Raw genomic sequence first — 116,448 nt, 5'->3', positions numbered from 1 at the left:
CAACACAATGGACCAGAGCCTCACTCAGAGCATCTGTTTGAATCTGACACTGGTTTGAACATGTTAAATAAACTCTTCTCAGTGGGAATTTCTGGTTTCCACGGAGACCTTATGGTATTGCCTGGGTGTTTTAAGGAGGTCTATGTAACTTTTCTACTGTAGTGTTCCACACTGGGATTACTTGTCCACAGATGTGACCATTAACTTTGTTGCTTTGCTGCTTAAAGTTGAATACCATACTGTAGAACAATCAAGGCAAAGCAATAACATCTCCATGGAAACAAGGCGCACTCTCTGCCAGAAAAGTTACTTAATGCACCTTTAACTAAATTCTGATATTACTTTTAAGGAACACTAAATACTGTTACATTTTGCATCCATCATCACTATTATTAAAGGAACAGTTTGGAATTTTGGACATAGAGCCTCATATCCTAGTGAGCCAGAGTTTTGGAGATGTGTGGAGACACTTTTTAAAAATATTCCATCTAGTCCTTGTATTTGCAGAGGTCGCTGGTGCTAGGTTAGTGCATGTCAATGGCCATAGTTATCCTGCCACTAAAAACAGTCTTACCCACTCCACAAAGCACCTGAAGCAAAACAGTTATAACTATCGATGTGAATGTCTGTGTCAACAGAATAATTTTAGAAGTAACCTTACATGTGAAGGATGTATGTCTGAACAACAGCAGTGAGTTGTACTTCCTGATAGAAATCTTGGCAGCGGTGGACTGATATATGAGAAAATAGTCCCTCAACATGCGACGTTTCATGCGGTGCAAGGTTAGTTTTATTTGAAACTTTATTCTCTTGACACAGGCATTTACATCGATAGTCTGACGTTATAATTTTTTACTTGGGGTGCTTTGTGGAGTGGGTAACATTGTTTTTAGTGGCAGGCTAACTATGACCATTGCTATGCGCTAGCCTAGCACCAGCAAACTCTGCAAATACAAGGACCGGATGGAAAATTTTAAAAAGTGTTTCCACACGTCTCCAACACTCTGGCTCACTAGGAAATGAAGCTCTATGTCCAAAATTCTGAGTTGTCGCTTTAAGGCACACTTTTTGTCCTCATAGAGAAATGATGTCCTTTGCATTTGACACATCCACATAGGGACTCTTTTCCAGATCTTGAGCTATGGGTTTATGGTCAGGAATACCTAATTGGAAGATAAGCTTACAGCCTGTATGTGGTTGATGGGAATTTTAGAAACTGGAAACATTTATGAATGTATGTAGGTCCACTAAGTCCCTAACTGGCCTTGGAATTAAACATGTGAGCTTCTTGCTGTGAGGCACGGAGTAACCATTCAGCTGCTGTTGCCATAAAAATATATTAAATGATTCTGTTGTTACTAGAACTGCCACATCTCCTGAGATTGGGACTGGGATCAATACTAATTTGAAATCTACTGAGTAAAAACATTTTTCTTGCAAAATATCTGAGTAGTAGAGCATTATATTGTTGACAAAAGTAGACTCGTATTGTGCATCTTTCCACACCAAGTCACCATCTCTATATGAACGGCATTGCAATCTCCCTGACATATGTGCACGTCTCGGTCACTGTTCCTCTTTAGCGAGTGAAAAAGTAATGCTAGCTCTGCCCTGGGGTGTATGTAGTGTGGCAGATTCCTCTATCTCTCTCTGACTCTCCAGCAGCTGCTATAAATAGTGCAGAGTGCTACTGTCTCTCATATTTCATGTGTCACTGGTTTGCACAGTCAGTGTTGAAGAATGCTTGGTGCATATAGAGACTCTATTGCCTCTTATGTCCCCAGTGCGTCACTTCCCTCTGCACTTTCCAGCTCCTATCTGTGCTCCAACTCGAGAAGACACTTACAAACAGCAGGTTTTAAATGCCAATGTCCTTATCTTTAAAGGGCTTTTAAAATTAGCTTTGGAGAGAATTAGCAAAGTCAACGTGCAGGCGGAGAAGCGCTGAGAGGTGAGTGGTAATTACACAGTAGAGTACGCAAAATGATGCAACGCTACTATAAATTTAAGGTATATATTACTCGATCCTGAATAGTGGTTCACCAATATGATACTGGTTTCGTATATTGGAGCAAATATTCAGTTGATACCTCATTTTGGTCTATAAACTGATGTAATAAGATAGTTTACTGGCCAAAGTTGGTCCAAAATTACTCCATATTGAACTTGTATTCTTCCAAAGTTGTTCTGCATTTACTTTAAATTATTTGATATATATGATTTGAATCTTTCTTTTTTTTTTTTTTTACCATATGCGCTTTATGTCTCTGCGCTGGTCTTAGTTGATATTGGGTATTGGTAGCTACTTAAAGTCAAAGTATCAGCATCGCTATAGGAACAGGACCGTTCCTAATCCTGAACATGGGTACTCCTCATTTAACCAACTCCAAAAGGAAACCCAATCTATAGACAAGATGTCTGAAGTTGTAATGGGCCTATATGTATTTTTTTTCTTTACTCAATTACAAATTATTGAATTCATGGTAAGGGGTAAGTCACTGAATACAGCCATATGACATTGTGGACTCCTCCAGTGCATTCCTATCTAATTACTGTCTTTCATTAATTAAGCCATGAAGAAACAAGCTAAATGAGGGCATAGTTTCCCTGTGTCGAATCCTATTCATTCGTTTAGCCTGAAGGTCGAGATAAGTACACTCATGTTATCTCACTACAGCGCTAATAAGGAATCCCCATCCATAACTCATCCACTCACACTAACACATGGTGAGCAGGATGTTAGAATCTCACAGGATCTGACCCTTGCCAATAAACCACTGCTTAGTCATCAAGACACTACACTCACCATAAAACAGAAATCCCTTCAAGCTTTCCTCAGATGACAACTCTATCCCTCATCTGTATTAAGGAGGCAGAGACTGGCATTTGTAGTCATGATTGCACCCAGTAAGAAGGACAGCAGATGGTCCAGGGAGCAAGAGGAAAATTATTATTATTATTATTATTTTTTTTTATCATCTAATTTCTCCTAAAATGTTTTTGTTACTTGGTATTAAAGACCTGAAGTAAAAAGAAAACGGCCATCATGATAAGGCATTGTGTAGCTGTATGTAAATGAGAAGCTTGACGATGTATTTGTCTTTGATTCTGTCCATCTGTTTTTGAAACTGCACAGTCATGGCCTATTTGCCAAAGGGAATTTCTCCAGAGGCTGAACTTGTTGTACCATGTGATGCCAGCTGGATCGCCGCAGGATTTGAGTTTTTCAAACTTGTGAGATTGCATTTGTTCAGGCTATTGCTGTTTTGGGTACGTTTATTTGGTAAATCAGTGGTGTGACACTATTTATGTCGAAAGCACCTAGCACCTCTGCTGCTATTTGTGAACAAAATGCTGCTAGATATTCACAAACACAAAGTGGTAGTTCATTGCTGTAAGTGTCAGTCAGCTGGGGCAGATCGATGGAGATGTGGCTGCCATTCAGGACATTGGTTGTGTGCAAAGTCTGATGTAGGGATAAACTTGCAAATGGAATTATAGGTTTCAGACTGATGAAAAATGAGGACCATTGCCATTGAAATATTAACAATTCAAAACAAAATATTATATCTTTTCAAATTGTGTTTATAAACAGGAAACTGAAACCAATGAACACATCCCTGTTACTGTACTCTCACAATTACTACTATAAATGTACTATATTTGCAAAATTACAAAAGAATAAGACATTTTCAAGTTTAAAATGGACTCATTGGTCACTCATTGGTCCCAAGACAAACTAGGGTTAGTATTAAGGTTAAAGGGCATTTAGGATTATAGCCTGGAGTAGAACAGGTTAGGGTTAGGGCCTGATTCTTTGTCTTATTATTTGCCACCTGAATATGATAAACATTTTTTTTCCTTAAAAGCAGGTCTGCAGTGAAGAGCATTTTGACAGGCTGTAATTACCTGCGTGTGTGATAGGTCAGCACATATAATGAATAATGACTCATCTGCAGACACAAAGGGCCTCGGTGTTAGCAAACTCCAGCGTCATCCTGGCTTTTGTGGCACCAGGATTAACTGACACACACAGGCTTGTACCACAGACAAGAACAAAATGATTTCTTTGCAAATTCCCTCCTTTGTGACTCAATGCCCCCTTTCAGTCAGGACAATACCGCAGTGGGTTATTGTTTCAAACTGAAAAAGTGCAAAATTAGTTTTTTTTATTACTACAGCTAGTATTGTGCCTAAAATAAAGATAATCGTGTGTGGAGATTGAATTCTCATCATGTGCTGTTTTCACTGGTCTCTCTTGTTCTGAGTAGTATAACTATTTGATAGGTTATGCTAATTGTATGTTGTCTAATTGAATGCTGGAATATTCCACAGTATGGCATTATATTTTCTACCATCATGGAGACCAAACCAGGCCAAGATACTGGTCAGATTTGTGGAAATCTGTGTTTTTTAAGGTATTTTTGAGCTATCAAACTAGCTATAATTGAATAAATGTAAGGTAGAACTGGTTAATGTCACACTGTGAAACATTCTTGGCAGAGCACTAACATATCCATAGAAACAAGCAAGTGAGGGACCCTCAACCAAAAAGTTACATACCATATTATTTGGACTATTGAGCGCATTTGAATATAAGCCACATCAACAAAATTTTTACTAAATTTTAAAACTGTACATAGGCCGCACCTGAATATAAGCCCACAGGTGTCCTCATCTTTAAGAACATTTTTAAGTTTGGGCTGTCTGCTTTTATTGCCTCTCTTTTGTCGTCTTTTTTCATTGAGTCAGGCTCGTCACACTGCTGTCGCCAAAATCTCACCATCAACTCACTGATGCAGAGCTCATGTGTAGCAGCTCTGTTTCCTTCTTCCACAGCCACATCAATTGCTGTTAACTTAAAAGCTCCATCATCTGCATTTCTCTGTGTGTTTTCCATGTGTGTGCGTATGAAGTGTGTGTGGGTTTCCATGTGTGTGGGTATGAAGCGCAAAATAACTGTTCAAAACACAATTGAATGAGTATCTTCCTCCACCCTTCCACCCCCCAACTCTCACCACGCTCTTCTGTGCATGTCTCCTGCAAAAAGAGACGCTGTCCTATCTGTCTGATATCAATGTCTTGGAGAATTTCAGCAGATTTCAAGCTCTCCCGAGAGTGGGGCCGCATCGTTTTATTAGCCTCAGGGTTCAAAGTGTGAGAAAAAAGGAGCATCTTATAGTCTGGAATTTACTGTAGTACCTTTAATGCTCCTTTGCTGGTACATAGATCAATGTGTATTGTCATTTCAAACAAAACAAAACAAAAACAATTAGCTAGAACATTTTTTGCAAGAGGACTGACTACTCTAATCAATTTAGAGTCATCATATAGTGGATAGATGTTACAACTACATAGTCCATAATCCCTCATTAGACTGTACTTGCCTCACTACTGCAATACCCAATAACAACTAATGGCAAGACTATACACCCTTTTAAGTGCAGGGCAACTGGCTCACATCGCCACTGCTCTGATGAGGACAGTGAAGTGCTGAGCAAACCTTAAAGATAAAAAGCAGATTAGTAGCTGTCAGTCTGCTGTCTGGGTGTGACTATATTGGACTAAACACTGTATAAAGAGGCATTATGGCCAGACAAAGCACGGCAGCTCTCGGCCAGACACCACTTCCCGTGATTTGGCCACAAGCGCACACATACACAAAAAGACACACACGACACGAGCTGCTAATGATATAAAACCTGCAAGCAAGCAAATGTCTCCAAAGGGTGAGGAATTAATGAGGACAAGGGCAACTGCAGCTGCCCTTTCAAGTTTCAAAAATGCTTAGAAAATTAAAAACAGAGAGTGTGAAAAGTGAAAGGTTCTCCCCGTGGAATATAGTGGAATGATTTGAGGAAGTCATCACAATCTCCTGATGTGGACTCATTTTATATCAGATGCCCTTCCAGACACAATTAATGAACAAAGATATGACTTATTAATGAAGATGGGGTAATGGTGGTATCACTTATATCCAACCAGTATTAGCAGCATGCATGACTTTCTGATAAAAAAATATCTTCATGTTTATAAAATGTGTAAATGAACAGGTAAATTTTGTATTTTGCACAATGACCATTTCTTTTGATCTTAAGTAGAACTGCAAAAAAATGAAATTATAATGAGAAAAACATTCAAGGACACAGCCTGAAGTGAAAGAATACATTGATACTGTGCAGTCTTCATGGAGGGTACTTTGTCAGCAAAAAATACTACATCCAGGACAAACAATGGAGCTGTGGAGAATGGGGCGGACGAGGACAAAGATGAAGATGTCACAATAGAGTAAATGAAATCAAGAGAAATATAAGATATACACACATTATACACCATGATTTCGAAGACTCTGATTTTTTGTCATCTATGATGGAACTGTGAGATAATTTTCAAAAATAATTGTTCATTCAGTGAAGCTACTGTTACTCAAGTAAGTACTCTACACAAAACAAAGTAAATGTAGATACTAACACTAGTCACACTATCACTAACTAAACAATACTACTAAAATGTATCTGTGATTGATATACTTCTAATAGACTCTACAACTACTACTACTACTACTACTACTGCTACTACTACCATTACCAGAAGTGGAACCAAGTCGTTGTTTGGCAAGTCTCAAATAAGTCTCAAGTCTTTGACCTCAAGTCCAAGTCAAGTCCCAAGTTAAAGACAGGAAAGTCCAAGTCAAGTCTCAAGTCGCTGGCCCATAAGTCCAAATGAAGTCCAAGTTGTCTGCTTTGGGCTTCAACTCATTTCAAGTCTTGAAACCAAAATACCATTTATATCTTAGATTTTTAAAATTTATATGAATTTTAAACTAAATTGTACTTAAAAAGTCATGGTATATGGTATTTATATAAGAGTTGTAGAAATGCAATTTTTTTGTTTAAATGTCTTGTCAAGATCTTAGTGTGAATTATTGTGAAGAAGAGAAATACTATATAGAAGTGCTAAATAACAATAAGTCTTTTGTCAAGAAGGATCATTTTCTATGCAGTTGTACTGAATATTATTGTAGTACATTTTATAGTACCATCTCACAGTACTTCAATTTTATCCAAAGTAACAAACACAAGTGGGAGGAACATGTTCCAGTTTGTTCCAGTAAAATTCAGCACCGCATTTATCAACTGTAAAGAAAAAAGCATTTTCTAAAAACATATATATGTTTAGGAGAAACACTGAGTCTTCTCAAGTCACAGGCCTCAAGTCCGAGTCAAGTCCCAAGTCACTGACCTTCAAGTCCAAGTTGAGTCCCAAGTCTTAGACCATTTTATCAAGTCAAGTCTCAAGTCCTAAAAATAGTGACTTAAGTCTGACTCAAGTCCAAGTCACAACTTACAAGTCCCACTGCTGACCATTACTACTACTATTACTACTACTGGGGTGACAGTGGCTCAGTGGTTAAAGCAGTGGTTCCCCAACCCAAAGGTCAGATGATCATTTCCTACATGGACCAAGTTATGTCTTTGTGTCCTTAGGCAAGAGATTTTACAACTTCTACTATTACTACTACTTCTACTACAACAACTACTACTACTACTACTGGTGCTACTACTACTACTAAATCTCCTTTTCACCATGTTTACTGCCCACTGTACCAAATGAACCAATGCCTGTCTAAAGTATTATAATAGAACCTCTCCAGTATTATAATAGCATGAATGAGGTGCACTTCTACACTGTAGTTTTTACTGTGAAAAGCTAAATGCCCATGGAGGACACATAGGTGGGCACAGCGCGGTCAGTCCAGGAACAAAACCAGAGAAGGGCACTGCAAAAGTCACCCACACACCTGCTTCAACAGTGAAACAACCAGGTGAATGTGCAGAAAAGCATGTACCTCCTCCCACCTGTTTAACTGCAGAGGAATCAAGCGCAAAGAAATCTGTTTACACTAATTTATCATAAAACAGATGGTTACTACAAAAATTCTTACATTTTAAAATAGTTTAAACAGTCCTAGATTTACACACATTTTATTTACCTTATTCTGCCCTGTCCACTTTTGCCTCTAAATCGTGTGGTGGGATTTCTGGTTATGCAGGAATCACATTCATTTCATTGGAAAAATTTAGCAATGTTTTGCAGCTAAAATATGATATGAAGTAGGTTGATTTGTGTAAAATTATTTGCTCTCAAGATCAGCAGCCCCATGCTAAATTACACCACCTGAATGATGATGAATACCTGCACATTCCACTATTCTAGTCTGGCCATAACCGAGTAGATTCAGATCCAGTACACTGTAAACCCAAATGCTGATGAACTTAAAAGTCACAATCCAGAGATTAGTTGGATAGTTTGCTACTTGTACCTTTTAACAGCGGAATTAAAAGAGCTCATTTAGCTCAACTCAAATATTTTGAATTAATATGACTCATAGTGTGTTAAGGCAACTCAATTATTTTAATTTATTATGACTTCAAATTGGGAGTTTTCAAACCACTGGAATAAGTTCACATATTTGGTGAAGCGCTTTGAAATTGCATTGCATTTTAGTATGTACTATATACATTAAGTTTACTTTTAAAATTATCCCTATTTGAAACAATAGAAATAGCAGGACTTTATCAGTTAATCTTTTCTCAGTGTTTAACTACTTCAGTCTACTAAATTGTACCTTATGTTTTTGAGTTACGCTTATTCTCATCAATAGTTTCCTTTAATCAAAAAATATTAGTTAAAATTACTCAAAAAGAAGAACATGTTACAGCAACTTAAGTTTTATTTCTAAAACTTTGACTATACACAACTTAATCTATTCAGTCACTTTGAATGTACAGGTTTACAGTGTAGCTCAAAAAAAAAAAAAAAAAAAAAAATCACTCAAAAAAATCATATATCACACAGAATTGTCTTGTGAGCTTTAATACATGTTATCAAAAACATACTTGGAGTTGTGTTTTTGTTTTTTCAGTCACACATATTTGAGTAACTTTTTATTATTAGTCTCTCTACACCTCCAAAGCTCTTTTCAAAGAGAAAAGAGCTCATTAATATATATGCATGGTTTGTGTGTTGAAGATGTGTGAATGATATGGCACAACTGTGAGTATGTTTTTGAAAAGGAAACATTATAACATAGATCTTAAAATAGTATGTGAGCCCTTTAATTTAACTGTGTCCCCCCCATATGTTTTTCTCTAACACCAACTAACTGCATATTTTTTCTCACTACCTCTACCGCATTTTTAGATCTTCCTTTTGGCCTCTTGCCTGGAAGTTTTAATCTGAGCATCAGTCTTTGGGATTTTTCTAAACTTTTCTAATCCATCTCAATCTGTCTTCTACCATCTTTATAGGCGCACTGACATCTATCTTGGTCAACTCCAAAGAAAACCTTAAAGGGCCCATATTACCCTTTTTTTGATTTATGTTATAATCTTGTTTCCTATTTATATTTCAGTCCCGAAAAGCAGAGACAAAGCTGTGTTTGTCCTTTCACTTTATTGATATTTTATCCCAAACGTGTATACAAAGGGCGCGCTACTTCTGAATCTCATCATTATTGTATGTGTGCGAATTTAGAAGACAATAATGCTCCTCCTAATCCACCCGACCGCTGCATCGCTCACCCAATCAATCCCCCACAGAGCAGGACGTGGCCAAGTCCCTGTTGCCAAGTTGTGGTTACCTTGGCAACAGGATCCAGAATTTCCTGTTTTTGCCTCTTTTTTTTTTTTTTTTTGGGTGGTGGTGATGTCAGCCAGGTGCAGTCTGGTAGTTTACGCTTTAACAAGGCAGATTTATGTTATAGATAATGAGCTCTGGACTCCACCATCATGGCAGGGATGACTCTTTTTGTGCATGGGGGGAGGGGTCAGAGAGGGGGGAGTCCCAATTAGCTGTGAACATTTGATGGAGAGCAGAGACCAAGAGCTTTCCCCCGTGGACCGGGGATTTCAAGAGGATAAATGGTGTTTTCTGCAAACTGTGGAGTGTATTCCCAATATTACACTAGACACACAATGCTTTTATCAAGGCTATAATGCTGCACGCTTCTGTAACAAAAATATAAAACCTGCATATGTGTTTAGGTTTAAAATCAGTGCTAGTGCTAGGTGCATTGTGTAATTCTTTTGGTGGAGGGCGACCTTTGTTATTGCTTTGTTCAGATATGTTTCACCATGTGGCTTTAAACCTTTCTGTCATCATGGAGCCCAAACCAGGCCAAGTTACTGGTAAGATCTTCGGAGAGGCAACCCCATTCTTGGGCCTGTTTACAAAAGAAAGCTTGTGGATAAAAATGACAAAATATTTTATCGGACAGTGACAGCGTTTTTGGAGCTTAAAAATGCAAAAATCTGAAACCACCCTCCAGAGTGGAAAAGTTGAATACACTCCACCATAGCATTTCTGTCTACACTGCCCAAGACACAAAACTCTGGTCAAATCTGCTCACGTCGTGTACGCAGATTTCCTCCCGAAAACATTCATCTAAAAGTGGAATAAACTGTGAAGACGCGACGCCATTTTTGCATCTTCTGTTCAAACTGTCATCATATCAATGTAGCCTTAGTCAGAATTTTTGAGCAATAATGCCACTTGCAATTAAAAAAATGTAAGGTAGATATGTTTAATGAAATATTGTGGAAAACTTGAAGCAGATCAATGACATATCCATAAAAACAACAAGGTGACTGGTCCTCCACTTAAAAGTTACATAATGCACCTTTCAGAAAAACTGAATTTTCTTGAATAAGACATGTATTTTCACTCTAAAAACAATCACACTCAATTACAATGGTTAAAGGGACAGTTCAGAATTTTGTTGAAAGGGCCTCATTTCCTAGTGAGCCAGAGTGTTGGAGACGTGTGGAGACACTTTTTAAAATATTCCATCCAGTCTTTGTATTTGCAGAGGTCGCTGGTGCTAGGCTAGTGCATGTCAATGGCCATAGTTAGCCTGCCACTAAAAACAGTCTTACCCACTCCACAAAGCACCTGAAGCAAAACTATTATTACAGCAGAATGTCTGTGTCGATAGAATAATGTTTGAAATAAAAGTAACCTTGCATTGCATGACTCGTTGCAAGTTGAGGGACTATTTTCTCATATATCAGTCCGCCACTGCCAAGCTTTCTATGATGAAGTACAACTCGCTGCTGCTGCTCAGACTTAAATCCTTCAAATGCAAAGTTGGTTTTACTTCTAAAATTATTCTATCAACACAGACATTCACATTGACAGTGGTGTAATAACAGATTAGCTTCGTGTGCTTTGTGGAGTGGGTAAGACTGTTTTAGTGGCAGGCTAACTATGGCCATTGACATGCGCTAGCCTAGCACCAGCGACCTCTGCAAATACAAGGACTAGATGGAATATTTTTTTAAAAATGTCCCCACACAACACTCTGGCTCACTAGGAAATGAGGCCCTATGTCCAAAATTATACTTTATTCCTGCTAACTTTAAGTCTACTTTCTTCCCTCATAGAGTATGTTGTAAAATCAGTACTTTGTGACAAAGGATGGAGAAAACTGCACAATGTCTCCAGAACTAAGGCTAATATTTTATCAATTGCCTTTACGATTCACTGAACATTGGCACTCCACCCAGCTTGTCTTCACCGTCTGAAAAAGCTATCTGCGGGATTCTGTGTTGTATCATTATTTTGATAGAAACTGAAAATGTCACAATTTATTCACGAAAACAGAGTTGAAGGATTTTTACACAGTCTCCCCAAATTCACACTACTAACTTACATCACGGTTGCATTTTTCCAATTGCCAGTAGTTATACAAACTCTATAGCAGGAGGTTGAAAAATAGAGATAAAAGGTAATTTTGCAGTCATGGGGCTTTTTAGACTCTGAAGTAGCCACTCAGGCGTGGAGTGAGACGAACAAGTGAAAAACGATGTGTCCTACAAACAGCCATTACCCCGCTGTGCTCTGCTCTGCTCTTTAGGCTGCGGGAGGAGAGGGAAAAGCACTCAGGACACAGGCTCAGAGTGCACCTGTTTTAGCCCCCTCCATTAGCCAGGCAGCCCAGAGAGGAAGTGCTCAGGAACCATAGTGTCACCGGAGTTGTGTGATCTGTAACTATGGACAATGTGAAAAGTGTCAGAAAAGTAAACTGGCTATATTCACTGACAGAAGAGGTGGGTGATGGTGGTTTTCAGTAGCAGGCCGGATTTGTCGTTGTCCCAGAATTATTATGTTGTATTATTTTCATGAGAACAAATGTTGGTGATATGATATGATATGATATGAATGAAGGTGATATATATTTATTTTTCCACATTCCCATTTGTATTGTCTTAGACAGAATGTTGTGATGATATCTGAAACCCAGCAATAGTATACAAAAAAATATTGAAATAGTTTGAAGATGGAAAAAGAGTGCTACATCATAATAAAAGAAGAGAAGCACACAATAATCTTCCAAATGGTATAAGGTGTATTTTGGTCTCGTTCATTCACTTTTTGTGCCATGAATGTCACCGGATGCCGGATGTACACTGTGTGATATTTTCGATCGTTTCATTCAGCTCCAGCTCAAACTGTATGACCAGACTGCAGGCTTTAAAAGTTCACAGCTCACGATTCATGTTCTCACACTATCCAATCTGATGCTCGGATGCGAGAGGTGACTGGATTTCAAGCAGGTTTGATATGCTTGCAACCTACGATTGCCAATCGGGAGCTGGTCATGACGTATTAATTAGTTCTCATTACCCCATGAATATTACACAAAGCATGACACACGATTATGGCAAAACTCAAAACAAAAACAGTCGCACAAGTGAAAAATCATCTCAAAAAGGGCCAAAAATCGCACAGTTTACGCCCAGCTTAAGGAGCACATTTTTAGTAGCTATTTACACAATATGGCCCATCCCCAGCTGGAAGATTTGTAAATACTATAGAATCTAGTAAATGGCAAAACTGAACATCACACTATAGTAAATGGGTGTGGTGATGAGTTAAAGATTAAGTCAGAAGCCAACCTCATGTCATGTGTAAGAATGGACCAGAAAACGCATCTATTTAAATATGAAAGACATGTTTTACCGCCATCTGCCACTGAAGACTGAGGTCCCTGGGAGACGTACAAGAGTGCACTCAAATATTCAAAGAAGCACATGGAAAAAGAAAACATTGTAGACAGACTACGGTTAGGTATACACTCTGTCAAAATATGGCCACATAAACGAAGAAAAAATGTGAATGCAAAAATGAGGCATCAAAAACTTTTACTAAGATGGAAAGTACAGGTATAAACTATTATTGTGCATTGCAGTAGTATTGAATTTTAACTTTTTTTTTTTTTACTTAAAGGACTGATATTACACTAAACTCACTCCTTAAGCCATGTTGTTACCTCCTCAAAAACATACCTGGAATTGTGTTTTGTTTCATTCACTCATGTCTGTCAACATCTCCAAAGCTTAAAATGCTCTATCCTACCTTGTGATGTCATGTAGTGGTTGTTTTCAAGTTAACAGCTACGTTTTACCTTTAACTCATTAGAGATCTGCAATCCCAGATCTGAAATTATCCACATAATTCTAGTGAAGGTGTATGGAGCTTAAAAACATGCAGGGTTTGTGAGTCAAGCATGTGTGAATAATACAAAGAAACACAACACAACTCCTCACCACAAACATTAAAAAAAAATTGCGTAATATGGGACCTTCAAGAAATACAAAATTTGTGGAGTACTTAATATCTACTTGAACTAAGATTCTGAGCATGTTGTCTCATTGTCTGGGGTCATTTTAGGGCATAAAGAGACACTGGACCATGCAGGACCCATCTGATATCTCCACCATCTCCTCACTGAAGGAGGGAGGCGCCAGCTCTGATTCGAATCTGATCTAGTGATTACAATACAATGACCCACAATAAGCCATGTCTCTACCCTTTATTTGATTGTCTGTCCCTTTTACTGAACAAGGTTATCAATGATGATTATCAGGTTACTACGGTTACCACATTGCTTTCTTACTAATGCTAAATAACAGAGATCGAATAAATTCAGTGTTTGAACTTTGAAAAACAAAACAATTCTTTATTTTCCATAGTTCAATATTAAAACTTGATTTCCCAGATTCACATTTTTGTTCTTCTAGTTTCAAAGATCATGGTCCTCCTTTGGCTCCGTAATTGAGTCTGAAGAAATGTATATAGGTGTACAACAATATGAAATTACACTACAAATATTTCCTGTTATACTCCTAGACTGAAAAGTTAACCAGAAAAACTGTAAGAAATAGCATTAACATATTTACTATTTTTAATACAAATTTGTTTCAAATAACCACCATACATGCAATGAAATCCACAGGGTGTTGTCAAAATATGCACAACAACATTGACTTTGAAGTAAGTAAAAGATGCAAATGGAGCGTAAAAGTGGGTCAGATGCTGATGTGTACTCTTTGTATGTATGCCATATAACTGACTACTGTTTTTGACAACAACGGGTTTGTTGCTTTTGACTTTTTAATGTTGTAAGTGTATCATATATGTATATTCAACAGTAGTTCCCTAGCATTTATAATTGTTGAAACTTTTTGGCCCCTGTTGCTTTCTATAGGGCAGTCATTTATCTGACAGGAAGCTATTAAGAAACTATTAATTCATCTTAGATAATTATTTAAACATTACAACTATCTTTTGAATCACATTTTCAGTTTATCATATTATGGTCACTATTAGCATCCTCCACCATTCTCCAGCTATTAGACCCACACATGCAGAGAAGAGAAAAAGAGGAGGGGGCTAAGGGACCCCAGACTTCCTGTAATGTCCATAGCATTTTACAGTAAACAGCAGAAGCATCAGTGCTTCTTTGATCTGTCTAATGTTGTGTAACAGAGACACTGGCTGGCTGCTTTACCTGCTTATGAAACCTCAACTTGGATGTTCACTTTTAAGATGTTGTAAAATCAAAAGTTGCCAGTAAATACAAGCTGTTTGTGTGCACTGTGGCAGGCCAAATGCACACTGGAAAACAAGACTGTGAGATGTGTGACCATGTGAGAATCTGCAGAATCCCAAACAGTGAGAATGATGTGTTTGGGTAGTCATGAAGTGTGATACAGATCCAAACTAATAGCCAGCTTTAGGCAAAAATAGCATTATAACTTTGAAATCCTTCTTTGCCTATTACCTTAAAGCTAGGTTCCCGATTTTCAAACTGTGTAAGGCATGTAGGCCTATTCAAATATTCAAATATTTGTGAGAGCTAGAAAATCCTTTATTTTCTAGCTCTCACAAACACTTTTGGTACATGGCATGTATTTATGAATATTTGGGCATAGAAACTTTTTAATTCTTTTTCATATTTACAAAAAGAAAGTATCCAATGAACACAATCTTTCACACAAATGCCATGCTGAAGAGATGTACTAATCTTCACTTTATCATAATAACCTGTCAGTGTATAAAATAGTATTTCTCTAAGACTGTTTCTATTCTATAAAAACTATAGCATAACACATTACAAACCAGGTTTCTGTCAAAGTCTTCAGTGGTAATTTGATGTACTGGAGGCAGCCGAAGCCAAAAAGCCTGATTTCTCAACTTTCAACAAGCACCTCCCAAATTGATGTTGTCAGGCGTTTTAGTGGCCAAAGACAAATTATTTTTACACCGACGCTGAAACAAAATGGGTTTGCCCTATAAGGTTGTATCCAGATACAATCACAGCTTTAAGGCATGGAGCAAAGAGCATTTGTAATGGCACATCAATCTGAAATGATCAGCAAGTTTCCTGAAGGCTGTGTAAGGGAGGGCATCTGGTATATACAACCTGTACAGAATCAGGATGCAAACCACTGCACACCAGGAGGTAAGCAAGGACTATGACACCCTAGGGAAAAAAAGCAAGCAGATGGACCAGCCACCACATCTGTCTCTAAACTGCACCTTTAGTTTGTCTGTAAACTGCACATATATAAAACCTTTACAATGTTCAACTGAAATCAAACTATAATAACCATTATTATCTTTTCAATCTCAATTCTGTCCATATGGCACCACAGTAATTTGTTGGCTTGGACATTTCCTCCACGTTAGTTCTGATTTCCCAACAGTTTCTAGAGAAAATAGTGTAAAGAAGCACTGTGTAACTTTTCTGATGGCTTTGCCTATATTCTTCCACAATAATGCATTCAACTTCATCCTGTCGAACAACTATAGGCTTCCAGCTGAAGACTGAAGAAGTGGTAAATTTGTTATGACAAGGCAGAATCACTGTCTCTGTTAAATGTAGTTGAGGGAATGAAAGGTGATAAACATGGAGATATTGTTCATGAAATAATAAGATGCATGGTCATGTTGAAAGTCAGTCCATGGCCTATCACACATGAGTTTCTACCCTCTTCCATGTATCCTGCATCATGCAATGGCCTTGGGTCACTCACATTCAATATAGTGACGAAGCTCTGCTCTTGCTACATCACAAGCAATCTTCTTGGCAACGTGATGAATGAGATTAATTACTCTACGGTAGGGGACGAAAAACAGCCCGGAGCCGCTTACAAACGCACCACGGTGTTATTTTTTGGGAGCAAGCAGCCAGGCAGCAGCAAGGTGCTCTTCATCTCCGCACATGCCTCGTTATGTGATGGCTGAGGCAAGGCAAGGCAATGGGACTATTTGGGTCTGTTTTTCCGGCTCTGAAACGCGGCACAAAGCGGTCACGGTGCCGTGTGTCTATTTAGGCGCTGATGATGGGATATTTAGGTCAATCTGAAAGTAATAGCCGATTTCACAACAGCAACATCCCAATCCACCCCTCCTCCCTCCCTCCCTCTCTCCCTCCTCTTCCTATGCGACCCCCACACAACACACACCCCGTCCTTGGATAGATGGAGGGATGGATAGAAGGATGGCGAGTATGGATGGATAGACATAGAACGGGGGTTTTCCATTTTCAACCCACAATCAATGCGAGCGCACCACAACGCTTTTACACAGCGCCCCACATAGTCGCTACGCTGCACGCCTCGACCATTCACACACTTAGCAGCACTACATAGCAACTAGACATATTCCCAGCATCCTGTCATATTAGGCAACGTATCCCCAAGCATTTAGAGGTGCGAGACGAGCAAAATAGGGGAATGACATTGCAGCTGCTTACTGTAAAATCAATTCCCTCGATGGGGATGGAGAGTCTTCCTTTCTTTCCTCCTTGGACTCCCCGTTCCGGTTCCGACGCGTGCTTCCCCCAAAAATCACACCATGCAAAGTAGGCGATAGACCATCATTCCTGCTTCGATGTATAGTCCGTAGTAGCGGTGAGGAAACCGGGCAAACGCAGCCAGCATCCAACAGATAGGGCTGAGGAGAGCCAGCTGTGCGCGAGGGAGGGAGGGAGGGGACGAGGAAGCGGCGTGGCTCAGAGCACTGCGCACAGGAGCAGCCAGGCAGAGCGGCAGAGGTGCGAGCTCCCCCTCTCACTCTCTCTATCTCTCTCTCTTTCTCTCTCTCTCTCTTGCTTCGCAGCGTAACAACCCCCCTCCTCACCCACCTCCACTGCTGCCAGACGGACTGACAGACAGCGCTGAGTACCAGCATCAGCAGCGACCCCTACAGGTGATGAGAGGGATTGCGTAAGTGGAAGATGCATGGAGACAAGGATCATTGTGCTGTTCACCACGTGTCTCAAAATGTCTCTATTAAGCAATCTTTTCATTGGAATAGCCGATTGCTGATTTATACACTTTCTGGAGGCTCAAGTATGTTTTGATGTTTGATTTACATGCGGTGTCAATGTATTGTGTTGATGTAATTTGATGAAGAGCAGGGGAAAACAAACTGCTATAGTGAATATATGTATGTCAATGTGCTTTGTTTCTGTTTTTTTCAAGGGTGGCTGTACATTCAACATTTGGATATCTAAAGGAAATGACCAGACAATAGGAAACATATTGAGTCTATCCCTGTTTATCTGGCTGTGCATCTTCTTATTGCTTTTCATTTTTGGCTCGGTCTATATTTGTCTCCTTCACAATTCCTTTTGTCTGGCGCTTCTTTGTGCACTCAGCTGGGAGTTCTTTTTGCCACAGTCAAGAGCTTCAATGGGAAACTAAATCTTGCACACATTGTTTTGTTTGTGTATGAGATGTATGTTCAGATTTAGCTCTGACACAAAAATCATAAGTAGTAATATTTCAATTTTACATTTCAGTTTTTTTCCACCCCACTCCTTGTTTATTCAGAGTGTACTGGTTGCATCACCCAAAAGATGGTTTACTTGTTCGACACTCTGTTCCAGCCCACTCCATGTGAGCTATTCTTATCTGCTCTCTTTCCTCTAATGACCTGACATCTCCATGGGGATCATTAAAGTTTCATCTGACCTAATCTAAAAACTGAAGTCCCCTTAAGCCCTCCACTTGTCTGCTTGAGTAGAGCTGCTCAGTGTCCATCAGGAGAGGACGTGCTCCAACTGAAGATACTGCCTGTGTTAGAGGATGACTCCAGCATAGGGACATGTTCACTGCGAAGGCTGGGGCTGAAGAGGATGGAGAGCACTTGTGAGAGAGATAGGAGCATTTTAAAACCTACATTTATGTTATCCAGTTTCATTAAATGGCGAGCTACACAGAATTAGAAAATTACTGGAAAAGCTCAAACCCATTATCATCAGTACAATCATGTTAAGCCCATATGAACCAAATTATGAGAAAGGTACACCTACCATATACATTTTGTCAATGAATAAACCTAAGGATTTAAAGCTAAATTCCCATTAGTAGCCAAACAACAAAGAGGAGAATCACTTTGTCAACAGGTGGTGTGCTGTTTGGCTAACATTTAGTTCCGCCCTTTCTTTAATCATTTTTAGGTCATGTGGCGCCCTCGTGTGGTTTGAAAACGCATTGCAAAATAAACAACCCCATAACGATAATGATATCATCAGTATCCCAAATCATCAAATCAGAACCAACTGTGCAAATACATTTCGTGTGTTTAATTTTACATAACAACATCAGAGAAATTTTAGAGCGTGATTGTTATATATGTCAAATTGTCAGCATTTGAAAATATTTGGTACAGCATAGCATAAGCATATGTTATGATGTGTATGTAGGTATATATGTGAACACACTCCTGAACCATAGTTTATTAAGTGGACATTAAATGAAGTATTTATCCCTGGTGCTGCCTGGAGCTTTCTACTCGCATCCCTTTGTGTGCGACAGCCAATCAGCGCTAAGATTGGGATATCTGGGCTCTGATTGGTCAGTAAAGAGGAAGATGCGACGGCCGTGGAGAATCGACTCTGGCTTTCCCTAACCGTATCCCGATATCCCGGACAATAACGCATTTATTACGTTTACGCATTGACTATATTGAAGACACGGCGCATTTCCATCCTGCAGACGCGCACTGTGCTTTACCTCAAGTGTGTGTTCTTGCGTTTGTTTGGTAGAGGCTTTGTTGCTGGGCTGTTGGGCCCATGGCGCTGCCCTGTAGATGAAGTCACTCCCTGAGCATGTAGCCGGTTCACAACACTGGGCTGTTGTCACTCAAGGTAGGTTTTTCTGTTTATAGAAGGATTCATTTTCAACCCTTTGCCAAATACCAGAATTGTCTGCTGGCCTATGGCGTGTTATAATTTCACCTCACACCCTTTAGCCCATCTTACCAGCATAAGTCACTGTCATTACTAATACATCAATATGTTCCATCTTTATACTGCACTGTGGTTATTGTTTGTCAGGGTGGGTCATAAATAGGAATGCACGCACCCCATCATCTCTTTTTTGTACTCTTACATTTCTTGTATGGTATTATTTGGTAGGTCATTTTTTACAGGCCAATACAAGAAACAAATCCAGACTAGTCACTTCATGTCAAATGTTTCTCTGCAGCACTATACATAAACTCAATGAAAACTTTATGTTCTTCATCGCTTTAGGTGCAGCTGATTGAACAATGTACGAGCAATGTCTGATGTTGAGGCCACATATGCAGACTTCATCGCTTCGGGCAGGACGGGACGGAGGAACGCCATGCACGACATCCTTCAGAGTCCCACGGATCCTGAGGGACGTGAGATGCCCCTCACGCTGTCCCTGTCCCAACTACACATCAATGCTGGAGGGGGAGGTGTGTTACAGTGTTGGCACTGCGTTGTCTCTCCTCACTTCATATACAGTACATCCAAGTAGTCTTTAGTCTCTATCCTGACATTCTACATATCCAACTTCAGTATGCTGGTTTGATTTTTTAAACTTTCTGTTGGTTAAGTTAAGAATTTTGTGAAGCCTTGTAAGGCGACTGCTGGTGTGATTTTGGGCTCTACAAAAATAAAGCATTTAATAATTTTACAATTTTACAAAGAAGATCAGGACCAATTAATCAGTAATCTTACAACTAAACCACAAATAAAATCAAGTGCAACCATGTCTATTCTTACATTTGTTACATTGACACAATATATTTTCAATCATTTTTATTATACCACATGAAAGAATCAGGTAAAAACAATTGCTTACAAAAAACCCAGCACCTGACTGATTTAATAATTTTAGATAATTTAAATATTTACAAACAAATACTCTTACATTCTTGAACAAAGTATATCAAGGAGTGCTTCATGGACCTTCAGGCAGTGATGAAAAGTAGTAAACATTTTTAAAGATGTGCTCTTGGTAACGGGCCGTCAATGTACAAAAATCCAAAACAATAAAATGAATTAATCAAAACAAAATCAAGCAAAATAAAACAAAGCACTCTCTTATACATTTAAAATGCCTTTATTGATTATCTCATGTCTTAATAGAACTGAGCTCCAACATGTTTCAGCCTACTGGCCTTCTTCAGCGGACAGAACTCTAAAATACCATGTGATAGGTTTTACCAATAGTGCTTCCCCATGTAACAGAGGCAGTGTGGGACGTGAAACTATGAGAACAGTGACTAAAAATACCACTAGATGGTGGTATTAACCCAAGTACCAATGATAAAAAGAGTGAAGAATACAAACAAGTATAAAATACTGTAAAAATCAAGGTCTTCTTTAAGTCCAGGGTATTTAACCCTCTCAAGCTCAAATAAATTTTTAGTATCAGGAAAAATCTGATATTTGGGGAAAATTATAATATGGGGTAGTAATATACAATTCTGACTTTTTTATCCTTTGTAAACAAAAAAAGTATTTTGCACTTCTGGCAGGCCGTTTGCGTGTAGCCATTCTTGCACAGTCTGCATTGTCCACGTTTATCAGCATGGATGGGAAAAAAGGCTCCTGAGTAAAAAAAGCTCATATAATATGGATGTGGAGTAAGTAGGTACTTGGAATTTAGCTGTTGCAAATCTGCAACGCCTGCCTGGAGAGGGTTAATGGCCTAAATGTCCGGCATATGGTCTATTCCATGTGCTTGAAGGCTGGCAGGGAGTTGTTATTATCGTCCAAAAAGTGTCTGTGTATCTTTTTTCAGTGTATCCAGTGCATCTAACAGTATTCTTGAACAGTAATAATGCTTGAATCATGCTTTTTTCCCTTCATAGAAGGCGATGAAGCAGAGGACGGCCAGAGCGTCTCCTCAGCCCAGAGGGAGGCTGGGCAGAGGAACAGCTAACCTGACTCATACTGTTACTGCCAGAACATGGAGCTTCTACACTGTAAAGCCATTCACAACGTGTGGACCCAGCACTGGAGGGTAGAGGTTGTGGATGTGTCATCGTCCAACACTAAAGGACCTATGAAAGACACTGACCACTGAAACGGCATCGCTGTGATATGAACATATGTGCTCTTACAAGTGAAAATAGTTGTTTCTTATTGTACTGTGCAAAGGACAGGTTTATGGTATTTACGTGTAACAAAGAAAAGATCATAATTCTTGGAGTTTATAGACCTCTGCAATGATAGAAGATATGATTTCTTGTCTTGCCAAACAAACTAAAAAAACAAATTTACCCAAAGTGATCCTTTACCCTCTTAGTGAGTTAAAATGGGAACTTGCACCACATGGTACAGAAATCTTACTAAAATTTTGCTCCATTACCAACCCAAACTAAAATGTGGAATTAAAACAATTTATTATGTTAATGAAAAGATGCAGAATGGAGAGAATGGAAAAAAAAGATATGTATTCACAACATATCATAATTATAACAATAAGAGTAACATTTAAACAATTATACAGCTAATAACTTGTGCTTCCTTTCTCAGTGCTGTAAAGAAAAAAAGGACAGGGGAAATGTTGAGCTGTGAACATAGACAGCTATTGTATATTAAAGGTTAAAATAGGCCAAAAATACAGAACAATGGGAAATGATAGTGTAATGTCTTTTCTAACAGTACTTTTGCCAAGCATAAAAAACACACAATCTTAACTTCCTTTATGTGACCACTAACATCCTCTGCCATTGTGCTGTGTAGTGTGTATCTGCATGCAAATCATTTTATAAACACCACTTCATAATCTCAATGTAATCTTTTCTAATAATCAGGCCTTAAACTGCCATGTGACTAGTTACTCAATATAAAAACACTGTGTAAACAATTCATTCATTCTCCAGCATGTACTGTCCAGGCAGGTGCATGATACTGCTAATGGTAATGTTCACACGGTGCTTGTCTCTTTACCCATTTTCTTTTTTACACAAGCTGGTGGCAAAACAATAAATGATCATTCTTAAAACGCTATTACCGTGACTGTGTGGTTTTGTCAACAGAGAGCAGAGGGATAAACAAACACAAAAATCGATTTGATTCTATATAGGCCTATTTGATGCTTCCTAGATATATTAATTGCTACTGTGCACTTTGAACAGCAGGGGTCGCTGGGGGGCAAGATATAAAGCAAGATAAATCAATGTTAAATTATTTTTTGTATGTCCTGAATATATTTTAGCAACAACTACGCAGATACGTTAGGCATTTGCCTATATTGTAACTTCATACCATACCTTTTTTTTTTTTTTTTTTTAATCCCTTGTAGACCTCAAGGATAAGAATCTATTATTTTCACTAAGACCACTGGGGGGTATCATTCAGTGGACCGTGCAAATAGCCTCTAGACAATTGTACCAGGAAGTTTGAGTAAAACGGTGAAAAATCCCCTAAGGCATAGTGAAGTTCCTCATTCTAGTTTCCAGTCTTTGTCGTGCTGTTCACGCTGTGCGAACCGCTAGTTTGACAACTAATTCGAAACAGACGGACTTGAAATTGGAGAGAGAAAAAAAACAAACTAAATAAATAAACTGGAATATATTGTAGGCTACATGACTTAAGGTAAGAAAAAAAATTTAAATGAAAAAGTTTTTTTTTTTTTTCCCCACAGGTTTATAACGAAGTATTGGCAAGTATTGTCATTAAACTTCCCAATCTTTATCTTTGCTTGCTTTGTAATGGATTTCATATTTGTGATCTAAATCAGTTAGTTGTATTGTTTTGACATCATGATCTTTTGACTGCGCTTTAAGACGTGTTAGAATGTTCTTACCACACCATAAAAATACCTGGAGTTGTGTTTTGTTTCATTCACACATGTTTGAATAATTTTAATTTTAGTTTGCCTACATATCCAAAGGTCAAAATGCTCTGTTCCACCTTGTGATGTCATGTAGTGGTAGTATTCATGTTAACAGCTTCCTTTTACTTTTGGTTCAGTTGTGATTCCAGGGCTGAAATGATCCAAATGATTCTAGTGAAAATGTATAGAGTTCAAAAACACAGTGGAGCACTTCTTGTATTACTACATGACATCACAAGGTGTTTTCTGTTTGAGACAAGAACTCAGCCTAAATATGCATGATTTGTTTGTTAAACATATGTGAATGAAAGAAAGCACAAATCCAGGTATGTTTTTGATGAGGAAACAACATTATAACATGGCTCAGAAAATAGCGTATGCATGAGGCATTAAAATATTAAAAACTAAACTTAAAATTTTGCTGGATAGTTTTAATTTTGTTTGCTATTACTGGACAACGCTTTCCTGGATGTAATTGGCTCAAGCAGGGAAGTGATACTTGTCTATGGCTTTTGAGATTAAAATGCTGATATGTAAAATGTTTAGTTAGCTCTTTGTTTCCTGTCAGTTAAAAATATAAGTCTGAATCACTTGACTAAGGCTTTACATCCCTATGACTAAAATATGGATGACACCATGTTGTATACTTTTTACTGGCATGCTATATCCTTTATTTCACCTGGAATGTAGTCTGTTGTCATTTGTTAACCCTGGGTAAACACAAACAAAGTTGGACATACATGGTGCCCATTCATAATCAAACAACCATGAAAGTCCTAATAAAGCAGGACCATCCAGTTTATCGTGACCACCTGGAGAAGAAAATACCACTGTCTACATTTATAACATTCACATTTTCACACAGTAGTAGTTAAATATTGCCTAATGTTGCAAATGAAGTTAATGTGTCAGGATTAAAGTTAATGAAACACACCCATTATCAAAGCCCTCATGGGAAAACTATGAAGATTACAAACATGTCTTGGAAATAACATAAAATTTGCAACTACTTTTAATGCTCATTGGTTTCCTGTTTGCTGAAATAAAGAGGTTATGACATGCATGTAACACCTGACCTGTTAAAGTAATGACCTAACCAAAACTAGTTTAGGTCATCTGAAAATATAACACATTTATCCAGTGTAGTTTGACTGATTGATTTGAAGTGAGGGTAGAAGGAAAAGCAACACATTACCCCCCCCCATCTCAGAGTTATAAGTCTGAATCTGGTCTTTGACAGTTGGCCAAATGTTGAATGGGACATATGGCCAACTATGTTTTTGTTCTCTACGCTGTCAACATCATATTTACCCCCTACAACTAGTGCATTTCATATTGTACACGCTGCAATATTTGCCAAATCCCCTACTCCAAGAAATAATTTGAAATGCAATCTGACAATAATGAATTTGACTGACCTACTTCACCTTCTCATGCACGCCTAGTCTACGACCCGGCGCCAGATAAAGCAGACCAAAACAGATAGATTGATTATCAGTGCTAAATCTGTAGAACTGAAACGAGATACTCATTTCAGTGTCATTTCAATTAACCCCAAGTATCATTACTGTAGACCTGACCTTTCTATAAAGTTTTAGAATTCTATCTGATCTATATCCATTATTAGATCACATAATAATAATAATAATCATCGTCATCGTCATCATCATCATCATCATTTTTTGTGTTGAAAATTACATTATTATTATTGATTGCAATAATTATGATTGTGTTATTGGAATCTGTTTTGAGTATTGTATTGAAAATAGGGTTGAAAGGTGAGTATGGTGACAACATTAAGTAAGAGGAATGAGAAATAAATGGACTGAATTTTTTTATTTTATTTTAGTACAGATGAATAGTTGGACAGGTGTTATGAGTTCAGTTGGTTTCGATATATTAATTGTTATGTTAACATTTCATACTTCATGTTTCTCACTTCCTCCTGTGCAGACAACATGGGCTGTCTGGAGACAAAACTGTGCGATAATTTTGAGGTGGAAAACAAGCCAGGTCAGCAGACTACTGCACCTACCAATGACCTCTATGTCAGAGACCCCACTTCCACTATACAAAAACATGCAGTAAGTAGCCTAAAGAACAGCAAACCTAAGCAATGTTAATGCTTTTCTAACTGAAGAGATTTAGGTGTATTTTAAAATGAGTAAAACTAAAATTGTAATGGCTGTTATTAGTGAAAATTCCACTCAAAAACAACAATCACATGCTCTTGCTTTTACAGGACGCCTCACTGTTGCCTGGTCAGATGTTTCAGAAGATGGAAGGTACACACTGATTACTGTGTTGCTAATATAAAAAGAAGAATTATTCCTAAAATGATCAAGACATTTACAAGTTTATTATGAGGTCACATGTCCACAAGCTAAAAGTTAGTTTAGTTCTTACCTCCAATTACAGTTTAGTTTAAGTTTTGTCAGTTGTTATAAATATGATTTCAAATAATTTATATTTTCTACATTATGGTTTTTTAGAAGAATGTGTGGACATGTTTAGGTGAAGGCATTGTGGCCCTTACATCCCTATTTATATAATCTGTTATATAATCTCTATGTGAATTACTCTTCTATTGTTAAAATCAACCTAACTCTTCTTATAAAATACTACTCTTATGATTGTTGTGGCTATGGTCTAGCAAACACCACAAAAGAATTTATTTTGATTGTTCTATTACTTTTCTTTTTCAGAGCAAAATGGGAAAATTGTGGTTGGCCTTTACCCCTATGTAGGAAAACACCCAGATGACTTACAATTCAAAAAAGGCGAAAAGTTGGTCATCCTGGAAGAGTGAGTGTTTCTTATGTAGGTGCATTAAATTTAAAAAACATTAGGCATTTCAGCTGTTGTGCAAGACCCATAATGACAAGTGCAGAGTCAAGAGTTCACAGAAACTTGCATCATCAAATCTTCAGTGTTTCATGAGAAATCAGATGTGGTTCTTGTAAATGAATAGAAAATATATAGTATATTATTTTCTTCTTATGTTTTCACATATTGCTGTTACAGACATGGAGAGTGGTGGAAGGCAAAATCTTTGGAAACCAAAGAAGAAGGATTTATTCCCTCTAATTATGTGGCACAAGTTGACACAATGGAAACAGAAGAGTAAGAAAAAAAAATTTATTCTTGTGTAAATAATCAGAAATATTGTTATTTAAATACAAAACAATGCATTATAGAAAAAACTGCACCAAACTCACTGAACTATTAGTGAGTTATCAGTTTTCATTTCTGTATTGTTTTCCTTCAGGTGGTTTTTCAAAGCCATCACTAGAAAAGATGCAGAGAGGCAGCTGCTGGCTCCAGCTAACAAACCCGGGGCCTTTCTCATCAGGGATAGTGAGACTTCACAAGGTATCGTAATTGTACATAGCAATTATTAACAGCATAGAAGAGGAAAAGGGGGAAGGACAATGCATTTTAACAGCACAGTTTCAATTAGTTTCATTTTAGATTCCACAAATATCACCATTAAAATAAACAATGTGTAAAATATATTCAATAAATTTAGTAAAATCTAGTATAATATTTTGATGATTTAGACGATTTGACTTTTTAAAAAATTCTGTTGATTTTTATTTCCTTATTATACAGGTTACTCATTGTCCTTACGAGACTCAGGCCCAAAAGGCTTGGATGTTGTCAAACATTACAAGATCAGGAAACTGGACAACGGTGGTTTCTACATCTCTCCAAAGAGTTCCTTCCCAGACATTGGCCAAATGATAAAACACTATCAGCGTGAGTACACCCTTTATTTCAACATTGTAAATCATTATTATAACTTAAAGCTGGACTATGTCACTTTTTGGGTGAGGGTCTGTTACTTTCTTGTCTCCATGGAGATGTACTGCTTTGCCTGGTATGTTTCACAGTATGGCATTAACCTGATTGTCTTGCGTTTATTTCATTACTCGTGTTTTAATTGCTCATGCATTCTTACAGTGAGCTTAAACACAGACCTGACCTTTACTTTGGCCTGGTGTCACATTACTGGTGGCATCACCTGCTTCAGTCCTTGGGGAATACAAATAGATAAGTTTAATGCCATACTATGGAGCATTCCAGGCAAAACAATACATCTCCATGCATGAAGACACTTCATTGGCTGACCATCAACCTGAAAAGTTACATTGTGCACCTTTAAATAAAATGTCTCAATAAATTGCATGTGTAAATAAACTATGGTGTGGTTTAGACAAAGCTGATGGACTATGTCGTAAACTGGGGAGTCCGTGTGCTAAACCTAAAGCTCAGAAACCCTGGGATAAGGATGCGTGGGAAATCTCTAAAGAGTCCATTAAGATGGTGAAGAAGCTCGGAGCTGGGCAGTTTGGAGAAGTTTGGATGGGTGAGTAATGTGTCTAAATGTTACAGACATTATCGAGCATTCAGTATGCGTAACCAAGTTACTTAATATAGTTTCAGTCGAAGCCATTATGTTACTGTCTGAGGCTTTAGACCTGAACCACCCACAATCATTTATCTAGAAGGAAATAAACAGGTTTCCATGGTGTGTTGAACTGAAGGGGAATTCATAAGAATATTGGGGGGAGTAGTTCCTCTTTTTTAATTCATGATATAAAGGAAGCTATAGATTGTCTGTTTTGGCTCCAGCCAGTACTAAAATTCTGCACTGTACAAAAGCAGAGTGAGTAATAGAGATATTCCAATGAACAAACTTTTTATCCTTTCAGCTTTCTATAATAATACAACCAAAGTGGCAGTGAAGACACTCAAGCCGGGTACAATGACAGTACAAGCCTTTTTGGACGAGGCCAATGTGATGAAGACCCTTCAGCATGACCGCCTGGTCCGACTCTATGCCGTGGTCACCAAAACACAGCCTATCTATATCATCACAGAGTTCATGGCAAATGGTGAGTAATAAATAAATGTATGTTGGCTCATGTGAGTGTTTTCTAACTAACCATAACATTTGTGTTTTAGGCAGTTTACTGGACTTTTTAAAAACGGATACAGGGTGCAAAATACAGTTACCGAAGCTCATAGACTTTTCAGCACAGGTAATGGCAATAACAGAACTAGGTCAGCTCAGTAGCCAAAAATATACATATTTTATTACACCAACAAGCCACAACTGAAACTGAAAAACACTGCATCAGCTATCAGTGGAAAAAATGGTAGACCACGCACATCAATAATGTATGCTATTATTTGTCAGTAATTGTGAAAATGATTTCCTACGAGGGCCTTTTAAGTGTTTTTTTAATTCAAATGAGATAAGGCAAAGTTTGAATTTCACTATGCATGAGTGGCAGTATAATGAAAAATTTGCACAGTTGCCATAGCAATTAATATTGTAAATCAAATACTGTATCTTTTCAATCTTTAGAAGTTCTCAAAATATCACTTCTAACAGGAAGTTGAAACCCATGAACATTGTTCTGCCTTTTTCAGATAGCAGAGGGCATGGCTTACATAGAAAAGAAGCATTATATCCACAGAGACCTGCGAGCGGCTAATGTCTTGGTATCAGAAAGTCTATTGTGTAAAATAGCAGATTTTGGATTGGCGCGAGTGATAGAAGATGACGAATATTCACCTAAAGAAGGTAATATTTTTAGTTTGGCCAGTAAGTATTTAACAAGATTGTTTTACTGTTTAATTTGTTTAATGTTTTACTTCCTTATTCTGTGGAAGACATTAGCATCACTTAAATATAGTGATTTGCTTTGCTGTTATTTTCACAATAGGCTTGTGGACCTTATTTACCAATACTCAAACAAACATATGAACCGCAGTCAGTGTCCAGTTTCCATTTACAACTGTGAAAATTACTTACAGTTATGAAATGTGAATTAAATGTAAAAGATGTTTGTGTAACACTTTCATTTTTAATTATCACTGTAATAATTAAATAAATAAATAAAAATAAACTGGAAACACTGGGTGGTATGGACCAGGAGTAATACACCATATAATTCTGATTTTTAAATTAGTGCTAAAACTATTATTATTACTGTTCTTGTGCTCTTCTAGTAGGCTATTCTAAATAACTCCTAGTGAAATTGGTGTGTGCTCTATGTCTCAAATATCACCTTCTCAAATATGAATCAGAATTATCCAGACACTTTACAAATAGGCCAAAAAGATTAACAAACTTTTTTTTTTCTTAGTAGAGGAAAAACAGAACCTTCAGAAGTGGTCATCTGTAATAATACAATGCATACTGCAGCTATAGAGGATAATGTTGTTTCAGCAGTTTGATTTCTTATTAAATCTGAGACAAATCCAAATGTCTGTAAGTGTGTTGTGTTATCTTTCAGGGGCCAAATTCCCCATAAAGTGGACAGCACCAGAGGCCATTCACTACGGGTCATTCACCATTAAGTCGGACATGTGGTCCTTTGGGGTTCTGCTCTATGAGATTATCACTTATGGAAAAATGCCCTATCCAGGTATATATAATACAGACATTTTTACTGCTTTAAAGCTGTGTATGCTTGAAAAAGATTTAGCACTAACCTGTTCTTGCAAATACACTCCTTTATTTTTGGTATAACTTTACTGTAGTATTGTAGCACTATGTAAATCTGTTTACGACTAGCTTTGGCAGTTATTCAAAATGTAATGCAAATATCTAAACTATATATCCCAATATTTTGTTTGTCATTAAATTGTTGCAAATATTATTTACATTTTATTTTATTTTTTTAAGGAATGACTAAAGTGGAGGTGATGTCAAGTATTCAGCGTGGATACCGGATGCCCCAGCCACAAAACTGTCCCTCTGAATTCTACAATATCATGCTGTCTTGCTGGAGAGACAAACCACAGGAGAGGCCCACCTTTGACTACTTACAGAGCGTCCTTGATGACTTTTATACCTCTACAGAAGCACAGTACCAGGAACAGACCTAATCATAGACAATTCACTTTTACTGGCTTGTTAGTATTTTTGTACAGAATGTTTTATATTGCTGAATGTTGTGAATGTGTTTAGTATGTGTGGCCGGGTATTTATCAGATAATAGCCATGTGATATTATTTATCAATATTAGATCCATATTACAGAAGTTGAGTTTAGAGTTTAGGATAAGGTTAGTCAGTAGTGACTATATTTGAGGCTAAGGTTGCCAGTCTCTAGGAAATTAATGTAAGCCAATGTTATGTTTCTAAAAAATAATGCGCAGATTGTTAAAAAAAGGCTATAGACTGAGAGAAATATAAAACATGATATTAACATGAAAAGCAGCTCAAGAGTTCCTGGTAAAAATGATGACTCAAAGTCCCAAATGGATTAACAGCATGTTAGTTCACATAGGGACATGGAATTAATTCAAATAGGTTGTCCTCTGTAGGCGATACAAAGAATGACACCCACAGGACTTCAAATTAACCTCAAATGTAATTGTAGCATGTATAACAGATAAAATTCATGAGGATTGAGTGGACTGAGCAGAGCAGTAAGAGCAGAGCAATATTTCAAAATAAACACATGTGATATCACGATCATCACTCAAAAAATGTAAATAACTGTAATAATAATAAAAATATATCCTAAATGTTTGAGTCTTATTTGGAAAAGGCTCGTATTTCCGGGTCACATGACTGTCTAACATGGCCGCGCCCTGCAGCGGGTCCAGTGTTGTGCAAACGAGTGGAGATGACAGTTGAGGAGGTGCAGGTTTTGGAGACACTGAAGCAGAAACACGTCCCACAAACTCAAAGCCAGGCTCCTCTGTACCGCTGAAATGAGCAAGGACGAGCTGATCCTGTGAGTGTTCTCTTTCAGTATCCCGTTACATACTCGTGTACCTTGTGAACTTTACTGCGTTACATTATCCTTATGAAACCATTCAAACTTACGCACAGGTCTTATCCAGGTCTTATCATTGTATTTCATCAGATTTTACGCAATAGTCTCTCATTGTGGTATATATTATGTGGCCTAATGTGCTTGCTCACACTGCTAATGTTTATCAATGTTTGAAGCATTATGAAAACTTTGGTCAGCCATAAAAAGGCGCAGCAGTTTTTTTGGTGGCGTCACCTGCTCGTCCCCATGGAGATGGATATGCTTAATGCCTTATTGTCAACCATTCCACTAAGTAAAAACATCTCCATGGCTCCATGGAGACCAGACAAGTTACAGTGCATCTTGACATTTACTCTAGATTGCTTTTTTATTTTATTTTATTTTTTTTTAGATATTGCCTGTTATATTGATTTTGCACACATCATTTTAGGCTGATATTTTTTAATTTTTTTTTCTCTTTGTTTGAAGATATAACATTGTGTAGAACCTTTTTTTTTTACAGTCTGTAAATAACCGTTATTGTGCTGAAGTTTGATAAGAGCAGAGTCTGAGCTTATCTCTGTCCTGGGCTTCTCATCAGTCTGCTCACTCGAGCTGGTTTTGGGTTCAGTATTGTCTACCTCAGGCTCTTTGCTTTGAGTCACTCTAAACCCTCATTTTACGTTTGCTCTATGCAGATGTATGGATTAGGGGTGGGACAAAAATGGCAAGATTATTGTAAATTTGGAAAAAAGATGTCTGTGATAATTGTCTTTTCTAACCAATTTGTAATCTGGAGTACAAATGCCAATAGCGATCACAGGAACAATTAATTAAGTAGGTATTACAAATGTATCTGACAAAGTACATGTCTGTTCTCAGCCCCAAAGACTTCCCCAAGCTTCAGAATGACACGTTCCTCAGAGCAGCACGAGGAGAAGAAACCAAGCATGTCCCTGTGTGGTGCATGAGGCAGGCAGGGCGGTACCTCCCAGGTACAACTTTGCATTATTATGTCCTCCATTTATACTTGATCATATATTCTTTTCACTAAAATCTTCATGTTTCACTTGTAATATGACAGAGTTTCGGGAGTCCAGAGCTGGAAAAGATTTCTTTGATACATGTCGCTCACCAGAAGCCTGTTGTGAACTCACTCTGCAGGTAAAGATTTTATTCATTATTTTATTGAACATTTTAAACTGTGAAAGATACATTATTTGATATGTGTTTTGCATTTACTTTCAGCCCCTCAGACGTTTCCCATTTGATGCTGCCATAATCTTTTCTGACATTTTAGTGGTACCCCAGGTCAGTGCTTTCATGGGTCTCCTTATTACATTTCATTAAAATTCAGTTACATAGTTGTAGACTTGTTATCCATTCTTGTCTGCAGGCCTTGGGTATGGATGTACAGATGGTTGCAGGTAAAGGGCCTACATTCCCTGACCCCCTAAAGGACCCCGAAGACCTGCAGCGGTTACGCCCCAAAGTGGATGTAGAGAAGGAGCTGGGATATGTCTTTCAGGCCATCACCCTGACCAGGCACAAGATCGAGGGAAAAGTGCCACTCATCGGATTCACTGGAGCTCCAGTGAGTCATGACACACGTGCACTGAAACATAGACGTACACAGTAGAATTATATCAGATATGATCAGTGGTGACAATTTGTAGAGCAAAAGTACAGTTGCATGAAAATATTTGTTTTATTTACTTTTTAGTAGCATTTAATTCTAAAACTTGATTACACAAAACTTGACTGGGACATGCTATACATAGTAGAGCTCAGTAGGTACTATAGTATCTACTAGTACTCATCGGACCAAGTCCAGTGATTTTAAATGTTGTCAATTACAAATGCTTAATTATTATACTCAATTACAAGCTACTCAAAAAAGCACAGTTGCCCCAAAAGTGTAGAATATTGCCCATTTATAACTAGTTACTTCCCACCCATGGATATGCTGTAATATTTATAACACAAACACCTTATTTGCTTCTGCTGTTGAATAACTTCATTTTCTGAAGTTGGGCTAATTTTATATTGTATATTTTAATAGCTTTTTAGCCTTTAGTTATTATATAACTATTTAACAAGGCAAATGTAATTACAGTGGAGAGGGAAGATCGACAATATGCACAACTATTTTATTTTAGATAAACTTTTGTACAACCATGGTTAAAAAATCTGGGAGTCTATCATGTGCTTTGTGAATCATTCATACACTCCTCCTTTATGGTTCTTTATTCTTTAGTGACTTGCCTTATTATGAAGTTTTTTTATTTCAACAGTGGACCTTGATGTCATACATGATTGAAGGCGGAGGCTCTAACACTCACTCTAAGGCCAAACGCTGGTTGTACCGACACCCAGAGGCCAGCCACATCCTGCTGAAGATGCTCACAGACGTCATCGTGGAGTATTTGCTAGGACAGGTAGCAGCAGGGGCACAGGTAAAATCCAGAAATATATTTTGGGTATACATTTGTTTCTAAACTCACACATACATAAATAACCTGGAATTAAGTCAGGCTCAATTAATGTAGTCACAATGTATTTTTCTTCTGTCTTAAGGCTATGTTCTTGTGATGCGCAGCTGAAGAGCACCTGACCTTACTCTGCCGACCCACTAAAGCATTTTCTTTTCAGTCCATTTAAAAAGAATAAAGACAATATCAGTTTATAAAACTTGAATTAATTGGCATGCCGAAACCGTATTATATACTGTATAAATATTTGTTTAGTAAGTTATAATAATTCTTATCATTCTTGATTGTGAAAAAAGTTTAATTTAGGCCATTTAAAAACATTGTAATAATAACTACATTATTATTTTTCAGGCTCTGCAGGTGTTTGAGTCCCACGCAGGTATTCTGGGCCCAGTTCAGTTCAAGGACTTTTCCCTTCCGTACCTCCGAGACATCGCCAAACGAGTCAAAGAAAAACTCAAAGAGACAGGCCAGGATGTTCCCATGGTGAGTTTGGGCACATAAAAACATGCAATTAAAATTCACAACATTGTTATTGTGTTAGTATTATTATAATTATATTCAGTGTTGTATCAGCTCTAGTCTATTCTTGGTGCTTGATCTTCACTGTTCTCTCTAGAGGCATCATTATCTGGTCTTGTTTGCGTGCATGTTAATTTTATCACCACTAGGGGGTAGCATTGCTCTTACGGTTAAAGCTTAAAGCGATGTTATCCATACAGAAATATTTACAACATTAAATTTGAAATAAGAACAAATAGAAACATTATATTTTGCAGAATATTTGCATTTATGGAGCAGAAGTTAATAATAGATTTCTTTTCATCATTTGTTTTATTAACTAATTTCAATTAGAGAAGTGCTGATTTGAAAATAAGCTAACTTGAGTTTGCTGCTTTTTTCAGATTGTTTTTGCAAAGGATGCTCATTATGGCCTGGAGGATCTGTCCCAGTCTCACTATGAGGTGGTGGGACTGGACTGGACCATTGACCCCCGATCAGCACGGTAACACATACTAGTATCTATAAAAGTTCTAAAATATAGGTTCACCAAAAATACATACATTTAATTATGATTTCTTCTACTTCACATTATATCAGTGAAAACTATTTACCCACCATCTTTCTGAACTGCAAAGTAATTCGTTTTTTTTTCTGAAATTTTGAAACCAATTGATCAAACTTTGTACATTTTTGTTGTAAAAAAGAATTTGGCCACAGGGGGCAATGTAAGCCATTTTTAGACAGCCTGAAGCCTCCTCGTCTTGCATGGGGATAGATGTTTGATGTAAAATTCAATACTCTTTCAATCTTGCATTTAACCAAGAAGAAAAACATAACTTAGAATGTGTTTCATAGGGCTCAAAAAGGCTACAGCTGTTATATATGTGAAATTAGGATTTGGATACAGTAGGTCACATATTATAATATAATAGCAACAAAAAGGTAATGCAATTCAAAATGATTAAATTTGCAAAAATAGCAAAAGGTGTGTCAAATAATGTACATATATTCAGGTGTGTACATAAATAAAACAAAAAAGTAAATACAATATGTCCTAAAAGTATGTATAAGAGGTGGGATTAGTCCCCCCCCCTCAAATACTGAAGAATTGCGAACAGGAAGCTTGTTTGACCATGGTCTGTAGTTAACCATTACTCGTCACTGTGAACACGTGTTGTTTTTTGCTCATCAAATACATAAGCCACTGGTTAAATGGTTACTCTTTGTACATTATTTGTGTTCAGGGAGCGTACAGGAGGGAAGGTCAGTCTACAGGGAAACATGGACCCCTGTGCTCTGTATGCTCCAAAGGTAAACCAACACAACACAACTTATCTTATCAGCACGGGTGAAAAATGTAGTGTTACTTGTATCAGTTCAGCAGATTGTGCCCATTTTTTGTAATGGTGGTGCTGATAGTCTATGTGTTGTTAGCGTTACAGTGGTGGCTAAACTCCATTCTTGCCTCAGAAGGTTGTGAAAAGTGCTTGTAAATTCATCACAGTGAATAATATAAAATGGGATACTAAGAATACACTTTAAATGGAACTAATTCTGTTTTTCATGTGTTTAAAAGCATAAAAATCAGGTGTAGTACATTTAATTTTGGTTCCTCAGAGTATCCATACTTTTCTTATTATTTGAAACAGAAGAGATAAGATTAGATATGAGAAACTTTATTGGTCCCACAAAGATGAAAAATGTAGCATTTCAACAGCAAAGTACAACAACAGCAGTAGTAGAACAACAAAAAGGTAACAAAAACAAGAAAGGCATATTCACAAATCAATGTGTCTTTTGTATTGTGTTTGTTGACCTAGTTATCATAGCCTTAGTAGTGGTAAAAGCAGCAATATTACTATTATTATAACTCTCTTTTTTGTTGTTCTTACATTTCTAGGATCGTATTTCAGAGACTGTTCAGAAGATGTTGGAGGGATTTGGCACCAGAGGTTACATTGCCAACCTGGGTCATGGCCTGTACCCAGACATGGACCCAGAAAACGTGGGCGCTTTTGTAGAGGCTGTTCACCAACATTCAAAACGGATGATCAAACAGATTTAATGATGGGAGTACACTTCCTCTACCACTTAAGTTTAGCATATTAGTGAGGCATAATGTTATAACCACATGTTTTTATTTTTGCATCCTACAAGTCACTATTTGTACAAGGGTGTATTCCTATAATAACATTTTCATAGACGGACAACTGTAGACCAAAAAGGCCCCATCAAAGTAGCTATTTTGGGCGTGATTTGGCCCCAGCTGTCTATATATTGCCCTTTAGTAAAAATAACTGAAACATCATTGGTTATAATTTTATGCCTGATAAGTGTTCATAAATCATGCATATTTAATTAGAGGAAGCTATTCCATGTTATTCCACACATTTGCTTTGAACTGCACTAAACATACAGTATATCAGTGAATTATGCCACAATCATTATAAATAAATCTGCCCTGCCAAATGCTCAGAATCATCTTGTTGTGGCTGATTTGACACAATAGGATAAAATGTTTATGTTTTAAGTGGATTACACCCATAACATGAGTGAATACTGCCCATATAGATGATTATAAGTGAGAAAAACACACTCTCCAGATCAAATCCACCACTTCAATTATAGATGGTAATAAACCTTTTGTAGCTCCTATCTCAAGCAGCCTTTTTGTGATTATGGTCGGGAAATGGATCTGCAAGCTACAAACAAAGGCTTTTGATTTTGGCTGCTGACAAATACTATTATTATTTTTTTAAGAAAAGCGTACCTAAAATTAAATGCCTTCTTTTAAAACTTTGCTGAGATAAATTATAGGCTTTTTAGTGTATTTGAAATCAATAATGCTGGTTGTTTCCTGTTGTTTGAAGTTGTACATGATTCAGTGAAAGTAAGGAGGAGTTTTTTACGTGAAATTCTCTAACACAGCAACACTTCTACACCTATTGTGGTCTTAACTAGGGCTGCATTGTTAAATCTACTCAAGGGGATTTGGCTGCTTTTGTCACCAAGTTTGAATCTTGTCCATAAATGATGTGATTGGTCCAGCTGAGGGTCAGGGGTTCTTGAGATGACCAATCAAAACCCTGGATCTCCTAAGAAACTCAACTGACCAATCATGGCTACTGTGTGAAGAGGGAGGTATTGAGGAGACCCACACTAACAAAACCTGGATTTTTTTTTTTTTTTTTTTTTTGAGAAAGAGTTTCTTAAAGTCCATTGCTGATTCACTCCTCAATCACTCTTAATCACAGAATTTGAAACCATAGCTGCCCTTGGGCACTCTGACAAAGGCGAGGTTGCAGTTCTGTGTCTACATGGCCCCTATGACTACAAATAAACACACATATTTATACAGGCAAACTTATGAAAGTGTCTTGTGAAAAGAGTAACATCAGTATGCATTGGGGTTAGCAGGGATCAAACCACTCACCTTCTGGTAAGGAGATGAGCATCTACAGACTCATGCCATCTCATCTCTATTTCATTAACATTGTTCAAAATTTTGAAACCTCTTCTACCATGGACTACTTCTGGACAAATGTGAGATTATATCTGTGGTTTTCAAGAAATATAAACAACTATTCCGTTATTATCGCCTAAAAACAATACTATCAAATCAGTTAGTCTGGTTGTTAATCCAGTAAAACCCAAAGCGCTGTTCAGTGTATTTATTTTAGATTTTACTTTCACACTTTTGCACTTGTACCATAACCTACTTTATAATAGTAACAATAGCATCTATGAAAAATCAAAGCAAGTCCAACCTTCACGTCTTATGCATGCAGCTGATTGGTCAGTCCTCAAAGCTACATTTCCCTTTCCACGCAGAATCTGTCTTAAAATTGTACTCATCAGCATTATTACTGTAATCATTATGTACATGCTTATACAAGAGCCTAGAGATCAGTTAATCCTAAATTGTGTTTTTCCCCTCTCTGTGTGTGGCAGCTAAGAACGCCCGATAAGCAGATTCCACCAAATCCGGTTGTTGTTGTTGTCAAGGATTCAGGCAAAATTCATAACATCACGTGACCAGATTGATACACTGGGGTCTAAGGGGTTCACTCAGAAATTGGTCACCATAATGTAAACTACAGTGTTTTTTTTCCATTAGAGGGGAGGGAAAGCTATGTATTCATGTTTGGAATTATTTTTCATCATATCCTACATACACGGCAGCTACATGCTTTAAAATAGCAATACAATTTTAAAATAATATTATAGATCTTCATATTCTTCTTGCTTGTGGCAGTGTGGTATTATTCTGTAAGAGGTTTTATGTTTGATGCCCTACCTGACAGGAAGACAGAATAGTGACTGGCTAAGCAAAATGTATTTTTCATCAATCTAGGCCTAAAGTAAATTTAGTTTGTCTGTGAAATTCCTCAAATGTGTTGCGCTCAGCTAACCATGATGCAAAGTACTGCGTGAGTGAAACTAATATACATATTTTGGATGCATTTACATGTATAAATATTTTCTGTCTAATACATAAATAATCTGTTCAAAATTCATGATAAGCAGTCCGCAGCGTATCTTGAAGCTATAGAGAATCAGAATTGCATCAGGAAGGCATCCATAGATTGATAGTTTGATGTATTAATAGATTAGGCATCAGTAGTTACGTGTTTAGCCAGTGGTGGTTGACAGTTCTGTCAGCTCAGATCGATGCATAGTGTTGTTGTGTCCTTAAGCAAGACACATCTATTCTATATAGTATACGATGTGTTAGTGATTGGTGGTGGTCTCAGAAGGCAATGATGTAGGCCAAAATCAACAGTTATATGAAAGAATAAAGCAATGCAAAGTGAGCTTGACAGTTACCAATATCAGTCCAAGGCATTCTTTTTAGTCCTCTATAGAAACAAGCATACATATATTTTAAAATAAATGATCCCACAACTAACTGTACTGTGCATTATAACTGGCTAAACCAAAGTTTTCAAAGTTATGTTGATCATAAGTGGAAAAATAAGACCGTTCATGTGGGTCCTTTGTGCTCTGAGCAAAGTGCCGTAAACACACACAAATACAGGCACACAAAGGCCTTTGTTGTGAGGCCCATTGGGTAAACAGCAGTGATTGTCAACAGGTATAAGACTGAAGAGGCTGCAGTACTGCCCCTGAGGACCAGCTGTGGCCAAAGTGACAGCAGCGAGCCCACAACAATGAATCTATGCTCTTTACAAATGGAGATCAATTTCACATGGGCAGCTCAAGAGGCACGGGTAGGAGCACAAGTGTGTGTGCATGTGTGTGCGTATGTGCGCGTGCATGCGTGTGTGTCTGGTGGATGCACTATCTAGAACTTGTCACCTTTGATGTCACAAATATGCACCATTGAATTTTAAATTCACTATAAAAATGTCATTTTATATGGCAACATTGTACCATGGCTGGATATAAGAATTCTACCAAACTGTGGTTATTCAGCATACTATGTTTAGAGTGTAAGGGCTTCTTCTTTGACCTTTTAACATGGACCAATGCAATTGTATCTTATATAGCAGGGACTGTAATCATACAGTTTGCCTGTGAAGGACTTTTAAAGGGTGTGGCAATCTCCCTATTTTATTTTTCGTTCCTTTCTGTCTAATCAGCCCTTTTTCATTGTCCATACAGCATGTATAAGTACTTTCCCCCAAAGGCATATATGGCTGACATCTTAATAAAGTTTTTCATCACGGAAAAGGTCAGTTGGTTAGCCTATCAGATCGCCCATATTTTGACAGTGTGGGACTTTCACTTCCTATTTCCATGCACAAGGACACAGCAGGTGGATGCGTTTTTATGCTATTGTTTTGTCTGTGTGTGCTTGAAGGAGGTCCGGGCTCAATCTCTCAGCGAATCAGCAGGCCTGAAAATCCAATCTGCCCGCAGAGACAGCAGGCTGTACATCATCTGCCATAGACGGACACTATCAGCGCTTCATCAGTGCCCGCCCACAAGCACACACACTCTTGGGTTTCCATGCTTCTTGGGGACATTACATTGACTTACATTAATTTCATGGAGACCAGTCACCTTAGCCACACTTATTACTTGCCTAATCTTGAAGATACACTGAGTAACTCCACAGATCTGACTTGTAACTGCACGTCTCCATGGAGGTCTAGATAATGCCATACTGCGGAACATTCTAAGCCAAGGAATACTATCCACATAACAGGTTGATGATCCACCTTTAACTAAATCCTAAACTGATCTTCACATATCATTACCCATGTATGAACTTCAAACTAGGATTTATATCATTTGTCCCTATGATATGTCATTGGTTTCAGATTGTTATATGCACAATTTTGAGGACTTTTCCCAGAGTATAATATTTTGTTTTACATTGTTAATTGCCAGGGAAACCGTCCTAATTTCTCATCATTCTGAAATCCATGAATATAGATTTTAGTTCCCATAATGTGATAAATACCTATCCACACACAGACGCAGTATCTCTGACCACATGCATGAATGGACACACACCTCCGTACCATGACAGAGACTGATAGTCGTTATTACCATAGTGCTTATAGAGGGAGGCAAGGAGAAACTCAACCACAGGGTTTAGTGACAACTCCAACCCTAATGCAGCTGCGTCTGTCCGTCTTTACTGGTGTCTTGTAACTGATTCACTGTGGATGTGGAAATAATATGACTCAATATTAATGCCTCATTTTCACAAGTACTGCTAAAATGTATACAAATGTCTTTAAATACCCATATGTAATTTAGAACATTTCTATTCAGTTCAATTTATAAACTATACTAACTAATATATTTAAAACTATTTGTAATATATTCATATATTTTACGTAATATTTCAGATTTTGTACCTTTATCAAAACCTCACATCACGGTCATCCAACTTTGTCTTAACAGAATTTGACTTTAATTGTTTCTCTGCTGTAGGTAATATTTATCTGGAAACAACACAGGGAGTTCTTTTTGTTATTTCATAGGCTTCCTGTAATTTAATAAAATCAGGAACCGAATGTGCAAATTCAACATACATTTTCATCTATTACTCACATGCTTCCACGTGGAAACTGTACATCTGATTTGAGAGAAATATGAACGATCTAGTGGTTTGATTATCTTGTGTATATGGTAAAATGGGCAAAAATATGGCCTGTTTCCTGTTTGCTGCGGGGAGGTCACAGAAATCCATAAATAATGCCACAGTGTTTTGCCCTTTGCAGAGGACAGAACATGTAACCCTGTAGAAACTAGAGTTCACGTTTTAACGCTATGTTAAGCATGTTAGGGGATGACGATAGTATACCCGCCATGTACTTCATTATTTTGGCTAGTTTTGCAGAAGTTGCAGTTTTTCCTGTACTTAATAATTCTCAGTATTCAGACAAACATATACAGAGCTATGGTTGTGCTATTGTGCTTGGGTGTCCTGTGGCAGCCCCCTGAAGAAAGGTCCCAGGGCCGACCCGCAGAAGCTTAACTTGGTTATTATTACCTTGTTATTCTTTGGGGAAGTGTGGCCACCAGTGCCTGCTGGACTCATGGATAAGATAAGAAAAGGAGGAAAATGGATGGTTGGCAGTTGGCCTCAGGATAAGAAAGGGGAAGATACAATGAATTCCAGTGAAACAAGATACTTTTACTCTACTTTACTCTAATATTTTTTGCACTATAAACATGCATTCACTATAATTGTAATATTAGTAGTAGTAGTAGTAGTAGTAGTAGTTAATGTAATTTTTTGGATGATTATTTATGTTTAGTTTTATTTCTTTATTTCTTTCTTTTATTGCTTTGTGTACAAATTGTATAAACTTGCTTTGCCTAGTACTACTAGTACTAGCAGTAGTAGTTTTAGTAGTAGTAGTAGTAGTAGTAGTAGTAATGGTAGTAGTGGTAGTAACATATGGATTATAAAATTCTACAAATATTATTAAGAGGAATTTGTCCCTTTCCAAAATACTTCTCTCTTTTTATTCCACCAAATGATAAAGTTAGCTCAAATTTCTCATTCCTATCCTACATTAGAAACACTACTTTGAGTTTGAGAGTTTAGAAAGAAATTGGGCCTTCAGCAATCACTTCTCTGGCTATCTATCTGGATAATTAATATAAATCTGCTCATTTATCACCAGCCAATCAATCAGGATACAGTGGTCCATGCACGCGCTCACACTCACACACACACTCACACTCACACACACTCACACACACACACACAGTTACTCCTGGTGGCCTGATTGTCTGCTCGTATAGGCGCCGCAGGAATCTCTAATGAATAAGAATGAATTGGTGAAGGAGGGATAGGGAGAAATAATTCTGATTGGAGATAAATGAGTAAAAGATTGATGAAACTATATGAGGCTCCTTATGGTTGATTTATCACTAATGCAATGAGAGCTGGTGGGGGGAGAAAAGAGATGGAGAGGATTGAGATGGAGAGTTTGAACCAGTGTGAACAAAATGGTGGTTTAATACTTCAGCAGATTTCAAAGTGAGAAGCGGCTAGAACTAGAAGGAAATTGAGGTGCCCTAAATAAATGTTTTTGTTTCATCTGAATTTTTGAAGCTTCAAAATGAAACAATAAAGTGATCATGCACTTTTTAAAGTTAACCTGGATTAATGCTCGTGGTCCAAATAATAATGATATACAAGTACTTTTTAAAACTACTTACTCATTTGAACAAGTATTGATAAAAAAAAAAAAAACATATAAGGACAAATCAGTTTTAGAAGGGGCTTGATATCAAAACTAGTGTAAGACCACATGGTACAATTAACGTACAATTAATAATTTGTTATTTTGTGTTCCAAAAATGATATATGTTACAGGCAGAGTTGATAATCCATGTCTATATAATGCAAAAACCTTCTGTACAATGTCTAGTGTCTTTAGGCAGAGTGTGACAGATACGTTTTATTGTGATTTTATTTTATTAAAGGCATGTTTTAAGACAATTATTTGTTTCACTGACATATTGTCATCGAGATATCAGCATATTCATATTTGTCAATATACCCCTAATGCTAAGCCCCTTTCATTAAGCCTTTATGTAACCTACACTAACAAACCTTTTTTGTAGACCCTATATGTTTGGTAGTAAGAAAGTAAGTTTTTATTTATATAGCGCTTTTCACAGACATTTGCCACAAAGATGCTTTACAGAGCATTATTCATTCACTCCATCAGTGGTCAGAGGGGCCATCAGCTCACCACCATCACTCACGCACACATCACTTTTATACTAGGAAATGGGGGTGAAGTGCCTTGCCTAAGGACACAACAACAGTTTTTGTGACTGTCACCAAACTGTAGCACCTGATTTTCGCAGTGGTCTCCCATGCAAGTACTAACCAGTCCCGGCCTTATTTAGCTTCTGAGATCTGATGGGATCAGGCGTTGACAAGCTGGTCTGGCCATAGTAGGGCTATTGTTATATTATTTTTATATTGTTTGGATCTTCTGCCCTGTCTGTAGTTGTCCTATTAATAAAATTAATCAAAAGCTTTAAAATGCTGCTAAATCAAAATAATGTGCTGGCAGTGAACGATGTGAAGTAGGTTAAATCTACCATAAAAAAGCCACCTGGTAAGACTTGTAAGTAATAGAGAATAAGAGCAAGCTGAATTATCCAGTGAAATAAAGAATGTCTGCTCTAATTTGCCTAGCCTTACTTAGTATTAATACTGAGTATTTTGTATGGTAAAATATTTAATATTAATATTATAAAATATTTGCTAGAACAATAGTTTTTCAAAAGCAATATTTTTACATGTTAAAGGTAAGGCGGCCAGTACAGTGTGGTATACAATCAAAAACATACCAGTTAATTGGAGAACATTCAAGAATGAATGAGGTTCATTCTTGGGCTTGGCAACTACAATCTTATCTTATGAAGTATGTCCACTCCCTGTGCTGTTGTTATTGAAGTGGCTGCTACCTGATTTGTTGTGTAATGATGAATATTTTGTCACAGAATTAAATAGTCAGTGTAACGTGTTTCACACTTTATTCATAGAAAAGCACTGAGATTCCAACACAAATCAATATAAAATGGTAGTAGCGTTACATAAATAGTAATAAATTCTTGCTTTATAGACAGTAGCTCAAGAAGTTGCACAAAAAATAAACAAAAAAACAGAACAAGTGTTGATGATACGCTATCATACTTCTGTGGCAACAAATACTGGAAATACCTTTTTTCATAATCAGTAGCACAAAGAGGCAACAAACACTTTTCAATTTTCCCTTAAGTCAGAAAGAAGCAAAACAACAAAACAAAACAGGGAAAACAGCGGGTGAACTAGTGAACAATCTCTACCAGAAAATATCCTACACATGTCCAGAGAAATCAAATAGAAGAAAGGTGAAAAGGAGAGGGGAGCTTCTTTGTTGCAATGCCGTCAGTCTAAGAAAAAGCATTACAGAAAGGCAGCAAGTATGTTCCCCTTTTTATAGAAAACTATTTCTCTAAGTAAACCATCACCAGGCCCAAGTTGTAGATTGGAAAACTAAGCTACAAAGCAAAACAGACTGTAGACTTGTAAGGACGTGAAGAACATACAGAAGAGATATTAAAGGCCAAAGTGTTGCTGGCTAACACAAATATATTAAGAATAAAAATGAGGTTTGAACTAAAATATGGGCCATTCCACATTTCCATAACGACTGGGATATCCTTTTATTGTTCTGTCCCAATGTAAGAAGACACTAAAGGCTTTTTGATAAATAAAATGAGCAAATATAAACTTTGTACATTGATCTGTCAGAAAGGCATTTTCCACCATTTTGAGTCTCAATGCTAGCATGCTGGTTCTTGCCTTTGACTGCCCAACGTCATTCTTTATTCATTATTTAGTAGTGGTGTGGTCCACTCTATTTGCCATACTGCACAGTTTAGCAGGCAGCCATTTTCAAGAGGTGGCAATACCGAGTGGTTTCTGCATAGTCATTTAATTTTTACATTGAATGCCTTCTTCAATTTCCTCATCATGCTTCACTTTTTTCTTTGTTTAACTACAAAACAGAAATTATTTTAGCCAAAGAAATGTACACTGGAGCACCTGAGTAATGCTTTGAAGTCTTTGCTATTTAAAAAAAAATGCTGTCAAACTCCCCCCATTCGAAACATCCCCACTCAAAACAACAAAACATTAAAATTAAGAAAAACACATAACATACTTATCATAAATAATTATAACTTTACAATTTTCTGAATTGACACTTTCATATTTACAATATCTTAAATGCTACTACTTTTTTGTTTCGTTTCTTTAAGTGATGTCCCTGAGAACTGAGTTTGTAGCCTCTTGTTCCTTTCTTTTGCTCAGTTACTTTCAATTCAAAAAAGGCCTGGAGTTGTGACTGACTATACCCAGGTTTTAAGATAACATTTGGGAATGTAAAATGCACATTCTTCTCTATTCAAAACCTCTGCCTTTAGATTTTCCATATGAGAATATGTTGTTTTTGTAGCCACCCAATCAGTCATACAAAGTCCCCAAGCAATCAATAAATAAACGGAAAGTGGGCAGAGCATACTGAAGAGGTAATCGTGTGAAGTGCTTGTACAATGTTTCGTCCGACAGATTTCAACTGTTTTGTGGCAAGAATCAGCAACTTTTATGTGCAGAGGCATAACTAAATTCACAAGCATTCCCAGGTTAAGTGGCAGAAAGACATTTCCATTTTAAATGACCAGCAAATAGTAATGTATGCTGTTACTGTCTGCCTATTTACATACATTTTATGGCTTTCAGTTTTTGATTATTCGTATAACTATAAGCAGACAGCGGTGGTTGCATTGGTGTTAACTAGTCTAAATCAGATCTTTACAATTACAAGTCACAACTGAATGGAGCTCAAGAGTACTGCATACCTCAAAGTAAATTTCGCATTTATTTTCCCCATAGATGTTTTGAAAATGTAAAATATTAAAAGTTTAAAGCCCTAACGGAGTCTAACCAGCTATGTGGTAACTAATATTCATGACGCAATTATTTTTAGTCAAAAAATATTCTGAAAAACTAAAATTTGGCTAAATTTGTGGTTTATAAAGTTTCAGAAGTATCATATATTTTGTGTTCATTAGTTACCACATAGCTGATTAGCCCCCAGCAAGGTTTAAATGTGTTTTATGAATATTACTTTTATTTAAATTAATGGGAATTTTACCTCAGGAACTAAATAGGTGGACAGGACCAGTAGCTCCATAACTAGTGAAAAGTGTCTGGTAATGGAAAAGCTTCAACCAAATAAGCACCAAAAGTTTAGATTAGTGGTTACATGAAACAGACCAAGATGGGTAGGTTTAACAATATACTGTGTTTGAAGTGGAGGTGTTCAAAGATTTGGCAACAAACAACAGTACAGCAGTGCGAAGGTGTCTGTTACAGTGGGATGTAGTTATCCCAGTCACAGTACATGAGTATTTCTATGTGCACATGGAGCCTGTAGGAGGGACTGCTCACTGTCAGATGCTGGAGGTGAAGTATTGGCCAGCAGGTACATATGGTATGAGCTATGAGCAACAGCAGCATGTTTGAGTGGTGTATCCTGTCTGGTCTACTGTGAAAGGCCCTGAAGAAAACAAGAGGCCATTTTCTGACAGAAGTTAAAGCTGACAAATAATACAGTCGAGGTATGACAGTAACACGTGTTCACCTCACTGGGCTGTATTTGGAATGACACTTTTTAAAACCCAGTACAAAGCATTTCTGGCTCAAAGAAGCTACTCCACCAACAAAATCTTTTGGTTTTCAAAAAAAAAAAACGTGTCATTTGTCATCACAATCTCCTGCCTTTTGTTGATATTTCAACATGACAAAACTCAAGAGAAATTATTTGTCCTTTTTAACAAACTTCCCCTTTTGCAGTCTCACTGAAGTAGAGCAACATACTGCGAACACGTCCTGGTTCACATTCAAGAAACATAACAAAACTTAGTCAACCAATGGCTCAAAATGAAAAGTAACAAAAATACAGAAATTTAAAAACCTTAAATATCAAAACAAATAAATTTTACTTTCTCACAAATGTCCCTGTTCAGGGTGGCTGGGTCAGCCAAAGCGTTCTCTGACCAGCATCATTAGTTTCTTTTTGCCCTTGTAGATCTGTTTGAGGTTGTCTATGAACTGGGCAAACTGAATGTGTCCGTCCTGTGCCAGCAGAAAAGTCTCCCGTGCTTTGCTCAGAAACTCAATGAACTCTCCGTAGTGGCGTGGGCTGATGTGAGTGAGGCGTGAGTGCGTGGTGTTGATGTAGGCTGAGATTGTTGCGTCCAGCAGCTGGCGCAGCGGGGCCTTGTCTGTGGACATCAGTTTCCCAGAGTTCCTTCTCCCGGGAATGCCGGCAAGTCCAGGTGCAGTCATAGTGCACCTCCGCAGGATGTCAGACAGTACTGTCGCACAGTGCACACTTTTGACCACCAGGGGAATGATGGCTGCTAGCTCATTCTTACCCAGAGAGTGGCTAAGAGCACAGGCCCACAGCACATCATTGATAGCCGGGTGTGTGTCCTGGTTGTAGGCCAGGTTTAGGTGGGTCATGGCAAGAGAGGCCAGTTTAAAAGACCTCAGGGGGTAGCCTCTGTGCTCCATATAGCGGGCGATCGTGAACAGCTGAGAGTATGTCATTCCTGTGGATGCAGCGTCGATCACAATCTGATAGGCCGTCTCAAAGGCGATGTGGTCCTTCTCACAAAGTGTCAGAGCAGACAGTGCACAGTTCTGAGGGTCCTTCATGGCACACTGTAAGGCCAGGGTTCGTGCACAGCTGGCCAGCTCCTCCCTCTGGGGGTAGTCCAGGCTCAAGCGCAGAATGGTGTTGTGGGACATGACTGTGGCCGCTACGATGCTGGTGGCTTCAGTCGGAGTGAAGAGAGTGTACCAGCTTTGCAGGATGCTCACCAAAGCTCGCAAACCTGAGACACAGGGAAGGAAACATGTTTAAATGTCATGAAAATACAGCTTTTCTTTTCTTTATTTGAAGAAAGAAAATCTACACATACCAACTTCAGTGGCACAGGTGACAAGCCAACGCACCATCTCCCTCCTTCTCCAGTTCAGAGTGGACAGAGTCATCCTCATCACCTGCATAACATTAGAGTGGTTACATAAGGCTCTCTTTTTTTCACAGAGTGCCAATAATGTACAGAGTGTCATCTCGAGAAACCAGAAATGACAAAGATAAAAGCTGTTGCCATGAATCGCAGTGACAGGTACTTTTAGTGCCTTTATAGTTAGAGGGGACTAATTGCTGCCCATGCATATTGAAAACCTAATTTGCAGTTTTACAGAGGAATTCGCAGACATTCTAAATGGTGAGAAAAAGCAAACCAGCATTTTGAGGGCTTTTTGCCGTTTACTGTAAAACCAAAATGCCTTAATTATATAGTGTTTTTTTTTTCATCAACACCATGCAATGTTTGCACAGTTCATTTGTAGCGAGGCTGTGGAGGTCTGCCAAAATTACATGTTCCAGAAAACAGTTGAGTGCTGACCGATGCCCTGCTGCCGTTTTTTGTGGTAAAATGACTTGTGAAAATTACAGACTCCGGTGCATATTTATGCCTCGCTCCATTTCACCCTGTGTACCTGCAGTCCCAGCTCCAGGGCCACATTCAGCAGCGTGATGTCAGGTGGGTTGTCCGCTGGCGTGGCGATCTTAAATGCATCCTGGGCCAGTTTGAAGATTAAGGAGGAGGAGTGGATGTTCTTCTGAATGGCTTCAAGCACAGTCCGTAATCTTAGCATGTCACCTAGAAAAACGTTAAAATATTGCCATGTCAAGTTAAAAATAAACAGCACAAAATAAAAATGCAAATGTTAAACTAAAATAGCTAGCTGCAGATTAGTACTGATATTAGACTTTGGTTAATAGCCCTAGTTTAGTCATGTTATGATACATGTAGCTTAAAATAAATGTTCGCACTGTGTAGGCACAATTTGGATTATCCTTGTGTAGTCTTGGTGTTTACTAATTTGATTATGGTTAAAGTTTATCATTCTCTATTCTACTTCATGTAGAAATGTTGTAAATCAATAAACAAAGGCTTTAATGTTGTTACCTTTTGCTGCAGTTAACATAGTGGAGGCCAGCTCGCACTGCTGAGATTCCAGGTGTCCCAGAGTGAACCAGCGTGGATACCTGCTCGGGACGATGGAGATGCCATGATGGGAATGACCAACATCAGAGGCAGCAGATGACTCAAGTACAGGAAGCCTTCAAGCACAGGATTTATGTGTTTAATTACATGGATATTTAGTCAATTACAAATGCATTTTTTAAATTAAGCAGTATATATGTATGTATATAAGTGTTCTGAATGTGAATAAAAGGTTACACAGTAACATAACATTGTCCATTTTTTAAGAAAATTATTTTGATGAAACTACTCTAATTGATTTTGTCTCAGCATACGTTGGTTGCAGTTACAAAACAGATTTTCCACATTTACAGTATATTACAAAAAAGAATCTTTTGGGATTTGTACCTCATTGCGCGTAGAGCCACTTTATATGCCAGCTCTGCGTCATGGGGCAGCAGTGCAGAGAAGAGGTACTTTGCGAATGTGTGCATGGGAATACTCTCCCTGTGGATGACTTCACCAAGGCCACTGAATGGACCAGCTAAAGAAAAAGAAGAAAAAGTTACAAAAATCATACTTAAGGATAAAATCTGTGAGAGCAATAGTGACACTGGTACCTTCTAACAGCTGGACAGCCTGTTTCCTTAATGTATGAACCAGAAGATCATCAAGCTCCAGTTCTTGAAGCTTTGCCACTATTTGCTCCTCATTTCGACAAACCTGAAAACAAAACATTCAAACTTTAAAACACAGAAAGCCAAGTTAACTATACAAAGAGGATTTTTTTTTTATACGAGATTAGCAAAAGCTCCCATGTAGGAATTCAAAAGCGGCCTTTTCTTGATTAGACTAAAACTAAATCAGACCTTCTACTTGCATTAAAAGCGAAAGCCATGTTAAACTCTTAAGGAGATTAGCATTTACACAAAGAAATGTTTCCATAAGTGATTTTCTGATTGTTTTTCAAGGAGCAGACAGTGTAATTACAATGACATTTTCTATTCCATTTGCACAGCACTTACATACTTCTATATACTTTAGTTAATGGCAGCAATAACTGATAAATCACACATTGAAATTCATATTTAAACAGCTTTTTTGTACCTTATCCTGTGCATAAAGACCTTCGGGCATTATCCTCTGCTGGCCCATCCCCATTAGAGCCACTTCTAAGGCAAGGGTCAAGTAAGACTCCCCAGAATCAGGACTCCCCCAAACGGGAACATGGTTGTAGACTGGAGGTTTGGGGTCACCATCTGAACAAATATACAACGATTAGATTAGCTTTCATTTCATAGTGCAATATCCAAGAGTGAAACACATCACAAAGAATGTTGCAACAATGTAAAAGGTCATTCTGAAGTATTTGTTTGTAATTTAGGGTTTTTTTTTGTGTGTGTGCAAAAAACAAAAAACAAAGACAAGACAAGAATAATTCTATCTCCAAAGTCTGAACTCCTGACTGGAATGGGTATAGACCTTTTGATTAGATTAGATTAGTTGTGACAGAATCTTTAATAAAATTCAATAAATAACTGTTCAGCCCTAATCCAAGGTCCTGAGACTTGACAAACTGTAAGTCCTTTATAATTACAATGGGTGTAGTTGCTCTTTAAAAACAGGCCAAAGCAACTAGAACAACACACTGAAATCAAACGGCCAACCTCTGCCTCTCGTTTGAACTGCTCTTTAAACGAACAAAAAATGTTTTCAATAACTGGAAAATCTATGGGAAAAGTCTGTTCTGTTTTGAAAATGAGGGCTGGATTTAATATATTAGAAATGTGGCTTGTCTAATCTAAGACGGACGCTTGGCTGACCCAGGCTTGAGAGCTATAACTGACAACAGATGCTATGCAAGTCTCAGCTGTTGATTGGTGCCCATTTGCTCTTGGCTGCACCCCCTCCCTCTCCACCAATCAGCTTAAATCCCCTCTGAGCAATAGATCCCTGCAATCCTGTGTGCATTTGTGTGAAAGATTTGACTTTTTCTGACATAAACCCCGGCTTGAATTTCTGGTCTCGCTCCAACTGCGATGCCTATTGGTCGGTTTAAAATTACCAAAGACAAGTGTGCATTTTTATTGGCTGATGCATGGTCAACAGATGTTCGCAGCTGTCTGTTCTTGAGGGGGAAAGGCAATGAGACCAGGCCATTTCACACAAAAACACTCCGAATAATCATGGCTGCCTTCTCAAATTCCCAAAACAGCTCAGACAATAATTCACTCCGTCTCTACCACATACACATCAACGAGTGTGCCAGTGGTCAGCATTGTTTGAACTGACAATAGTTCCCTGTAGCCTGGTGACAATGGGAAGAGCCAACCCCTATTCTACTCAGTTGTGATGGCTACTGGCGCAAAAAAGGCCCTGGGCAGAGTGATAAATGCAAATGGCGATGGTGGTTCTATACCTTGCACATATACGCATAGACAAGTAGTGGTGTGAATGAGAAAGCTAGTTTATGGCATTTTAAGCACAATAGCTCAGTGTAGCCCTGGGTGAGTAACATTGGAGTCCGTTGTCTGGTGAGTCATTCTAGGCCCATGTTCACCTCTCCTTGGGATTACATGGCATTAGCAGGAGAAGGCTGTGAGGAATTAGATCTTGTGTTTGGTAAATAAGGTCTTTGCTAATGTGTCGTGTAATAATTAAGTCTGAGGTGTAGCGGACAGCGGCTTAGCCTCATAAGCGCCTTCACGGAAAAGCAATATACAAATGTAATGACGCAGGATATGATGTGCGGGTAAGAAATTCCAAATGAGTATCTTGTCAAAATATTCACATTTCTTCAGTTTTTCATTATAGTGTACATGAATACATTAGTCACGGTTGTGTAGTTATATTGGATATGAATTCAAACTTCAATAAACAGTAAACATGCACTTCTACAAATGAAGGAGATTTCTAAATAATACCTTTTTCTTTTTACAGAAAAATAATAATGCTATAGGAACCAAAATCTTTATAGTTAAATGACTATAGCACTGAATTTGCTCACCAGTGTCCATGTTGTTGTCGTCGTCTACTCTGCAGGTTTCTGTGAGTGTGGTGAACAAACAGCCAATAGGGTCGAGCGGATGGCCCACCCAGCCTTCCAGGTTTGTGGTGGAAGTGACACCCCTTTGGAGAAGCTCTGAAACAGGACAAACATGTAAGTGACTGGACTACTTGTTAAGCAACAGAAGTCAGTTTAGGTTAATTTCCCTTACCTTTCTTTTGGTGTTTGTAGATATCCATTTGTCTGGTCTGCTGGAGGCGCAGGGTGTTGATGATGGCCACAGCCAATCGCAGAGCTTCCCTGGAGTAACCGTGGGAGCGGAGGGCGTCAACTCGGGCACACGCCGTTGGGACGTGGTCTGGTTTATAAACAGTTATAGTTTAGTCACACCTACATCAAAGACTTTCTGCACACAGCAAAGAATGAGCCCTCTCCCAAACAGCAGACACACACAGGGCTGGTGCACGCGCGCACTGCCGCCTCAGCACAATGCCACTGTGTCTGATAGCTGGCTTAAGTTGCACAATCTGACAGATCTTTGCTGGAAGCTGCTCACTGCAGATACTGCTCCTAATATCAGCAGAATTACTGGTGTGTTTTCAGTGGAACTAGACACTCTATACATGTATGAAGCTTTATGTGATTTACATGTAAATCAACACTATACATGTACCGTAGTAACACTATGCAGTAAAATCACCCCTTCAGAAAAGTACAGGTGACATAAGATAACAGCCCATGAATGCAGTATAAACCCTTGTTTACCTAGCCAGAGAGGCAGTCCCTGGGGGCTGAACAGCAGGCTCTCGCCCTCCCTCTGATAGGATGGCGACATGTAGAAGTCACTGCTGATGATCCTCTGCAGATGGCTGTCCTGCCAGTGGAGGTCACATGCCTCCACCGCTCTGCTAAACACTGTCCTCCGTGGCCGGGACAGAGAGTCTGAGACAGAACCAGGGGTTAGATTTCAATGCTCGATTTACTATTTGTGTTTATGGTGGTGCTCTTTAATTGCCCCTATGTGTACTGACCTTGTGCGAGGTTACTTTGTGGTAGTGCGTTGGTGATATTGGGGAGCTCGCTGCCGTAGTTACCGTCCTCCAGCGGGCACACGTCCATGTCTCCCCACTTCTTGAGCTGCTTCAGCCAGCCAGTCTTTTCTTCACTTTTGCAATGAGGGTTTAGAACTACACATACCCACAATGCACCTGGGGAACAAGATACAATTGTTACAAAATTGGCTTACGCTTATTCCATTTTCATCCGCAGTAAGCATTTGTGGCAAGTCAGCAATAAAACAACTCCAATACAATTATGTCAAATATGTGAGTCTTATCAAATGTCGACTGAGGTCACAGTTAGATGTGGCAGTGTGTCTGGCAGCACACTGTGACGGGCTGTCTGTTCCATCGGCCTGTGTCATAATCTCCCTCGCTCACCCAGGAAGTGTTCTTATTGACCTCCTAAATGCCCAGATCGATTGCACAGAAGCAGAGAAGCATTATTGATTTGCAGCCTTTACCATTCTCTCTGAGTAGGGAGCTAAAGGAGCGGTCTGGGCAGGAAAAGAGGAGACGCTTGTGCCTGGTTTGACTGAGCGACCTAATAGTTTACCGACTGGATGAATGTTTACCCGACAACGTGACTGACTGTTGATTTTCGGAGTAACTAAAGCGAAGGCCACTCAATCCTAATCTGGAGAATAAATGTGTCTTTCTCACCCTATCGTTCTCAGGTTTTATTTACCTAGTTCGTCCCAAAGTTGTCGGCACTTGTCCGTCATCCCTGTGCCCTGCTGTCTCCATAGCGACAGACGTGGGTCCGCCATAAACTGCTCCGTTATAAGGGTGAGCATCCGGGCTCCGTTTGAGTCACGCATTCGCAGCATTTCCCGCACCTGGAAGGACACAAGAGAGTTGGGTAAACTAAACATAGGAATGCTTAAACTTCACTGAGGACATCTTGAGGTAAAAACAACCTTGAAGACAGTCAAGGAAAGGAGGATTTAGGCTTTGTGAAAAAAACAACATGAATAAAAGACCATACAATGCATTTTTGTGAGTGTTTGTTTAATTTGAAATAACAAAGATGGATTGTCACCATGTTATTCATGGGGTCAATGTTGGGTCTAGTTTCTTTTATTTTGTTAAGAATTTGTACAACAAGGATTTCATTTTCTATTGGTCCAATTATTTGAACAAATATTTAAGAGGGCGAACTCAATTTCTACAACGCTGAGGACATAACTAAATGGGAGGCAAGAAAAAATATCTAGCCATCTCTTAAACAGAGGTTTGTGATATTGACAAAAAAATGTTTTAGATTTTTAGATTTATTATTATTATTTTTTTTGAGAATCACAACATCATTCAGACGATATTTAGCAGAAATGTGTTAAATTATGGCTTTCAATATTTTTTCCGCTTTTCACTCTTTAAAAAAAAAATTTTACTCAAAGTTTAAATTTTACACATCTTGCGTATCTACAAGTCAACAAAGCCCAAAATGTAGTATACCTTAGCGAACATGGAGTTGAGCTGTTTGCCTGAGCCATAGTATCCTCCTTGCGACAGAAACTGCTTAACCTGCTCTCTGACTTGGTCTTCATCCAGGTGCCAGCAGTTGTCATCATCGATGCTGGCGCCTGCCGTTGGGTCTGGGGCACCTGCAAAGAACAGACACGGACATTCAAAACACAGTAACAACAAGGGAGGCATCAAGTTTAGCTCCATCTTAACATCCTCCATTTTGGATAACAGCTGCTCTCAGTAAGGTATGTTTATATCCCACTGATTGTTTGTGCCTGTTCTCAATTTGTAACTTAAAAGCAGCAAGGGACCATGAGCAATTTAGTTCAAGGTAATCCACTATTAAAATACATAGAGTACTATGTAAATAGACATTTATTCAATCAGTAATCAGCATACTAAACCTTGAAACTATTTGTCTTAAAAGTGCACCTTCATAACTCCAAATATACTGACTTAAAGGTGCACTATGTCACTTTTCTGGTGAAGGGTGTTTGAAATTTGTACTGTTCTTACGGTGAGAGGGCTTGCCTGTGCACAGATCTGACCTGTAACTTGGCCTAGTGATGTTACCTGCTTATCTCCATGGCGTTACATAAGTGTAAGGCCATAACAGTGGTGGAACAATCCAAGCAAAGTAATAGCATCTAGATAGAGACAAGCAGGTGGTGGACCCTCTACTAGAAATGTTACACAGTGCACCTTTAACATAACCTAATAGTTAAATTAAGCTATTGTGATTCTTCTGTATTCAGCAATAATTACGTGCATAGTTATACAAAAGGAAATGTGTGTATGCTGAAGGAGAAGAGGAGCAGAGGAGGGAAGGAGTTGGGGGGCATGGCTTTGATCTGTCAGGAAGAAAGTTTAAGGAAAGCCCAGAGATGTGTTTCCAACTGGCCGCGAGTAGCAACAACAGCAAACAGACACATTCCTTCATCAAAGCCACACTCCTGGATCGAATGAACTTCAACCCCCATGATCCCCCTTGTCAAACACAGACGGGAAACACAGCGCGCGGCTTCCTGCACAGACCGGCTGCAGAATGTCAACATTTTAGCAAACGGGGAAGGACAAAGCAGTTTGTTTTGTAAAACCATGTCTGTAGTTTAGTGGTTTGCCTCTAAGTGGGCCTCTCTCCTTTCTGTATTTTCTCTCAGAGTCTTTTATGTGTCTCCCCATTTCCCTGACTGTTAGCGCTCCCCTCTTATCCTCTGTCCCTTCTCGCTGGCATCCATTTCATCATTGGACTTCTTGTTTGCTGGTTTCTTGACATAGCTATGTTGGACAGAAGCTAGCAAAACACATATTTGAAATTACTTTTACTTTGTCCTGGCAATCAGAACTTGTGCGTGTAAAACAAACCTACGGCAAGTGCAAGCTTTTAAGTCTGGCCTACTGCTAAGAAGATATCCCTGCAAACTACCACAAAACCTTTTAGGATTTTGACTGCAGCTCTATAACTTTTCAGACTATGCCAAGAGGTCTTTTTTTAGTGCTTAGACTAAAGCTCTCACCGTGGACCTGGTTGATCTCAGAGTTGGAGGAGAGAATCTCGTCTGCCAGTTTCTGTGCCGTGGGCAGGACCTCGGTGTGGTGGGCGGTTATCAAATACTGCACCAACTTCTGCAGCTGATCCCGGTTCATCTGGAACAATGTCTCCGAAATGGGTAACCGTAGCTTTACCTAAAACACAAGCAGAAGATAAGATATTATTTAATTTAATACAAACTCTTTTTAATACCAATTTCAAAACAAAAAACTGAGAAAAGCAATGCTCTGTTTCGAATGCATAATAAGAGATAATGTTACCCCAATATCATTACAGATTTATTTACAGAGTGAACAAAGAGAAAAGGCTAATTCTGCCTAAAGTGACAATGACTAAAGGGAGACAATTGACTAAATTATGTTTATTTTGAAGAAAGAAAAGTGTATTTATGTATATTGCTTTTTTGTTTTTATTTTTTATGTTTTATTTACAGGGCTATCATTTCTATAAATAAAAAGCAGTAGTGCCTTTTGTGTACACATGGTTTAGAGTAGCTTTTTTTTTTTATTTAGTCTTTATTACAGCCCCTATTTGCTCGCATTCAGCCAGCAAATCTAATCCAGCCTTTTTAATACAATGTAAAAAAACATGACATTACATATAGAACTACTTAGCTTTGCATTTATGTACTGCTGACAAAAGGCAAAGGGGTATAAATATTCTAATGGGTTCTGCTTAGGTGGTATGCGTTTTCGCTTTACAGTATCAAGGGACACGAGAAAACACAATGCATCTAAATTATATACAAGACTTGTGAGGGCTGTTACCTGCTCAGGCTTGCGGATCCTGTACAGTGATAGCGCCACCACATGGGCGCAGTAGAAAATGTCTTTGTTCCCACATCCACAGGTGACCGAGGTGATCTTGCATCTGTCGAAACTGATGGCCACTTTGTGCGTGACCTCTGGCTCCGATGACGTGGCCGGCTCAGTTACTGTCCCGCTCAGATGAAACCCTAAAGAAAAAAAAACGAAACAGGAGAATGGTCAAAAACGGTGATCTCCTTACAACAATCATTAAGGAAATCGATGTGTTGACTCATTCATGATTATTCAACATTTGAGGAGTGATTCTTTTGTTTTAGCGGGCGACCACGGACAAAGGAAGCACCAAAGGAGAGGCATCTGTGGTAACGTGAGCTGAGCAAACATACAGAGTGAACCTTCAGCACAAAACACACTCCTAATGAGACGTCTCCAACCGGGCGCTGGGCCATCTGATCCCCGCCTGCTGTCTCCATGTACGCACTGAAGAAAGGGTGGGAATATTTCCGGTCGCTCCATTATTAAGTAACAGTGTGTGAAAGAGAATCCAAGGTTCAATTATACAGTGTATTGTGGAAAATGTATTGATCCTGGTTTAACTCCTGTTATAATCTTTGGATTTTTTAGACAATGTTGTGATGAATAATTAGTGTTGAATTGAATTTCCTGTGCTACATGGAATTTAATATATGGATGCTCATAATGTTTCAGCTCTTCGCTTTTCGTTTATCTCATAATACATAGGCACTTCAAATTAAAACTGTAAACTGAGAGAATATTTCATATAATAATTTCAAAAGATCAGATTAGTCTTTTACAATAACCATTGTTCTAGGTATAGGCCTTTGCTGCTTATATGTGCACAATTTCTGGTAAAAGGCTCACCTTCTGTTTGTCTCTATGGAGATTCTTTTTTGCTTTGTGTACAATGTTTCCACTATGGCATTAGTTATGTCTCTTCATAGATACAAGCAGGAGATGGCACAAGGTCATGTTACAGATCAGGTCTGTGGAGAGGTGACCCCATTCTGCTAGGTAAGTTAAACACCGTATCATGGAAGTTTCCAGGCAAAACAGTCTCCATGCTGGAAACAGTGCACATTTAAGTCCCATATTTGCCATGATGGTTTTCCCTGTACCATTACTTCATATATATTGAGTATTATGCAGAGTACATACACAGCATAGTATTCATGTCACAGAACAGCTAATATAATTTCCCTTTTCTGCAATATCCTAATTAATTGGCATGTGCCTTAAACCTTAGGGGCGTCGCTACAAGCCTATTTTGGGAACACAGGGCCCTTTTTGGCCTTAACAAGCCACCATTTGGCCAATTGAGCTTGCGAAACTACCTGGACGCGTTCCAAATGTAACCCCTTTATGGCCTCCTCTCATACACACCAGCAATCCAACAGCTGTAGTCTTAGCACTGTTTAATTGCGGGGGATGTAAATGAATAACTAGCCTTTGTTGGCACTACTTTTTCCTACGCCCGGTGTGATGAGGCCGTGACACTTTGGGGACATACTGGCACGTGAACATAACGCTGGTTGGCTGGACCTCAAAAGTAATTTATTTAACATTACATGCGATCTAACCTGGGAGTGACACTATATATGCGCTGCTAGGTTAAAAAAGTAGGTTGTGGTGAAGGAGGCTATAGGATAAGCAGGGTAAGGAGGACAAGATGGAAGAGGAGAGAGTATCGGATCTATCTTGTCGTCTCACTATGACGGATCAATTATTTATGAAACAAGGTATGCAGGTATAGGGTACTACGCAAAGGTTTTAGCCAAGTGGGAAAGGTGGTTAAAAAGGTGCATACTATTTGATTTTGGTGTGCATCCATACTAATTTGACATAATAAAGATGCAGAAATTACATGCAAATAATGTTTCCATCTTGGGCTGCACAATTTTGAAAAATGTAGCATTCTGTTCATTCTGATATATTGTGGAGTCCATTATTTTCCAAGTACTTTTAGGTATGAAATTTGTGAGTATTTTGTATATAAAACTGTTTTCTTGTGTACAATTATAATAATGGATTACACACTCATCCTAACATACTTAACCCTACTGCTTCTACTGAAAAAACGGTCTAGTTATTAAGAAAGAAACTTCTAAATTGCTCACAAACAAACAATAGTGTTAAAAATGCACACTGTATTACACACAGGGACAGACATGAACAATTAGGCTCTGGGGTTTGGGCCAGCATGGTGGAGCAAGCTAATAAGAAATGTGTTAAGCCATCTCCTTGGCAAAAAAAAGAAAAAAAAATCCTCTCACAATAAGATCACACTAAATCCATTGCACAAACGCACACACGCAGAGATCTAATTAACAGAGCAAAGATAACGAAAGACAGGAGACCAATGTGACAGACACTGACCACAAGTCCCCAGCCCGCCATCTGAGCACAGTCGATATGGCAGATACAGCAAAATAGGCATTTAATAATTTGGTTGAGATGTAATGTATTTCTCAGCACCTATAGGAGCATGCCGCCATTGTCCGTTATGGTTTTTATGGTTTTGTACATCTGTCAGCACTGGGTGGGAGCCATGGTAGTTAATAATTTGTTAAGCTCATATTATACAAACAAAAACAGGATAGATAAAAAGCACTGAAAATGACCATAAAGACTATATTGATTGTCCCTTTGGCAGAATACACAATTAGAGGTGACAAAACTAAAATAGCAAACAAAAAGAAACAAAATAATAAAACTGAAGCTCACAATCATTTCAAATAAAATATAAAATTGATTTGAATCTTTTAATAATGTTTTTAATTATGATCGGAGAACTGTGCCGATACTGCCCTAGCATCTGACCTACTGACCTAGTGACCAACATACAAACCCAGCAGTATGCCGTCCCTTTGTCTTTTTAAATTACAACAAAACATGTCATCTGATAAGTGGCAACAGATTACATGGCACTTCATTTCTGCTTGTTTTATTCTCTATTGATTAACTTTAATTAAAAATTCTTCTTTTGTTGAAATCTTTCTCCAGGTATATGAAATTTCCATCCATGCAGCGTTGTCACGATCCAAAAATCTCAAGCTAAAGGAAAAGGCTTGATACTCTATTACACAAAGATAAATGATATAATATAATTTTCAACAGAAAAGTAATCTGCTATTTTCTTTAATATTACCATGTGCTCTGAAAGAAAGATGGGGAGATCTAAAACAATTTGGTCTTTTTTCAGTACAGATAATTGGTCAAAAGAATAATTTTTGGTAGTTTTAGCATCTATTAGTATCTGGGTGATGATTCTTTTCACAATCCTACTTCCCGGATAAATCAAGCTGTTCATTCTAACATTTTTCTTCCAAAACTAGCTTTTACAAGTGCATGTCTGCCCAGTACAAAGTGCCCACTCCTTCCAAACGGGGCATCTGACAGTGACAGAGAGTGTAAGGGAGAAGACAGTCTAGTGCATCTGCCAGTGAGAGACATAAAGAGTCCTCCAAAAGTGTTGAAACGTCCCGCTGCGTCCCGCCTGTCCAACCAATTTACTGTCTCCGAGTAAATGTAATATCATAAATGTGTCAAAAGAGGATTTCTAGCCCCTCCGACGGCTCTATAATGGATATACCTGTAGAGCCAATTTGCACTAACCGCAGCTCACCGTAAGACACACCAAATTTGATCTTCTGCGGGAGAAATACTCACAGTGGAAAGCAAAGGTGGGCTAAAAGATAAGAAAAATTAGGGGTGTGCATGTCATAAAAAGATTGGGCTAACGTGGCGCTCAAACAGTCCCCCAAAGCTGTCTCCATATTTTATTAATCCATGTCAGTGCTTTTTCTTGAATAAGTCATTCCAAAATTTCCCAAGACAAAATGTTAATAGCGATGATAATCTTGGAAAGACTGCAACTAAATTAAATCAAACTGTATGAAGTACAACTAATCCGATTTTGCAATAGATTTGAGTTTTCTAAAATACAAAATAAACAGATTTTTATATATTGTTCTGTATTAAGTATTGTATTGTTGATAAGTACTATATCGACTTATTGCCCAGTATATGAAAGCTGGAACAATTTTTTTTGGAGATATTTATCGTGTGACTTTTTTCTTTGCACTGCTGGAAAATGTATATATAAGATTTAAGATGTAAAACTTTGAATTAATAACTTATATGACTCATTACAGATGCAAACTAAGTAGTAGTGTTTCATTCTGCAATTTATTTATTGCAGCTCATTATTGTACATTTAGAATAGTTTTGTTTGTAGTTTAAATCTGCTTTAGAGTTATTGTGTGTAGCATAAATTAGCTTCAATATTATTAATTATTATTTATTTATCATCTATATTTACCTAGACTTAATTGTTCTGACCTCTGCATTTGATCTAGGGGTGAGCCAAAAAATGCATCCTGATTTCCTTAGCAATGGATCACAACAACAAGAGGTACATCTGCTTCAGAAAGGTTACACTTGGCTGTAATTGACTAAATCCACTTGTCACTCAAAACAGAGATTGAACAATAGGGAGTGGCTGAGCGAAGAGTGAAAAGAACATTTGAATTCTAGTCAAAACACATTACACCCAATAAAAACAGGCGGGTGGTCATAATGATATGGTTGATTTGTATGGATCAACAAACAGCTAAACGTGTCCACAATGCGGTACCATTTTATAATCCAAAGCATGTATTGATCTGCTTTGTTTATGTGGAAAACTGTGTTGCCTTTTTGTTTGCTCAGGTAAAATCAATACGGCTATGATGAAACATTTTATATTTTTTGTCCGACCTTCTGTTTGTGTGCAGCTGAAATGCATTGACACTTGACACTACAAAGACACCCACGAACACAGCGAACCGGGTGACCTTTTCGGAGTCAGTCGTGCTTTTGTTCTTAATGCCACTGAGAGCAGAGAACCCCAAAGTCTGCCGCGATATTTACACAAGATAGCTTTTATCCCCGCACCTCAAAACCTTCAGTGCTCCAGCCAGAACAGATGAATTATAACAAAGGTGAATTAGCGGTCTGACGAGTGTGTAAACTGGGAGAGATGCCAAGTACAATGATCCAGGCTTAATCCATTGACGGAAAATGAAAAAAAATAAATCTTAGCTTGAAATGTGTGCAAGTGTGTAGTGTCTCTTCTTTTCTAGATATTGCAGTGCTAGTTTGATTTTTGTGAAGATGATCTGAAATCTGAAATGAACGACAAGGATTATGTCTTTCATGAGATAAGATAGGGCTAAACATTGTAAGAAGGTAAAATCCGACCACCAACTAAACAAAAAAAATTCAAGATCCCTATTGTCCATATTTCTATTGTAAACACAACCCCATGCGCTCGCTATGTATACACAGTAGTATATCCACTCCTCCTCTCTTATTCTCTGCCATCTGTCACTCGAAGACAACCCCGCCCACACAGAGCCGCCGCAGCCAATCAGAATGCAGACAGCCTCCCCATGCTTACAGACCATTAACCCCTAATTAGCTGGGGAGCCGGAGACAGGGCTGGGAGCCAAAAAAATTGTGGATGCACCAACACACACACAGACAAAACCATAGTCAAAACCAAAGCTTCTCTGCTCTCCCCAAGTGGTATAATAAAGTCTGTTTGATTTCATTCATCTATGTTGCCCACATGCAACGCCTACACCGCATAACAGCTGCCAAAAAGAGGCCTGCTTTCTTCTGCCACCCATAAGGCAACACTGAATCACCTATTTGGTATTGCAATAATTACTGGCTTGGTGATTTGAAAGGACTGCAGTATATAATTCACACATTTTAATATACAATCATTCTGATGACACAGCAGGCCTACAAGAGCACTCAAATAAGGTTTCTATTTATGAAGTAATTTGTCTTTCATCGCTCCAGATGTAGTAAACCATAATCTCTATAGTCACCCCTGGATGACCTGCAATGAACAGATATCAGTGTTTAAAATTAGGTAAATATTTAAATACCCCTTTCGTCCATATGTCAACGAAATTGTGATTTGTTTGCACTGGAGGACCACAGCCACCCAAAAGGGGTTGGGAGTGGGTCACAGCATCAACTCAATGACCCCACTCTGCTAATAGACTTAACCAGTTTAAGTTGGGGGAGCAGCAGTTAACAATTATGGAGTTGTTGCTATAAATGACAATTACGAAATGGGGTAAACCTATAGGATGTGTGTGCGAATATGGACAAAGGAGAGCCGTGGCCACTCTGTGAAACCCAAAAAACAGTGTCTATTGTAGAGCTGCATCGTTGAATTTTATTAGATTGGAGCTCAAATTGTTTCAAATTGTAAATGATGCTCTTAAGTCTTTTTAATCGAGGGGTATACAATCTGTTGTGACATGTGCAAAAATATTGGTGATTCATCGGAACTTCTTACATTAAGGATTATTTTGCTAATTATTATTTTCAGTATTCAACAAAGCATACCAAACCCAAGGTTTTGCTGTACTTGATACCAACTTGAGGAAATAGGAAAAAGAAATTCAAATCTTCACTTCTACACAAATTGTAGGTTTTAACCAATTCTCCCTCCTTCTCTCCAGGATCAGATTTGCACCTTTGATCAAGAAAAGCATGTCGTCAGCAGAAAGAATATTACTTTTCTCTCCCATCCAAAACCTCAGCTAAAAGAATTCATCTTTTCCTGCATCCTGTCATCTCTGGCACACCCCGCGATACGTCCGTGGGCCTGTCCCGTGTCCCATCTGTCCTGACGGCTTCAAGGTTAACACAGCCCCCTTTTCGAGTCATAGACAAGCACCCACATGGCTCTGGTATTCAATCGCCCATCTATCTGTGCAACGACACTGAATCTTCCCCACCCCTCTGTCCATCCAAACACCCACCTATCCATCATCGGCCCATACATCCTTCACTTCTGCCCTGTTTGCTGATGCGATAACAGCTGATTGATTCATTTGTGATTTCCCAGCAGCCCCCTCTTCTCTCTCTCTCTCTCTCTTCCTCTCTTTCTGTCTCTGTATTGAAAGCAGACGCACACACACACACACACATGAAACAAGGCGTGCACAAAAAAAGTCCTTGCTAACCGCCGGGACTCATTTGTCATGATTACACTGAATTGATCCCCTGATTTGGTCCATTCTCCTGCGACGGAAGCAGCACAAAAAGATGGACAGAAAGAAGGGGGAAGGGAGGTTGCAGAGTTCAAGGAATTCTGTCAAAAATATTATTAAAAAATTATAATATGCTGTACAATCACAAGGACAGGATTTGAAAAGATGCTCTCAAAAACTGCACTTCAAAGTTTGTGGCAAAGTGTCAAAAAGTGTAGGACACATGGGATACTACTGCTGAGAATAGGCAATAATGCACAATATATTGCTTAACTTTATTGAAAATGCAATGCTAGTTGCTCCAGTCAAACAGCAAAGGCTGCAAATATTTACACTATGGATTCTCTGCAAAGAAGAAAATACCTTGTGTTTAAATAGAAAACTCTTATTGCTGTACTTTAGAACTCTACAAACAAGTTCTGATTATTTCAATCTTCTCTCAAATGCTAATGCTTGTAATGTGCATTTTAAACATAACCCTTTTTAAATCATATACTACAGTTTACAAATCAACATATTTTTTCCCCCCAAAATTATGCAGCCTCAATATTTGGTTTCAGCCCTGCAGTGTAGACAATATGAAAATAAAGTATTAGAATCAAATGAGATCACTATAACTACCAATCTGCAGACTGAAAACCAAGATGATATGTCCAAGCACCACTAGACTTGCCTTAAACTAGATTACACTAAAAAGGAGGCTGAGGTTCCGCATTACACTGGCAAAATCCAGGTAAAGACAGCGCAGTCGATCAATACAATCAGAATGAAGTAGGAACACTTAAGGCGGCCCGTGCTTCTCCACACAGGTATGTCAGAGATAAAAGCTATAATAGACTAACACAGAAATAGATAGATGGTACGAGGCCCTGTGTCCTTTTGCCCAATGCTTTGTGAAATTCAATCAAGGTTTTTCCGACCAAAAGAAAAGCGCTGAAGCCAAAGAAGCGCTTGCGGCTGAGGCATACATTGGACTGTTAATGGAGAGTCACTTGGTCGATTCAAACCATTGTGATGCGTTGCCACACAAGCCTGAAGGTTATGCATAGTGGAAGCAAAACATAAATATTTCACAAACACCTTTCCATACACCATCTTAAAAACTCAATAAAAGGTTCTCAAAGTCTTGTGTTGTCCCTTGCCGTAAAGGTGCGACTCAATTCACCCAAGACTACATTAAAGATAAAAAAAAATGTGTTGCTTTTGTATCGGGTTAGCTGTTTGTTTGGGGTTGTGTGTGTTGGCATTATTGTGGTGCTGGCCTTGTGTGCCGTACTTTACAAAGAGATGAGCGAAAGCAATTTCTGGAGCAGACAGACTTGTGTCACTCCCCGGCAGGTGATAAAGCCCGGGTGTTATTGTCTAGTTTAATAAGAAAAGGCACATTCAAAAGGCAAAAAACAAAATGGAAAAATATGCACAGCTGCTTCCTGTACTTTGTATGCAAAAGTCTTAATTAGAGCCTAAATGGCATTTGTGTCAGTTCCCACAGAAAGTGAACACCCGTGGACCAATCACAGATGAATATGTAAATTGCGTACACACTCAGAGTTCAGATATGGCTCAAGGCAATAAGAATTAGACACAACAAAAGTTTAATTTTATCTCCTTCACAGACGGTAAATTTGCTTTGAAAAGGCAGTATTGTGGTAACTATTGATTAATACAGTATCTCCCTAAAGCAAATACTTGCCTGCTAAAGGTGTGAGATATATTGAAAAAATGGATACGATCACTATTGACGTTATAGATATATGCAAAAAATACCTCAAAATGAGAAAACATCTAGTGTAATCTCCCAAACAAAGACATGAAGAGATTTTTGGGCACTTCAAGGCCCATTCACGTTTCATGCTAGACTTGAACCTTAACCATGACATTCACTGCACATTTTAGTACATTTCTGATGCATTGTTAAAATATCTTATAAATGTACAATGAAAAATTTGAAATATTTTTGTCAATATTATCCACCACTTTTACGCTGTATTCAATGCACATTTGGGTTACACATGGATTTCCTGGTTGTCTTCTCGTATGCCAGGCCCGCTGTCCTCGTCTCTCCCTCTGCTGCTCTTTTGTCTCCTTTTGCATGTCCCTCGCACTTTGCCCTTTTCCTTAAACCAGTCGTGGCCTTAGCCTTCCTTTTTGTTTAATACGGCGGCATGCAAAACTCAAAAGACACAACCATCTGCCAAACGCATGCAGGCGCTGTGTTAGAACAACAAGAGCGGGCATCACAATGGTCTTTTGGTGTGTGTGCGACGTGCATGTTTATTCTTCAAGCGCAGTCTGCAGGCCAAGATAAGTATGCATTTAAGAGGCTTATATTTCATTTCAGGAACTGAAGGAGACAAAATGGCTCCATTCTGAATTGGCACAGACAACACAAGGAACAGTGAGGTGGCAACAAAAAGCCAAAACAAAAAAAGCCTTCTGCGGTACGTTTGTGAGGCACAACGTCTAGCATAAGAAGTTTGAGCACAACACAAATGAGAGCAAATAAACATCATTAATCAGTACTTTTTTGTTATCTGACGAGAGGAGCCAAGTCAATGTCTGGACGCAAAAGTAACTTCAAGGATATTTTAGAAAAGCATTTTGACCTTGTCATGCCAAGAGAAGGACAAGATTTCAGAAAACCTCAAAGGGAAGTTAGACATTAGCCTCAAACATTCACCCAGAGCTGATTAAAGGGACTTTTATCACAAGGTGGCATCTAAAATAATCATGTGGATGCTGATTGTCTAAAAAGGGCGGCTTCAGCACATCCCATTATTTACAAATACTTTAGTGCATTTATTCTGCAGGAAGTTGAGAGTAATGTAAAGGTCGTGACATTTCTGCTGATGGTGACTGCAGCACGTTGGAGTTCAGAAATCTCTCCTCGCTCTGATTGGCCTCCACCCCTACAGAGCCGATCAGCCTCTCTTTGCACAACAGTGCATGAAACATGAATAATAAAATATCGCCAAAACAGCTTGCCTATATACAACCTGAGAACACACACATGGCTGCAGCAGCCTCACAATGGGAAACCCATTTCTCCATTAGCTGAGAGCAATTACAGATATACATGTGCACATACACACAGGGGCCAGGGACTTCTGGTTGACTTCATCAAGCACTCATCAAGCCAAGCCACCATATGGGGATGGGGCCCAAAACAGAGGGGGACTGGATTGTTTGACTGAGTATTATGAAGACCCCCCCTCCCTCTAAACAACACAAAGGAAGCATGCATCACCAAATCAGCTTTGTCTTGCATGCATTATGACGCTACTACCCCATTAAGAGGAGTCTCCCCAATCCCAAATCAGCCTGAAGGTGTGTAGAGCACAGCTGAAGCACAGCACAGTCCAGCTCCTGACCATCTTCATCTGCTCTCAACATCTTACTGTAAAGTCAGTGATGTAACCTACTGCCCACAGCAGAGGTGCTGACCCAGGCCAGTATGACTGTATGACAGCTTGCTGACGTAGGCAGACACTGGTTCAGGGGGTACACATTGAATTTTAATCTGGGCGTGACCTGCTTTTTCTTGGCTTCCCCCATGTGTGCCCTCCCCTATGATGGCTCCATAGATTTGCATGGGGATAGTACCACCCCCTCTAAGACCCAGGCGCTAGGCCTCAAGGCTGGGGCCTCGCCTGCCTTTGTTACCCCACAATGGGTGAAAGGCAACTGGCAAGCAGGCAGCAGCCAGGAGCCTTGTGGTGGTAGCCAGGGGAGAGAAGCTAGTGATGGGGGAGAACGATGAATATGACAATATGGCACTCGCTAAAATAAACATCTGATGTAAACATTGGAATAACAAAGAAGAGAAGATTCTGACATTTTCAGGTAGAAGCTGCAGGGCTGAATAGAGCTTTGTGGAAGAGGCTCATGGGTACACAGAGCTACAACAGCATTATATGGGTACAAGCTGCCTACTCCATTGAATCAGCTGTCTAAGCTGGGATCAAGCTCAACAAAGTGAGCATTATTCTCCATAGAGGTGCATTTATAGATTTCAAATGAGAGCATCTGCCGCTGCAACAGACCACACCGTGAGCTGCAACACTGTAAGACCATATGCAGATCATACCACAGGCACATATTAAAGTGATGTTTTCCGTGAACCAAATGCAAAAGAGTTAGAAAATAATCTCATGCAAATGCCATCTTCATTGATGAGTCTGCCATTGCTTCTTTGTAGTTTGGCCTTGCTGCTTTCCACATAAAAGATAGTTGTCAGGACACAATTCGACCATAATCACACACACACACACACAACAATCAACCAATATTTTCTCGTGGCACAGAGCCGTACAATAATGTCAGCTGTCATAGGCACACAAGGGCATACGTGTGTGTGTGTCCTGAACAGAGCCGTGGGAGCAATCATCTGATAATGTCAACTGTCACACACAACGTGAGCGTGCATACACACACATATCAAAGGCAGAACAAAGGAGAAAGGCCTGGTAAACAATGCTCCACAATGCTTTCAGGCACAGACTTGAGTTTACAAAAGAGAAGGTTTCCAATCACTAGACATTCATTCAGTGCTCAGGGGGAGAGAGAGGGACAGAGACCTTTACGACAGGCACCAGGGCGCGCACAATACCAGGCTCACCAATCACTCAGTGCTCCCATTCAACCGCTCTGTTTCTGTTTGTATGTGATGCACCCGAAAATAGAGCTCTCTCTCCGATCAATAATCTTTTTTGCCAAACACATTTATTACTCAATTGTTATAAAACTGACAGACGTGATGGCGTTCCGTGTGCATTCATTGGCTGGTTTTTCATGACACATAATGCACTCACAAAAGAATGGATTCATACTGCGTGGTGATGGACAGTAATGGTCAGTCAGTGGAGCAAGTATTTCCATTTGCACTACTAACTCACTAAACAACTAAAAGAATTATACCAGATGTGCATGTGTTAATATGTTATATAATGTTATCAATATCTCCTACTGAAAATGTTTGAGCTTTTGAGTAGTATGTTTACATGTGATTGGTTGAAACAAATTTGTTTTAGCCAATAATAAGAATGACATTATATGGAAAAACACTATTGCCAATTTTGAACCTATGATCTGCCCACGATTGACACACAACTGGTTAAACATCAGCTGATCCAGACTCATTTTTCGTAATGTGTAAACTCATAAATCTCATCTCAAATGAGCTAGTATAAAGTTTTTAAGAACCAGTCATTCTCTATTTCCTGTTATTTCCCCTCGGCACTAAAACTCACTCTTGTGAAACCAGTCCTACAGGGCAAAAACTGTTCTGCATTTTTGCCCGACAAGATCATAAAGTTGATGCGTGCATAGAAGCGTTTCAACTTAAGATGAATTAGCATTTGTTAAAGTCACCAAAGCTATTACAAATGACCCCTTTTCACCCTTCATCTGTACAATGCAAACTATGAACGATAACCACTACTGACTAAACATGGGTAGGTGGCTTTAACTTCCTATTCTAAAGTCATACAATACTAACAATGTATGCTGATTAGCCAATAGCCTCTTGTACAATGCATTGGACATCATATAATTGACTAATTTTTGGTTGAATGCGCTCTGATGATTGCATTGTACCCTTTCTTTAAACTTGAATGAACAGATGACCACTCTTCCCTCTCATTATTGACCTATGCATATTTAGATTAAGGATGCTTACTAATAACTTACATTTTTCTATATAGAAATGGAATAGAATGACATTATCAAGAATGCATTGAAGTAGCACACCAAGTGTTTTTCACTCTCAAAGTGCTGTAGTTGTCTGTCCAACCAGCACTCTCAGACAATGAGCATCTGATTATGAAGTGCGGCCCTTGTTTCCATAAAGTGTCAGAACAAGAAAGGCCATCTGAAAGGCACTTCAGAACCAAATTATGTAAATTCAAAAACAGCTTTTTGGACACAGGAAAGCAGCAGGAGGTGGAACTCGGAAACATGTTAGTGCTTTGGAGATGAATATTCATGAAAATACATTTTTAATATATTCCCTGGGTCAGTGCAGGGAAAGAAAATCTGACGGTGAATGTCTTTTAATGCTTTAAGTAAGAAAATGTACGTGGGTGATATATCTGACATTCAAAGTAGATGACAGAATGAAAATCAGACTGTTGATTGATGTCTAGGTCTTTAATTGGGCTTAAAAATGCATATACAAATAGATTAAATTAATTGAGATAGAGATCCAGTCATCTATAATGGTCAATGATTGGGACTTTTTAAATTGAGAGGTATACCACAGCCAATCGTCTGTCAGTAAAAGCAAGTTGTTTGTGTAATATAATAATAATAAACACCCAGCCCTGCATTGTCCATTGTCAATACAGGATATTGTGAAGGCTTAAACGCATTAAATAAATGAATCCTCAGCAACTGTACAAACACAGCCCAACTACAAAAGAGTACTGGTCAACTCAGCGGACTAACAACAACGAAAGGAGAGTTCAACTTGGCACGGTCAGCCACAAGTGACCATTAAGAGCATAATTACATGGTGCAGTATTCATTCTCCAATTCTTTCTATTGCTCTTCAATTGTCCACTTATGTGTTTTTTTATAGACTGTCCCGCAAGGTCAGGGCTATGTAACACAAACACATATCCATCCACACACAGGACAACAGGGAGAAGCAGTGAATGGTTCTTTACAACAATGTGTGTCGTAGGTTGAATGCAGAGCGTCGCACAAAACAAAAGTGTGAGAGACAGCCAACTGGCCTGGCACCACTTGGCACAGGACTGGCCCGCTCGTCCTTGGTATGACAATGAAATATCCAGACAGGCGCGAATTTGCACAAAGTTTTGAAATTAACTCCAGGTAACACACTGCATTACTAAACAGGGCTACTACAATCCATTCACAGCTTTCATTTCACAACACAAAAATGTTATTTTAATGTTGCATGTAAGGATGCACCAATACCGATACTGGTCCAGGAAAATTTCCTGGATCATGTATCGGTTGCATGTTATTGGTTCAGTCTATATCCTGGTTGCACTCCTTACTGACTGATGTAGGCCTAGGACGTCTCATAATGTTTGAACTTTAATTCATACATCGCTGTTGAGTAGTTACTTGCAGGATACAAAAGTTACATAACACACTCAGATTAATTTTATAAGTTAAACTTAAACTTAATTTAACTCGGTTAAGTAAATTAAAGCAATTTTTAATCCTTACACTGGTCTGGTTTATATCAGATATCTGTAGATACTTAAAGCCATAGTATTGATATTGATCGGTATCGGAACTGAAAAAGCTGAATCGGTACATCCCTAGTTGTATGTATATTTGTTGACTAGAAAAAAAAGGACATCCAACGATATACTATGTTATTCTCTACAGTATGATTAAATATAACCACGGAAATTGTTTTAATTAAAGGTGTTATTATTGCCCACAATAATCTCTGAAAATGCCATTTGCTTAGCTCTATTGAGATGTAAAAGTTTAATGCCATTTAAAAGTGTAATGCCATACTGTGAAACATTTCAGACAAAGCAATAACATCCTGAAGACAAACAGCTGGCTAAACCACTACTAGAAAAGTTACATAGTCAAGAGAAAATAAAAATAAGCTTGAACCTACTTTAGTTTCAAACACGTTTTATAACTTCTCTGCTAGTGTATGGTAAAAATGTTGCCTGGCTTGTATAGGCCCTAAACTCTCTGCTCTAAATACTGTTATTATCAAACCGACTTAAGAGTAGAGTAGGCATTGTAATTTGACAGTAGGCAAACGTCTCAACACCTATACCAGTGACTCATCTGTCATTCAATGTACATATCCCTTAATCAACACTTGGGAGGATCGTCTTCAGTGAATTTAGGGTTGGTCAAAGATAAACAATGGCCAAAAGCTACAATGAAGTCTATGGGCTTAGCACTGTATATGCAATAAATATTTGAGTCACTATTCTATAGAAATTGTGAAATCCTGTCTATAGCTTAAGGGTATGTAGAGGTATTGCTTCAATCCCACACGCCCCACCTCTGAATCTTCTTTGTTGAGACACCATCGCCAGTAGGAAAACTAAAGACATGACTAATGGCTGGAGTTAAAACTTAACATCTAGTTACAACGTGTCAATTCAAAAGCATGTGGAGAGGCTTAGCAGTAAAACCTTAAAGGATTTGATAGGACCAGGCCGGCGTCAGTAAACGGGAGTGCCCTGAGTTTACAGATTCTCTTGTGAGTGGGGATGTGTGTGGGCAGAGGATGTGTTAAACATGTGCGAAGGGACCCAACGACACTACTGTGTGGACATAAAGGCGAGCGGGGGGCGAGAAGTTTGAAAAGAAATACAAAAAGCGAGTGAGAGAGAGGAGAGAGAGAGAAGCAGCGAAGAAAAGCCAGGGCCTCCTTACTCAGCAGGAGCCGTCTGCCAGAGCAGGAGTCAGGCAGGGGACCACAGGGACCAGCGTGGACGCGTGCCAAATACAATGACCTGCGAAGCTGCCAGGCCACTATGTGTGTGTCTGTGTGTAGTGTCTGTGTGTGTATGTGTTTGTGTGTGTGCATGTGTGTGTGGGAATGTGGGTGTGCATTCCTGGAGCCACGCTGCCCGCCTCTCCACAGTAACACTGACAGAAACGCAATAGACCCTGTATCAGCAGAGAGGGGGGGCAAAGACGGGGAAGAAACACAGGACGAATTCAAAGTCAAAAGGCTAAATACAGTACAAACAAAGCATAGTCTTTGATCATTGCACTGACCTCATTATTTTTCTTCAGAGACACTGTGCAGGTTGTCATCAAAACATGGACACCTTGCCCAAACCTCTCCAAAGGCAGTGGTCCTTTCTTGCAGTGATTACAATATAGTGCCCAGACCTCTCTCCCAAACCATGAACGATCGAAAAACTGGATCATGGTGAATAATTAAACCTAAAATGTGTCTATGTTAATCTCCAATTGGCACAGAGTTATTTAAAACTAGAATGTGAACACAAGTGTTGCTCTGCGGACAAAAGGTATCATCACAGCTCATGTTAAGCTCCATGAGAGAGAGATTTGCTGAATGTCTATCCTCACTCTCACAATTTCACTCTAAACTCTCTGTCTAAACTTGCCAAAATGACATGTGTAAATACTGTAGCATCTTCAGTTTTAACATTGTGATTTTGGCCCAATCCACAAAACCCAGCTGTGATCCTGTGCAAGACTGTGCTACTGGACACAGCCCAGACCTCGAAGCCCAAGAATGTACAGAGGGATTCTGCGGACTAGCTTTATTTTAGCTGAAAGTAGCACAGGTCCCATCTGGAGAGGACACCAATAGCAACCTGCGCTATCCCAAAGTCTTTGGCACACACAGGCTGCTACTGTGTGCTTGAGCAAAGGGGGTTAAAAGGGGCTGTCTTCTTCCTGCTGACTCGTGGATGCACTTGCCCTAATCCTGTTATCTCCTTTCCAATAAGAAATACATTCATAAATAGAGTTCTGAAATACAGTGTACTGGCTCATCACAGCTGTAGTTTTCACTTCAATTGGGGTTATATAGGTGAAGAATATTTCCCTACTTAAACTGCAAAAGGGACAGTGAAAGAAAGAATTTTACCTGTCTCTATGGATCAGAAACTTGAGTTGGTGTTAAATGTAGAGTAATGAACAGTGCAGGTTTGTGATAAAATAAGGTTTCTCACAAGATGTTTAAATTTCATTTTATTAGCCTCGCAGAAGAGCGCTTAGAGCTTAAAGAAGGATTTGAAGGTTGCCTGACCTGCACTTTATTTTTGAAAATCAGATTGCCACGCATGCAATTCCAGCCCATGCAACAAAGAGCTTTTATGATTTTGAGGTAATACATTTTAATTTAAGGTTCAAATCAATTAAAGTTACACTATAATATTACTTTTCCTTGGAGGTTTCATTGTTTGGAATTATCTATCTAGCGCTTATTTCATTACATATATTTTACTGATCAAATATACCTCATCTCACCACAGATTTGACCCATAACTTTGTTGTAGTACCACCTGCTTGTCTCCATAAAATTGATACGTTTAATGCTGTTTAATGCCGTACTGTGAAATACTGCAAACACAGCAATAACATCTCGAGCCTCCAGAAAAGCTACATAGTACACTTTTAACGCCACTATTATTAGGACTACACCATCACTAGCTATTGTGAAAGAACATAAATACAAGTATTGTGTGCAGTCCTACTTGTAATTGTCCTTCTTCGAGTGCTACACCCTGCTAATCTTATAGGCCACAAACATCTGATCTCCCTTACAAGAATACCTATGCTACCTGTGTGAAACTAGCTCTGCTGCTCAGATATCTCCTGGCATACTTCTGATAGAAAAGAATCCATTGACTAAGTTTCTATAATAGGAAACCAATGCAAAGATCATTAGTAAGGAGTGAATAAGTGCACAATGCAAAATGGTACCAAAGAGGAGCTCTAAGTTTACATGCTTAAGGGCTTATAGTCTGAATGTGTGTGTGACAGGCTGAGACATTGAGATCGTACAGTTTTTTTCTAGCGTCATAAACACTCCCTACTCTAGGCTTTGAACTCAATAGAAATGTCACAGCAGCCTGCGCACTGGCTAACACACACATTCAAAACTGATGATAAAGGAAGAGGTCCTTTTGGAGAGAGGACCTGAGGGAGAGCAGGGAGACAGATGAAGGGAACTCCCCCTGAAGTTAGCAGACAGACATGACACAACAGAGAGTAGTGAGGGGGAGACGGACTACAAAGGAACAGGACACAGATACCTGCAAACACAATGTGCAGCTAGTTCATCCACATACTTACTTTAAGAAAGTGCATTCAAGGAATCTGAGGGGAAATCTTTGGTACAAGCTACAAAACATGCAATAGGTGCCATTGGTGGCTTACTGATAAAAAGGTTTATCTCAGAGTCAGTATGGTCACACATTGATCAGTTGGAGAGGAAGTCATTGTTTTTTAATGCAAGTATAAACTTAAGACTGTAATTTGGTTGGAGATTTGAAGCATGTTAATCAGGTTAGACTGATCCTCATTTTAAGACAATTAAACTAATCCACACCGTGTCGTTACGCAACTTCCCAGAATGTGAATGTAATCCAGTTATTAAGAGTTAGTGTGTAAACATGACCACTAACTTTACCCAGGGAGGCTATGTGTTGTTCATTAACATGACGTGCTGTTGGCAATAGGACAGCGGCACTAGTTATTATGTGGTTATGAGGTGTGCTTTATCACACAAGAAAAAGAATGGCACATTTATGGATTTCATGTAGTTGCTGGGAAACCTAGCTTTCCAGAAAGCTCAGATTCTTGTTGAGCGCCAACAGCGCTGAGAGCTGGTCCTGGCAGGCCCTCTGTAGCCTAGCATCCCTTTCAGAAAAAAATGACTTTTCTGGCTTTGTGGTATTTGATATCAAACCCATTCTACAGACCTGTCTTTGGCTGACAGCTAATGTCTATAGGTGGCTCAATGAGTCACCTGGCAACTAAATACAGAGCCTGTCTTCACCTTAGGAGACACAAAGGCAACCTTCCTGAACTACAGCATGCTCCTCACACTGCACCTGCGAATTCATACCACTCCATTTTGAGTTCAGTATTTAATTGATTTCACTGGTCACTGCTCCAGACATAACAGGCATCTGGAAAAACACAGGAGCTAAAGTGGATGAAGAAAAGGAAAAGGGCAGGAAGTGGACAAGTGAGTATGAGTGTCCAACCATGGTCCATGGTTTTCCCACCATAAGACTCTGACAGTGTGCCCCCGGGCCCCTAGTAACCACTGGATTCCAACTGAAATGCTCTTTGTAAGTTAAAAGGTGTGCCAGGCTCGGCTATAGACCACTGCAACAAAAGCAGTGGTTAAATAGCATGGGAACCCCCCTAGGGGTGTAGGCCAGGGTCAGTCCGTCTGTTCACTGTGTGACTGTATTCCGAGCTGCTCTTTTGGGAGCTGACCACAATATTAGGAATGTATCAAATTGGCCAAGCAAGTGTCCTTTCTACAGCAGCCTGATAAATGGCTGCTACTGTCTGGGTTTTGATTGTACCAAAACATGCAACTGAAAAAAATGCACTGGTTTGGTAAAGTGAAATTTAAGTATGTATATGGTGATGGCAGACGCCTCAAATTTATACATATTATATTGGGCCAAGCTTCCATAAGGAAATGATTGACTTGAAAATGCAGACAATATGGTCCATGTGAAAAACAAAGCCAGCTGACAATAGCTTTGCTCTTTTTCATAAGATTTGAAAGGCTAAACAGCTGGACTCAAATTGCATGGAATCATTTCTTTCACCAAAAGCCCATCAGCTTTGGAGCAGCCAGCTCAGGTCACTGTAAAACAATCTGTCGGCTCTGGGAATAGCTCCAAACAGACTCTGCAATCAGGTGCTCTATGTAGACAGCCATACAAGTCTCCTCTCCTATAGACTATACATACATTCTGCAAATTAAAAAGAAGTCTTCTGCTTATTGAGGCAAGTAAAAAGAAAACACGGAGGACAAAACGCACATGTCAAGCAGCTCTGCCTCTCAGTGCAGCGTTAAGGAGACTCCAATCACCGTGAATTATCCTGACAAAACCTCTCCAATCACACTGCTACCCCCCACCACTTGCACACTTGCCTTCACACTTGTTCTTCTGCATCCATGTGCTCTGAAAGAAGACACGTAAGACTCCTAATGGTAAAATATAATGACTTTAACTGTACCAGATGAAGCATACAGTGAAGCAGTGCTGAGACAGCCAATTACACTCTGGATGACCACTCACTCCATCAGCAGTGACAGGCTGAAGAGAGGAAAAATTGAAAAAATATATGGAGATCTGCTTGGTGTTTGAAGCAGATGAGATAAGATTGGATTTAATTGCTTGGTTCAAACACATGGCTTTAATCCCATTGTTACAGTGTGGCGTTTCATCCCACTGATAACACTCCACACTTTGAACACAGATTTATACACACACATAAAGATTGCACTTCTGCTGGCGTGGCAGAAAAAGTGCTTAGTGTACCACATGCTCCCTTTTTTGAGGCAAAATTTAACTAGGTGGAAATTAGACTTTAAAATCACAAAAGAAACAATGGGCTGAACCAGGAAGGACGGATTTATACCAAAGTATTTTTAATGTACAACAAGGTCAGACTGGGAAAGTTTCCAAAAGGCACTTTCTATTTTTTCAAATTGTGCTGCCTACCTGAAAAGCAACCAAGTGCTGCTTCAAACTTTGAAAAAAAATTTAAAATAAAAAAATATTTGGAGAAATCCTACTGGGTATATCAGTTGAAGGCTGATTTGTTTATAAAAATAAAACATGTCCTTAAAAAAATATTTGAATAGGCAATAAGGTTTTAAAAAATGCCACCACTAGCGCGACCACGAAATTGTCAGGAGACGTTCAGGGTCTATATCTGCCATATTTGTTTGGGTGCGAGGCTGGTTCTTATAAAGGGGAGAGTGTGCAACCAGCTGAAGGCAGACTGCGGTGACCCACACTCTAACACACGTCGTTGTGTGTGCGTGAGTGTGTGTGCATGTGATTGTGTGTGCGTCTGCAGGGTGAGGGGTCCTGACCGCTCTCATTCTCACGCCTGCTGACCACATTAATCACGCTGCATATTGCCAGTGCTTGTATGTGTGTGGGTATACTTGACTGCTCCTATCAATTCATTCTCCCGTCTGGTCCTACCCCTTTTTCTCGGGGCATCCCCCATCCCCCTGGCCCCCCTCCTCTCTGCCTCCTCTCCTCAGCTCTACCCCTGGTGTGTGATGGACTGCTGGGAGCCTAATGAGAGCCCTCCTGCCCCTTTGGCTCTTTTTGGTGATTGCAGAGAGTGTGTGTGCGCGAGTGTGTGAGTGGGGGGATGGTTGAAGCCGAGGTGACAGGTTGGTTATATACCTCTACATTTGAAGCCCTTGTCTTCACACCTCTTTCCCATCTCACACCCAGGCTATGCCCCGCTCTTCATGCCAGCCTCCTGCAGCCATCTTGACATTCATTTGTTGGTAAGGGTTCAGCCTAATGGGGTACGGGCAAGTCTATAGCTGGTGAAACCTAGTGAAATCTAGCTAGGAGCAGGTGGGCAGCAAAATGTTCTGGAATAATGGCTATTTGTCTACAGGTAAACTGCAATGGGTAACAACTAAATTATCTTGTGAAAAAGGAATGATTCTTAACTTAATATTGCTATTATAGTGAAATAATAGCAAAACGCTGTTGGTACGGTAATGGGATGGAACAGCCAAGTTGCATTAAAGAGCCACAATAGCTTTTAATAAACAAGCCATTAAACAGTATTGACACACAAGTCTAGTCAAAAACCTATTTCAGGCAACATCATGACCATCCATTTTGTCAACAAGTCATTTCCGATCGGTTTTATTTTTGCTTTGTTTAAATGTTTGATCTAAACACTAAATGTTTTTATTTCCATTTCTGTTTTAAGGGTTAAGAAGCAATGTGCAAAGATTCACACACCAAATGACTGAAATCTACCAGCCATACAGGAGGCCACGGCCAATTTGCTAATGCACACTGACAATGTGAATAACCATAATTGGGTACTAGGTCTCTAAGTGATATAATTATTCATAGTTTAGGAGCTAAGTGCTTCCTTTAGAGTCTTATCTGTACAATTGGGGTAAAAGAATGATGGCGATAAAAGCAGAAGGCGAGCGTGAAAAGTAAAAAGAAGTGACCAGATAAAACCGTGCAATGACTTAAGTTCAAATCACTTGTCGAGGTCATTAGTGCTTAAGAATAACTTGAAAACGTAGAAAGCATGTGCTGAAAGAGTGTGGCGCCTGTGAGATCAAAGCAGAACCAAATGTATGGAAATAGTCTCAAATCCGGCTATAATGGCCATCTCGCACACAATAGCCTCCTATGGGCCAGCGGTAATGGCACAATTGAGGAAGTGCAGGCTGACTGCAACACACAAGCATGTGTGTTCAAAACGCATTGTGAAGTCGGCCCGATATCTGTGATCTGCAACTGTCCACTTCCAGCTGAGATGAGGGCCACAATCAAGAGCCAAATTTACAGCATTCAAAAGGAAAAAGCTCAAAACATCTGCATGGAGATCAAGAAGCACTGGATACATCACAAAGGAAGGCATGAGGGGGAAAGAAAGAGGAGAAAGCCAGGCCAAAAGATAAGGGTTGTCACGATACTAAAATTTCGAACACTATTTTGATAGCAAGGAAAAGGTCTGCCATGATACCAATTTCAGTATAATGATAAAAACACAACATTGTATAGAATATATAGCATTTTTAATATTAGCATAATAGTTTTTATAACTTCAGCAAAGTCACAGTCACTGGAAAACTATTCAGGAAATACACATTTTTTTCATATTCTTGTCCATTTCTTAGGGATCAATACTTTGGGATCAAATGAGTAATCATAATTAGAATCTAAGTATCTATGTTTTACCTGCATATTAGAAGAAATGTTGTAGAAGATACAATGTCAAATGCACTGGTTCCTTCGCTTGATGATTTCACGCGTCATATGTTGTTATAGGCTATATAGTATTTCTTGATATCACTAATCTTAAAAATCTACCAGAGGAGTTGTATCTTAAATTGCCAACAGACAAAGACAAGGGGGAGTGTGCAAAGCAGAACATTCACGTCAGAGCTAATTAAATGCTTCTAAGTTGAATGTTTGGGGAAATGTGCTCATTCTCTTTTATGCCAAAAGTCAGAAGAGGAGATCAATGCCATGCTAAATGAAGCTAGAAGCTGCAGGCAATTAGCTTAGCCTAAAGAGAGCCTGTCTGCGCACTGGGACATCTCCACCCACAGTCTTCAACTAAGTCCAAGCTACATTATCATCATCGCTTGGTTCAAGAACTGTTCACTTCAAACTCTAAAAGGGTTCTCAAAACGCCTCTAGCTGATGAAAAGCGGAGACACACAAGTCCTGATACACACCTTGGACAAATGTAATGCTCGAATGAGTTCTATCCAACCATCAAGTAATCAATAGCGCTGCGGAAGAGAGCTTTTTTCCACTGGTTTGAAAGGGAGAAAGACCAAATGGGTTTAGACTTTACAAAAATGACTGCATGTTTTACTGCTGTTTATTGGATTAAATTATGAGGCAGAAGGTAGGGGCAGCGTACTTCAGCAAAAAAGTATGCCAAAAGTTTCACAGGAATGACGAAACATGTTTTAACCGAGAATCAAACACAGGCGATTTCATCATCCAAATATTTCTCAAAGGATTTTCACTTGTGCAGTCTCATAAAAATAAAAATTACATACGCTTTTCACTTGATTTTGGCACAGAAATTGTGCAACTTTTGAGGGTTTTTGTTCTTTTTTGGAACAATGCTACTACCACCCCCACTTCTCCAGTCATCCTGGGTTTCCCCACTGTTCAACGCCACCGGCACAGCTTTTATTTAAAATGCAAACATGTCACTTAATCCCCCGTGGGTTGAGTTATTAGATTATATTACATAAAGAAAAGGGTTTGGGGAGTTGGGAGGCAAACTGCACATCATGCTCAAGGTAGATTTGTGTGCATTTTGCATTACAAATAGACATTCTCCCCAACATTTGTTAGGCAATTGCCGTCAAATGAGTAGCCACTTTTAAGTCCAGTTTTGCACCTATACGCCATCTTGGGAAAAAATGCACAATGGCCAAATGCTGCACAACAATAAAAAGCAGGTGTGGGAGTGTGCAATAACAGGCTAAAATAGGCAAACAGCATGAAAAGCCATACAAAGACAAGGCTACCATTATTATAGTGGTTGTACACCTATGCCTGAGGCTGGAAATGGAGAGAAACAAACAGGATGAAGGCTGTAAAATGGGAGTAATGATGCATCCATATCCTTCTAACACCAATTGGAGATGAGGCCATGTTGTTTATGGGCACTGCTAATGCTAACTGAATAGCATTTTTCCCTTGCTGTGCTAAACAAGTCTGGGTGGAAATTGCAACCACAACACCTTAGGCCAAACAGGAGGCAGTGCAGAAGATAAAATTCAGTCATTGTGATTTTTAAGCAATGGCTGACCTTTTTACGGCAAAACATTGTCTGGCTAAGGTCACCTCAAATGGATTAGAGCTTGCCAATTGGTTCTCCTTTGTGTCCCAAATGTACAGATGTTCCCCTCCAGCTTCGGCCTTCAAACAAGCTCTTCTGATTAATATATTTATATAATCAGTCTCTCATATACATGTGTACAGGTGTTACCCGCTTTGATGAATACAACAACAGAGCAACCCTAGTGTCCTCATCCCCCACAAGAGCACCAAGAGTGTAGGCTTGATTTGTTTTACCAATCCCTTTTCAACTGTAGATGGGTTTTCACTAGGCTGATTGGGTCTTTGTGTGAGTGCCAAGTGTTGTTTTCTCGAAATTCTGTATGAAATAAGTCTATATAAAGTTTAAATTGATGCTCAAGACAACATATAGGGAAATGTACAATTACTGTAGGTAAAATTGACACTAGTTAAGAGCTCCTTCTGCTTCTGTATTAATACCAGGTTTAGTTTTAGTCTAATCTTCTGGTTTAGACCTGATTTTGAACAGAATCAGGTTGAGTTGAGCTAGTCCCGATGTAGACTGCGGTTGGTTTGATTGGAGTCCTGGTGTGCTCATGATCTATAGTCCAGATAGTAGCTTTAGTTTTGATTTAGTGTGTGAATGGAACCTCACGTTATGACTGGGGTAATACAAGAACTGGACCTGAATATCTAAAATGAAATCACCTATTTTTAGATAGATAGACTGATACTTTATTGATCCCATAGGAAATCCATCTATCTTTTTCAGTGTTTTGTCTATAGGCCAATAACTCTTCAGTTTTAGTCATCGGTATGTTCTTCTAATATCTAATTTAGTGACAAAACGCAGGAATAGTAAGCCTATGGTGTATTAGTCATGGCTGCCGAGAAGCATGAGCCAACCAACATCCTCAAGAGTCTTGGAAACGACGCACAAGAGGTGTCGCCGAAAACTGTCTGGCCTCTCTCACTCCTCAGCGGACCTATAACACCAGCCACCCCCTCCCCGACCCCTCCCAATGCATACTTCCTCAACCGGGAACTGCATTAACTTTCCAGATGAGTATATGGGACTGGGGAAAAGAAATCTATCCAAGATCCTACAGACAGAATATGATTAAAGGCAGAGTCATCTTATACTGATGCAAGTTACAGAAACAGAGACGTGCGAAACACATTAAAGAACATGAAAGCAAAATGTGGTGCGGAAAATAGAAAAAAAGAAGTTGAGGTGTACATAAAAAGACAGGGCAGAGAGATGGACAGGAAGATGAAAAGTGAGAAGTGCGATCAGTCTTTCAGTCTTGGGACCAGAGCGTGTGAGAAGAGATGAGGCAAGATGAGCTCACAGCCTCCTCCTGACTCTGTTGAGAAACTAGAGTGAGTTTATAACCAGAGAGAGAGCCAGCTTTTCCACAACAAGGAACCCTACAACCATACTGCCAGGAAGTGACACATGAAGTAATAATGGCTCCTCCCTCCAGTACACATCAGTCAGCAAGCTTTATAACTCAATCATTACATTCACAGAGACTTGAAAAGCCCCAAGACAAACATAAAAGCATGAATGAGCTTGAAGATGTGACACAGTGTGATGATGTGATCTAGTTAGTAATGCAAACAACTACTGAAATTCTATGCCCAGTTGTTTATTGAGCAGGGGCTAGCGAGCATGAAGCATGTTCAGGTAAGTATTCAGTGACATCAACTCATTCTCTTGATCACATGATGAAGTAGATAAGCATAATGCTGGACATAAGTATAAGCTATTTCAGTTGTACTTCAAAGCATTTTTCTTTTTGGAGTCAGTAATTATACATCTTTTATGGTGGATCTGTTCATTACAGGAGCATTTGTCCTCTAGATGTATAGTTTTAGCTTGAATAGTAGAAAGACAAGTCACCCTTGCATTAGCTTTAATCCCGTTCAACTTCACCGCCACACTGTGTCGAAGTCACCACTGCTTCCAAAAGGCATCCGGGACCCTTTACCGCTTTATGTAATGTTGCAGGGACATCACACATACACACACACACATAACTGAAATCCTACTATCTACCCCCCTTTCTGTGAACAAGAGGTTTTTCTACAGCTGGGTAACAAAGCATGACCCAATAATCCTAAAGCCTGACTCAAAGCTAAAAGAACCCCCTTCCCTCTGCCTAGACTTATATCCCTTCCTCCCGCTCTCTGAGGACTTTATAAGGCATGGGCAAAGGGGGGTTAACCAACACAAATACGCTTAGCTGTGATTATTCCAATTATGACTTGGAGCCAGGAGAAAATTATTATCAACACAAGAGGTTTTGGGGTCACAAGCAAGACAATAACTGACATTCTCACCTTATGGACCATGTAAATTAATATGACCCTTCAAACAACTGCATATAGCACATAGGTCTAGATGTAGATTCACTCTCATCTTTTGAGTTTGGTTTATTAGCTTTGGCCTAGATCTAGAGCTTTTAATTATAGCAAAATATCAAGTTATTGTAGGTCTATGCTTTGGTTTATAATCTTGTGCCTACAGTCTTATGGCTCCTATTCTTCAACTCCCTGTAACCTGGACCCCAAAATATCTTGACAAGTTGCAGATAAGGGAAAAAAGGTAATTGTAATCAACAAGAAAAGGTGTATAAGAATGGAAGATGGTCTCCAGCTATGAGTTTCACTTGAAAAATGGAGATGAAACCTATTGTAGTGCCGGCACGCAGCCTGGATAAAAAGGGTACCTATAACACCAACGCCCATATTACATAATAACAAAATCAAAGCATTCCAATTACAACAACAATTACTGATTGAAAAGTACATGCAATTGATTACACAATAGTAGGAATGCATTGTGGAGTAAAACTGTTGAGATGCCATGCTTGAAACCATGCATCATCAACATGCATGTGTCAGCACGCTGCCTTGTCTTCCCAGCCAGGTCCTATTACAAGCTACATGGGCCATCTCGCTTTCCTTAAAAAACAAGTATTGTTGTTCTGTTAAGTAGTGATTATATTATGTCATGTCAGGCAAATGCAATCTTTTACAGGTTTGCAACATGATCTTTGATAATTGCACTGTGGTAGTGTGGAGAACAAATGTGAAAGAGAATTGTTCTTACTAGCAAATTAGGGAGTAAGCAGTTCCCAGGGTTTCAGTCAGGTGAAGAGCAACTCAAATCTTATCTGAGCACTGCTATTCAGCTCATGTTATGTTTTGTTGACAGAAAGACAAAACCTTGTGGGCGCCTGACTGTTACGGCTGACCTTGAGGGGAGAATGGAGCGGTTTACAGGTGAGGCAGGTAAGACTGGAGTGTTTGCTTTCAGACTTTAAAACTGTTGCCAAAAGTTATTCAGTTTATTACATAAATAGGTCTTCAGAAGAATTTATTAGCGTATTAGAGCAGCCAAACTATAAAATGACATATTGCTCTACCGTGAATAGCTCAAATCAACATTCTCATTCATTTTTGAAGCATTGCCTACTTCATGTCATGTCATCATTATGAATGGAACATAGAAAACATAGAAAAATTTGTATTTATCAAGACATAAACCTGGCTACAACCAAAACCATAAGCAAAAGGATGTGTTAAAAATCAGGCCACATCATTGTCAGCAGTTGAAACTGAAAACTATCCCTAACAAACTCATGTCTTGTATGTAAACTGACAGAAATCTGGTTCCACAAACTTGACAAACTTAATAAGTTATGGAGAGAGAGTTCCTAAAAAGCACCAGTCTATCTCCTGTTTCATTTTGTTTTAGGGCTGGAATCAATGAGCAGTCATAGGATGCAATTAGATCCAGCAGTCCCACTGAAAAGGCACTAGCCACCAGTTTTCAGCAATTCCCCAGATACCTCGGAGCAACGTGAAACCCCCTAGACAAGCTCCAGTGGTTCTTGCTACCATCTGGTCTAAGAAAAATCCTCGCGGTGATGCCATAAAGAGCTGCTTTTTGCCTAACCATTGGCTTCATCCCATCAATTTTCCCTGGTGCCTGAGCTCGCTCTGTGGCCGTGGGTGCGAAGCTAATGAGAGTGCGTGGAGGAGATGGGGAGCTCTGCGGAATGGCCCTTTGTTTAGAAACAGACCCTTCTCTGCAGAGCTGGAAATGCGAGACGCGTATCGATCATTTCAACTGGAAAGCCTTTTGTGCGGCTGGGCAATGCAAGGCTTCCAACCAGTTCAACCAAACAAATACATTCAAGTCTTTGCACCGGAAAAGATATAAACTTCAAGAGACAACCGCAACATAAACAAGCACGAGCGTGTATTCTCCACGCTGGTGGCGACTACGCTCTTTGTCCGGTCCGACCAGTATAGCAGCAGCAAATAAACAAAAAGCACTAGAGGGATTTTTGGGATTAACGTTGGATTAATCATAATAAGAGACCCAATAACCGCCTTTGTCCCTCGCCTAAGCTCTCGCAGAGTTGAGAAAAACGACTTTTCCAAGAGGGAACGCGCACAAACGGAATGCTCCGACGCTACATCACAGGGTCCTATTGTACCCGCGTCTGTCAGCCTGCCTGCTCCGCGCCTCCCCCTGCTCTTCTCCGGAGTTCAGACGGAGCCCGTAGAGCACACACTCCCCGAAACACATGACCCGGCACAGAGCACCCTCACCGAGGCGCACGGGTCTGTGGTGCGCTCGAGCAAAAGGCACCAGGCTGAAACGAACAGGCACAATAGGAGCCCTTTAATATTTAAACAGCAGCTGGTTGACTGCGCTAGTGAAGCATTACAGCGCTTCCCCTTTTTGCAAAGTCGATTTGAGCTGAAAATAACTCAATGTTCCACTGGAAAGCTGGTTTACTACAGGGCGCAAAATGTGCGCGTTTATCTGTCGCCAAGATAGACGCTTCGCATACTTTCCACCACGGCAAGGAAAACTTCAATCAATCATTCCCAGAAAAAGGTCCATAGCAGCGGAGTCTCAACATTCCGCGGTGTTCAAGCCCCAAAAGCATTCTTCGAACACTGCTGATCGCACTTACCAACTTGTAAAACGTTTTCCACACAGCCCGTCTCAAGTAGCCTGATACCGCGGCGGAAAGGCAGTCCGTCTCCGGTTCCCACCGACCCAGCTGCCCCCGTGGAGGCTGTCGTACCGGGGGTAGATCCTCCACCAGCTCCCGGTGCTGTAGCCGCGGAAGCCGTAGTCCCTGTTCCGTTCGGAGCCGCCGAAGAGCTCTCTTCTCCGGCGACTCGGCACTGAAACGAAGAGTACATACATATCTCCTTCTCGTTCCGGGGAAAAGACCAGTAGACTATGCGGCGCTGTACGGGCTCCGGGATCCGTTCAAAGCGCTCTTCTACTCTTTCAAAGGCCCACTTCTCCGCTACTGCCTTCGCGGCGCAGTCCAGTAGAGACTCCGGGGAGCGATACCTTGAGCTCGGTAAGCCGCTGCCGTGGCCCGGCCCTGGCCCGGGACCCCGGGGAGCTGGGCGCAGACAGGGTCGCTTGCTGGCCGGCGGCGAGGAGAGGAGGGGATGGGGCTGTTCTCGGCGTCCTTCCGCCATGGCGAGCTGTTCAACACTGGCGAGACGGACGCTGTGAGGACCGAGCAGCAGCAGGAAGCAGACGCACACACAAACATGCACTACACACACACGCACAGACACCATGCCGCCAGCTTCACACAACTCATTAGAATTACACATCCGGCCATACCTTTCGAAATAAAGGGAAAGAAATAACCATCTATAACGATTTACTGTAGATAATGTGGAACATTTACAACAGAGCACACAAACAACAAAATCTGCACAGAAAATCGATAAAAAGTGGGATAAAACACTTTTTTTCTAAAGTGGGATAAACGACTTTATGATTTTAGTCTGAGTCAGAATGCCTAATTTTAGAGTGGGCTAGCCTACTGCATTCTTTCTGTGTATGGCCTATTTTAATTATGCATCTGGAAATGTGTGGAGGGCATATAGGCCTTAAAATATAAGGCCTATATGCCATAAAAAATTGTGGCATATATCACTTAAGTTGTTCAAAGGAATGAGGTTAAAAAGTAACACCAAGCGGTTGAACAGATTTGGTAATGGCCTTATAGCTGACAAAAATACTGTGGTTAGTTCAGGATCAGGGGATGGCAATGATAGGTCTGGAGAGTGTGGGCTTCCCAAGTCCCCAAGATGAGGGAAAGGATTGCACTGAGATTTAAAAACAATTTAAGTAGCCAACTTAAAGTAAAATAAAACAAAATAAAAGGACTTTTAAAGTTTTAAGGGGGAGTACATCTGGTACAGGGAAATGTCACGATCACTGTCGGTTATTTGTTGTTGATTTTAAGGCTTGGAAAAAGATCCATTGCCAATAGCATGCAACTTTAGACTATGCAGGTAACGTTATTGATTTCAAAATAATGTTTCAGTAGTCCATAAACAAGAATTCTTTATAGGGTATATATACTACTGTTATGGTAAATTTTGTTGATTGAACCAGGCCTTTTTATTGATCAGTTTTACGATAATTCTACAGCCTTTAGTCTCTTATTGTGCCAGCAGAGTGCCATGTACTTCCTGTGTGTTGCATTTGACTAGACGTGTGTGCAGACAGGGGAGAGAGAGGCAGAGGGGGCTGTGCGGTCTGATTGATGGCTGCTAGAGGATGTTACACGTCACTGAGCCTCACAATAACAAAACACTCCTCTCTCTCTCATCAGCATGGCATGTGAGCCTTGGATCAGCCCAACCACTCATGACACTTTGTAGACTTAATCAAAACCAGAATGGACATTTTAAACAAGCACTGCTGGCACATGAATAAACACCCAAATATATTCAGATATGTGATATGCCATTTTGAAACCAACAGCAACTACCTAGCTTAAGCATGGCTTCAAATGCTATTCAGTATCTTCGCACTTCAAAGGAATGAAAAAACAACACTGTCCTGTAGATTGTCTTTCAAACAACAAAGTCTCCCTCCTTTGCTCATTTTACATAGGCGTTGATAATGATCCCTGCTTTCCCTAATACATAACAATTCACCAGTGTTCTGCAAATTTAATTTACATCATTATGTGTCTTTTGCATATCAATTACCACAAAAGAGCGAATAAACATCCATTCAAAGAGCCACACTGCCAGTTTTTCCCTCCACCAAAGGCATGTTGAATGTTACTATATTTACTTTTTGTTGTGGTTGCACAGGAACAATGCCCAGACTAATTTCTCTGGGTTGAGGTTTGTGTGTGTGTGCGAGTGCTGTTTTGCATGCTGACATATTGGTGTGAATGAGATGGCTCACTAGTGTCAGACGGCCAAACTGCAGTGGACCCTCACAGGACCAGACATGTAGTGTGCCTGTCTTTAGACCTAATTCCTCTTTGTTCAGCGACAATGTTTATTTTTAGTGATAAGCTTAAGAGAAAACATCTGTATAAGTACAATTTCGAAATAATTAGTCCTACTGTAAATGATTGAATGATGAAGACAAAACTAAAGGCCGCTCATATTAATAACTAAAGAAACATGCATGAATCATCTGCTTTATCGCCTGAGCTGATAATGTCCTTGGTCTAAGTCTATGAATAGCCTCTTTAAATTCACAGGGAGGTGAGAAGTCTTTGAGATATGACCGCCCAATACACACTCACTGCAATTTACACCATATTGTGACTGTCTTGCTGCTTGTTAGTAATCTACATTCAGGTAAAAATTAAGAGACATTATAGGTGTGTCAAAGTCATAGCCAGATTTAACAAAGAACTACAAACTCAACTAAACCTGCATGTCTTAATGCCTATAAAGGAGGAGCATATAAAATTAGTTCTCATTCTCATTAATGGACAGACCATGTCACATGTGAAATCTCAGAATCTTCAGAATTCTTAGGATTTGGCAACCCAAATGAAAGTCTCATCTGAGGTTCATTCTGCTTCATGATTGAATAAGCGACCCAAAATAGCAAATAAAAACATCAACAACTTGGTCATCATTTCATTTATTTATTTATTTTTTCCCATGTACAACCGTTTTCAGTAAAAGCAATATTAGATTTGAACATGCTTACACTGGGATATGTTTATGAAATCTGAAACACAAACTCTACATAAAAAAGACTCAAAAGTAACCTACTGTATAACTATTTTTTTTTTTTTTTTTTTTTTTTAAAATTACTATTATAAATGCTTCAGGCGAAAGACTAAGAATGTAAGATTTGTTGTGGACAGATGTTGGGGCTTAAAATCTCACATTCTATTTCTAGCTGGTTGTTGGTTAAGTCAATAACATGTAAGTGTGAATACAATAGAAGTTTAATAGAATTTCTACAATTTCATTACAAACAACATAGTTACTGACCTTAAAAGACCAGTTATGATTTGACAATCAAACTTCCAATGTGCAGGAAGACACTACCGCTCGATGGGTATAACGCCACAAAATGACTCATAAACGCCTGACAAATGGACGTCAGTGCTGAAATTAAGCAGGCAATCTCCTTTTTGAAGTTGACTCTTTGGACGCATTGGAGAGATATTAGTTTCGGAGACAATATCCTGATGTGTCTCCCCTTTCTACTCTAAAGACTGCTTTTTGGTGTGCAATTATATCGAACAATAGACCCAAAGCCAATGGAGGATGCAACCCGTTACCATGGAAATGATTATGATGGATTTGTGGATAGACAGAGTAGGTAATTGGAAAAAGATTGATGGGTGACAGGGCGAGAAAAGGGGAGGAGAGAGAAAGAGAGGGAGGGATGAATTACCTGAGTAGCATTGGGAGGAGAGAGGGCCCTATTACAGCCTATCTTTATAGGATTTACAATTATATAATGATGCATCCTCACTTTCATCAAGTCAATAGGCAATCATTCTTACTAGCTCTCCCTATTCACTCATTTCTCCCTTACTATTAGCCCTGCACTTCCACATTTCCTGTTTTTCTGTCTGACTCCAAAACCGCTGTGTGTAATTTCTCTCATTATCCTATCCAGCGCTTCAGTAAAGAGAAGTCATATGTACCAATTTATGCAGGCAATGGTACATTAATATGTGATAGAAGACATAGATTCTGGTTTGTTTACCAAAGAGCTGGAGCAAAAGTGAAAAAGGAATGTTATATGAAACTAACAAAAAGCTTGGTCTACTCAATATAAGTTGTTCCTTGTTGTCTACACTCGCCACACACAACACATGGCACTAGCAAGGAGATCCAAACACTCCTGGTGAAGTAATTAATCCAGGGTCTTAAAAATAAACAAATCTATTATTTATCTGATGTTTTAAACAGAAGTGAACCAAGTCACTCTAGCTCCACGTGCTATTGTTTTGAATAAGGGAACTTAGCCAAATTAGCTAAGCTGTTTCCATGTGGTGTTGAATTTACATTGTGGACCTTTGTCTGATATTTGGAGGAAGACAGCAACATTATAGGTGTGTCAAAACTAATCATATAATACACCAATAATGCACTTCGTGTAACACTTCAACTATGAAAGTTCCAGGAACAAGAACAAGAAAGTAAATTGTGTCTTTTTATTTAGAATAGAATATAACCTTATTTATTTGTCTCAAAATAAAACAGAAATTTGCCTTAAACTCAGCTTATAGGTACAATAAAACTAACAGCATAAAATGAGATGTTTAAAATAAAAATAATATAACAGTGTTTCTTGGTGCTATATTGTTATTTTGTTGTGGACCTGGTTTAGTTTTGATCTAATCCTGGTCTAGAATTGGTGCTTTTAGAAATGTGTGAAAAGTTTGAAAAGCGCTAGCATTGAATTACCAAGGATTGTTGAAGATCTGGTTTGGTATCTAGCCCTGATCTGGCTGGTAGTACACAGAAAGATGACTTTTTTTTCTGTGGTAATACTTGGTGTGAAAAATCTGAACATCACTACTACTGGATGACCCTTTTTCCGGTAGTAAACATGCCCATATACAATACTCTGTGTGCAATATCCAGCTCTTGCCTTGTCTCTTCTTATGTCTCCATCTACTGTGAGACATTATTGTTGTCTGTCATTGTGTGTTTTGGCCTTGAGCCTCACACACACGCACACACACACACACACACACACACACACACACACGATCATGAAACCTGCTCGAACCCTCACACTCTCCTTTCGAAACACTCACATCTTAAGCACAAAGACGCCAAACATCCACTATTCAACATCCTTTCTTTTCTTTTGTTGCACTTGTCACCAACCACTCTAATCAAATGAATCTATCTTGTGCTGCTTCAAGGATATAAAAGCCACAAATTATAAAAATTATCAAAGTAGATATTCTTTGTGTTCTTTTGTGTTATGTGCTATTGAAATGGTGACCTGATTTTTGTTTAAAAATATGGAGGGGGGGGGTTAAATAATAATTTGATTTTGTGTGTTTTAAGTGGTTGGAAACAAAGGAAGAATAAATCTGTATTTGTAAAAAATGTATTGTGGAAATGGGGTAGACAGAAGTCCACACAGCATGAAGGACATTGTGTTCTTCTGACTGTTTTATAAAAGAAAATAGAATAAATACAATAATACACAGGTGTTGTTGACATCCAGGTTTCTCATTCACAGTTTTTGGTTTTGTGCTTTACTGTTGAATTCACATTTGTTTGCTTTATAAAAGATATATTGCTGAACACATATGTGACGTTTATAGCATAGTATAGTATATCACAAGTATGATTCTTTCTCTCACAAGTATGATTCTTTCTCATGATAAAATTGACCAAGGTATGCATTATGGTTTTCAATCCAAGACATCAAGTACTTTTTAATATTTATTTTGATGTGATAACCTGTAAGATGCAGTAGTTTGTGCTCAAATTCTTGTGAAGAGAACCTTTTTTTTTTTTTTGCTTACATGGCATTATTATTGAGTATAATTAATACACCAGAGAATCCAAATCAGTGTATTCAGATGACAGAGCACACTATCATAGCAACATTGTAAATGCACTGGTTGTAGCCAGAAGCTAATTTCCATTCAGATATCTGCGAGTGCGTTATCTCACCCTGCATGTAAATCCACATTCATGCCCAGATAACTAATTAAGAGGCCCATATTACGGGATTTTCTGATTTATTCAATTATGGTATAATGTTGTTTCCTCATCAAAAACATACCTGGAATTTTGTTTTGTTTTTTTCCCCTTTCACACATGTTTAACATACAAACCCTGCATATCTGACTAAGTTCTTCTCTCAAGAAAACACTCTGCTCCACCTTCTGATGTCATGTCATACAGGAAATGCTCCACTGTGTTTTTTACCTTGGTGTGGTGTGAACGAGCCTTTGTTTGCGTAATATGGGACCTGTAATAATAACACTTACTGAGTTATAGTAGGTAACGTCTTTTACTTTTGCGTGCTGCACATCCATGGGTTTCAGAGTGATGATAAGCACTGTTGCCACAGCAATTCAGAATTTTATACATAATTTCAGTTTTATTTAATAATGCTCAAATCTTCTCAAAATGTTGTTTATAAATAGGAAGTTCAAACCCATGAACACATTCCTTTTTTCAGACAGAACTGTGAGTGTGAACTGAAGCTGATGACATTGAGGTGACGATGGCTCCATCTGAGTGCGGACATGCTGTGAACCCCCCCGGACTGTTTGTGCGTTTGTACTTATCCAGTAGGAGGGGCTGTGTCCAATCAACCCACCTCCTGCTAAAACACTAACCTTAGATACACTTTCCTTCCTGTCCAAATTGCACATAGATCCAACTGATGAGCCCCTCTTGCTCTGCAGAGGTGGCACAGGCCTTTTAGCAGCTACTTATGACCCTCCATCCACTACAATGTACGCCCTGACAAAGCCGCCTCCAGGCAACACGATCCCCTTCCTCCCCTCCTTATTCACAAGCTTGATTTCTTTTCATCAACTCTGTCTCTTCTCCTTTTCTCCGTGCACCTTTCTACTCAGCTGGACGCTCTTGTTGTTGTCAAATCCAATAGCTTTTTCCATCCTGGCTTCCCCCTGTCCCCTTGTCCCTTTCTTGTATCTTTGTCTCCCTCTGCATTATACTCTTTCCACTTCTATGGCTGCGTCCAAAATAACCCCTTAGTGATTATAGGGAGCTATGGGCTATAGTGACTGCAGAGGTCTTTCTAAAGCCTTAACACAGTGGATTTTCAGTTTCCCTCAATGCATCCGGAGTACATTGAGTGTATACCACTGATAAGTATTAAGAAGAGAGCTCATTTCTTGTCAGTTCAAGATATTATTTTTGTGTATAGCTTCTTGTTTATAGGCACCATATTGAGGACTTTTGATTTTGATATTTCATCTTGAAAAAAATATTGTAATGTCAAAAAAATAGTGTCAAAGCAGCCATATTAAGCAAAATAGACTTTTCAAAGCTTTTAATAATGTTATAATTGTTTCCCCCTTTCATTTACCCTCTCAAAGTAGTTTTTGGAGTTATTTCTGCATGCATTTGAGAAATCTTTAATCATTTATTTTAAAGACGCCATATTACAATCAAGCCCTGTACTGCGCTGTACTTACTTTGTTATCCAATTGCATTTTCGTAATCAGTGATACAAGTATCAGCAACGTTGTGTAGTCATTTTAGTACAAATGAAAAAAATTCATTTGAAAAAAAATGTTGGTGACTTTACTGTGACATCAGCTCCCATTGGGCACCACCGTTTTCTAATGTGGAGGTCAGTGGACTTGTTTCTTGTAATAACACATTTTTAGATGAATATTACAATTTAAAATGTGCAAATTATGCCATAATGATCTACGGGTGTCATAGACTATAACTATATAGCAGGCTTTTTTAATTTATTTTTTATTTTGTTGTATCTTGCAAACAAGTAAAATGAATGAATGAGGCTCAAACACAGTATGTGTTCTTTAATAATAATAATTGCTTGGTATCAACATCTGTATTATATTTAAATCTTCCTGGATTTGTCTCTTATGAATATAAATAAAATGATAAAATTAAGTTTGAAGTTATTTAAAGTATTAGACATCCAGGGAATATTGAGGTGTTTGTGTGGGTGTAAATTGGGAGCAGTGCAGCATGTCTTTTGTTTCTGACTGTCATGTTTAGACAAGTATTATAACACAAATCACAAACAGATCTTTGGCAGCCTTAAAATTAAAAAGTTGACAGTAGACCTATTTTGCAACAATTTAGATTAAAGGGTCCATATTATGCTCTGATCTGTTATATCACATATCTCAAATTGAAAACACTCTGTTCCACCGTGTGATGTGATGCCATGTGGTAATACAGACAATGCTCCACTGTGTTTTTAAACTCCATACACTTTCACTATCATTTTGATTTCCTACCACTTCATGATATCAGTAGGTGGAACAGAGCATTCTGAGCTTTGGAGATGTAGACTAATAATAAAGGATTACTCAGACATGTGTGAATGAAAACACTCCAGGTCAAGTTTTGACGAAATACAACATTCTAACATGACTCAACACTCACAGGATTCAATTTTGAGCAATATCGGACCTTTTAAAATAGACCTCAATTTGTGTAGTTTTTTTTGGGGGGGACTAGTAATTCTCGAAAATGTTGTATGTATTCCGTTGGTCTTACATGAACCTCTTCTGTTGGTACTTAAGGTCCTCTACAATTGATCACTTTGAAACATTTTCTTGTTTGGTTAGGTTTTTGTTTAGAACTAGCCTGATTCATCAGCCAGTTTCAAGTCATGGAAACGGTCTGACCTCACAGCATTAGGATTTGTTTGCTCGACGGTAGGTGGGTACTTTTTAATATTTAACCAGTCGCTGCTATTTGGTTGTGACATATGTAATGTGCTGCTAATGGGGCTAATTGGTATATTAAGCTTTTCCCAAATCCCGTTGGAAGAAGGGCAATAAAGTCTTTCCCCTCGATAAAATTCACCAAACATTCTCTTTGTTCCGACGTAAAATCCTCAATCTCGGAATCCCTTTGCTGATTGGCTGGTGCCCAAATTCACACTTCTAGGGTTTTTGAGAAACGTCTAGTGTATTCCGATTCCTGACATAGTCGCTGAAGAGAAATGAAATTGAGTGGAGGCACTAGGTGGTGCCATCATGGTTACTTTAGAACTGCTGTGATATAGTTTATTTTCTGTTTGAGCCCAAAGTCAGACCTGAATTAGATTTTGGGGTGTAAAAACTACATGTATATATATATATATATTTATACATATTTATATATATTTAAAACTACTGGGTCCAGGAGCCAAAGATTCTTACCTTTGCTGTCTGGTACAAGGACATAGGTTTTACATTGTTCCCCCAAGACAGCTCGATCACTTGCTCTGACCACATCTTGATGACTCATTATTTGTGTTTTATTTATGGAAAATGTAAACTGATATAAATTGTGTGCTCTCTCAAATGCAAACAAAAAGTGTCTATAAATCTTGTCTCCAACCTTCAGCAAACACATCATATATTTTACTATTGGAACAGCACCATAGCGTTGACTTGAATATAGTGCCTACATTCTGCACTTACCCACTTTGTGTATGTTACATCTTGAAGAGATCAGGACAAAAGACTCTGTCCACCATTATCCTAACCACCAATGAAACAGGGGTAGCTGGGACCATTTTTCTCACTCTTCTCATTGGCCTCTCCCTTCCCAGTATCCTCCATCTTAAGTCTTCCTCTTGCTCTTTCTCTGCTCTGTTATCCTGTGTGTCTTCTCAGTACGACCTCTAACCCTGTGTTTTTAGCCCATCTCTTTTTCTGTCTTTGCAGCTCTTTTCTGTTGGGCCCTGGGTCTTTGTCGACGCTCTCAGGCCCCCAGTGGGACGTCCAGTTGGAGAATAGGCCTGCAAAACAAACTGTGTAAAAAGGAGAGGCTCTGTGAGGAAAAGCAGTAAGGGGAGAAAAGAAGGTGCCAACAAAGGAGAGATTGGGGAGGTACGGATAAAGAAACGGACATGCCTGACATTTCTAAAGCAAAGTAGCGGGTCCTAGAAACTCATTACAAATACGCCAAAGGTTGTTTTGAAGGGGCCTAGTAAGCTTTTTCATGTCTTAAAATGAATTGTAACACATCAAGATCAATATTACACCTTTTATTACAAAAAAAGAAAATTCAGTAGCTACATTGAGCTTTGATTATGTAGCTCCTTCTTTAAAGGTGCACTATGTAACTGGTGGGGGTCTCCATTTGAAAATGAAAATGTGTTCAGTAAAAGGTTATCCTTTTGCTTAAAAAAGCATGGCTCTCTGCAGATCTCAACTGTAACTTGGTCTGGTGGCAGATGGAGGAGACAGAAAGTATATATGGTGAACCTTTAAGGCGACTTTTGGGAGCTTTCTACCATGCTATAAAACTGTTCCCTCATCAAAAACATGTCTAAAGAAGTTTTCATTTGTCATCCATGCATGTCATTTTGCGATCTCTTTCAGGCCCTATTCAAACCCTGCTTACAGTTAGCAGTATGAGCCTATCCAAAGCTCAGCTCCATCAACTGTACTCAGCATGATACAAAACAATACATTACAACTTCACAAACCTGATGAGATGTGTAATTGTTTCATTTGTGAGACGCACACCTATTGTAATGATGGGGAGTGACTTAGCGTGGAGAACAAAGGGAGGGGGGACTCGGAGTGTTAAAAAACAAAACTATAACTTAATAAACACCTTAATACATTGTTTTCAGCAAATATAGCATTTTCAAATTCAAGTATTACATTGCACAGAGATATGTTAGTTCATTAGTTAGCAACATGAAGCAAATATTTGATCCAGACTCCTTCATATTGGGGATGGTCTAAGTCTTAAGTTTGAGTCTTAACAAATTTGAAAAGTTTGATGATCCATTAAAAGTGCTTGAAATGTAATTCTGGAGCAAAGAGCATCCTTATTGTTACTGAAAAAGTTAATTTTTTGAGATCCTGATGTGTAGCTTCACCTGTGCTTTTATTGTGCGTATTACTTACCTGATGTGAGATACATTAAGGAGTAAATCAGTTTCCATTTTCACAGCAGGGCCATTATGTAAATCAGCCCATCATTGTACTTTATGGTTATGAGGTGGGAGTATTGGTTTGGTTATGGTTCGAATATGACCAAGGTAATACCCATACACAGAGCACATAAAATAAACATGTTTATGTGAAAGTATGGGCTACACTCTAGTGCTGTTTTATTAACCACGACTGGGGACAAAGCTAAGACAGTTGGAATATATATACAAGACCCTGAATATAAGGTGAAGTCAAACAAAGAAAATGAATAAATATGTATACCTTTTGACCATGCGTGCCATAATAATTACAACTTTCTTAAGGGGGTTTAATGAATAAAGTATAATAAAAATGACTGAATGTGCTTTATTGCTGTTTTTTTTTCCTTGGGACCTTCATTCATTTTATAGAATAAAAGTTCTTATATTTGAGTCATGTCCTCAAGAGTTTTGTGCTAAGAAACATGGTATTTGGAAAACACACTTATAATTAAATTTCTTAATTGGCTTCTTGAAGGACTTTTGTACAAAGCACTTCATTTTTAGATTGAAAACATTAAGTAATACATTTTAAAATGTGCCCTCTGGTTTATTGGTAACAGAACGTCCCTTTAAATGCATTCCTCCACTATTCACAGCACAAAGAGTAATTAAGCAATTGAAACTGTGAAATGTGTTTTTACTGATGTGGAAAACAAACTCTGACAAGCATAGTTTAATATGCAAAAGCCATTAGATCCGCATCCAAGCATCACATCACCTCTACTTTTTATACCACACAACCATAAAGAAACAGAAATTTACTTTTGTTAAACCAAGAGTCACATGATGCACACTTCTAGATATTATGAAACGGCAAATTATGTTTTAAAATTCTGTTGTTGTAGATATTACAATTGACTTAACGTTAAAGACAGGGTAGTTTGTACTAGAATCACAACTAAACCTGGGTTACTAGTGCCTAACCTGTATATAGAGGACATATATGTTTTCTCTTAAAGTGCCAGACCATGCCTCATCTGAAAGTTCAGAGCCTCCTGTATTCACAGTTCATGTCTGGAGGCTGTTCTAGCACTGGTTAATGAATGGCTGCATGTGCTGGAGTTGGTAGTGAGGATTCAGACGGAATACAGACTTTTAAGTTTGATACCAACAGATTTTAGTTGTAAGATTTAGCAACCTAAAGTGAGGAGGATGTTCTATTTTCTTACTGGATAATCGGTTTCACAAGCAAGCAAAAACTCTTACATACATACATATTTCATTATGTATGTTCAAAGTTCACTGAAAAAACATATGACACAGTAATTCAAAAATAGGCAGGCATAAAAAATATCTCTTTTCCAACTGCACCTGCGTAATTTTACTTAATATTCTGGTGATGCGGTCAAACAGGGGCCACTTTTAATAATCTTCCTCCAACTATCTCTTATTGGCAGAAATCATACACAGAAGGTTTCTAAACACATTTCATGCTCCCTTCTATTTAGGTCTGTCTCTGTGCACAATATTGAGCTATTTTCTGTGTCCAGATAAACAAGCCACCACTATCCAATCAGGCTTGACTGTGCAAAATTGCGTTTAAATGCCTTCCACTCTCATTCACAATGGATGAATGGACGTGATGCGACGGGCTGCGATGGATTTGTGCCATGTGCCAGTATAATTGTCTCTTTGGCGAGGTCACAATACTCATAAAGCACTGCACTCTCGCTAATGATACACACCATGAAAAGTGCAAGGTGTCAGGCTCCAGTCTCCTAATGCAATTAAACCATCGGATCAGCACGTTCACTGGGGTTATATGGTGAGGGAGAGTATAGGCCTATAAGCTGGAGGTGGTCAGAGGAAGTGCCTGCAAATGAATGTAAGTTAATGCAATGTAGCCTAAACACAAGGACTCACAACAACATGGCGGCAGATGAAATGAGGTGTGAAATAAGATTCTTTGTCTCGAAGGAGAGGAGCTGGAGGAAATCCCTCGTCAACACAACACACATCTTTAACGTCCAGTCCTATATACAGCCTCACAATGTGCAATTCATATGAAATATTCAGTAATAATGACTTTAGGGGAGTTTGATGTATATTGTCCTACATCAATAATTACAGGTTTGGGCTAGGGTTATCTTATTGAGAACTGCTCCCTTTTGAAATTATGAAAATTCTTATAGTCTATCCATTGGGTTTAGATTGATGAAAAAATACCACCATTGCACCACCAAAAGTCCTCAAAATGGCACCTTTAACAAGAAGCTGCAATATATACATATAGGTAGAAGTTTTAAAATGTTCAGTATCGAATGCTACAGAGCTCTCTATTGCTCGAGAAATAACTAATTTCCGAAAAAATGAAATTATTACAATATCCAGTCTAAACAAACAGCAACAGCTTGTCCATATTTAAAGTTAGTCATTGTACAAAACCAATATGTTTTATATTTACTATAGATTTAAAGTACAGTACTCTCCAAAATAAACATCATAGGATACCCAATAATACAGCTAAATAAACAGAAAAAACATGCAGTATACTTTGGCCATGATGCTTCCCAATTGAAATCTCCAATCTGCTGTGTTAATGTGCCATGGATTACATTTTTAATCCCTGCTGCTGCCCCTCAGGGCTGGCCCTAAACTCAACAGCACATCTCCATTAGACCAAAGCTCTGGAGGACCAGGACGGCCTCACCTCGCCCTGAGGCTCTGCCCCACTCTGCACCCACCTAAAGGACACACTAGCACCCACAGGAGAAAGACACCTGTCAGAATATACAAACATCAGACAAGGACCAGGAATACACTGTTTTCATAATCTCTATATGTTTTTATAATCATATTAATGTATGTATGATGCTGTTGAGGAGATTTTGTGGTAATAGCTAACAAGCTCACACCTAGCTTTCTTGTCTTCAGACATAATAGTACTAGCAACAATGTCGATGATGGTTTTGAAGAGTGAATCAGGAGTGAAACAAATACAGCAGTAATCTTCAACATATACAATACACTGCAGACATGGCAGATGATGATGATGATGATATGTATAGACCGTGTAGGATGCTCTATGCTCAGGCAAATACTCTTATACATAAGTTTGGCTCTTGTACAAATTATGTAAAGTTGTTATTATGTTATTGTTTAAATCATATTGTATATCATTGTACACAGCCCACCTCTGGATTAATTACAAAAAAGACTGCAGGTGGCCTACAATGACACTTTGCGGGTGCTTTTGAGGAGGCCACGATGGACGAGTGCAATGGAGATATTTGTTATTGCTCTAGTGAACACTCTGCAGGCTTGACTAAGAACTTTAATGTACAGTTTTATTTGTAGGCTGAGCAAATCGGACAATGAAATAATAATGTCCCTCACAAATATGACATTCAGTGCAATACAATATCAGTCCAATATGTGGAAACACTGGTATGGCTGTCTTTTAAAGACATAAATGTTTATCGTTTTGTATTGTCACTGTCCTTGTCTGGACATGAGTCTGGAATAAAGATGAACTGAACTGAATACAAAATTAGACCTGTGAAAGTCTCTTCCTATATGGAGGAATGGGAAGTCTGTAATAGTATGAGCAACACATGATTCACTGGTTAGAGCTTGAATGATGTTAGGCTATAATTTTATACAAACTGAACAACTGAGCTCATTGATATTTCATACAAAAAGGGAAAAAATGGTTAATGTTCAGCATTGTGAAATTTGATGGAAAGAGAAAGAAATGACACCTGAATAAAGGTATCTATGGTCACTGTTTAATTGAGTATACAGTGATCAATCATCAGTGCTAGACTAATTAAATTCATTTTTCCTTTGAAATTATAACCATAGTCATTCTAAAAAGTCTGTATTAGACTATTAAACTCAGTAGTAGACACACATTTGACCTTAATACATTTAGCAAAAGCATCAGCCACAACAAAATACTTTCCCTTTGTCTCTCTCTTTCTCAAAGTCTTCCTGGTCCATCATTCTTCTCCACCTCCACCTCCTCCTCCACTCCAGCTGTTAAACCAATTAAACGCTCACCAAGGGTAGACTGCCCACTCTCCTATTGAGAAAAATACATGCAATAAAAAGCTTTCACTGTGCACTGCCATTGTGTGACAGCAAGGCCGCCATCTTTAATTATGGCCTACGCCCCCACCCTTCTCCTGTCTCAATAGAAGTGGGCTGTAGGTACAGACAGGGCTGGCGTTCGGAGAAAGGTTTTGTGTTGTGCAAGCAGCTAAAACGAGGTGCGCTGGTAGGACGCGGCGTGAATAGCTATAATCTCAGGTGTTAGACAAGGAGAATGAAGGATTAGAAGTTTGCGGTACAACTGCAACATATGGCAGAACAAAATGCTGAGTGCTCACAGGAAACTGAACTGTACTTTCCAAGTTTTTTTTTCAAGAGATTCAGTCTTTACTGGGCAGCACACTAATAGCATGGTAATTGAACATGAGGCATTTGCAGTCCTGTTGTAAATGCTTACAATGTTTATAGGTCATTGTCTTTACATGGGTCTATGTTAGAGTGATAGACATGCCAAGTTTCCATCAGTAATTACCATGTAACTAGACTTTTACTTATCATGCTATTATGGTGAATGTAACTATTATGCTGTTCTGTTATAGTGTGAAGGCTAATATATTCTTCATTATTAGCAAGTCATCAACAACAGATTTGTGAGATGTAATGTGACATTTACAAAAGTATGATGTTAAAACACAATAGTGAATGATATTTTGAATATGATGTGACATTTAGAGTAGAATAAGCTTGAAAACACAGTAGAAGAATGAAATTTTGAATCTCATAATGAGAAATGGACAATAACAAAGTATGAATTTACAAACGCAGAACAGGAAATTTATAGTAACAGAATGTGAATTAATATTAAGCTCTTATGCCCTCACAATAGCTTAACCTGAATTCACATTAACCAATAGTACATTCCCAGGATGTTGTTGTGAAATCACAATAAGCTTCTCTGGAACTGTCAAAGTATACAGTAGTATTGGGAAATATTTTCAGATTACCTAATGTGTAATCACAGCAATAAATAACCAATACATTTGTTTGAATTTCTCGTGGACAGTTTAACAATGTATGTGTGAATATGTTATATGAATATGCCACGGTGATCCTTGTTACCCTTGAGGCAAGAACTTTTAAAAGTTAGTGAATTAAATATCTATGGAAAGTACCTGGAAGTGAACTGAGCAGATAACTATATCAAAATAATCTGTGGTGATTTGACATTACTCTATAAGGAAAAGAGAAAAAACATAATACCGTATGTAGAATGTGTAAATTGTCCAACATTTATAAAAAAAGCAAAAAAGAAAGACATAAATCCTATGACTAGATAGAACGCACAGTGTGTCTGGCATCTGAGCACAAATTGCTCAAAGTGAAAAATTGATCGTGTCACTGTGCTGGTTGTCAGTTTTATGGCCAGATTTTAAACTGATGGAAAGAAAGAGCAGAAAGGGCAGCGGTAAAAGCAGCAGAGACACATCCTAAAAGGAGGTGATGGAGGGGCATTATGGAGCCATGATATCAGCGGAGGAGTGGAGAACATGGGGGCGCACACAGACCACTCCTCCCCTGTGCCCTCTGCCTTCGGGGGACACCCAGGGCAGGTCTGGGGAATGTGAGGCATGACAGAGGGAACAAAGCTGACTACTGTCCCCCAGAGAGAGGCCTTGTTCTGGGCCAAAGGGCGACAAGGAGCCAGCCGCGCAGTGCTGGATGAATGGAGGCTGGTCTGACTGACTGGACGTCTCCGTGGACCCTCAGATCCCCAGTTGGCAGGCTGCTGGCCCAGGCCCGTTGCCCACAGAGCAGGCATGTAAAGAAGCCAGGGCAGTGGTGGAGAATGTGAAGCATGAGAGGGGAACAAAGAGCTGCAGTGTCCCCCAGAGAGAGGTCTGGAACTGGGCTGCACAGGGCACTGGCTCAGCCTCTGCAGGGGTATGAAGATGTGGGCCGACCAACAGCAGACTGGTAGTGCTGCTAAAGAGCGCATTCTTTTGGATTGTAGTTTATTTATGCTGTAACTTTAAAAGAGAGTCAAGGATTGTAATGCTCTCTTTCAGTAAGTCTTTATGTAAAACTTCTAAACATTTCTTTTTTTTTTGCTTTTCACAAATGTTGGACAATTTCACTTTCTACATATTATGTTTTTTCTCTTTTACTTATAGAATAATGTCAAATCACCAAATACCATACCATGTTGACTTTATTTATAAAGCACTTTAAAAACTTTACATCTGGCCAAAGTGCTGTACACAAACACAGGATAGACAAGGACAATCGCAGTACAACACAATACGCAATACAAACAGAATATAACTACTAAAAACATAGAAAACAGTACTTGAATACTACAGTACAAGATACTCAGCAACAACAAATGTACATGTCACTTGTTAAAATAAAGTGAAAAAGGTGCACAGATTATTTTGGTATAGTTATCAGCTCAGTTCACTTCCAGGTACTTTCCACTGATGTTTTTAAATCTACATTCTGCCAGCAAAATACAAATGTTCTGAAGATAAAATACAGACATGTGATCAAAAACAAAAGTCTTAACTTTAACTATGTGTTATGTGTTGGGAGTATGATGTAGAATTTATGCAACATGGACTTGCGCACAAGTGGTGGATTTCCTCATATATTAGTACACTATGTACTACTTTAAGCTTTGAAGTGTACAACTGACATAGATCCATTGTGGTCTGTGGTCATTTGCATCATTGCAGTTGGGTGTTGGAAATCTGAACATAATAAAGATATGTAGATCTATTAAAGAAACTCTAAAATAATCTAAGATGCTAATGTTGTCTGTACTCATTTGTATGGATTTTTTTTTATGATTTGACAACATTAGATTTGAGTTGAGGGGTGAAAGAATGATTATTGCCTCCCTGCTGTTGCTTCTCTCAGACCCATCTCAATGTTTGTCATTCACCTGACAATAACTCTCCAAACATGCAATTGCATCAGAAAAACAGAGGAATAAACTCACACACAAACCCTTAAGCCAATTATTATCAAATTCTAATCCGAAGAAATCCAATTCAGTTGTTATTACAGTAGACACATTTTTGATAATAATTATGATGTATTTATTTATATAATGAAGCCACAGACTTTGAAGCAGCCATTTCCTCTCCGATCTCGGGTGCCAAGATGGAGACCAATCAGAAAAGGGCAAAATGGCCAATCACAAGCCGTATACAAGGAAATAGCCAATTAGGCCTGTTTGTCTGGGCGGACAAAGGAAGTGATATTGCAGCGTGATTGCACCAGCGCCGCGCTACACAAACACGTTCAAATTACACCTTTGCACACTGCCTTCCAACCCTCATTTTTCATGAGTGTAAGATCTTGATTGCCTGTGCGTTGGCAAGTGGGCATGTCTCATTATCACACCAAAACAATCACCACCTCGGAGGCAAAAAACACAGATTTTGTTTTCATTAGGGAGCTATTGAGTCACAGCTCTCCAGTCAAGGCCAAGGCACTCACGCACGCGCACACAAGATGGAGGTAGTCCGGCAATTTTGATTTTTTTTTTTTAATTCAGATGATTTGTACCTTATTGCGGTCTGTGTAATGAAGCTGTAAATTTGGAGACATGAGAGGGCTTTCAGAGCTCCTCAGAGAGACTCCTCAATAATCCTGGGACTGAGCTGGTTAATTAACTGATTGTTTGCCTGGCCCACAGCCATGGAGAAATGGGCAAGATGGAGGAAAAGACAAGAATTTGTTTGAAGAATAAAGATGGGTTAAAAAAAATGGGCTCAACTAAAAAGGGAATTGTTGCTAGCTAAAAATTTGGCATTAGTTATTGTTAGAATAATGCTTGAATTGTAAAGCTAAATAGACAGTTCCATGAAGAAAATGCTATTATTTTGAAAACATATTCAGCTGCCAGTTTAAACTCCAACTTTATAAGTCTTGTTCTTATAGGAGACACCCTGTTCTGATCTGTTTAATGTTAAATTTTTGGTAATAGCTTTGTCTTTTAAATTTCCTTAATATCATAATTGTAGTAGATCTGCAGATTGATATATGCTCAGAAAGTGGCATTTTTGGCAGGATACTCTCTACTTACTTCACTGAGCCATAAAACACTCCTTTTTCATTTACAGTATTGGTTTTATTGTATCTGCTGATGTTTATGGGTGTGTGATTTTTATGAAACTTTGTGAAACTGAGTAAAGGCCAAGGACCGTTATATTACAGTTTAGCGCTATGCCATAAAAAGTTTACATCTCTTTATTATCATGGCCAAAGTGGGTTTGGCTTTGCTCCAGATTAGTGCCATTTCAACATGTGCACATTTTAGACATAAAAAATAAAGATCTAAATGCTTTTATGACATGACTCCATAGTAAAGACATTAATACACAGTTCAATTGGTATCATAAGCACAGTTTATTGATATTAGCTACGGGGGGTCAAAGTTAGATCTTCTTGCTGGTTCTCTTCAGCACTACAGAGCCAGCTTTGGAAGTCTATGGAAAAAGAAAGATAGAAAGATATTAAAGTAAATATTATAAAGTATGTCTTATACATTTAGATTTTAAAGTAGTACTAAGACATTTTTAAATGATTACCTCAATAAGCTTGCCTCCAACAATCTCCGTGGTGTGGAGGTAGTTGGGAAAGGCAGCTGTCAGCTTGCCTCCCTCCATGTTGACTGTGGCCTGTAAACAATGGGAAATTATTATGAAAACAACTACTACTACTACTTCAGGCTTGAAAATGTCCATTTCAAAACTATAAAACTATGTAAAATACACAACACAGAGAATGATTGATGTACAATATTATAAAATAGCTGTGTCACTCTCTATCATTTAAAAAGTGGTATTGAAAGGAAATAGGTAGTAAATTATGCCCTGTATCCCTTAGGTCCATGTGTCACCAAGTCATAAAAGACTAGTGTAATATAAATATAGAAAATGTACACCTCACATTTTTATCAAAGTTTTTCAACAAGCATCACTATAAAAGATATTGAATTAAAAGGATCATGTTCAGCAGTATAAAATGAACAATACAAATTTGAAAAAGAAAGAAAGAAAAAAAAAAACATGGCAAACTAATGCAGAACTAAACTTGTAAACAATATACCCATAATACCCACTGTTGGAGAACACTTCTTTAGAACCCTTTAGCTGCAGATAGATACCTTGAACTTCTTCCCTCCGATGGTCTCCATGTCAGCCTCCTTGCCGATGGTGAAGGAGTTGGTGACCTTGTGGTTGGCGGGGTACAGCTGTGACCAGGTGAAGCTGTCTCCATCCTGTGTGATCTCAGTGATCAGCTTGTAGTCACGGCCCCTCTCGATGACGTCATCAGGGATGCCTATGGAGACCAGGTAATATGTTACTCTGTTAGAGTAGAACTTTTAAGTAGATTTTATTTTTACTTCACTGTATGTTGCAATAAATCATAAAATTAAAATTTGCTTACGGAACCTGCTTTTGGTTGATAATTAATTCCTAGAGATGCCTCCTAGTAAACTTCAGTTTGCGATTTTAAATTTATATAAAAGAGACTAGTTTTCTCTCATATACAAAAGGAAACTGTGAGCTTTTACTGGCCAAGCCTTTGAAAACTTTGATTATTTTTAAAGGTACACTGTGTCTCTTTTTAGTGGAGGGTGTGTCACCTCCCCCGAGATGTCATTGCTTTGCCTGGAATATTCTCCAGTACAGCATTATAAATTATTAAATTACTATTTTGATTGCAATTTTAACTTGGCCTAGTAGTGTCACCTGCATGTCTCCATGGAGGCAGATAGGTTTAATATCAAGCAAGCAAGAGGCAGACCTCCCACCAGAAAAGTTACATAGTGCACTTTTAAATTCATGTTCTGTTCTCACCAAGCAGCTTGCAGAACTCCACATATCCCTCCTGAGATTCAGTTTCCCATCTTCCGGCGAAGGACATTTTGTGGATGTAGTGAGAGGAGGCGTGAGGTGCTGAGGCAAGGCAAGGGAAGAGCAAGGTGCCCAGAGGAGAGGTGAACCTGCTTATATACAGTACCACCTCCCCTGTCTAATACATGTGACCACACCAGAGTACAATTACAGCTACAGATGACCACAATACGCTGTGAGCTAGAGGCCAATAACCCACTATAATGGCAGTTTATGGAGTTTGAGAATAGAGGGTAAATTGCTGACTGCTCATCAGGGCCACTGCCTCATCCAGGTCAGTGAACCCGCTCCAACCACTTTATGATCTGTTCTTTTACTACTCAAAATCACATAAAGGCCTTTGTTTTAACACTTAAACTCAGTGACACAGCGTACTGGCTTATCTTCAGAATTATAGAGGTTTGATACATTCAGTTTTTACAAGGTGGGTTTACTTTCAAGGACATTTAATGATGATGATGATGATGATGATGATGGCAATTATTTAGTACTCCAGTGAATTGGCACATGTAATTTCAGACCGATTTGGATTTATAGCATGAAATATTATGACAAAGAATAAGTAGAATATGTGGATAGTATGAAAAAAGTGAGACACATACCTAAATTCTTACATGGACCATGGTTAATTGAGTTTTGTTTGTTTGTTTGTTTCAGGACAACTCAAATTTATGGCATAAGGTCAAGTGTAAATAGACACTGACCTCATAAGACACAAAGATAAAGATATTACAGCCAAATAGCTAGATTAGCTCTTATGGATCAATGTTCTTTTTTTATTATTTTTATGATTTAACCTTTTTATTTACAGATACTTTTGCTCCTATTTGATTTGAATAGTTTTATTGCTTTAGTGAGGACCAGTAGAGTTAAAGTGAGTGTTATTTTAAATTTTATATATTGTATTTTTAGTGTGCATCACTTTGGGAACAGTTTATAAAAGGTGCTATAAAAATAAAGTGCATTGGATTAGACATTCAAATTAAACAAAACAAACCATAAAATAATCCACGTCTGGTACACAGCAGGGTTTATAAAATGTGTTAAATATGAACAAGCTTCAATAAATCTACAGTGTGTGTATAACAGCACCAGACTCGTAAAGTTGCTAAGTGCAGATGAAATTTAAGGTTTTTAGTCACACCTACTGATAAATAATACAATAAAATAAATAAAAAGTTCATAGATTGACCGCACCATGCCTTCTCACCTTGCACAACTGTGATCAAACACATCCAAATACAATTCAAACCTGTCTTTCTTTTCCTGTGCGATTTCAAAGCACACCATTAAGAGAAACAATTAGGTTAATTTGGACCCTGGAGGAAATGAAATATGTTGGTTGAATAGATGCAACAAAACAACACAAAGACAAATGTTAAAATCACATCTAAACAGAATCTGACTTGAATTAGTGCATTTGGACCGAAAGCTTGTTTAATCGGCTGAATAGTAGTCAATGGGTAAAAAGCTTTTTGATGCTGCACTTATCTCCACACAATACAGACATTTTCTCCAGATTATTGTCTATCGTGAAAAGTCAACGCGGCCTTGAAGCGTTTTATAGACACATAAAACGCCGCATTGGCCAATATCGCGTCAAAGAATCGCTATCTGAGACATTCTCACACTCAAACATGGGCCGAGTAGTCTGAAGTGCACAAACGGCAATTTGAAAAGGTTGTCATTACAATCAAGGCATTATACAGCAGGCTCATGTGTTTATTCTGCAACTCTGCGATGTGCTAAAAAGATTTCTACCTAGTGATCTATGTGAAGTATAGACACATAAATAAAAGAACAGATTGGATCAAGAAAAACATTTTTTATTCAGTACGAAGGAAGATCTACAGAGCATTTTACAGATATGCACTGTGACATGACATTGAGTGACATAGTGGGTAATACTTGTGCCTCACATCCAGAGGATCTTGGTTCAATTCAAGGACTGGACTAGGCCTTTCTGGGGTTAATATTTTTACTTTGTATGTGTGTGTGTGTGAGAGATTTTCAGATGTATAAAACAAGAGGGTCAGATTGGTCCTATCTGATGCATATCCAGTCACAGTCATTTCAAACTTTCAAATATTGCTGTACAACTTGCAAATGAAAATAAATCATTATTGGTGAGCTATAATGCTTTTTCATCACAAACATATCTGGAGTTGTGTTTCATTCACACATGTTTAACACAAAAACCCTGCATATTTAGGTTGTATTCTTCTTTTGGACAGAAACCAAATGTAAATCTTTACTGAACAAAAAGGTAAAAGGTAGCTGTTAACTTGAAAACTATCAATCCATGAAAGAGCATTTGAGCTTTGGGCATGTAGACTAATAATGCAGGATTACTCAAGCATGTGTGAATGAAACAAAACACAACTCGGGCTGTGTTTTTGAGGAGGTAACAGCATTATAACAAGACTCAATTCTACATAATACATCACTTTTAATGAGAAGGGTTTGATTGAAAATCTGCAAGCTGTGATACATCCCCATGCAGATGTGAGTGGCAGACCAAGTCAAGAAGTTGTCAGCATATGGTTTGTGGAGTGTGTTGGTCATATCTGTGTCTCAGCCCAAGTTAATTACACAATCATTATAAATGTCAATGTCAAGTGTGATATCAGACAAAGGCTCTCAATGTCACTCTAAATTGTGCTTAAATAAGTGATGACTAAACCACTTCTGCTGGGTAAGTCTGTAATTCTAACTGTTTGTGAATTAAATTTTCTTTATAATATGCTCATTGTCTGTTCTCTATATTATGCTAAATAAATTACTCCTCTTGAGAGCTTTAAGGCATATTATAATGTTGTTACCTCCTCACAAACATAACTGGAGTTGTGTTTTGTTTCATTCACACATGTTTGAATAACTTTTCATATTAGTCTATCTACATCTCCAAAGATCAAGATGCCCTGTTCCACTTAGTGATGTCTACACAGCAAAAAGTGGAGTGTTAAAAATGACTCTCACAGAATCAACTTTAACATTTTCTCAGAGTTGATATGAGTCCTATCTGTTCTAGAGTTAATTTAATATTTTTGGAAATGTTAATTAAGTAACACTGGACCAAAGTTTCTGTTTAACTCCAAAATCCAGAGTTATATTAACGTTTTGAGAGTAAACAGGTAACACTTTGTAGAGTTATTCTGATTTAACTAAACAACACACAGAGCTGTTTTATTTTATTTTTTACTTTATTTGAGTTAATTTAAGAAGAAATTATGTACAAAACTGGTTCAAACTGGTTTGAAGTGGGGTTATTTGTCAGAGTTTGAACTCTGACAAATAACCCCAGCTCAAACCCCCATTTAACCAGTTTTTGCTGTGTAGGCTGTAGTTTCCAAGTTAACAGCTACCTTTTACCTTTTATTCAACAAAGATTGGCAAGGACTGAAATCATCCAAATGATTTTAGTGAAGGTGTATTGAGTTTAAAAACATAATGGAGCCCTTCCTGTATTACCACATGACATCAGAAGGTGTAAGTGGATTGTTTTTCTGTCTAAAGTGAGTGTAACAATATGGTTTTGATGTTGTTGTTTTTTTTTTTTTTTTTTTAGCTATAACACAATGGCACCCTTCACACTTTAAGAACACTTTTTCAGGAATAAAATATGAATTCCAAACATACTATGTTGCATCATGTTACACAGCGTGGCCCTTTTCATTGAGCACTTACACAGGAAGCTTGCGCCATAGTACATTGCTCATACTATAAAAAGGGACTTTTTTACACAATGTTTTAATGCAATGAACATAATTTGAGTCACTGTGTAACTAGAACCTGACTATCCATTACCTAATGCCCAACTGCCTGAGAATGAAGTCATCATTTGGTCTGCAGTAATGATATATGATACTATGTTATTTATATGCAAGAAAACAAAGATGCAGTGATTATAAACCTACACAAAGCAATGAGACAAAGCAAGTTTACTCTGAACAGAAAGTGTGGGAAGAATAGATGCTAAAGAAAGATACATATAGATAGAATCCTTTTATCTGCAGCTATAAAGAGGAGATTTGCAATGGAGGAATTAAAGTAGCGAAGGCCTTGATATGCAAATGAGCCTAGTGCTAATCAAAGCAATAAGATTAGCCTTCCAAATTGAGATGAAGAAAGGCGCCATTATCTGGGCCGAGTGTCATGTTTAATAACGCGGAACGGCACGCTAATTCACTACTGATGCAACCGCAGCCTCTGTAAGTGTGCAGTGTTTGTGCATAGGGCTGCACTGGAGAGGGGACGAGAATATTTGAGCCATAATGAGACAAAGTAAAGACATGTGGAGTGGTGGGAGTGGCCAGGTGTTAGAACAATGACTTTAGAAGCATGAGGAGGACCACGTGAACTGTGAGCTTTTATGAATGAGTTGTAAAGCATAGCAACAGCAATGCATTGCCATAAAAGTAAATTATTTGTAGAAGGCCTACAAAATATCCAGATCATTACTGTATGGTTGTAAGCAAAAAGTAAATAATTGTATGTGTACAAGCATGTAACTATATACTTGTATTATAATTGGAAATAATATATTATATAATTTATGCATTTGCTTAGATTTTAAAATGAAAAGTTGTTTATACAAGACAGACAGACCTCACGAAGACATTGCATTGTGAACTGCAATATTTGATCATTGGAGGATGTTTTACCTCAAATTTCAGCGACAACAGTGTATGAGTGACCAAGGCAAGATGTGTTTAAATGTACTTTGCCTATTACCACAGAGACAACAAAAATACCTTGAATAGTGAAAGCCATACAAGAGGCTCATGGACAGACCCCCGATCCATGTTGCTGAGGGAACATATCCACAGTGCACCCCAGTTTAAATCTTATTTCTAATTCAATTACAGATAATATACTTGGAGAACATCATAACTGCATTTGAAACATGCCAATTCCTCTTGCGGGGGCTTTTAAATAGTTGATGTGGTTGTAATTAAACAGGTCTATCACAGCAGATTTAACCATGACTACTGACGGATGCACATTTTGCACCTTTACCATTGAGGAGCCTAATAAGGGAGAAGTGTCTCGGCGGCTCGGGCCTCGTGCCAGTGCAGCCATTAAGCACACAGACAGAAATAGGCCACAGTAAGCATTCTGTTGTTGTTATCTGTAGTGTTTCTCAATCCATTCTGACAGCCTTAGCATCCTTTGGGGGAGCAAGCGGCAGTCACTGGTGATTATGAAGCCCCCACCACTCTCCATCCACACAGCCAAATTATGCCCACATTAATATTTCATATTACACAAGACTTGCACAGGAGCCACATGTGTACGCAGCCCTTTGTCTTCATGTCAAATGAAATGTGCTCGGCAATCATCAGAGGTGGAAGTGAGGTGGAGAGAGGTGGGGAGAGGAGGGAAGAGGAGGGGAGAGGGAGGGCGGAGGCGGACAAGGAAGTAATGGAGGAGAAGTCAAGCCAAAATATGGAGAGATCAGTGGGGGTATAAGCTTTCATGGAGTAAGTGTTGGTATGATGGTGTGTGAGAGAGAGTCAAATTATTGAGGAGAAACAAAGAAAGGAAGGAAGTGGAAACAGTATAATCATAATCATTATTTATAAACATTGAGTGTATGCCAAATTATAGACCTATATGTCAGCTTCTCTCATTTAGACTTCATTTTTGCAATAGACCCAATCTTTCACAAAACAACAATCCTCTCAAAGCAATGCATTCACTCACATTTACTTGTCTAAATCCTTGACAAAATTGCTGGAGCTTCCTATAACTCAAGCCTTCACACAAGGCTTCAAAACATGCATTCCTTAATTAGAGCTGGTATATAAAATTGCTATTTAGTTTAGTAGATTAAATAAATAAATAAATGTGTGTGTGGGTAAACAGTGTTTTGTTTTATTCACACATGTTTGAGTAACCCTTCATTATTAGTCTGTCTAGTGTTTACATCTCCAAAGCTCAAAATGCTTTGTTGTCATGAAGTTACACAAACCATTTTGAATAAATAAATAAATAAATAAATAAATAAGTAAAATAGGCCTGCTTAAAGTATTTCTGAATTTTCTGTATTGATTAAATTATGCTTATGTCCAGGTGGTGTTAAGTTCTTCATTATATAACAAACAGGGTCAGTTTCACCAACAGATGGGCAGCCATTCTGAACAAAAAGCCAATCCATAAGTGCTTATTACCAGACATGATTTTGCATGAGTTGGCAAAATGTATGTAGAAGCAGAGACAATTGGCATTTCCTTCTGAGTTTTTTTTTTTTTTTTTTTGTTAAAGGCACCCACTTCAAGCTCCATGCTCGGTAATTGCACGCACACACACTTGACAGGAGGCACTAGCTAGCTGGTTGGCTGATTAACACTAGCTTGTCTGTTTTTGAGTGCGCTCCCATTATGCTAAGATTGCAGCAGCCTCTTGTTAACCCTCATTGTATGAAACAACCCAGTGGCTCACCTTCAAGCACACTTATCCGGCCCTCGGTCTCCAACCTCTCCCACTATCAACAATGCCATGTGTGCGCATATGCTGCCAGTGCATGTGTATGTGTGTGTGTGTGTGCGTGTGTGGGTGTGTGTGTGTGCGTGTGTGTGCATGTGTGTGTCCACTGTGTAGCTCTCCAAAGTTAGCAGCGGCCTGGAGAGCGCTTCACTGTCCTCTCGTTCTAACCTGATTATTAATTACAGTGTGCCTTTAGCTGACCGCAGCCTAAACAGGGTGAGACGGCGTTACCAAGGAGACTGACGCATCGATTCATTCACAAGATTTGGAAAATAAATGCAGAAGGATGCTTTTATAATTGTAACCATCCATAGTGTTAATATTATGCAAATGGGAAGGCCTACAAGGTTCATTTTATTTTCAAAAGTGCATTTGGGGAGATTTGGGATCTGGGATCTGTGCTATAGTGCATACTATAACTTCTTTTCCTGTAATTGCTAATATTGGTCAGTTTATATGGCAACTCTGTAATGCAGACTACAGCATAAACACTGACCCATCCAGAGGCAAATGATGGCAAGTCAAGTTTATTTTCTTAGACAATTCATACACAAAGTAGCCTATTCAAAGTGCTTTACAGAAAAGGGTGAATCGAATCACAATGATACCTAGCTTTTTGGAAATTATCAAATTATCTGAATCATCTGGTTCATATTATAACTGGATCAAAGCGTCCGTGTGGCAGAGAGTCCGTCCTGTCTGAGCACTCAACAGTAATCAACCTGGAGCACTGCCTGCAGCAAGGCCCAGGGACATACACTTTAAATGGGCTGCAGGCTCTGAGTGTTCATAAGCCTCCAATACACTTGTTTTAAGATGGAGGCAGATTGATGACTTCAGCGCCGATGAAATACGACTATAACGTCTCACAAGAGCCTGGGTTATAAAGTACAGAGCATTGGATGTTAGGAATGTGTTGGATATTGATGCATCATACATTCATAGTACACTTTGTCCATGGCTTTCAGAGTAATGAAAAGCAGCAATGTTGCTATAGCAATTAACAATTCAAAACAAAATATATCTTTTGAATAGTGAAAAGTCCTTAAAATGGTGCTGGGAAACAGAAAACTGAAACCCGTGAATAAGTGGAGTGTTAAAAGTCAAGACGGCATAATTATAATTTTTATTAATATTATTTTAAAGCTTAAAAATCTGGCGATAATGTACACAGGAAGTAGAATCACTATTCGCTAATCTGCAGCTTCACCCCGATCCATTCACTGTGTGGATGTACATAGACACATGTGAGGAACTACTCTGGCCTTTTTTTTTTCAAAGAATGCTTAAAACTGGATTCACAGCACTGTTTTGTGGACTGGATGTTATAATTTCCAGAGGACAATTCCTTTAGATAATGTGGATCAGATGCTGCACTTTAGATTTACCACTTTACGAGAGGTGAGTCTTGTCATTATTTTTGCTATATACCAAGTTTGTATCTTGTGCTTCCGTGTTCATCATTCCTCTGTCCCGGACGCTCTGTTTTATTGGCTGTTACCGTAGTGTTGCTGATGTTTGGTTGTTACTATCTGACAGAGCAGCTCAGAGTCACATTAACACCACACACAACAGGAGAGCAGTGGCTTCAAAATCACACACAAAAACAAAAAGTCGGGTGACATCTCCCCAAACTCAGGGAGAAGCAAATTAGAGCCAGAATTGGGCAAATTCTCTCAAAGTGTGTGGAGGCCTTAAGGGTAAATGACTTAGATCTTAGATTACTTACTGTGGCTATACCTGAAACTCTCCATGGTTTTCAGAATGATGAAATATCAGGGCAGCTGCCATAGTGATTAATAACTATTGATTAAAAACAAAATATTTTATCTTTTCATAGCAGGTTGTATATAGCAGAAATCAGAAAACCATGGATAGACACTTTGTATCATACAAATCTCTTCAATATAGAAACTTTTATCACAAACTTTCTATCCAAATTCCTATAAGATACAGCCTGTCCTTCTGAGGCTCAAGGATCTTGCAGCTGCATAGTCCATGCATTACTAACAGTATTTTGCAAACTCTTCACCTTGCCATCTGCACTGACCCATCAATGAAGACACAGCATGCTCTTTATTGTGTGCTGCCAATGCTTTGAACTTTGTCAAGTTTTCCCATTGTGCTGATTGGTATTAAAATGATTTGCTTTAGCAGTTGCCTTTGGAACTTTGATTCAGTCACTTCAAAGTGTTTTATTCCGTGCCCTGTTCTGTTATTTTGCCCCCTGTAGAGTATGGAACAGAACGCTGTCAAAACCAATATGCCGGAAGAGATAAAGGAAGGAAAATAGCAGTTGAACCAAAGGGAAGTATGGAAAATGGAAAGTCCTGTAAAATTTATAGATTGGTTTACTGTAGTCCACTGATTTTCAGCCCATATAAGGATATTAAGATGATTAGGTTCATCAATAATTAACATTATTTGGGTCGGAATAAGCATATAGTAACTGTGAGACTGGCATACTGACATAATTCAGCAACTTCAAGTCAATCTATGCTACTAAAAAGTAAATGTAAATGTAACGTATTTTTTATGTGTCTGTTTATGTCACATTAACATTAGTTATTCAGTTAGCTATTCAGAAAGTTTATTTTTCTTTTTGAAAGAAAATTAAGAATTGCACAACTGTTTTCTACTTGTGTCAATAATCATGAATAACTGTAAATAAATACATTTTTTCTTAGGCATTAAAAAATGATATCGTAGCATACCCCCAAGGGGGAGATAAGGGTCAGATTAATTGAAGACATAGATGATTATTCTTCAAGATCATGACAGATGGGCTAACGGGGGCCACTGGCTTTGCTGGGG

The 116,448-nt window shown here is 38.8% G+C and overlaps 5 protein-coding genes and 1 pseudogene across 6 annotated transcripts; 3 read left to right on the top strand and 3 right to left on the bottom strand.

The window, feature by feature from the left end:
- Window positions 1–19,431: 19,431 nt before the first annotated feature.
- pkia (cAMP-dependent protein kinase inhibitor alpha) lies at window positions 19,432–21,557 on the top strand. Its single transcript, XM_020936107.2, has 3 exons — window positions 19,432–19,504; window positions 19,892–20,082; window positions 21,487–21,557. The coding sequence occupies exons 2-3, from the start codon at window positions 19,920–19,922 to the stop codon at window positions 21,555–21,557; spliced, it is 234 nt and encodes a 77-aa protein (XP_020791766.1). The 5' UTR covers window positions 19,432–19,504; window positions 19,892–19,919.
- A 1,501-nt stretch (window positions 21,558–23,058) lies between these two features.
- lyn (LYN proto-oncogene, Src family tyrosine kinase) lies at window positions 23,059–31,006 on the top strand. Of its 2 annotated transcripts, XM_020936106.2 has the most exons (13): window positions 23,059–23,218; window positions 25,413–25,543; window positions 25,702–25,744; window positions 26,165–26,264; window positions 26,484–26,582; window positions 26,728–26,831; window positions 27,072–27,218; window positions 27,676–27,828; window positions 28,175–28,357; window positions 28,428–28,504; window positions 28,899–29,052; window positions 29,768–29,899; window positions 30,160–31,006. In XM_020936106.2, exons 2-13 carry the CDS (start codon window positions 25,418–25,420, stop codon window positions 30,360–30,362), a joined length of 1,521 nt encoding a protein of 506 aa, XP_020791765.1. In that variant the 5' UTR covers window positions 23,059–23,218; window positions 25,413–25,417; the 3' UTR covers window positions 30,363–31,006. The 2 variants fall into 2 exon arrangements, with proteins under 2 accessions (XP_020791765.1, XP_055007539.1); XM_055151564.1 differs by lacking the exon at window positions 23,059–23,218 and having other exon boundaries at window positions 25,373–25,543.
- A 56-nt stretch (window positions 31,007–31,062) lies between these two features.
- urod (uroporphyrinogen decarboxylase) lies at window positions 31,063–36,713 on the top strand. Its single transcript, XM_055151565.1, has 10 exons — window positions 31,063–31,218; window positions 32,122–32,234; window positions 32,324–32,403; window positions 32,488–32,550; window positions 32,636–32,833; window positions 33,534–33,695; window positions 34,083–34,217; window positions 34,637–34,737; window positions 35,480–35,546; window positions 36,136–36,713. Exons 1-10 carry the CDS (start codon window positions 31,196–31,198, stop codon window positions 36,298–36,300), a joined length of 1,107 nt encoding a protein of 368 aa, XP_055007540.1. The 5' UTR covers window positions 31,063–31,195; the 3' UTR covers window positions 36,301–36,713.
- A 6,806-nt stretch (window positions 36,714–43,519) lies between these two features.
- On the bottom strand, window positions 43,520–43,637 carry LOC129408445 (5S ribosomal RNA; annotated as a pseudogene).
- A 568-nt stretch (window positions 43,638–44,205) lies between these two features.
- zswim5 (zinc finger, SWIM-type containing 5) lies at window positions 44,206–86,835 on the bottom strand. Its single transcript, XM_020936038.2, has 16 exons — window positions 86,250–86,835; window positions 57,153–57,340; window positions 56,351–56,519; window positions 54,822–54,970; window positions 54,052–54,202; window positions 53,337–53,513; window positions 53,071–53,247; window positions 52,517–52,663; window positions 52,306–52,440; window positions 50,406–50,557; window positions 49,919–50,021; window positions 49,707–49,842; window positions 49,281–49,435; window positions 48,808–48,971; window positions 48,222–48,303; window positions 44,206–48,134 (listed from the first exon to the last, which is right to left on the bottom strand). Exons 1-16 carry the CDS (start codon window positions 86,773–86,775, stop codon window positions 47,272–47,274), a joined length of 3,474 nt encoding a protein of 1,157 aa, XP_020791697.1. The 5' UTR covers window positions 86,776–86,835; the 3' UTR covers window positions 44,206–47,271.
- An 18,825-nt stretch (window positions 86,836–105,660) lies between these two features.
- Window positions 105,661–107,155, bottom strand: LOC110170461 (gastrotropin-like). Its single transcript, XM_020936112.1, has 4 exons — window positions 107,089–107,155; window positions 106,392–106,567; window positions 105,814–105,903; window positions 105,661–105,711 (listed from the first exon to the last, which is right to left on the bottom strand). Exons 1-4 carry the CDS (start codon window positions 107,153–107,155, stop codon window positions 105,661–105,663), a joined length of 384 nt encoding a protein of 127 aa, XP_020791771.1.
- Between the last annotated feature and the right edge of the window lie 9,293 nt (window positions 107,156–116,448).

Source organism: Boleophthalmus pectinirostris, unplaced genomic scaffold (genome assembly GCF_026225935.1).
Source record: "Boleophthalmus pectinirostris isolate CB_2022bp ecotype Guang Dong unplaced genomic scaffold, ASM2622593v1 HiC_scaffold_16, whole genome shotgun sequence".
NCBI lineage: Eukaryota > Metazoa > Chordata > Actinopteri > Gobiiformes > Gobiidae > Boleophthalmus > Boleophthalmus pectinirostris.
This window is presented reverse-complemented; position numbering and strand designations above follow the sequence as displayed.

Coding starts and splice junctions, on each gene's coding strand:
- zswim5 (XM_020936038.2), bottom strand. CDS start 86,775: ATGGCGGAAGGACGCCGAGAACAGCCCCATCCCCTCCTCTCCTCGCCG. Junction 54,203..54,821: donor TCAACTCCATGTTCGCTAAG/GTATACTACATT, acceptor GTGTCCTTCCAG/GTGCGGGAAATGCTGCGAAT. Junction 53,248..53,336: donor ACAAAGTAACCTCGCACAAG/GTCAGTACACAT, acceptor GTTCTGTCTCAG/ACTCTCTGTCCCGGCCACGG.
- urod (XM_055151565.1), top strand. CDS start 31,196: ATGAGCAAGGACGAGCTGATCCT. Junction 34,218..34,636: donor CAGGCCAGGATGTTCCCATG/GTGAGTTTGGGC, acceptor TGCTTTTTTCAG/ATTGTTTTTGCAAAGGATGC. Junction 35,547..36,135: donor GTGCTCTGTATGCTCCAAAG/GTAAACCAACAC, acceptor TTACATTTCTAG/GATCGTATTTCAGAGACTGT.
- pkia (XM_020936107.2), top strand. CDS start 19,920: ATGTCTGATGTTGAGGCCACATATGCAGACTTCATCGCTTCGGGCAGG. Junction 20,083..21,486: donor CATCAATGCTGGAGGGGGAG/GTGTGTTACAGT, acceptor TTCCCTTCATAG/AAGGCGATGAAGCAGAGGAC.
- LOC110170461 (XM_020936112.1), bottom strand. CDS start 107,155: ATGTCCTTCGCCGGAAGATGGGAAACTGAATCTCAGGAGGGATATGTG. Junction 105,904..106,391: donor TCGGAGGGAAGAAGTTCAAG/GTATCTATCTGC, acceptor CATTGTTTACAG/GCCACAGTCAACATGGAGGG. Junction 105,712..105,813: donor TTGGAGGCAAGCTTATTGAG/GTAATCATTTAA, acceptor CTTTTTCCATAG/ACTTCCAAAGCTGGCTCTGT.
- lyn (XM_055151564.1), top strand. CDS start 25,388: ATGTTTCTCACTTCCTCCTGTGCAGACAACATGGGCTGTCTGGAGACA. Junction 26,583..26,727: donor GACACAATGGAAACAGAAGA/GTAAGAAAAAAA, acceptor GTTTTCCTTCAG/GTGGTTTTTCAAAGCCATCA. Junction 26,832..27,071: donor GGATAGTGAGACTTCACAAG/GTATCGTAATTG, acceptor CTTATTATACAG/GTTACTCATTGTCCTTACGA.